The following is a 132,668-nucleotide window of genomic DNA, read 5'->3' as shown; positions in this document are numbered from 1 at the left end:
CGCAGCGTTTTTCCCGCACGCAGATCTGCGCCCCATAGGGATGCATTGGACACCCGCAAGTAGTTAAATACCTGCGGATGTCATTTTCCCTTCAGGCGCGGATTGCGTGTGCGGGAAAAAAACCACGACATTCTCCATTTTCATGCGGGTCGCCCGCGGGGACGGCTGCCGCAGACTTCTATGGAAGCCGTCCGGATCCGCGGAACACCCGTACCTGAATTAAACTTACCTGTCCAGACTCTGCGGATCTTCCCTCTGTCGCGTCCGGACCTTCTTTCTGCGGCCCGGCGAATGTGCCCGGCGCACGCGCGGCACGCTGCTGGCGTGCCGAGTACATTCGCCGGGCCGAAGAAAGAAGATCAGCCACGACGGAGGGAAGATCCGCATCATCCGGACAAGTAAGTTTAATCTTATTTTTAGCCTCATGTCCGCGGGAAAGGAGGGACCCGCTGCGGGATTCTGCATGGAGAATCCGCGGCGGGCCTGATTTTCCCCGTGGACATGAGGCTTTAGTGCTCATGGAAAGAGGATCAATGGAGATTCTGGGAACACCCCTTTCATATGTTGAGGAAGCGCTGCAGTTTTTCCGCACCGGAAACATTTATTATTAAAATCAGACCGGTCTCACACGAGTGGATTTGAATTGCGGATTCCGCGATCGTATGATCCGGGTTAATACGCAGATCAATCAGACAGTTCTCACACTAGCGGGTCAGAATTGCGTAGTCCGTTCCCAGAAAATAAAGCGCAGCAGGTTCTATTTTACCACAGAATCCACAACCATAGGGCCCATCGTGCTCCATGGTCACTGATATACCCACAGCCCATATGCAATTACATTGTGTGCGGGGTGTGGGGACCCGCGTCATCATTAAAGGAGATGTCTCGAGGAAGCAGTGATTTTTTTTTTTTTGCCCAGTCCCCCTAATTAAACATACATTACTAATTACCCCTGTAAATTACTTTCCTAGCTGGTTTCTACTTACCGTTCCAGCGTTTCAGCAACTTATAAAAGTTTCCCCAAGATGGCCGCCGGCTCTTTCCCCGTCGCTGCCAGCTGTGTCTCCATGGCAACCGGACGCCAAGCAGCCGCCGACCGGACGCCCCGCAGCCGCCGACCAGTCACCCACCGCCAGGCAGAAGGTAACCGGCGCAGCCCCCCCCCCCCCCCCAGCGACAGCCCCCCCCGGCCTAGCGCTAGTTCCCCCATCACAGCGGCAGCCCCCCCGGCGCAGCGACAGCCCCCCCCGGCCTAGCGCTAGTTCCCCCGGCGCAGCGGCAGCCCCCCCCGACCCATCACTTACCTGGGACGCTTCTCGGGGCTGCTGGGCTGGGCTGGGCTTCTCCGCTGGGCAGCTCCAGTTTCTGCACCTTCCTCTAACAGAGGAAGGTACAGAATGGCCGCTGCAGCGCGCTCCCGAGCAGTGACAGCTCGTCTGCGCATGCGCAGAAGAGCTGTAGCGGGGAGCACACTGAAGCGGCTCGTGCTGAATGGAGAAGACCGGACTGCGCAAGCGCGTCTAAAAAAGCAAGCTGCCGGCGAATTTAGACGGAACCATGGAGACGAGGACGCTAGCAACGGAGCAGGTAAGTGGAATAACTTCTGTATGGCTCATATTTAATGCACGATGTATATTACAAAGTGCATTAATATGGCCATACGGAAGTGTATAACCCCACTTGGTTTCGCGAGACCACCCCTTTAAGTGACAGTGCGGGCAATACAAAGAAACAAAAACTGTATTGCACATGACCACCTGTAGGTCTCCGCAGTCATACACAATACAATTACGCGTCGCACACAGGGTCACCGGCCGGGCTCACAGCTGGAATCCACTGCAGGCCTCCGGCACGCAAAATCCGACCCACTTGTGTGAGCCCGGCCTGAATGGGATTAAAGCAAATCCTGTTTACATGTAGAGCTAAAAACCACAGTGGATTGTCTGCTGTAGGGGCTCCTTCACACTGGCGAGAAAATCGTGTGAGATTTGTGCATCATGAGAACCACAAATCTCACAGAAATATGAAACCCATACTTTTGAATGGGTTCATTCACACTTGCGATGTTTTCTGGCATGGCACCGCATTGCAATGCGGTGCAGGAAACACCGCAGCATGTTCATTCTTTTTGCGATATCGCCCATTGTTTTCAATGGGGTGGGCAGCAGCAGCGCTGGCCACATTAAAATCAATGGAAGAAGATCGCTATCTTCTTCCGCGGCTGTGACGGATACTATAGATCCCATACAGTAAGTGATGCTTATAGTGACTCTCATACAGTAAAAGTGCTTCCACTTCTCAGTAATGCCTTCTTTATGTTCCCAATCAGTAATAATATGCCGCTTTGACCCCATTCACTAATATTGCTCCCTTTTGCTTCCAGCCAGTGGTGATGCCCATTTTTCCACCAGTCAGTCATAATACCTGCTCTTGCCCCTTTTTAGAAATAATTTCCCTTTTGCCCCTTTTATAGCTATATATGCCACCTTTCGCTTCCTTTATATATAATGCCACCTTTAACCCCCTATTATATGTAATGCCAGCTTTTGTCTCCTATCACAAATAATGCCACCTTTGCCCCCCCCCCGTTTTGTGTAATGCCACCTTTTCCCCTTTATATGTGATAAATGAAAAAACAGTCCTGTACATATTCACCCCATGTGTCGCTCCCAGCTGCTTTAATTGGCGCCGCTGACTTCTGCATTGTGCGATTATGTGACTCAGTGCAGTCAATCCCCGGTCTGAGGCAAGGTATGTCTGCAGAGTCTGCAGCCATCGTGTGTGTGTCACATTATTACACAGGCAGAAGTCAGTAGGTGCCTATCACATTGGCTGGGAGTGACACAGGAGGTGAGTATGTACTGTTCTTTTATTTTATTACACACACTTTGAGAAAACTTTAAGTCAGCGGCCCGACTGCTGTGCTGACCCTGCATCCCATACACCCAAATATGGATTCTGCCAGTGACGTAAATTGCACGACATTTACATCAGAGACATCTCTAAGATGTCCTGCCATCTTTGTGCCCCACTGCAGTACAACCAGGCCGTGTCTCACCCCATGCCTTACTATACCACCCTGCCACAGAAACAACAATAGGCCAGTTTCACATTACGGGCGCATTTTTCTCTCATATTATTAAAAACTGACCTTGGCCAACTGCAAGTATACTGACCCAAACTCATACGATACTACAATGCTATGAATTTGGATAAGTAGACCGGTGGTTGTGGCATGACACTCATCTGTAAACTTGCCAAAAAAATGCTCCCATAATATGCTGTTATGAAATTGGACATAGAGGTTGCATTTAATATACATTTCTCTGCTCAGTAATAATTCTATTACATACACACAACAATAATGTATGACTTCTGTAAGGGTTCACATAGCTATTGGGGTTGCAGCAGTTGTAATTGTGACTGGGCCCCCCTCGCCATACTGGCTGGTCTGCAACTAGTGCTGAATAGAATTCTAAGGGGCTGCAACTGCCAGCTCTGAAAAGAGGTCCTGCAGTAGGGGGGCTTTAGAGCTGCTTGGCCTGCCCACTGTTCCTCCCTGGCTATGTTATCCTCTGTAGAGGGAGGAGGGACAAGTCTGCAGGAAAAATAAATTTAAAGGGGTTGTCCCACTTCTTGCAGGAAGAAGACAGCTCCTTGCATTGTGCAGTTTCACAGGTTGGTATTGTATTACATTCCTATTCACTTCAGTAAGACTCAGCTGGCAGTACCAGCCTGGGCCATTGTGTCATGGATAGAGCTGTCTGCTGCCTGCAGCAAAACAGATAGAAATGGGACAACCCTATTAAGCCTTCACTACTTCCTTCTCCATGACATCCTGACCTGCAGCCAGCCACCAGTGGTACTCAGCTCCCTAACATGTGAGTAATGCTACCTGTAGTAGCTGCTGCTACCCTGTTTCCCCGAAAATAAGACGCGTCTTATATTAATTTTTGCTCCCAAATATGCGCTACGTCTTATTTTCAGGGGGTGTCTTATTTTGCCGCGGCAAATCCGTCTGTGGCCGCTAATCCCTCAATTGGCCAGCTTTGTGGACGAAATTTCTCAGAAATCTCGTCCACATGGGACAGCAAATCTGTCACGGCAAAGCAGGGAGAAGCCGGTGTTGTGGTGCGGATTCACCGGCCACAGAAACGGAAAAGCGTGCGGCCAGGTCGCTTCAAAACAAGCGGCTGAGTGCCATGGGTTTTGAAGCAGCGCTTTCCCGGCGGAAATCTCGCTGTTTATCGCTGTGGCCAAACTGCGAGATTTCCGCTGGAAATACGCTGTGAGAACCCAGCCTTAAAAATCACACACAGGATGCCTGACTCACACACAGAGCCATAAAAAGTAAGGGCTGTAAAGTAATGTACCTGTCTGCAGACAGAAGTTCCTGTACCACTTGTAAGCAGGGATGGTATTGCAGCTTCCGGCCACCAGGGGGAGCTTATCACAGCAGACATGTACAGCAGAAACAGAACGTACAGTATGGACTTTTCCAGCCAGCAAGGGGAGCTCACAACAGCACACTCGTACAGCACAGCAGGGACAGGATAACAGCAGACTGTCTGCAGATCTACCTATACATCTGGAGGTAGGAGACAACGGGGATGGCAGCAGGGGACAGGCCTCTTGACTTGCCTACACACTTTACTATGCCTTAATATCGGGGGTGCCTTATATTTGGGACTTCTGCAAATTTCAGGGGGTGCCTTATTTTCGGGGAAACATGGTACTAAGCACTGACTGCATTGTCTATAACTGTAATACTGAACAATCACTCCTGGAGTAGCATTCACATGCTGGGATCAAATTATGCTTTTTTTTGCCACAGTTGCACAAAAATCATGGCATTTTACCAAGTTCTTGTAATCAATGCGAGAAAGGGAGATTTCGCTACAAAATGTGAATACACTTTAAGCAAATACAATCATATATAATTAATACAATAAGTCAATATATAAATGCTAGGTAAATAAATACATATATGATATGGATATGTATGGTAAAGAGGTTGTCCAGCTGTTAAAAAAAAATTCAGCTGCTGAATGCGTTAGAATAAGAAAATTGATATGTAGCTATACAATCTCCTGCCTCATGGTCCACTGCTGGTCTCAATTAAAGGGGCTGTCCATGACAGACCCTTAATGATTGTTATTTTCTTCCAAGCTGGCACAGGTGTAATACAGTGACAGAAAAATAAATTTGTATAAAAAAAAAATTGTATATTTAAAATTATTTAAGGCCAGTGGGGACCGAAGAGCAGTGGAATGGAAGTGGTGGAAGTAATACTTTCTTTTTTTGCAGCCTGGTGAGCACTTCCGAGAACATTTTTGTCCCTAGATAACTCAGTCTTGCGAGCCTAAATGGATCAAAGTTATTTTTACAGCCATCCCACAGGTGCTCGGTCCTATTCATGTTAAAGAAAATGGGATTCATGATACCAGGTCACCTTTTTCAACTGCTCCTGGGTCCAGTTGTGATTCTTGCCTTCTCATTGTAGGCACATTCAGCACATTCGAATGTAGACACATCCAGCGGTGGACAAGGCTCAGTAGGGGCACTCTGATTCATCCCCATACCAGCAGGTTGTGATTTGTGTGTTCATAGCCATCATTAACATTCCCATCACCCTTGCAAGGAGGACTGCTCATCCAAGCACATAAAAAGGTTCAAATGTCTTTCATACTGCAGCTCTGAATCTCCCTCTAGGAAATTCTCTGTTTTCACATCCCAGGTATCAGTGTTTTCTTTGACCCACCTTCCTTAACAACTCGAAGACATGGCCTAGTCTTGAACTTGTAGTGAACCTAAACTTTCAGGTGACTTTACAGAATAAGGCCGGGCTCACACGAACAAGTCGGATTCCGCATGCGGATTTCAGCAGCGGACGTCCTGCGATCATTTGCGGAAAGTAATTGCGGAAGATCGTGGAGGCCAGCATTTTTCCTCATGGATTTACATGTATGCACAATGTATTGTCTGTGCTGAAGAGACAATCCCTTTCAGAATGCATCTCCCAAAGTGATCGACTGATCACCCTCGGTTCAGACACCCACTGCCCCAAACAACTGGGTTTCCCAGGCAAAGCAACGCCCAGCCAGACATTTCATCTGCAGGGAAAATGCCTGGCTTTCCTTAAATTGATTTCCTAGCTTTAAAGCTGGATTCACACGAGCGTATATCGTCTGTGCTTTCACGCCCGGGCGATATATGCATCAGTTCACGTGGGCGTATTCCCGCGGTGTAAAAGCGCCCGGTTGGCCAAAATAGTGCATTTTGGATGGGCGATTTTACGCCGGGGGCGACTGCATAGACTCCAATGCTAGCCTATGACAGCTGTTGGAGAAGGGAGGTGGGAGAGAGTTTAGCAGCTTGTCTGCTAAACTTCCACCTCTTCTCTTCGCCCCTTGCCGGCTTTTTGCAATGGAAGGGGGCGGGATGGGGTGGAAGCTGGTTGCTAAGCTTAGCACACTAGCTCCCGCCCCATCCAGCTCCCTTCCCTTGCAGAAAGCCGGCATGGTGGAGACAGCTTAGTGGAGTTAAACTGTCTCCCCTTACCCAATGGCATTGGGGGCTCGCAATATATGCTCCGGGCCTGTGCCATCTGAACGGGTGCACAAACGTTAGATTTGTGTGCCCGTTCACACGTTTTTATGTCGCCGGCAGGTGAACGTAAAACGCATATGCCCGTGTGAATCCAGCCTAAAAGAGCCTATCAGGAGCTTGGAGCTGGTGACACCAGTATCACATAGGGAATAGTAACTTAGAAAATGTGTCAAGGGTTATTTAATTAAAGCCTGTAATACCTAAATAGATTGTAAATTTACTTTTAATCCTTCCCACGTTGTATATTGATGAATTCTGAATGGTCCGGTCGGCGAGCCCAGACTGTCTCTGTGCCCTTCAATCCCCAGCTGTTCTCCATGTAATTGTCAGTTGATGTGGATTTCTCCTACACCAGACACACACCCATCTAGATCTCGCACAGGCATGGATCGGCACTCATATGCAGATCATGTACCCCTGTTGTGTGCAGACTAGAATGACTCCTCTGTGCATGTGCTGGTTTGTGGATGTATGGTTTTGTTCCACACAGCTTTTTGGTGACAGCTTTTCATTCAGTTTTTTGAGCTACAGCCAACAGTAGATTCAAAAGGAGTAAAAACCAAATAGTAAATATAAAGGAAGGACTTATACTTCTCCTTTCTGCTGGATCCACTTCTGGCTTTGGCTTAAAAAGCTGCATAAAAAACTGCCACAAAAACCTGTCTCTAAAAGCACGCTAACTGCCCCATTCATATGGCAGTATTTTGAATCAGTATTTGTAATCCAATATAGAAGAGGTGTAAACTTTCCATTATACTTTCTCTCTGTAGGTTCCACTCATGGTTTTGGCTCACAAATACTGATGTAAAATAGTGAACAAAATACTGCTGTGTGAATGAAGCCTAAGGTGAATGCGATATAGGGTCATGAATCTGCAGTGTCCTATAGGGACAGCCCGGACACTTGACTTACGTTGACATACATGGGGAGCTGGGAGGGTAAAGTGATGGCTTATCACGGCGGCACTTACCAAACTCCTTTCCCGGAGGGATACACGCAGTCAAGGCAAGAGTATTACTGCAGGCCACCGTAGACACCCCTATGATAGGGATCGCCAATAACAGGATAATGGGGGTTGTAGTTGTCACACGTGACGCCACCATTCCTACACACCGGAATGAACTTCGGCGGAGAATAAAGGCAGACAGAGACAGTCTTTGAGTACTACGGTTAGGGCCCGGCATAAACCTTTACTTGAAAACTTGAACAGATTACACAAGGCAGAGTTCACTTTAAGACTTTACAGTGCAGGCAAATGACTTTCAAGCGTAGTAAAAATTATTCTCTTGCAGTACCTCCCCCCCACTCAGAGACACGTGGGTGTGACAGTTAAAGGGTGTACCTCTACTCGGTGTTCCTGGCTCTGGACGGCCGCATAGGAAAATTAGACAAAGAGGTAGTACCTCTGCACTGGCCTTGTCAGAAGAAGTAGTTACTTACAATTGCTTTTTCACTATTGGGGACTCACCCCACTCACATCCAGAATTCAGACATCACAGGAAATTTCTCCTTCTCTTCCATCTTCACCACAAGAAGGCTGAAGGTCCTTTCATGTGGCTCTGTGTTTGACTCTGACCTCTACTCCAAAAGATGGACTTCTCCCCATGAAGATGGACTTCGCTCTTTTCCCGCTCTCAATCACTCCTGTTTATACCTTCTCTCATACCACATGACATGACAAACTTGACACATTTACATGCAGGCTCTCATTTTACAGACGTTAACCCTTCTAGCGCTGCAGCTGTGCAACATACATACAGGAAAGAACAAGACAGCTTTGCACAGTGCATCCACATATGACCAACATGTATGACATTTATGGAGGGGACCAGGATGATGTGCTGCGCCACTACAAATCCCACCCGCATATCGCCCTTGCAATCCATGTGAAATTCCCAGGGATGCGAGGCGTTTTCATGTGAAAACAGCCTCCCATTGCTTGGGAAAAGAAGGGAATCCTCTGGTGCGGCTGTCACAGCCACGGCAGAGGATCACTAAGTTTCTACCATTGCTTTCAATGTGGCCGATGCTGTTGCCGCTGGCCCCATTGAAAACAATGATGTTGTGATGCAAGATCATGCAGCCAGATAGAACATGCCTCAATTTGTTTCCTGCATAACATCACATCACGGTGCCATGTGGGAAAATATCGCTCATGTGTATGAACCCATTCAAAAGAATGGGGTTCATATTTGTGTGTCTCACAATGCACAAATCTCACGCGATTTTCTCACCTGTGTAAAGCCAGCCTTAGTCTGCTTACAGTAAGTTCATCTTTCAGTATTCCATCATTATTTTTATTTCCATAATAATGAGCTAATGTAAATCTATGAATCTTCTTACATTTTCGCACAAATTTTAAAAACACTGTTTCATCTGTTTTATAGGTAAAACACGTCTATTGAAGTCCATGGAGAGTTATTAAAGGGGTTTTCACGAAAATATTATTGATGACCATTCCTCAGGATGCAATACTGTTGAAATGCTGATGGAATACTGGTACATATTGTTTCATAATAGATCTGTGTTACAAATACACTTCTGTGAAAAAGGCTTTAGGCCCCATTGAGGCAGCAGTATTTGTAAGCCAAAGCCAGAAGGCCCAAAACATCAGAAAGATGCCATCTTTCCATTAGGCCGCTCTCACACAGGCATTTTTCACAGCGTTTTAGCGGGAGCTTGAAACGCCAACTAAAAACACTGTGATAAGCCTCCATTGATTTCAGTGGGGATACTCAGACAACTGTTTTAACCCCTTAATGACGCAGCCTTTTTTTCCATTTTCGTTCGTTCCTCCCCTCTTTTAAAAAATCGTAACTCCCTTATTTATCCATCGACGTTGCTGTATGAGAGCTTGTTTTTTGGGGGACGAGTTGTATTTTTCAATGGTGCTATTTAATGTACCATATAATGTACTGAAAACTTTAAAAAAAAATTCTAAGTGGCGTAAAATGAAGGAAAAAAACGTCATTCCACCATCTTTCGGTGCGTCTTATTTTTACGGCGCACAAACTGCAAGAAAAATGGCATGATAGCTTTATTCTATGGGTGAGTATGATTACTACAATACCAAACTTATATCGTTGTTTTTCTTTTGCTGTACTAGTATTTTTTTTAAAGATATTGAATTTTTTAAAATCTCCATCTCCTGCGCACAATAACTTTATTTTTCCGTCGACATAGTTGTGTGAAGGCTCATTTTGTGCAGGATGTCCTGTAGTTTCCGCTGGTACCATTTTTGAATACATACGACTTTTTGCTCACTTTTTCTTACATTTCTTGGCGACAGGTTGACCAAAAAAGCGGATTTAGGGTGTATTCAGACGACCGTATATCGGCTGGGTTTTCACGCCCAGCCGATATACGGCATCTCTCTCTGCAGGGGGAGGAGGCTGGAAGATTCGGGAGCAGTGCTCTGAGCTCCTGCCCCCTCCTTGCCTCCTCTCCACCCCCCTGCATTATTTTCAATGAGGAGAGGCGGGATGGAGGCAGAGCTAATTCTCGGAACTTAGCCCCGCCCCCGTTCCGCCTCCTCTAATTGGAAATAGTGCAGAGGGGCGGAGAGGGGGTGGAGAGGAGGCAGAGAGGGGACGGGAGGTCAGAGCACTGCTCCTGGCTCTTCCAGCCTCCTCCCCCTGCAGAGAGAGACGCCATATATATGGTCGTCTGAATGTGCCCTTATGGTGTTCTTTGTTTTTATTTTTTTTTTCGGACCACGTTCACTGTGTGGGGTAAATAATGCTTTACTTTGATAGATCAGATGCTTACGGATGCAGCGATACCAAATATGTATTCTTGTTTTATTATTTAGATTCTTTTATTGTAAATGTGACAAAAGGTTTTTTGTTTACTTTTTTTACTTTCCCCACGGGGATGGCTTGATAGGCATTCTGCTAAGACAGCCCTGGGGCCTTTCAAAAGGCCCCCAGCTGCCATGACACCCACTCGGCTCCCTGCGATCTCATCACGGGGAGGCCATACGAGACCCCCGAACATCCAGGTATTAGAAGGGTTAATAGCACCGATCAGCCACGCAGCTGATTGCAGATATTGCTGTAGGCTGTAATAAACGCGCTGTTAGGAGGGGTCGCCCCACAGTCTCTCTTCATACATACCCTGACGCTGCAGGGCGTAAATGTACGTCCTGCAGCGGGAAGGGGTTAATGTGGCGTTTCTAATGCTGCACTAAACTAATGCTGTCTGCTCTATTTTAGTGCGTTGCAGAGCTTTTTAGCGCACCACATGACCCATTGCAATGATGGTGTGTGCTAGAAACGCTGTTGAACGCATTTGAAAACGCTGTTCCAAATTACTGTAAAACACCAGGTTATAAACATGGCGTTTTCAGAAACGCCTGTATGAGAGTGGCCTGATACTTTTTCTCTATAGATCCCACTCCTGTGCTAAAATACTGACCAAATATTGCCTTCTGAAAGGGTCTATTCAGACAGTGTAGTCGAGGTGTGGTTAAAAACTGCATGCATAAAAACTGCAACAAGCTGAAGTAAACACGTGTGCAGTTTTTGATGTGCTGTTAACCGCAACTCAACCACAGCTATACAAACCGCAGATGATTTGCTCTAACCACCTGCAGATTATCATTAATTGACGGACAGCACCTCAACTTAAATAGCAAGTCCAGGGGGAATATTTACTAAGACCCCCATTTCTAACACCTCTTCATATATTAGTCATATTACCGCTTGGACACAGTTATGCTGGCTAGGAGCAGGCATAGATTCCTGTTATAATTTGCGCCACTTCCTGGTATACATAAATCTGTCAGTCTGTGGCAGCCATGACCCCTCCTGAAAGCCCCATCGAGTTTTCCACTAAAAGTAGAAAAGTAGCAAAATTTTACTCAAGCGGGTTTTGCGTCAAAATTTGCGACTTTTCTATGCCAGAATTTGCGTGTATAGCCCTAAGTAAATGTTCCAGCAGGTACCATTGGACAACTAGTGGTGAACTGCATGCATGCAGTTAGAGCAGATCAACTTCAAGGTGTGCAGGCAGGAGCATGCATAAAGGAGGAGCAGAAGTATTACACATAAATACAAAGCAAACATAAGTGAACGTATGAGTTGAACGAGGACTCCCTCTCACAAGCAGCTTTTACTGCTTAGTCCGCTCGTGGGTTTTGCATACTTAATACGCTTTAACAAAGTTTACATTACTTTCATTTGTGCCTCTCACACACAACATGCAAAAAAGATCTGAGCATGCATATACACCAAGATAATGTATGGGGATTATCTGCACACAGCAGGTACACAATTCGGGCGTTCTTTTTTTTCTCTCACTTTGCAGGGTAAATAATGCGTTACTTCGATTGATCGGACTTTTACAGATGCAGCAATACATGTATTGCTTTTGTTATTTTATTTTTAATATTTTGATTCTTTTATTATAAATATGGCAAAAGGGAGGGGGAGGGGTAAAACTTTTATTACCTTTTATTTTTTTTAATAACTAGTAAAACTTTTTAAAACTATTTTTACTTTTTTTTAGTCCCTGGAGGGTACAATAACTTGTGATGCTTCGATCACTCCTGCAGTATGATGTAATGCCATAGTCATTGCAATATGACAGGCATTCTATCAAGCCACGCCACGGGCATGGCTTGATAAGCACTCTGCAATGGCAGCCTGAGGCCTTTCAGAAGACCGTCGGCTGCCATGCCAATCGCACGGCAACCTGTGATCTCATCATGGGTGTCCGTACGGGACACCCAAACATTGGTCGGGGTATTTAAATGCCACTGTCAGAATTGACTGCGGCATTTAAAGGGTTAACAGCTCTGATGAGCGGCATGGCTTATCCGAGCTGTTGGGAGCGGGTGCTGGGTGTAAGAAACAGCCAGCACCCGTGTTGTATGGAGCAGGATCCACCCGCTATCCCCCCAAAGCTGCAGGACGGAGCTGTACGTTCTGTAGCGTTAAGGGGTTACACTAGAAAATGGGGGGGGGAGGGCAATCACAGAGATAAAGGGAAATACGGTTTAGACAGTAAGCGTAGAGCGGTGGAAAGGGTTAGCAAGGTTAGAACTAGCAGAATAGTTAGTAGGGATACACTTAAAATAAAAAAATAACTAAAACTTTCTAAACTGGACTATGGTGACTAATGTCAGAAGTTTACCCAATAAAGTTGACGAACTGGTAGTAATGTCTGAGGAAAACTAGGGTTATAGTCTGTTCAGAATGGAGCGTAAAAACTAGAAAGGCGTAGGTGTTTGTCTTTATTTAAAATCATGTTTGAAGCCTACACTGCAGGAAGATATATGTGAGAGAGATTAACATGTGGAGTCTTTATGAGTAGAAATACATGGAGGGAAAAACAATTATAAAATCCTCCCAGGGGTTTTTTATAGGCCACCAAACTTAACAGAAGCTACTGAAAATCTATTGCTGAAGCAAATATATGAAGCAGCAAATCATAATGAGGTAATTATTATGGGGACTTTAACTATACGGATATAAACTGGGAAACCGAAACCTGCGGATCTCATAAAGGTAACAGGTTTCTATAAATAACTAAAGATAATTACCTTATGCAACTTGTACAGGACTCAACTAGAGGGATGGCCATGTTGGACTTATTATTAACCAACAAACCTGACCAAATTACAGGGGTGCAAGTTGAGGGGCATCTGGGAAATAGTGACCATAACATAATACATTTCCACTTGTCTTTCAAAATTAAGTTTTATCAGAGAGCTACGAAAATCCTAAACTTTAGGAAGGCAAAGTTCGATCAGCTCAGGGATGCCCTTAACCCTATTTACCTGGACAGTGTCCTCAAAAATAAGAGCACAGACAACCAATGGGAAACGTTTACAAACATCTGAAATACTTACTGTGAGAAGTTCATACCTTACAGGAATAGGAGAAAACCAATGTGACCCAATAAAAGTAAAGGGGGCAATAAACAACAAAAAAAAATAACTGTTTAAACTACTAAAACAAGAAAGCACCGAAGAAGGCTCTAGCAACCTATAAGGAAAAAAATAAATTATGTAAAAAGCAGATAAAAGCCGCAAAGATGGAGACAGAGAGACTCATTGCCAAAGAGAGTAAAACTAACCCTAAACTGTTCTTCAACTATATAAATAGTAAAAAGATTAATACTGAAAGTGTTGGCCCTTTAATAAATAATGTAGGAAAAATTGTAGATGGTGATGAGGAGAAAGATAATTAAATAGTTTTTTCTCAATTGTGTTCACAGAGGAAAAGGAAGTTTCAGATAAGATGCAGAGTGATAAAGTAAGCTCTCCACTATATGTCACCAGTTTAATGCTTCATTTACATGGGACGAGCTGTTGGGAAAACGACAGCTCATCCCAGTAATGTTTGATCCTGTGCTGTAACACATGAGCGAGTATCACTGGCATTGCTCTAGGTGTTGCCATCATGGGCTCTTCTTCCGCCCGCCTCCATTCACAATAAGCAGACAGTTGTTTAGAAGTGAACGACTGCTGTTTACACTGAAAGGCTCATCTTTCAATTTTCTGCATGTAGAAACAAAACAACTGAACAATTTGTGTTCAGTCGTTCAGTCACTACATGCATTTAAACGAGACAACTATCGTTGAAATTCCTGCGGGAACAATTCTGAACCATAATCATCCCATGTAAATGGGCCTTATCCCAGGAAGAAGTGCAGACCCGCCTTAAAAAAGATTAAAATAGACTTATCACCAAGTCCCGATGATGTACACTCCCAGGTTCTAAGGGAATTAAGCAATGTGATAGACCATTGTTTCTTATATTTAAGGACTCTATAGTGACAGTATCTGTTCCACTGGATTGGCACATAGCCAATGCGGTCAAAAGGGGGTAAAAAAGTGGACCTGGAAACTACAGGCCGGTAAGTCTTACTTCCATTGTGGGTAAAATGTTTAAAGGCTTTCTAAGAGATGCTATCCTGGAGTACCTCAAGGAAAATAGCTTTATAACTCCATATCAGCATGGGTTTATGAGGGTTGCTCTTGTCAAATCAATCTGATCAACTTTTACGAGGAGGTAAGTTCTAGACTGGATCGGGGAGTCATTGAATCTTATCTATCTGGTCTTGATACTATGCCACATAAAAGCATGATATATAAAATGAGATTTCTTTGTCCGGGTGAGAAAGTAGGTAAGTAACTGGCTCAATGATAGAAAGCAAAGGGGGTTATTAATGACACATACTCCGATTGTGGGGTACCACAGGGGTCAGTATTGATTCCTATCTTTCTAATCAACATTGGGGGGAGGGGTAATAGGCTTAACAGGATAGACATACATATTTTTGGGGGTTAACAAGTGTGTGTGTAAATACAGTACTGTGTAAAAGTTTTAGGCAGGTGTTGAAAATATGCTGCAAAGTAAGAATGCTTTCAAAAATAGAAGTGTTAGGCCACCTTCATACGGGCAGGATCCGCTGTGGAATTTTCGCCTACAGAAATGCAGCGGAAATTCCGCAAAATTTGCAGTACAAGCCATGAGAAAGGGATGTAAAGAAAATCCCTTCACAAGGTGTAGATATTCTCCATGAAAAATCCACAGTGAGATAGTGGGAATGCATACAAGTTCCACAAATATGTGCAAAATGGGCCACGAAAACCCCACTCTATTTAGCACCACTAACAGCCATCTGCACGATACATTATCGAACGCATTTTCAGAATTTATCGTTTGGATCGCTGGAAATGGGTGGGATGTTGGATGGATTTTTATGTCGTTGAGGATTTTCAGTATCTTGTGGATATTAGTAACAGCTGTCCTACCCTTAACCACTTCTGCCCAAGCCAGTTTTAGCCTATGTTACCAAGCCTAATTTTTCAAACCTGACTTTTTATTTTATGTGGTAATAACTTTGGAATGCTATTACTTTATTCAAGTGATTCTGAGGTTCTTTTTTGTGACACATTTTACTTTATATCCATTGTAAATTTTGGTTGGTATATTTTGCTTTTGTTTACAAAAAAATCCAAAATTTAGAGAAAATGTGGAAGAGTTAGTGACTTAGTGGAACATCGACCCTCTAGCTGTTTTTATTTGTACTACTTACTTTTCTGTCTTTTTGGTACAAAAAAAGTTTATTTCAGAAAGTTCACTGCCACAAAATACATAGAGATCAGCCCACAAAGCAATACATAGAGATCAGCTGTCAGGCTCGATAGGAAATTGTGAGGAATGATTCTCCAGCAGTAATGACACAATAAAAATATACAGCTGAGCCTACTAAGGTGGAGATGCTATAACAACAAGCATGGGAATACAATAAAGTTTTATGAAATCTTACAAAAAAAAAGAACAATAAGAGTAAAGTAAAGGTGTAGAAGAAATGAGACTAGAGAGGAAGAAATACCAAAGAGGAAGCAATATAGGCGTACATATAGGGGTTGCTGGGGTCATGATTGCGACCCGGCCCCTGAGCCCCCAGGGGCCCAGGGGGCCTCCTTTCCACACACTGACCACATTACTTTCACTAATGTCTCTGCGCGGGCCGGCAGCTTCTTCTGCACATCGGCACTTCCTCCCGGACCTCCGCTCAGACTCCTCGCCTCTGATGATCTCAGTGCAGAACCAGATAGGGGAGGAGGGGAGGAGTCTGAGCGGAGGTCCGGGAGGAAGCGCCGGTGTGCAGGAGAAGCTGCCGGCCCACGCAGAGACATTAGTGAAAGTAACTGCGGTCAGTGAGCGGGACCTGTGTGATGGGGGTGGGAGGGGGAGAGAACGAGGGGGACCCTGTGTGATGGGGGAGAACTAGGGGATCCTGTGTGATGGGTGGAAAGGGGAGAATGAGGTGGACCCTGTGTGATGGGGGGAGAATGCGTGGGATCCTGTGTGATGGGAGAGAGAGAACGAGGGGAACCCTGTGTGATGGGGGAGAATGAGGGGGATCCTGCGTGATGGGGGGGAATGAGGGGGATCCTGTGTGATCGGGGGGGAGAACGAGGGGGACCTGTCTGATGGGGGGGGAAGAGGGGGACCCTGTTTGATATGGGGGGAGAACGAGGGAGATCCTGTGTGATGGGGAGTGGGGGGAAGGAGAACGAAGGGCATCCTGTGTGATGGGGAGTGGTTGGGGGGGGGACGAGGAATGTTCCGTGTGATGGGGAGTGAGGGGGGGGACGAGGGGCGTTCCGTGTGATGGGGTGTGGGGGGAGGGGTACGAGGAGTGTTCCGTGTGATGGGGAGTGGGGGGGGAACGAGGGGTGTTCCGTGTGATGTTGTATATATTGTTAATATGATATCTCCAATGTATGTGTGTGTATATGTGTGTTTACACACACACACATTATATATATATATATATATATATATATATATATATAAATTATTTTTTTCTTTCTTGGGGAAGCAAAGCGTGCCTTGAGGCTTGTGTTCTAGATGTTTTAAAACTCTTCTAAAGTCCCTGATTACTAATGTTTAGAGTTGAGCGAACTTACTCTTCCGAGCTTGATGCTCGTTCGAGTATTAGCATACTCAATGGTGCTTGCTACTCGAACGAGCATCACGCCGTGTTCGACCCTGCCCCAGTTTTTACCCCTCTCCGCTGTGACGTGTCAGTTTTGGCCCCTCCCCACTGCGATGCTGCGCACATTAATGGTAATTTTTTTGGCTGGCTGGGAGGGAGAGAGAGAGAGGGGGAGAGAGAGGGAGAGAACACACACGAACCAAAAAAAAAAGCTCGGCACCCAACGGGTCCCATACAAAAAATGCTCGAGTCTCCCATTGTAGTCAATGGCGTTTGTTACTCGAGTAGAGCTCTCGAATTTTACGAAAAGCTCGACTCGAATTATGAGGACCCGAGCATTTGGGTGCTCACTCATCTCTACTAATGATCCATTGATGGGTCATTTAAAAAAAAACCAGTAATGTAGCTAAAAGTGATGTACAAGGAGTAACCGTAAAATGGAGTGGGGATTGGAGGGGTCTGGAAGGGGGCCACAGGCTAAACTTTTGCACCCGGGCACATGAGCCTCTAGCTATGCCCCTGAGCAAAAGATAAAAGTAGGAAATTAAAAAGGAAAAGTGAAAAAGTGCAGTGCCCCTAGAGATGTTCAGACTTTCATGCCGTGTTAAACAATCCTATGATGGTAAAATTTCACTTGATAGCCATGAATAGAAGCAAGGCGAATCTCGAAAACCTAATTATACCACCCAGATGAAGTAGAAACTAGAGGAAGCTTCATCTACTTCTGAAGATCGTGCTTCCGTATGCCTGAGAGAGTCTAGGGCCTCCACCAACACTACCCTCGGTATAAAGACGCTTTGCTTCCAGAATCTAGGAATAATTTGTCATATAGCCATTATAAAATACCTCAGTAAACTTTTGAGACACAGAGCTTGGAAACATAGAGCAAATAGCCATCTCCAGGGTGTTGTCAGTCGAAGACCTGCATAGAGATTTATATAACACAGAGATGTCTTGTCTTAGTGGGGCTATAACCGGGCAATCCCACCAAATATGCAGCACGGGCTATAGAGCGCCTCCAGCATAAGTCCAGCACATCCTCAAAACCCAGGTTCCATGGAATAGTCTGAAAAGGTATAGTATTAGTGGGAGTATACCCATCTTTAATACGCTAATCCTGACAAACCATAAAAGCAGGAGTTTACTTGATCCACTTAAGTATCAAGTATGGTAAATCTACAGCACTTGCTCCTGGGCTTCAATCCCAGGCGATTGGCGTAGTATGGCATGGGATTAAAGCCTTTGCTCCTGCAATCAAACAAAGAACAAGTTGGATCCTCAGGTGTCAGACACAGCCGAAGACCCAGCAGAGTAGGGAAAAGTGGTTTTTAAACGCTTCTGCCTTTTTTCCAGCCTACATAGCACTCAATGAGCACTATGTACTAAAAAGTGTTTGTTCCGCTATGTGCCCCCGTGATCACGTGACCAGTGGTGACCTCTGTCACAACAGAGCTGCAGGGTCCTACAGACCCTGATCTGCTCTGTTAGTGACTACTGTCACTACAGGAGGTGTATTCCCCTGCAACTGAGGCTCTCATGGACAATGTAAATGACCCCCAGAGATCTTATATGATGTCATGGGGGACATGGATGTTAAAATAAATAGTTACAAAAATAAGTAAAATAAAATCATAGAATAAAAAAAAATATATACATAAAAAAAAGGAATCCTCCCAGACATCTGACACTCTTGAAGAGTCAGGCCAGTGGCACACGACCGGATTTGATTTGTAAAATCTGTGATCATCACCCACGCGGACGATCCACAGTATGCCGCACAAATTGAAAGAATAGAACATTTGCAATTCCACTTACACGAGCAGAGAGCGATTGTGATTTCTGCAAACGGATTTAATCGCAGCATGTTCTATTCTTCAGCGGGATCCGCACAGACGGCTTCCATTAAAGTCGATGAAAGCCGTCCAACCCGTGGTCCATCCACACTGCGGATAGATTGCGGGTACCCGCGGTCATCCACAATACAGGAGAAATCAGGTACGCTGGGTCAGAGACGGATTTCACTGCGGGTTGCAGCATGCGGAATCCGACCTAGTCGTGTGTTGCCGGCCTTAGGAGACTCCTGTTAGATGGTTTGCCAATGTCACCAATATACTGTACATCTAATGTCAATGGCCAGCTTTTGTCACTGCAGTCCTAAACTAGTCAACCAAATATATCCAATATGAGTTACAACTATTACTACCTTATCTCACTTCGGATGTGGTTCTAATAGTCCCTGCTTTTACTCCACTATAGCTTATGTAATCTCTGTACAGATAAAATCAACATCCTATTTGTCATGCTTAGCGATATTAATCAGTAACACAAAACCAGCTGTTCTAGAACTAAATTAAAGTTTCTGTCAAACAGGATCTACATTACCAAAGAGGCATACAAGTGGCAGCCTGCCAGAGACTAATTAGATACAAAAATATATGTATTAACTAGTGGAAGCCTACGTATTAAACTATATTATCAGTTGTCATATAGTAAAACTAGTATCCATAGATTTACATTTTAGAGTCAATAAAAGCTTATTGTGTATTGGAGAATACAACAGTTGACATAAAAGTCCAAATAGAGAACCTGACAAACCAAGAGTAAATATGAATCATTCCACACCAGCCTGCAATATACAGGCTTCAAAACGCTGAAAAAAACATAAAATATTATTTAACTAACTTCTCATTTAAATAAAATAACTGAAAATAAGCCAGAAAAGGCTGAGGGGAGCACAAAAAGACTAGACTCACACAGAAAAAAGAATTTGAGGGGTAGACCAAGAGATAATGGGGAATATGATGTTAAATTGGTTATTTTAGTCATCTATAAAACCCTGACTAGAGATGAGCGAACCTACTCGGCCACGCCCCTTTTTCGCCCGAGCGCCGCGATTTTCGAGTACTTCCGTACGCGGGCGAAAAGATTCGGGGGGCGCCGTGGGTGAGTGGGGGGTTGCAGCGGGGAGTGGGGGGGGGGAGAGGGAGAGAGAGAGGGCTCCCCCCTGTTCCCCGCTGCTACCCCCTGCTCCGCCACGGCTCCCCCCGGCGCCCCCCGAATCTTTTCACCCGAGTACAGAAGTACTCGAAAATCGCGGTGCTCGATCGAGTAATTACTCGAAACGAGTACATTCGCTCATCTCTAACCCTGACACATCCCAGAAAGCACATAAGCTTAAGGGCTTCTGCACACTTGTGTTTTTCTTGCACGTTTTTTTCATGCGATATCGCTGCGTTTTTTCATGCGATTGTCAATGAGACTTTCTAATGTCAAAAACGCATCGCAGGTTTTTGCTTTGCAATTTTTGTGCGATGCGTTTTAAAACATTAGAAAGTCCCATTGACAATCGCGTGAAAAAAACGCAGCAATATCGCGTGAAAAAAAACGTGCAAGAAAAACGCAAGTGTGCAGGAGCCCTAAGGCTGCTATCACACATGCGTTACCAAAATAACGTTCGAAACCACTGCGTTTTACCGTGATTTCACTTGGCGTTTTCAAATGGGTTTGACAGCGTTTTATAACACACCCCATCGTAGTAATGGGTGATGAGGTGCATTAAAAAGTGCTAAAAAGCACAAAAATAGAGCAGACAGTGTTCAAAAATCAAGCGCTACTTTGCGAAGCCCCATTGAAATCCACAGAGGCATGGTACAGCGTATAAACACCACGCTAATCACAGTAAAAAGCAGGCTGTGGGATAGCAGCCTAAGAGTCTGAACGACCCACTGAACAAAATCTGGAGAGGCTCAGAATGAGATCCAAGGAAACAATACCATCGTAAAACAGCCCTACATGTTATGTTGTGCTGCCGCCATGTCACCATTCTCATAATGTCATGTAACAATACTTTGCTTTAAGGAGAAAAAAAGGAAAAGGTGCACATACATCACAAGGAACAGATTTATCCATTCCTTATAGTACTCGTGGAAAATAAAGCTGGACGTTGAGGGATTACTAAAGGCAGCAAAGACTGATTTTCTTGTAGTCAATTTCATAAACAGGGCAGACTAACCATTGAACCCACCAGGAAGAATCCCAGTGGGCTGGTCGGGTCCTGGGGCCGATGCAAGAGCAGTCATATTTTTTTTAAACTGATTGTGGAATTTGTGTTACTCCTCCTGCTCCTGGCCTCTGCGGTCCACCCGATACGGCTTGCCGGCTGATTTCCTGTTATAGCGATCATGTTTTTCATGTGATTGCTATGGTCAATCCCTGGCCACACCAATGCGTAATTGACCGTAGCAATCACGTAACAAACATAATGGCTGTACCAGGAAGTCAGCTGGGGAGTGGTACTGGGCGGACTGCAGAGGCCAGGACCGGGAGGAGTGACAGGTGAGTATAAACTGTTTTTATTTTATTGTATATAAAGGACATTGGTAATAAAAGGGCCATGAGGGACATTATCTATTACACAATGGGCCATGAGAGGCATTATTTACTACATAACAGGGCCATGAGGAGCATTATAGATTACAAAATAGGGCCATGAGGGGCATTATTTATTGCTTAACGGGCCATTATTTATTCATAATGGACCATAATGAGCATTATTTATTACATAATGGGCCATAAGGGGCATTATCTATTATGTAACTGAACAATGAGGGCATTATCTATTTCTTACTTGGGCCATGAAGGGTGCTAGTACTAAACAGGACCATGAGGGGAATTATCATTGAATGGGAGAATAAGATGTCATTATTACTGAGTGGGGGTACTTATACTGTGTGGGGAGCATTCACACAGTGTTAGTGTACACGCTGTGTGACTCTGCTTGGCAGAACAAAAGGAACTATTCATATCTATTGTGAATTGGACACCTCTTTGGTGTCTGTTTTACAAGGTTCCTCTTTGTTTCCGTTTTACTTGCAGTAAGGAATAACATAGTCAACTACAATATTCTATACTCCAAATAAAACAGAAACCTTGTAAAATGAACCTGGCTGGCATGGCTACCCATTAGCGTCCCACGATCGCATTTGTAGGGGTCTGATGGGACAGATGGTGCTTCCTCCTGTCAAACCACCTAGATGCCATGGTCAGTATTGACTTTGGCGTTTAGTGAGTTTAATGACCAGGGTCATAGTTTTCTCTGATCCTGCCCAGTACCATGAGAGACTGTCTGTCAGTCAACATAAGACATTCGTGGTGAGCATGTGGGCACAGGATCCATAACAAATGTCCATCATAGAGGCTTAAAACAAGCCAGTCTATGATCTTCAGTCATGTCATGAAAGCTTAATGGGTTAAAAACAGGCGGCACTTTAATGTATACATCCAGTTTTAACACGTTCTGCACCTTGTAGAAAATACACTACAGAGAGTTCTGCATGCCACATAGGCTTTATCACTCCTACCACCAACATGGTTGTGGCTGGCAGTTTCTGATCCCTGCCTATTTGTATTCGCCCCACTTACAGCTGCTTTGGGCGTACATGGGGCCACTTTGTAATTTTTTTTCTCTGGGTTTGCAATTCATAGGACAGGTAGAGATTCATATAGGTAAGACACAATCATATTTTCAATTAAACAGAGGTTCATTGGAGACTGCATGATTTTGTGAGTCCAGAGGGCACTTTTGAAAAAATTTCCAGAGATATAGAAAATATGACCAACGAGATTTTACCTGATGATAAAATGTTTTGGTGAAAAATAAAAGGAAAAGGTTTTTATTGCGTTGGTGAAAAAAAAGTAGTTTTTACCTTCTTGAATGGATATTCCCATCTTGGCAAAACATGACGGTGATGAGAACACTTTTCTGTATACTAGGCTGAGCGTAGCTGATCATAACTCCTATAGAAGTCAATGGGAGTCACACAAATAGCATAGCACAGTGAGCACAGATGGATCAAATAATGACACAAAGTATGGACCAAAATACTGCTATGAGAAAAAGGTCTAAGGACACTTTCACACAGCAGTATTCTTGGTCAGTATTTTCGGTCAGCAATTGGAAGCCAAAAGTGGAATCTACAGAAATTCTAATACAAGATTTGTACCTTTTCCATGTTTTGCCTTACAAATACTGCTGTATGAGAGTGACTTTAGGCCTCCTGTCCACGAGTGATATTTCACTGTGTTACCTGCGGCGATAATCCGCAAGTGGGTAATGCAATGAACACTTTCCATAGGATAACCATGGAAAGCGCAGCTCGATGTACACAAGCGGAAAATCGCAGCGATTTTCCGCAATGAACCTATCATAATGATAGGTTCATCGCAAAAAATCGTGTGGAAAATCACGGTGAGATAATGTTCCTTTGCGGCGGTTCCCATGGCCTTAGTCTAATTACACACAAGATGAATACAGCTGCAGAAATTTGCCTGTGTTAGGACTCAGACGGGCGTTTTAACGTGCAATTTTTTGTGCACAGAACGCAAACGCACAAAAAACTGTCTGATGAGCCAGTTACTGCACTGTGCAATAGATAATAATCTGCATTTATATAGTGACAACATAACCCACTGCATTTCACAATTCGTTTCCATTATATTTTGAGTATAGAATATTGTAGTTGATACTTTTAGACAGTTTTTATGACATGTCTGAAAAGGGGGCGTGGTGTAAATTGCACCCAAAATTTTGCCACATTGCCACAAATTGCACCAAACGTTTAGCGCAATTTTTGGCGTAAACTAATCCAACTAATAGGTGGCCTAAACTTAGACTAGATAATCTTAAAATTGGGCAGGTTTATCATTCAGTGGCAAATCTTAAATGTCTAGTTTAAGGCCGCTTGCGTATGTGGGATCTCACAGCGGGATCCAACCCGATGCCCGGCAGTCGACCCCAGTGTACTTCTCTGGCGTATCCTCTTCTCTGCTGCAGATGTGCCGACCAGCATGCTGGCGCACATGTGCAGTAGAGGTGACTACCCATCATCGCTATGGCGATGACGCAGCTCCCATGACCGTTCTGCAGTGATGATTGCAGAATGGCCGTGGGACGGACAGCTTCCATTGACTTCAATGGAAGCTGTCCGTGCGTAGCCCACACAAAATCGTGGCATACTAAAAATTGTGTATTTTTTGTGAAGCTTTTGAGGTCAGCGGCATTTTTTCAGGCCCTTTTCAAAAGCTTCTCTATATGGAAAAAAATTGAAAAAAGTGCATGTAAAAAATGTGTGGGGTAAAGAACGTCAGCCAAAAAATGCCTCTAAAAAATTGTTAGCACATATTACATGCGATTTTTGGAGGCAATAAACGCCAAACAACAAGTGTGCCTGAAGGAAGACCAAAGGCCCTTTTACATGGAACGATTATTGTACAAAAAAATAGTTGGACTGCGCAAATTGGCACGATAATTATTTAGTATAAACATGGCCAACAATTGCACGACGGAGAATTCATCTGCTTCATTGTATGCAGGCATAAAAATAATCGTTCCCTTGTCCGCACGTCATTGCGTGTGCACCACGATCTTTAGTTGTTCACATTCACTGGTACAGCGAACATCTGAACGATATGCGAACACAATTGCAAATGATTTTTCTGCCTACGCGAGCGAACAAGTGAACTCTGACATTGTTCACCCGTGCGAATGATTGACCGCTCCGTGTAAAAGGAGCCTAACTGAATTAAATAAACAAATTTGGTCTGAAATCAATGATCTCAAATCTGAAACAGATGTAGTGATTGCTTACAGTGACTAGATTACTGTCAGAAGGCATGTGCATATGTTGCTGATGGAATGCAGAAATACTTCCTGCACAATGAGTCAGTTGTTTTTGAAGCGTGAGTATGACGGGTTACTGCTGTCTGAAGGGAGGATTTATACATCATTATAGGCCAAACAAACCTGCTTCCATTCTAAAAGTTACTAGGTTAGTTATTAGTATATAAACAGGTTTTCTCCTAGTTATTGTTAGGCTACATTTGCATCTTTGTCGGAGGCTCCAGCGCAGATCCAGCATAATATTCCACACACTATAGAGCAGCGTGCTGTGCTATTTCATCTGTGAAAATACTGGTCAGAATGCCAGAAGCCGGCGGACCCCATTATAGTCACCAAGGTTCGTTTGGCACTGTTTGGGTCTGGTATGTTCTAGATCTGGTATTTTCATTGTTCTGTTCCAAGGACAGAGCTGAACAATGGAGTAGACTGGAACCATGGGCACAGGCGTGTATGTGCAGTTATATAATTTGTAAAACTATTGAATATTTTGGGGACTTGGGTTTTGTGTATTGTCGTACAGCTAACGCTACATTCACATCAGTTTTTTCTCTTCCAACCCAAAAGAACTGATGTCTAAGGCTGGGTTCACCCAGGGCAGATTTGCTGCGGTTTTGCCGTGGTTTTGCAACAGAAGAAATGCTTCTGCGGCAAAACCGCTTCAAAAGTTAATTTTTGCTTGCGGATTTTCTTGTGGAAAAATCCGCAAGCGTTTTTTTCTGCAGCGTTTTTTACTTTTTGCCGTGTATTTTGGTGCGGATTTTGCTGCGTCCATAGAGGTCTATGGACAAAAAAGTGCTGCAGAAAAGACTGAAGAATGGACATGCTTCATCTTTGAAAACCGCGCCGCAGTTGCATTTCTGCACTGCGGCTGTGCGGAAAAAATCCGCCCTGTGAGAACAGCTTTTTTGCAAAACTCATTTGTGCTACATCGCACTACAAACGCAGCGGTTTCGCCGCAGTGCGGATATGCAACGGCAATCCGCGGCAATACCGCAGCAAATCCGCCCTATGTGAACCCAGGCTAAGTGTGCTTTTACACCTGTGCTGGGGATTCTACTTTCCTGCTCCGTTCGGGGAGCAGGAAAGAGGAACCCCCGCTGCCGAATTATTCCGTCTCAGGACGGAACTGAACAGCACAGGGCAGATCCCATTGACTATAATGGGGTCGGCCCGCTTTCCACCCAACTACGCGGCTTTTCGATGAAAAAAAGACACTCCATGCAGCTCTTTTACTTCCAGTATTTTCAGCTGCATTTGTGATGGAACTTCTGGCTGGAGTTTCTGATGCAGATGTGAAACCACCTAAAAAAAAACAAGATAGCTTCCATTTGCATCAGTTAGATCGCCATTATGATCCTTTTTTAAAAATCACTTTTTTAAAAATACACTGTAGTTCTCGTTTTACAATTACACATGCACAGTTGTATTACACGAAGCATAAACAGATACAAATTGAATAGTTTCCTATTTGTGTCCCTCATTGACAGTAATGTTAAAAAAAAATAAAACAGATCGCTCCATTCTGTTCGGTTTTCTTTTTCTGGATGCAAAAACTGTCCTGAATGTCAATCTTTTTTTTCGTCAAAAGGATGGAAACAGAGCAGAGCGGAGGCGAATTGAGGCAAACTAAGAAGAAAAAAGACTCACTGAAGTCAATGGGGATTTTACAGGATGCATTATTCTATTTTTCTGCTCTTAGGATGGAACAGAAAAATGGAAACTGAACGTTGATGCGAACATAGCCTTCAGGGATTGTCTGGGGTCTAATTTTTATTCATAGAACAGGAAATCATAGTTTTCTAATATACTGGTATTTAAAATTCTGCTCACATTCCTTTCTTATTTCTGCCAGTGTAGTAGTTTCTGTCTCTGTAAAGTAGAATGGTATAGTCCACATACAGTACTCTGTAATCTATATATATATATATATATATATATATAAAGACGAAAGCGCTCACTGACTGACTGACTGACTGGTCACTAATTCTCCAACTTCCCGATGTTGTAGAAACATGAAATTTGGCACAAGCATAGATTATGTCCAAAATAAAAAAAAGTTAAAAGGTCCCAACTCAATTATTCAGTTCTAGTGCAAAAGAACTAGCGTCTAAATTTTACTAATGTAATATAATTTTCTCACTTCCCAATGTCACAGAAACTTGAAATTTGGCACAATCATTGATTATGTCATAAATAGGAAAAGTTAATGGGTCCCAACTTGATTATTCAGTTCTAAGCACAAAAGAATTAGCGTCCAAATTTTATGTACATAATCTAATTCTCTCACTTCCCGATGTCATTTTATATAAAGGAAACGTCGCATGCTTACCTCCACGTGGTGTTTCCTGGGTAATGCAAAGAACCATGCAAAATGGTGAACATATGTTTTTCCTCGGTATCTCTAAAGTAACCACGACTTCATAAGATTTTCCGTGTGAACACCAGATAAACACCAGTACCAAATGAACTCGGGCGAAGCCAGGTATATCAGCTAGTACAGTATGTATATGAGCTTGCTGGACATGACTAAACATGACGTCAGCGTTTCCATTAGAGGGATCCATATTAATAACTAAATTCATAAATTAGCTTTATACGAAAATGATATGCTGCTTTATATCACATCCCCAAGAGAAGACATTCTGTGCTTCTACAAGAATTCGCTAGATATAGCAAGATCAGTAATTTCAAAATTAACAGTCAAAAATCTGAAATTTTAAATATAACCATCCGGGCAGGGGAGGTGGATCACCTCCGGGAACTCTTCCTCTTTAGGTGGAGTAATTTTTCCATAAAATATCTGGGAATATAGCTTTCAGCTGATTCAAGACAAACCTTTAAACGCCCCACAACGTATCAGCTATAATACATAAATCTTGCCCCATCTAGAATTATACCACAAGGCCACGATCGGTAATTGCATCATAGACACGTGTCAGCACTCTGGGGATAAGTTGGCTACAAATCTCTTTCAGATCAAGGGAGCATTTTGGATCCCTAGGGGTCTGGACTGGAAGAAGCTTGGTGCTTCAGCTCTTATATAGGGATTGCTATGCGCCTGGCATAGACAGACTAGAGGAAATGCAGTAATATCGAGACTGGGGCCACTTAGACCACTGGTGAGGAACCCCAAATTCTCATCTATAATGTCACACACATTCATCTCATTTATGCTGCAGAGGGAGTTTCCTTTTGTGTGAGATGTCACGAGGGTAAAGGAAGTGAGAACCCTCAATAACTTAAATAGAGAACATGGTTTGCCAATGGATTCTTGGCTATTGTACTTCCAATTACACAGCTATATATCTATGCTTCCCCATACTCTGATCTGGTAGTCTACTTCACATCATTTGAATGTTTATGCACAGCGAAGGATGCGCCTACGAATGTGATATCACTGGTGTACACTCTTCTGCTGGAGGAGCGGATGAGGAATTCAAACTGGGAGATGGGAGGAGGCCTGGGGAGACCCGTTACTGGAGAGTTGTTAGGTGTACTGTTCAGACACAATCCTCTGCTTCTGTGTCTGGCAGGCAAGTACGTCATCCCGCTCTCCCTGTTCACTGAACTTACATTTATTCTCTTCCAGCACTCCTAGGCTTAATTGCTTCTGGGCCTTCTGCTCAGCTGATGCACCTTTTCTAATCACCTCCCTATAAAGCTGCCCTGGGCCTTTCAGACAATGCTGTAGTGTTGTTGTGTGATTTGTGTCCATAACTCTATGTTTAACCGCTGCTCCGGCAGTTGCTCATGTTCTGTGTCCTCTGTTTGTGTATCCTGCTATTATCCTTGTGAGTCTGTTTCTCTGTTTATCCTTGTTAGTTTGTACCTCCTTTGTTCCTGTACGTCCCGGTATTGTTCTGTTTTTGTTTAATAGGTTCTTTGTCCTGTCAGGGTCAGTCAGTGCCTAGAAGAAGACCGTGGGGTCGTCCTTATTGGGACAAGTGCTCCACTTATAGGCAGGGGTTTCCCTCTTATGGTTATAAGTTCAGGGCAAGATACTTTCCCTAGTTTCCATCTGCATACGGCGTTCGAACATCCAGTATCTTACTTCCCATGCTGGGATCGGCTGTCAAAAGTCCTGTACTGGATCATCACCTACCCGGCAGGTTGACACAGTGGTTCCACATCCACAATCGTTACAAGAGCTCTAGTCTAAATCTTATGCCCTGACACATAAAATGAGTATATCATTTAGATTACAGTAGCTCAACTCAATTCCTCAGTGGTATAGAACCCCGGTCAAATTACATTAAATATACCCTTCAGTTTCTGATCAGTGCTGGAGCTGTAGGGCAGACAGGGGCTCCATGCTGCACATATGGTGGGACTGCTCCCTCATCGCCCCCTTGTGGCAAGATGTATCCCTAACTCCTTGAACTGTCCTCTCTTCCTGCTTTCTTCTTTCTCAGTTTCTTTTGTTTTCTCACCCAAATCTTACAAATATAAGGATACTAGCTTACCCGTCACGCTTTGCTGCGAAGACAGAAAAACAGATAGTATAAGAAATAGCAACCAATCACAACGCAGCTTTCATGTTACCTCAGCGGTAAAGGAAATAGCAACCAATCATAGCGCAACTTTCATTTTACTCAGCGGTATAAGAAATAGCAACCAATAACAGCGCAGCTTTCATTTTACCTCAGCGGTATAAGAAATAGCAACTAATGACAGCGCAGCTTTCATGTTACCTCAGCAGTATAAGAAATAGCAACCAATCACAGCGCAGCTTTCATGTTACCTCAGCAGTATAAAAAAGTAGCAGCCAATCACAGTGCAGCTTTCATGTTACCTCAGCAGTATACGAAATAGCAAAAAATCACAGCGCAGCTTTCATTTTACCTCAGCGATATAAGAAATAACAACCAATCACAGGGCAGCTTTCATGTTACCTCAGCGGTATAAGAAATAACAACCAATCACAGCGACGCTTTCATGTTACCTCAGCAGTATAAGAAATAGCAACCAATCACAGCACAGCTTTCATGTGACCTCAATAGTATAAGAAATAGCAAAAAATCACATCGCAGCTTTCATGTTACCTCAGCAGTCTAAGAAAGAGCAACCAATCACAGCGCAGCTTTTATGTTCCCTCAGCAGTATAAGAAATAGCAACCAATCAAAGCACAAATTTCATGTAACCTCATTAGTATTAGTAGCAACCAATCACAGCACAGCTTTCATTATACCTCAGCCGTATAAGAAATAACAACCAATCACAGCGCAGCTTTCATGTTACCTCAGCCGTATAAGAAATAACAACCAATCACAGCGCAGCTTTCATGTTACCTCAGCCGTATAAGAAATAACAACCAATCACAGCGCAGCTTTCATGTTACCTCAGCACTATAGGAAATAGCAACGAATCACAGCACAGCTTTCATTATACCTCAGCAGTATAAGAAATAGCAACCAATCACATCGCAGCTTTCATGTTACCTCAGCAGTATAAGGAATAGCAACCAATCACATCGCAGCTTTCATGTTATTTCAGCAGTATAAGGAATAGCAACCAATCACAGAGCAGCTTTCATGTTACCTCAGTGGTATAATATATAACAACCAATTGCAGCGCAGCTTACATGTTACCTCAGCTTTATAATATATAGTATACCCGTCGCGCGTTGCTGCGATATCTAAAGAAAGGAAATTCAGGGAAACTCGTTATGATAACATTGAATTTACATTGTGTCATTTTTATTGAAACTTATTCATTTTCATATGGAAAACATTTCAAAGTGTCGTTTTAATTCTATTTATTTATTCAAGTGTTTGTGGATCCACGATATTTGTTGTTTTTCCGTCTGGTGCATACGCGAATAAATCAGAAGCTTTTCCGAGGCGTGAGCTGGCCACATACAGTTGTCCATGTGAGAGCCATTGTGCATTCGTCCCATATGATGAGTTCACGTTTGGAGAACTTTGCCTATTTCGGAATTTTTGGTGCGACACGCACGCCACCTATCATAGGATAGATGTACTATGCCAGAAACCTTCGCGGGAGTGTACTCAACAACTTATCAAAGTGTCATGGCGATCGGATGAATGGTGGAGTAATGCATAAAGGACAAACAGACAGACATTCATTTTTATATATATATAGATATAGAACTGGACTAAATGGGACAAGAGGGAGGGAGGTGGCACTTAATGGGCCTTCTATGGAGGGCTCCCACGGCCAGAGGATGAGAGGAAACCCACTAGTGGAGGAATCATGGGGCGAGACAGAAAATGTTGAAATGTTGATTTATGTTAATTACAAGCAAATGAAGGGACAGAAGAAGACATCAAACCTAGCAATGTCAATACGTATGTGGAAAATGTCTCTATTTATAAAAATGTTCAACAGCTAATGTCCTGTTTTCAAATGTTGAAAGTAATTTACATATGAAAGTTCAATTAAATCTTTTTGAACATAAACATGGCGTCAGTCATGTGACCCATCACACAAACATTATATGACCCCTGGCATTCAGCAATAAGGTGACATAACATCCAAGGGCTACCTGAATAGGAATCATGGTGGAATAAAGACACTCTGCAACGCAATTTTTGTAACAGATAGGTGGCTCGTAGTAACTTTAGTGCGCTGAATTTAAATATGATATCCGTTTTTCTCTGCCACGTAAGGTTTTCCAATTATGGGAAATAATGTAATCCAATTGCTGCTGTATTGTATTTTTTGGATATCTGCCTATACAATTAATCTAGTAGGCTCGCCATTAACCTTGCTTAATAAAAAGAATAACAAAAGTGATAGCACAACTATTTCACAATCACTGTTACACATCGATTCTGACTGAGCACTATAAGGGTAGGTTTATGTAATATATAGGGTATGTTTCCACGTGGCATAAACACTGCAGATGATCCACCAGTAAGTTGTAATAATAAACTGTGCTTTTACAGGTCAGTGGTTAGACTAAATAAAAAAAATCAAAATCATAAAACAAAAATTCATGTTTGGTATGGCTGCGTCCGTAGAAGTCTGATCTATCAAAGTAATGTATTATTTACTCCTCACGGTGAACGTCGTTCGAAAAAAAAAAAAAAGAACGCAAGAAATGAGCTTTTTTCGTCATTCTGTCTCCAAGAATAAATGCAATAAAAAGTGATCAAAAAGTCGAACGTATTCCAAAATGGGACAAACGCAAATTACAGGACTTCCCACAAGAAATGAGCCCTTGCACAACTATGTGGACGGAAAAATAAAAAAAGTTACCGAAGATGGCGGTAGAAAATAATTTTTAAAAAATTAAATGTCTTTGAAAAAAAATAAAGTAGTAAGCAAAAAAACACTACATAACTTTGGTGTTGTACTGACCCGTAGAATAAAGTTATCACGTCATTTTTGTTTTAATTTTAAAGAAAAATATAAATTACTTCTGTTAGGCCCCCTGCACATGGGCGGAAATTCCACGTCGGGATTTCCCGCAGAATTTCCGCCTGTGGAAGCTGCCATAGTGTCAGGGTAATTTTCTAAGTACAGCACCAATCAGGCCCACCCCACTTGCCCCGTTGCCGGCGGTAAAGAAGAAAACACCACACGGAGGTCTGGTATAGTTCCTCACACGGGGACATGACTGCGCTCCTCTTTATTACAGATTACATGAGATCTTATACCCTTTTGTCTCATCACCAGGAATGGGTGATGGGCTCATTGGCTAAAATTCACAGCATAACCATATATGGGAAGTCCGGATTTCCGGCCTGAGACAGTGAAAGTTCAGATGCATACTTGAACGGTCGTTATCTTGCTACGGCGCCTCTGGAAAAACAGCCAAGTACGCGTCCTTGTGTCTGGTTCTTCCTTTGCTGGGTTTTAAGATACATTTTGTCTTTGTCTCGCAAGGCCTTTGGAATATCTGATGTAAGGCGACAGATTAAGTTTTTTCTCATTTGGAATTGAATAGAACTTGCATATAGGTATAAAGCATAAAAAACATATGGCAATATATACATATACCCTCACAAACCCCCCTAAAAAACTTAATATGGAGATCAAGTACCAGACCTTGCACTCTTCCTCGGTCGCCTCTCCCTTGCATCAGGGTTTCCCCACTGCCCGTAAGTCCCTACTCCTAGGAGGGAGGATCCCTACCTCACCTCAGAAGGAGGCCATGGATTCCCTGGGCTTATTTCCGGGCATCCATACCCTCTATCTGTACAAGTTAACACCCCACAGGGTGTGCCCTCGCTCGAACCTAAGGTCTTCTGCACCATCCCTAGGCAAATGGGAATTCCACTGACAATCCATCTTATGAGACCGGGGCAGGCGCAGTACTAGTACATTTCTCCTTTTCTTTGGTAACGTATCTGGTTGGCATTATCGGAACTGGCTCTTCATCTTTTTCAAACAAGGGAAACGTTGGTGTCATATTATCCAGTCCCTTACTCATACTCTTTTTGATCAAAGGGATAATACACATACAGGAAATTACATACCCCACCTCTTTCTGCTAAAATCATATCCAGGGCCACTCTATTTTGGAACGCCATGGATGCAGTGGGCCCTAAGTGGTCAGCTAACCCTTGTAAAGCATCTCTGGTGTAGTTTACAAACCTCTGCTGATTGTAATAGATATAATTCATCCAATCTACATTATTATTAACAGTGACAATAGCAAATAATGACTCAAAACCTGCTTTAACCTGATCTCTAGAATTAAATTCATCTGGCACCCCCCTTGGCACTCCTATTGCATCTATGTGTACATGTGGATCAAAGTTACCACCTGGAGCGTCACATTCTCACCCTCAGTGTAGTCTTCATATTGTACATTTGATTGTATTAATTTGTTCTGAAACAGGGGGCTAGTGTACAGTAGTCAAAGGTGTGTGTTAGAGGAATTGTACCACATTATAGCATGTAAAGGATATGCAGGATCATTAGTTTTTTTCAGTGCGAAGTGTGGATCCAAGTGGGCTTTCCTTCGAGCTTGACTGCAGTTGGGGTGGTGAACAACATCTGGTAAGGACCTTTAAACCGGGTTTCTCGCTCAAACTTTTTTACATAGACCCTGTCACCTGGTTTCAGATTGTGACACTCATCTGTAGGACCTGGGAGAAAAGCAGAGACTGCAGAATGCATTATTGACAATTCCTTGGGGAGGCCTATGACAAAATTAACAAGAAAATCATTCCCCAAACTCTGATACTGTGGCATGTACCCCCCTGGGAAAAAGAAAAACTAATGGAAGACACTCAATTCAAGATTTACCCATTTCCTCTATTGCCTTTTGTATCTACTTTCCCACTACTCCGCGGATGGTAGGGTGTGTGAAAAGCCTGGAATATACCCAAAGCAGACATGATGTGTTGCATTATTTCACCTGTGAAGTGTGTACCTTTGTTTGACTCAATCACTTCCGGTACCCCGTATCTGCGGATTACCTCATTCATGAGCTTCTGAGCGGTTATCTGCTTATTTACTTTGGTAACAGAGTAGGTCTCCAACCTGAAAAACATCAACAACAACAAGCACATATTCATACTTCCCAACAAGTGGGAGCTGATTGTGGCCAATTTGCAATCCCTGAAATGGGTAGAGTGGCCTCGGCAAGTGTGATGTGGCAAATTTACTTCTGCCCTGTTGCTTACGGCAAAGATCATGCAAAATTGGACAAATGATGCAGCAGCTACAGAAAACCCAAGAGCCCCCCCGTCGTCGTTCAAGCGTTGACATCATTGCTGCTTTGAGAGGTGCATCTTTCTGTGCGTCAGCTGGGCCATCATGGGGCACAGGGACTGTGGTAGGCAAGTGCTGCTGACTGTTCGCCATAGCTGTCCCTTTTTAGTCCATTTTTCCTTTTCTTCCTTGCTGGCTTGTAACTGTAAAGTCCTTAGTATATCAAAGTCCAAATTTTTATCAAAGTCCAAGTTTTTATCAAAGTCCAAGGTTATTGTTAAATTCTTCTTTTCTTCTTTTCTTCCACGGCTTCAGGGCCGCTGCTTTTGCTGTGTGGTCTGTGATGGCGTTGCCTCTTGTTTCTCTGGTGTAGGAATTGGTGTGAGCTTTCCACCTTGTCAGGTAGAAGTAGGGTCTCCATGAGACTCTGCACCACTGCATCATTCTTAATTGGCTGTCCTTCTGAGGTAAAAAACTGTCTGGCCTTCCATGTTGGGCCGTAATCATGAGCTATGCCAAATGCATACCGGGAATCAGTGTAAATGGTTGCCGTCTTACCTTCCTCCACTCTACACGCCTCAGTGAGGGCCTTTAGTTCCGCTTCTTGTACTGCGACATGCGGAGGCATTCTGCTTTTTGGACATCTTGTTGTGTAACCACTGCATATCCAGTGTGGAGTCGTCAATCACCCTGGTACCATCTATAAAAAACAACTCAAAATATGTATTGTTAATAAGGGCTTTCAGTAACTTTTTTTTTTTTAAACTTAAATTTTCTTGTTGCATTACTGCTAGACAATCAGGCTGATATTCTATTTGAAAAAGATCAGAATCTTGTTGCAAAATTTTTTTTAAAAATGGCTGATTTACAATACCTAGATCACCTATGCCTTCTCCTCCCCCCCTTTGAACCCGGGTACTCAATTGGAAGAAATAGTAGCCAGGTTCAAGTTAGTACAACATTGTAAAAAGATTTGATGGATGCAGATAAGGCCTGTAAAATGTTAGCACCAATAACAGAAACATGAGTTACACTGGGGAAGAATAACCTACAAAACATCTATTCATATTTGAAATGTGAGATCCTTTAAGTGAATTCATTATTAGTCTGTTCCTGCCTGCAATGTCTTATCAAATTTGAGACAGGAGAAAAAACAAAACAAAAACTTTTACTAGCTGCTCAAGATTCTCACCCCCTCCCTTGTGGACAAGAGGGATGACCCACATTATGTACTTTTACATCATCTAGCTCCACCCCTTCGATATTGGTCGCTTGCGTCTTTTTTCAAACCTTCATTTACCCTGTACAGTCTAAGCATCCACATCTCAAACAAGTAAAGTCCCATGCATGGGGGGGACTTTTATCCCCAGTCATTACCTGCATCACACACTCACCACAGCCCGAACATGGGTCACTAACTCTCATCCATCCATGCGCTCAAGTCTGCTCCATCACCCCCTATTGAAGGTGTACCAGTACATACAGATGCACAGACAAAAAAAGTTTGACAAACATACATACATCAGTTGACAAACATTGAGGTGAGTGCTATAATGTTATAAAGTACATGATTCTATTGAGATGAGATTGTGAATGAGCGCTATTTATGACAAATTATGTGAAAAAAGTTTGCTGAGTGACTGAGACATGCTATTTTTCTTATTTACTGAAACTATTATATGCTGTATTAAACGCTGAAGTATTTTAGTTTCTGTGAGTATTTTTCAGCCCCCCCTTGTCTTTCTTTCTCTGTATTTGACCCTGAGCTGAGTCAAGTCTGAAAGCCCCCACCTTTGTAAAACCAACTGTTATCTCTCCGAATATGCATTCACTGACTGAGTTGTTTTAGTTTAACTATTCCCTGCATTTGAACTCATAATTAACACATATGCTGGGACCTTGCAACATGTTCATTTTCAACCCCTGTATAAGTAAGAATATATCTTAGAAATTGCTATATTTCCTGCCTACTAAGACAGTATAATTAATTAAATTTATTTCAAGCCTCCATTCCATTTAAGCAAGCAGAGACATTCTCCAGGGTCAGCACTTCATTCTCTCTGCTTTGTTATCGCCCGACCTTGAAAACTAGACAGACTGCAGCTACATGTCAACAAGCCTTCTCACACTAAAAGCAAGCTCAGTTAACTATTTGCACATACAGTATATACATATATACACACATATATATCCACCTAGTATGGATTATACATATTATACACCTTTTCCTCTCTCTCTCTGCCAACAAATCACATGCATTGTAACTTTCTTCTCGACTTTGCTTGTTACTTCAGCATTTTCTCCCTACCTAACTGCCAATATAACCTTCAATAGACACTCTCCCGACACCCTCTTGATCACTTACTGTACTTTTCAACATTTCACTTACGGATACTTTCTTAATACGTGTACATACTTAACTTTCTCTGACTGTCTCTCTGCTTCTCACTCCAGCACTTTCTAGCAAACCTTGGTCTTTCAAGGCACGCTTCTTGGTCCTAAAGACCTCCTAGTCACCATACTGTAATCTACCGTGCGGGTCGATGTCACACATTTTCATAAGTTTTCTTACATTCTACAGATTGTGACCCTCCTCCACCAATTCATCCGCACGGCGGCAGCCCATAAGGGGCTCTGTCTTCTTTAATAAGATCTTACGCATATTAGAACATCAACAACAATAATAATAATAACACGCTCCATAGAGTGCATCCTTCTGACCCGAATTGTCAGCCCCTTATATATGGCAAAACAACCGAAGGCATCTTCTTCTATGGAACCAGTCCCAAAGAGTGCATCCCTCTCCTCAGCTAAACCATCAACAACCTAACTAAACTAAAACCGAGGGTCTCTTCTTCTATGGGACCTGTCTCACAGAGTGCTTCCCTCTCCTCTAAACCATTAACAACTAAAATAACCGAGGGTTCCTTCTTCTGTGAGACCAAATGAAAAGAAAAAGAGAAAAAAAATTCTGCAGATACAACAAACAACCTTCACTATTGCTAAAACACTACGGACTTCAAAGTACAAATAGACTACAGACTAGTTCCTGGGTGAGCGATTGGTGCGCATATCACGGTCAGTGGTCCATGACGGCAAACCCGAAGCCCACACGAGTTACCGTGTAGAACTCTTAACCCAACCCGTCCGGTCACAAAACACAGATAGTCCCTCCTGCTGCAAGATTCAGCGTAAAACACAACATAAATATATGCTGGTCTTACCTGGAGTTCTGTGAGTTGATCAGGCTCGGTTTGCAGCAGGACGGCTTCTCCGTGGCGTGGATCCGGGTAAAATGCGTTGTACGGCTCCGGTTTTGTCGCCCCACGTTGGGCGCCATTTTGTCAGGGTAATTTTCTAAGTACAGCACCAATCAGGCCCACCCCACTTGCCCCGTTGCCGGCGGTAAAGAAGAAAACACCACACGGAGGTCTGGTATAGTTCCTCACACGGGGACATGACTGCGCTCCTCTTTATTACAGATTACATGAGATCTTATACCCTTTTGTCTCATCACCAGGAATGGGTGATGGGCTCATTGGCTAAAATTCACAGCATAACCATATATGGGAAGTCCGGATTTCCAGCCTGAGACAGTGAAAGTTCAGATGCATAGTTGAACGGTCGTTATCTTGCTATGGCGCCTCTGGAAAAACAGCCAAGTACGCGTCCTTGTGTCTGGTTCTTCCTTTGCTGGGTTTTAAGATACATTTTGTCTTTGTCTCGCAAGGCCTTTGGAATATCTGATGTAAGGCGACAGATTAAGTTTTTTCTCATTTGGAATTGAATAGAACTTGCATATAGGTATAAAGCATAAAAAACATATGGCAATATATACATATACCCTCACAATAGGATTGCTTTAAAAAAAGCAATCCTATGCAGATGGGCGCAATTTGTTAGCCCCGCACAGAAATGTCAGTCCCCGGCTGCTGGCTCCGCTTTGCGCATGTGCCGGCTGGGCAGCAGCCGGAACATCACAGAGCCGGAGCCACGGGAGCAGGTGAGTGCCACTCTGGTCCCTACAGGGGCTCGGGTCGGGTCCCCCTGCGAGAATTCTCGCAGCCGGATCCGACCTGGCCGTCTACAGGCGGCCTTATGAAATTTTTAGTTAATTTGATTTACGGTGTTGTTATTATTATGGTTATTGCATGTATATTATGAAACGGTACAATCGCCTATTCTGTGAATAAACACATCACAACCCATTAGAGGGATTTTCCAAGCTACATTTCTTTTTCTAATATAGTTGACCATGCCTAAAAATAAAAAGACTTTTTTCTGAGTTTTAGAAAGGTTTGTGAATGTCTTCCCTTATTTCCTCCCCCAGGATCATTTTCAGTTCCTTCTTTTGGATAAGAAAGTCTATTCTATCCAAAACACGACCTGTGATTCATCATTTTTTTAGTCTGGCTACTTTTCAACTCCTAGGAAGTATGACTGTCTAAAAGACCATTAAGTATAAAATTGAGATGTAGATACAGTGGTTAGAACCTACTTAAGGGTGAATGCACACGGGCGGATTTGAATTGCAGAATCCGGAGCGGGCAACCGGCTCCGGATTCCGCTGCAAATAGCATGCAATGAAAAAATGATTGTTCATGCACACAAGCCGAAACAATTTGCGGTGGATGTCCATTCCATATGGACGGCTTTCCTTGAAGCCAATGGCAGCCGTCCGACCCGTGTCCTGTCTGCAATTGACATTGTGGACGGGTTGCGGATTCCAAGGAAAAAGCAGGAGTTTAAAAGAAAAATTCTGTACTGCACATGTCTGACAGCGAGCCGTGCGGACCATTCGCAATACGGAAAAGAAAAACAAAATACAGGTACGCATGGATGCCATATGGGCACAGGGTCGGATTCTGCTGCGGGCTCCCACATGCGGAATCTGACTCGCCCGTGTGCATGCGGCCTAAAGTAGACCAAGAAAGCACAACTGGTGACAGGATCATAGATACCCAAGGCTCATTCATGTTCATGAGGATCAAAGATTAGCATACCCATTACACAGAGGAGCTACTGTAGCGCAAATTGCTTAAAATGTTAAAGCTGACTATGATAAAGATTTCAGAAGACACAATGTATCGTACCTTGTTGTATATGGAGTTGAGCAGCTGCAGAAAAAGTGGCCTACACTGGGCACATGAGCATCAGATGGCCCCGTGATCTCGTTTTAGACAATGAATTCCTGCAATTCTGAATGCCAAAGGAGGTCCAACACACTACTCAATGGATTTTTCTAATAAAGGGGCCATTTGGTGTATGTTTATGTCCGTACCTTCACTATAATCATCTGCTCACTTTAATAGTAATAGGCAAAAGGAGTAAAGCCTGGTTTAGGCACAATGATATCGCTCAAAAGATGTCTTTTGAGCGCTAATCATTGCGTGCCTTTACAGCGTAAGGTGATCACTCAAATGTTGATCGATCACTTTACGCTCCAAGCGGGGTATACAGAAGACAAGCGGGGCCGCTTGTCTTCTGCATTCAGCTGTTCTCTGCTTGGAACGCCCGGCTGTTATAAAGCTGAGCGCTTCGAGTGGGGTATGCAGAAGATAAGCGGGGCTGCTTGTCTTTCTGCATCCAGCTGTTCTCTGCTCGGAGTGCCTGGCTGGTATATAGCTGAGCACTTGGAGCAGGGGATGCAGAAAACAAGCGGGGCTGCTTGTCTTCTGCATCCAGCTGTTCTCTGCTCGGAGCACCTGTGCAGAGTATGAAGAACACAGCTGGACCGCTGTGTTCTTCATACCCCGTCTGTGTTAAGGGAGCGGGATACAGCTGAAACAATAGTATCACACTGTGAATACCTGATAAGGCTGATCTTTGTCTTTCAGCATGCTGAAAGACAACGATCAGCGACTGGTTAACAAAAACTGCACGATGTCAGTGAAGTTAGAAACAACGATTATCGCTCAAATGACGGTTTTTGAGGGATAATCGTTGTGTCTAAATGGGCTTTAAGCCACATTTATACAGCAGCATTCTAGTTAGTATCTCACAGGAGTATTTGTAATTCAACCAGGACTTGGCCCCTACTGAGAAAAGTACAATGGGGAGATTTTTGTGTCTCTTCCGTATTTTGGACTCAATCCTGGTTTTGACTTACAAACACTGATAGAAAATACTGACCAGAATACCGCTATCGAATTGGGGCCATAAGTCCATTCTTTTATATTAACTCACTAACACTAGCAATGTATCATTTTCTTACTCGGTTTGAAAAATCTTCACATGACATTTTCTGTTTTAATCTATAGGTTTCCCTACTTCTATAAAAGGAACCTTTTCAAAGACACAACAGGAAGTGGCTTTATAGATGCAGTTAAAAAGGAATCTTATTATCCGGTTAGTAATGTTACACATACACACCTTACATTTAGACTGAAATGATTTTATTGAGACCAAGGACATATATACCAGGTTTAAGAATTTACGTTAAATAACATTCTATGAATGTCAGAATAAATAACGAGGCATTTAAAAACACCTCACGTAGTAAAACTGGCTTCACACGGGCGAGAAAATCGTGCAAAATTTGTGGTTATGAGACGCACAAATATGAACTCCATTGTTGTGAATGGGGTCATGCACATAAGCGATGTTTTCCTGCATGGTACCGCAATGCGATGCGGGAAACAAATCATGGCATGTTCTATCTTGTGCATGCTCTCGCATCGCACCGCCCATTGTTTTCATCGCACCATTGGCTAGCTGCATGCAATGCGCTGTCTCCTATTGAATACTTTGGGAGAAACTCTGCGATCCTCCGCCGTGGCTGACATGAAAACGCCTCGCATCTTTGGAGAATTCACATGGTGGGGAGCACGATATAGGGGTAGGATTCACGGCCCCATGTCACGTTCACCCATGTGAAGTTAGCCTAAGATAAACACCATTTCCGAAAACTGCTAGACTGGTAATTGTGCACTTTGACACTGCTCCTTAGCACTGTTGACAACTACACATAAGCTACTACTGTGTTTTCCCGATAATAAGCCCTACCCTGATTTTTTCGAACGGGAGTTGAAATATAAGCCATTCCTCGAAAATAAGCGCTAGCTACATTACAGGAAAAAAACAAAAAAATACTCACCTCACAGGCGGCGTACCAGTCCCTCTTGGTGCTCTCTAGCTTCAGCCAATCACATCATTTAATGGCTGTGATTGGTTCAGGCTGCGGTCCTGAGCCAATCACAGCATTCTCTTGCAGGAGGCGGGGTATTCAACCCATGTTACCAGGAAGAGAATGCTCTTTCAGCACTGAGGACAAGGAAGAATGCTGGCGTGCCCGGAGAGCACCGAGAGGGACCAGGGCGGCCCCTGCGAGGTGAGTATTAAGCCCCCCAAAAATAAGACACTGTGCCTCTAATATAAGACAGTGTCTTATTTTGGGGGAAACATGGTAGTATATTACATACTTACAGTAAGTAACAAATCCAGACTTTTGGTCATTACTTGTCTTGAAACTTGATAATCAGGAGTCTTGATACACTTTTTTCCCCTTTTAACCCTTTAAAGACAACTTATTTTGGTACTTAGAGGGGTTGTCCAAGTTATTTTTTGTGAGCCTCCCTTGTCCTGCCTCCATTAACCCCTTGAGTGGCACGCCTGGAAATTTTCCGGGACGAGCTCCACTGCCGATAGTGATATAGCCCGGAAGATTTCCGGGCTATGTATCACTATGGGAGCTGCAGAGCACAATGCCACAAGCTGTGGCATTGTGCTCTGCCTGCACAGACCCACAGAGAACAAAGCAAGGGCTTTGAAAAACCAGCAGAAGATATTGCCGATCTGCCGGCCATCTCCTGCTTCTAAGTCTCCTGCTTTGTTTACAGGTTGCCATAGAGACCATCGGCTTGTTAGAAGCAAGCCTATGGTCTCTGTGGCAGGGAGAGCTGGTGCTTAGCTGTCAGAGGATAGCCAGGTACCAGCTCTTACAACAGAGAAAACCTCCGATCTCTGCTGTGTTAACCCTTTACATGCTGCAGTCTATGTGACTGCAGCATGTAAAGGGCTGTCACTGCAGCATGTAAAGGACTGTCACCATTGGATCCCCGGAATGTGATCAGGGGGTCCTGATGGATCCCTGTGGAAGTCCCCTAAAGGGACAAAAAAAAAAAAAAGTTAAAAAATTACAAAAAAGAAACACTTGTCTCCCTTTACTTTGTAAAAAATCAAAAATAAAATCACACATGTGGTATCCCTGCGTCATGATGACCCAGAGAAAGAAGTTAGTACATTATTTAACCCCTTAATGACATGGCCCCTTTTTTTCTTTTTTCCCCATTTCTTTTTTTCCTCCCCCCTGCTTAAAAAAATCACAACTTGTCCCGCAAAAAACAAGCCCTTATATGGCCATGTCAATGGAAAAATGAAAAAGTTATGGCTCTTGAGACGCAACTGCAAAATTAGTTGAAATTCAATGATTAGACCATTTTAAAAAACCTGACCTGGTGGGTCTGACAGGGTGGTAGGAAACCCGCCACTCAAGGGGTTAACTTTTACAATTAGTGACATCCTGTACATATGTAAATCGGCAGTCCTGCCCGTGCTTAAAGGACATCTCATTTCTGGGCCGTGTCTCCTAGCTGCTGTGACTCAGCCACTGCACATGTTCTGATATAGACAAGGCTTCTGATGGTCCAATAGCTGACAGACTACCTCCCTGCCCCTTCAGTATGATTCACACTGCAGTCCTTGTCACTATACTGCAGCCCGCTTAACTGAATCAACCCATCTCTTAGTAGAAACGGGGAAGGATCTGGGCTAAATGAGCTGCGATGCTCTGTCAGGGGCTGCAGCCTGAGACTGAGGGGGCCTTCACACTAATGAGAAAATCGTACGATTTTTGCACGATGCGAGAGGGAGTGAAAACACAGAATTACGAAACTAATGATTTTCAATGGTTTCCTTCACATTTGCAATGTTTTCACTCATGCAACGTTGCATGAAAAAAAAAAAAAATCGCAGCATGTCCCATCTTTCTGAGTTTTTAACATTAGAAAGTCCTATTGACTTTCGTGCTAAAAAAAAAATAAAAAAATCACGTGAGGAAAAAACGGAAAATGTTTTTGTTAGAAAAACCAACGCTGGCGCTCAAAAATCGTGGGAAAAAGACGACTGAGCCCTAAAAGAGTGAGATGGTGCTGAAGTGGATAGAATTTACTTCCACCTGTGACTTGTGGGAGGCCCAGGAGGGGAAGCATTAACGAAGTGTAGGTTTTGACTGAGGGTGTGTGGGGAGTAATGGAGAGAACACACTTAGGGCATGATCACTCGGCGGAATCGCCACAACATATACCGTGGCAGATCCTACTGTGTGTACATATCCTTATTGTAGGAGGGGGTTTACAAGAAGCATAGTTACTGAACAGCAAGACTGTTTTCTCTGCTTGGGTGCTTAAGGGTGAGGGGGCATACGTACTGTGTGAGGGCACAGCCAGGGAACATTTACTTTTCGGGGGCTCATGTACTTTGAAAGGGCAGAATTACTTTATTGAGTAATTATGAAGTGATTATTAGCTTTTGGGAGGGGGGGGGGGTTCAAGGGGAACTATTACTGTGGAGCATAAATAAGGCATTATTTTTCTTGGTGGGAATTTTTGGTGTGGGGCACTATTACTTTATGGGGCACAAAATTGGGCACTAGAATTGCGAGGCACACCAAGGGGATATTAGTGTGGGATATAAAGGAAGTAAATTTGTGGTGGATACAATGGGGAAATTACTGTGTGGGGCGCTATCACTTTGTGGACCCCAAAATAGTGCACTTCTACTGTGTGGGGCTCTGATGACAGGAGGGTGTAGCAGCAGGATGGGCAGAGAATCCAGAGACAAGTAGCAGCTAAAAGAAGTCTTTATAATTGTCATGGGCCGAGATAGAGATAAAAAGGGAAAGTGGATGATGCTTAAAGGAGATGATGTCACCTGTGATGGTGGAGGTAACTGCACTGTAATCACTATCGCTATGTAGAACTGGCAACTCACCTATTATTTGGTGAATGCATCTTAAAGAAGTATCCCACAGCTGATCCACTGTATCTAAGCTTGCCATGTTATAAAAGTTGTCTTATGGATATAGTATCTCATATCTCTCATTGCTCTCTCTCACCACCACTGGTCTCCAGCAAACAGCCCCCAGAATGGAAGGAATTCCTCTGGTGATCCCTAGACACCACAGTCCGACACTGACAGCGCTGATCTTTCACTCGGCTGGAAGTGTGTAGGTTGAAAGCGTTGGGGAAACACTCAGGGCTCACTCCCACAGGTGTATGTTGTCTGTGTATTATGCATGCAGTACTTAGCAAATACACGTTACATGAATATTCACTTCGTATTTTATGCACCCATAGACAATATTGGTGCATAGTACGCGGTTTTTTTCACTCGCATGTGAAAACCACAGGTCTGAATGGCACAATGTAAATCAATAGTCTTTTAGCACTGCGTATTATGCAAGAAAAAATACACCCGTGTGAGTGAGCCCTTACAGGGGCAGTTTGTGTGAAGAAGGCGGTGCTTTTCCATTGAAATGGTTCTAAAAGTACAGGAGCTGTGAGCATCCCGCTAATCTGCTTACCAGACACACTCCTCAGATGCAGAGCATAAACAATGACAAAGGGCTCTCCCAGAACAAGTTTTGGCTGTTTTTTTTTTTCCCCTTCACTATTTTTATTGTGCAAAACTGGAAAAACCTACAAATGTATTTTCATATTGCCATAACATATTGGCTTTTATACCAAAAACATGGTATAAAAAAATTCTGTAATTTATACCACACGCTGAACACCAAAAAATCAACACACACATTTAACTAAGGGCTCACGCACAAGTATATTTTGGCTGTGTATCATGTGTATATTTTTCATACACAGTACGCAGAAAATACACATGCAACATGCATATTTACTGGGTAATTAATGCACCCATAGACAATAAGGGCACGTAATACGCACCAAAATAGGACGTGCTCTTTTTCCACACATGTAATACGCACGTGTGAATGGCCCAGTGTAAATCAATGGGGTGTTAGCACTGTGTGTTGAATGTACCTTGTATTGTTATGAATATAGCGATATCACATATCTAAAGAGATTTTTTAATTACCTTTTGATTTTATTTTAACTAATTTTTTATGTCCCTGTAAGGGACTTGAACCGCCAAGCTTATGAACTTCTGTACTGTAGTGTATTATGTTTTCTTGCCTATGACAACCCATCGGCTCTCCACCATTGGATGGCAGAGGGCAAATGATGTTAGCCCTTTGGATGCCATGATCAATTTTAATTGTGGCATATGGGGGCTAACAGTGGGAATCAGAGTTTGCTGTGATCCCCATGTTGCAGCAGGAACCTGGATGTCCATTACAACCAGCTCTCATTGTGGATGGCACATGCTCAGCTCCTGAGCGCAAGTTAACTATGGCATGTTACGGGACCCCTTTCCCTCCCATACCATATATGCCATGAGGCAGAAAGGTGTTAAAGTATCCATTGTTCAAAAACACATAAATCACAGTCCATTCCCAGGCACCTGTCAACGTAGATTACAGAAATATGTCTAGCCTGCATTCTTCTAACCGTTTCTGTTAATGTATATTCTATATGCTTTGTGAATGAAAAGGCTCTTTCTGGTATGGTATGAGAGCTCTGATCCAATAAGCGGTCTCCCAATGCTGCCCTCATCTCTCAAAGACTACAGCTGTATCCCTCTCTGGCATTTGTGACTGTTGAAGTTTCTGAACATTTTTCGGTATATATATAACGTATTTTATAACCTTTATTATTTATCATTTTGGAGGGCAGCGAGACAACATACATCAATTCTACCATCTTTTTACAAGGTTAATCCTGCAGCATAAATGACATTCTTTCAGCAGGTTGGTATGATTACAATAATGCCTAAAAAATGTTTAAAGATTTTTCTACTGTTGCATTATTTTTTTTTGAATCACTGCATTCAAATTCCAGAACTTTTTAAACTTTTCCATCAACAGTTCTGTGAGGGCTTGCTTTTTGCGCAACACGCTTTAGTCTTTATTGGTACCATTTTGGCTTTTAGAATCACTATTGTGAGGTTTTTTTGGAAAGTGAAATTAAAAAAAGAAAAAGCATTTTTGGCTTAATTTTTTTAATAGTGTTTGCTGTGCAGCATAAAAGGTATATTCAATTTATTGGTTAATAGTTTTTTTTTTACATTTTTGGCATGGCAACCTATCAGCCCTCAGCGATTGCAAGGCCGAAAGCAGGTGAAATCACAGAGCGAGTGCCCTCCCTCTGTGAAACGTTTACATGCGACGATCGACCTTGGTGGTGGCATGCAAGCTGTTGGGGCTCTTACCCACTGGCGATATGACTTCCCTGCTATGCAAGAGTGAATGAAAACACATAATGAAACCAATGATTTTCAATGGTTTCATTCCCATTAGCGATGTTTTCACTCTAACCTCGCATCACAAAGAAGAATGTGCGATATCGGCTATTGTCTTCAATGGGGGCGGGAGCAGCAGCGCCTACCCCATTGAAATCAATAGGAGAAAATAGTGTAGCAGGCTAGAAATCCAATACGAGAGAGGGGAGGGAACGGCGCTACATATCTCCCCATATTTGGAGAGATGGGGGGGTGAGGCAAGTAGGTTTCCAGGAAGGGGTTAAGGTGGACTTTTCGCATTGTTCATTTGCTTCTGTCACAGAGCAGTTTTTCTGAAGTCCTAGTGTAGCCCAGGCCTTAGAGTACCTGCAGGCGGAAAAGTACAACTTCATGCTGCTGGACTGTGGGGAAGGTATCGCTTTACTGAAAAAAAAAAAAGTTTATCTGGCACTTCCCTTTAATAAGGTATATTAACTCTTTCCCTGCCAAGGAAGTAACGTAGAAAAAAGGTAATATTGGAAAGAAACAGTCAAAAAATATCAGTGCTTTTGGATGTAAGCCTTTATTGAACTAGAGAACAAAACCAAAACAATTCAGCCTTGTCACGGACTCTCGGGATCTGGAAATAACTTCGTATTTTGGACCCAAAGTGTTAACCCCTTGTCTGTATGACAGCCTCGCAAACCTTTAATTTTTGGGGGATGGGATACATTCCCATTCTTGGTAGAATCCTCCTAGAGAGGTTTCTGAATATTGACTTGCTGTTTGAGGCGTATCCAGACGTATTGGGGGTACTGTATGTAGGGAACATAGAGGAACATGTGTGAAATTGAACTGTATGTGCCAAGAGTAAGCACTGTCTCCTAGTAAGCAACAGAAACTATACATCATCACTAGCCCTTGGCACCAGAGATATTGCAGTATGATAAGATCAATGTCAGCATCATGTCTACTGACAGCAGTCTGTGACAAAAGGTGGCAGATGGAGTAAATGTTCTAGCATCTTTACGCAAAGGTTAGGCCTGGTGTTCTAACATTCTAATAAACATTTTTTTCATGTGTGTCCATTTTTAAATGTATTCTCTAATGTTGACTGCATTTGTGATCTATGTCTAATCTATCACTAGGCTGCATTTTAGATGATATTAATGCCTATGTGAAAAACAAAGCCATCTCCATGGGTGGAAAACAATACAGTAACACGCGATTACAGAAAGAAGGTTCCATCCCAGAGTACCACTTCCCTGTTTGGATATTCCAGAATATTTATTACAGTCAGAAAGTCATGCAAGTAAACTTAAAAAAGGAATGAAACCCTTGCTCACCGAAGAATAACATACATCCAAATACGGATATTTGTGGTCCACAAGTAATTGCCTAGCTGTCTTCGTTACAAAATATAGAGGACTGAAAGTGCCACATTTTGCAGACATTAATAATTCACTTCTTTTTACAATCACTTTGTTTTAAAATCCCCATTTGTGACTTGCTACTTTCTGGAAGAGAAAGTTTGTATCAGGTGTGAGGGAATGACATTATATAGAAAATAGTCCTCGGCACAGACTTGGATTTACAGAGCTCATGTGTCTTCATCTGGCAGGGATGAAGAAAACCGCCCAGTCAAGGATGGACATCATGATGAGCTGCTCACTTGCCATTGCCTAAATATTCTGAAGACTTTGCGAGATTTCTCTGGCACACTCTGAAATAAGATTTCACATACATAAATAAGCCAGGATTGCATATTAAATGGAAAAATGCACAAACATTACTGACAAAAATGGAGAATTATTGACAACAGGTAAGGAGTAGTAAAGCGTCGACTGCACCAACAGTCTACAATAGATCATGCAAGTCTGGCTGGTCATAAGGTACACTTTGTGTTCAACTCATGCAATTAAATCCAATTATGAAACAATTTAGTTAGATCTTATGCCTTTTGAATGGGGGGGGAGGTGTCTGTTTAAGGCAACTCTTTGAACTCGTTTTAGGCTTAAAAGGGATATTCCAATCTGAGACATTTAAGGTGTATCCACATAATATGTCAGAATTGCCTAACAGCTGCAGGCCCTAATTTGTAAGAGGGAAAGGAAGGGGGGGGGGGGGGGGGGGGGAGACATCACCTCATCCCATCTGTTTCTAACAGTGTGATTGTTCTCAGTAAGAAAAGCCAAGTAATCTTGTTGATACGATACATTTTACTGGCTAACAAAAATACATAATGTTACAGCAAGCTTTCGGACCTCACAGGGTCCTTCATCAAAGCAAAATGAAATGGATCCGAAGAGGCATGCATATATACACACATACTTATGACAAGGCACAGACATGGTGGGATTAATTTGCACTTAAAAGAATAGTAAAACAGAAATACAAACACAGATGTGAAGGTTTTATGGTCTCTGAATTAGTGTTAAAAGCTCATCAGGTCAGCAGCGTTTTCAGTGCTATAGATTTCTCATACTTCCCAGTCACGTATGAATCCTTTTGAAGAATTTAGGCCTCTGTTGAAAGTGTCAAAAGTTGTTATAAATTTGCATTCCCAAATTCTTCTATGGCTTTGTGATCTGAAATTGCGTTTCACAGGACTTTCAAGCACTCAAACATAGGAGAAACTAGGGGCCAGGAAGAAATCTGATTAAACACCCCCTCCTGGCTGCAACCCCACTTTGGATAAATATATAGACTCCTTTAGGCACGTGGTGCAATCTACTATACTGGACAAGCAGAAAAAGGAAGCATTTAATATTGATAAGCAGGAAAGAAGGGCCATCTATGCACTCAAAAACAACAAGGAAATCACCAGCCTGAGGATAAGGGTGTTGCTATAGTCCTCATGAACACCTCAGACTACACGAAAGAAGCAGACAGACAGCTGACGGACACCAGATACTACATCAAATTGGATCAAGACCCGACTCAGAAATATGTGAGCGAATTGAGAAGGGTCATCAGAAGCCTGTCTGTGGGCTCCACAAAACCCCTGGACTTGATACCAGAGAACCCCAGAGTTGGAGTATTCTATATGCTTCCCAAACTACACAAAGCTGGCAACCCAGGGAGGCCATTTATCTCAGATGTGGGAACCCTTACTGAAGGAATCTCAGGGTGGGTATAAGGTGTCCTCAAATCACTGGTGAGGAATACAAACAGCTACTTGCAGGACACCACGGACCTACTGAACAAACTGTCAACCATAGGTCCCCTCCCTGATGATGCCATCCTGGCCACAATGGATGTGGAGTCCTTATATTCCAACATCCCACACAAAGATATTTAAAATTCCATGAGAGATTCAATGCACTCCACCCCACCATAAAGCTGACATTAAGCTACTCGTATACCGAAATCAACTTTTTGGACACCACCATAAAAATTTCAAACAATTGAGCAACATTTACACAATCTCAATAAGACATTTTTAAATCAGGGCTACCATCGCACCTCAATTCATGACCAAATCACTAGAGCCACCAGGATACCCAGGAATCAACTACTCCAATACACGGAGAAAGAAAAAATGGATGCGTGCCTCTAGTAATGACCTACAATTCGCAACTAGAGATTCTAAGGAAGACTGCAAAGAAACTATCATACCCTACACAAGGATGATCATCTGAAAACCATATTCCTGGACCCTCCCCTTCTTTGTTACAGGCAACCTCCAAATTTGAGGAACTTTATAATCAGGAGTGCATTACCCTCTGACACACAAAAACAAAATTATCCCTGCAATGTAAGGAGCTGTAAGACCTACTCACATGTACAGACAACAGACAGGATACAAAACCCCAACACACAGCAGGGCTATAAGATCCTGGGGACAGTCACAAGTTCCACGTTCGATGCAGTGTACCTGATCCTATAAGTAAATGTCCTGTTGGGGCCCTCTACGTTGGAGAAACAGGACAGAAACTTAAAGCCAGGATGAGATCTCATCGCCAAACAATTAGGCAGAGAAAGACAGAATTCCTTGTGGCTGAGCACTTTTCTAGTCATGGATACAACTTATAGTACAATATAATAACTTTCATAATAATGAATGTTGTTATATTGAAGGGCAATTTCAGATCACAAAACCATAGAATTTGGGAATACAAATTCATAACAACTTTTGACATGTTGAACACAGGCCTAAATCCTTCAAAAGGATTCATACGTGACTGGGAAGTATGAGAAATCTATAGCACAGATAACACTGCTGACCTGATGATCTTTTAACACTAATTCAAAAACCATAAAACCTTCACATCTGTGTTTGTATTTCTGCTGTAGTATTCTTTTAAGTGCAAATTAATCCCACCATGTCTGTGCCTTGTCATAAATATATATATGCATGCTTCTTCAGATCCATTTCATTTTGCCTTGATGAAGGACCCTGTGAGGTCCGAAAGCTCACATTAACATCATGTATTTTTGCTAGCCATTAAAAGGCATCATATCTACAAGATTATACTGGCTAACATGGTACCAAGCCTCTATTTTTGTTTCTAAAGCATGGTTTAGACACTACGATAATCACTCCAAAAATCTTTTGAGCAATACTTGAGCGATAATCGTTGTGTGCTTTTTACAGTGTAAGGTGATCGCTCAAACGTTGAGCGATCATCTTGCGCTCTGAGTGTGGGATCCAGCTGTTCTCTGCTCGGAGCGCCTGGCTGTTATACAGCTCCGAGCGGGGGATGAGAACACAGATGGACCGCTGTGTTCTTCATACCCAGCCTGTCATCAGGGAGCAGGATACATCTGAAACAATAGTAACAGCTGTATCCCGCTGTGAATTCTGATAACTGATCGTTGATCTTTCAGCATGCTAAAAGATCAGCAATTAGCAACGGCTTAACGAAAACTGTACAATGTCAGTGCAGTTAGACACAGCAATTATTGCTTAAAAGATGGCTTTGAGCAATTTTTTGAGCAAAAATTGCTGTGTCTAAATCAGCCTTAACAGTGAAATGAAAAGATGGTCAGCAAACAACTCATGGAGGTCCTTTTTACATGCAAATGAAGATGATAAAGTGTTAATGGCACTTTATTGCTAAATCTTTCAATTTTAGATTGTCTTTGCATGTAAAAGGACCTTTAGACAACCTTCCAGTTTAGAGTCTGTATAAACCCCATTGATATCGCCAGATCCCACCAACAATCAAATGTGTTTGGACCATCTTGTTTACTATGACAGATGCAGTCAGATGACAAAGAAATTTAATATCTTTGTTCTGTTGAGAGATAAGCTGCCATCAGAAGTGTCTGTCTTGCCGTACTGAAATAAATATGCATATGGCTGCATTCCAATGTGCTTATGAGATGTGTACATCCCCTAAACCTACCAGCCTCAGCCAGCTTTCTCCAGATCAACGCCACTCTTATTCCAATGGTGCCCTGCCCCCAGGGCTCTCTAATCCCTGCAGCAGTGAGGAGGTCAGCATCATCAGAGACATGTGATCTCTGCAGGTACATCACAGGCTCACTTCAGCGGTCACATGTCCCGTCGTTGGGTTGCCATCACTGCTGCAGTAGTAAATAGAGAACAGAGTGAGTACGGGCACAGTAGAGTATCGAGTCAGGCGAGTATTGACTCTTAGGTTTTTCCACCACAGTGAGCACCTTTCAGGAATTTGTTTTTCGCCTGGCTAATCCCTTTAAGATATCTATCAATGTCTAAAGACAACATTTTTTTCTAATTAGAACTAGAGCAAAGTTGCAAAAAATATTTCTAAGCACAAAGGATGTCCTCTATGGTGTGGGTTTTGTAACTCACCGAAGAATCTGCTTCCAACCGGGTTCTGGATTTTTCCTCTTTAAGCAGAACTTGCAACACTTCTTTCCATCCAGCGACTGCCGACTGGTCTGAATTTCCATTTTCTTTTGCTACCAATCCGTTTTTGCCATCTCCTTGTGCTACTGTCAACCAAGGACACCAATTTCTGTGCTGATTTAGTGGATCAAAACAACTCTTGGGAGACGAATCCTGAGTAGCCAATTAGAAACAAGAAAGATTAAGAGTGTAAAGACCATATGGTGCATCTTATCCAGGCCGGCACAACATGCGGCCCAGCAGAGGATTTCTGGCGGCCTGTGACATGGCTATGATGTCAGGAGACTAGTTACTACCGTCTTCACATCATAGTCATGTCACAGTCCACAGCACAATCATGTCATATTAGCCTAAACTTTACCGCTAGCTGCTAGAGTGACCTCTTTGTGCAGGGTTAAGGGCATTCAGCGAATGAACATCATGGGATTGGTCGTGCTGTGCAGTACGTGGCTGGTCACATGACTTTCATTCAAGTCAGGGAAGGTCCTGTAGGCCCCGGGAGCTGCAGTACAGCAAAATCTTTCATCCTACAGAATTTGTTGCTGTAAGTGCATTATGTAAAAAGTTATATGCGATTCTGCTTGCACTTTTTCTTAGGTTTCATTCATATATATTATATATATATATACATACACACACACACACACACATACATACACACATACATACTACTATTTCAGCAGAATAACATTTTCTGAGGTTGCTTCTAATCTTCCCTAAATAAAGAGTTTTAATGTGTGTAGAAAAAATCATGCACAAATGGCCGATATTAAATCCAAAATTAACAGAGAAGTGAACTAAATAATTAAAGCAAACCTCTAAAATATATTGCTGGCAATCATTAAGACTTACCATACTACCAGTGGAGCAGAGTCGAGGGCGTTTAGCTTTACGATGAGGACTGGAATACATTTCAGACGCAGCTCCTGAGTACTCTCCTTGTCCCATGCTGCGGGTCACTGGTCGACTCCGCACAATATCTGACTCAGGCGAGACTGAAGATCCTCCACTGCGCACTTGTGTGTTAGCAGAAGTAGGGCTCTGAGAAAACACATGTATTTGCACATTATTCCTCTTAACCCCCATACTGATTTAGACGAGCTGTGCTCAATCAACTGGGAAAGGATATTACAATTCTGAATAAGTGCAGCACATTCTGCAGTGTGGTAGAAGCAGCTACTTTGGAAGAGTCTTCGCTTCAAAACAAGCCCATATCGCACTGAAAGAAGGCAGGTTACAGATCCTCCTGTCTGACTTTAGATCATCCCAGGAAAAGGGTGTCATGAATTCCTGTTCATGTTATCAGCTTCCCCCTTATCAATTAGAGAGCATGCTCTCTGATTATCACTTCTTTATAGGAAAAAAAAAGTAAGAAGATGAACACTTGCTCATCTAATCATTGCTCTACACAATTTGACCACTCGAATGCCACAGTCAATGCTGATCAAGGCATCTAATTAAAGAGATTAAAAAATAAATAAAAATTCACACTCCTTTTCATTACATAATGGGGCAGATAAAAAATTACCTTTTTTGTCCAAAGCAATTAATCACTGTGCAGACTTCATTTTACCAGCACAGTTTAAGAAGTGAAAGCTGCACTGTGATGGGTTCTTATGGACAAAGACAGTTTTTCTTTTAGATGAATTTAATAAATGTGCCCCAACTGCTTCAATATTGAATTACACACAAAAAAACTTCCCATTTGTTACTGCCACAATACGCATACTATAAAATATTACATTATGTATCCAGCAAAGAACACTATAAACAGAAAAAAACAATGAAAAACTAACAGTTTTTCTCACCTCACCAGACAGGAATAAAAGTATATCAAAAACTTATATATACATAAATATGGTGGCAATAAAAAGAAGAAAAAAAAAAAGATATGGCAACTGGAACACACAGGAGGAAAACTGGTTCTTATGGCTAAAATCAGTCAACTCACTAAGAGATAAAAAGTATTAAACGTTATCCCCTATTCGCGAAACAGGGGATGTCTTTCTGATTGGTAGGGGTCCAACCGCTAGGGTCTCTAAGGCCTACACATAAAGGAAACATTGGTTTTGCATGCACGATGCTCCTCCATTCATTTCAATGGGAGCATTGAAGATTTTATCTCAACTGTATCCAGTAGTCTCATTGAAATGGCACAGCAATGTGCATGCTCATCCGCTGTTCCATTCACGTGGGGACCTTCAGAACCCCTGTTCTTGAGATCACTGGTGGGTCCCAGCTCTAGGACTATTGCCCCATGACCAGGGCAAGGGCCCTAACTTAACATAAAACAAGTGAATTTTAGTACAAGCAAATTAAAAATTAAATTTATTTGTATGAACATGGACATTTATGGTCAATACTAAAACAATTATTATTGGATCACAGACCTCTATGTTAATTAAAAATATTGGTCTGACATAAGTGCCAAATCCACATCAATTTACAGTATGATACATGTGACTAGAGTTTCAAAAACTACCTGTTCAAAATCTTGGCTACGAGTGACCCTTCTATTAGGGGACATAATTCCCAAAGGTATTCTTTCAGCAGAACCTTCTCCTGGAGACACGGGGGTGCTTGGTGGTCCCAGAGACGAGTCCAGATCTACAGACTCCAGCTGTTGAAAGCTCCATAGGCCAACCCTCCTCATACATCGAGGACAGTGAATGATAGAGAGAGGCAAAGAACAGGAGGAAGGGCTTGATGAAAACAAACATGTAAAACACAGAACATTAGTTTTACAGGTAAAACAACAGAAATTGCTCTCTGGAAGTCTTCTCCTAAAACGCTGTTTCAGTGCATACCGATGTGTCCACCCTTACTTTTTCCTTAAATTTAGTTAAGGATTCCAATTGCTCACAAAAAAATTCAAAACATTACAACCTGCTAGAAAAACCCTTGACAAGCTGCAACTCATATCACAACCACTGGGTGGCTAAACACACTCATACAGCAGATATCTTGTGAGAGGATCACAAAATAATGTTATTTTTTGTTTGTTATTGTTTCCAAAGATGGTCATCTCACATCTTAGATCTCAAAACATGTTGAGCCAAGAGGAAAGATAAGGAAGGACATTTCTGTATCTCATATAATAGAATAAAAAGTTACACAATAATCTACTGCGGATGGGACGGCTTCCATTGACTTCGGGATCTATAGGATGATAGAGCATGCTGCGATTTCTTCCCACGTGTGCGACCTGCACGCTAGGAAAACAATCATATCCGCATGCTAAAAAGCTGCTATACGGGCGCCCATGTATCCCTATGGGCGTCTTGATTTGCGGATCTCCTGCACGGGTGCCCCTGTGCGGGTTCTGCAAATCAAATACGCCCGTGTGAGCCAGACCTAAGGTTGGACTCTGTATGATCAGCTTAAAGAAATGTTTCATTCTTTCTGTTTATAGAATAGGAAATCATACAATTTTCTAATACACATATCTAAAGCTATGCTTCTATAAGGTTTTTTTGGAACCTCAAAACCCCTTATTCTAAAAACAAAGAAAATAAACTGGAACACTAGCTTGAAATGAGCTATAAGAGGAAGATTTACATATGTGAAAAATAGAAATGTTTTTTAACAGACCTGCTGTTCCATCCACAGAGTGCCAGAATGCAAGCAGAGATGTGCACCTGCAAGGAGTCACTGACCAAGCTGTGGGCGGCATTCTCTCCTCCTTGTAGCTCCTCTTCTATCCAGTGAAGTAGTAGGCTGACCGTTTCCTCTGTAACGTCCTAAGAAAAACCCAAATAGACATGGCCCTATTAGACAATGCGATCTTCCATCAAATGAGGTGTTTCATAGTGGATTCAAAGATTGCAAGAATGAAAAGGTTCACACAATAAGTGAATATATATACTTTACTTCTAACCTTGGGGGGGCGCTAGCTATTGGGTGCACAAACCATAACACGCTGTCACCAATGTCAGAACCCATATGTTCCAATACTCAAGTGAATGGCAATAGAGGGGTTGTGGCTGCACCCCAACCTGATCACACAGCACTGCTGGTGTGTGCAATGCTCTCACCCCACTTTCTATTCTAACGTTTATTACCATTCTAGTTTCTCCATGCAGACAATGGCAGATCTCCAGATTCTAGTTTTTCAGACACCCTAATTTTAATTAGTATGCATTCTTAACCGCTTAAGAATGCATTTACACAAATAAGTGTGATATTGGTCTAAGAAACTAAGGCACACGCGTGAAAACGACATGACGTTTCAACTGTGAAAATTAAAAATTGCATCGCACTCACATTAAAAAGGACATCCTCATGCAAGTGTCATGTATTTTAGTCACCCATACGTGACAATGCGCTAACTGCAGCCTATTTCAAACCTAAGAAAGCAACAGTTTTGGGGGTTTTTCATATGCAATTTCCAAATGCCATAACTTTATTTTTCCATCGACATAGCCATATAAGCGTGTTTGTTGTGGGATGCATTGGTACCATTTTGGTATAACTATAATGTAGTGTAAGACTTAAGTTATTTGTAGGGGAAGGTGAAGAAAAACAAAACACGATTTCTGCTATTTTTTAAGTTGTTTAATAAGCGGTATAAACGATCCGAAAATACTTTTTTGCAGACAGTACGATTATGATACCAAAAATATATATTTTTTAGATTTATTTCACTTTTTTTTTTTTTTAAAACAATCAAAACCCATTCTTTTTTCTTTTATTCACTGTCCCCTTAGGGGACTTTAACCTGCGATCTCATGATCACTCAGATAATGCACTGCGGTATTTCTGTACTGCAATGTATTATATATTTTACTTGCCAGTACTTGCTATGGCCAACCCAGAAGCCACTGTTAGGCCTCCCCTGTTGCTATGGCAACTCTCCACAATTTCAAGGCAAAAAGCTGATGACATCACAGAGGGAGTGGCTCTCTGTTTTGTTAACTCCATACATGCTGCAATCAACATTGACCATGTAAGGCGTTACCAGGGATGATCAGTGTTCTCACCGATCTCCCACAGTTGCAGTGGAAGGCCGGCTGTCAGTCACAGCTGGCTCCCACTGCGGATGGCAAGATCTCAGCTTCTGGGACCACAACATCCATATGGCGAAAATATAGGTCTTTCTGCACGAACCCCTTCACACCCAGGATGAACACATATGTTCAGGGGTAGGAAGGGGTTATGAACAATTTTTTTTTTCACTTTTTTTTTGCAGTCAGTGAAACTGGAATGACAGCATGGTTTTCTCCTGTGTTCTTATCAACCAATTTATGATCACAACAAAGAGGTGAAATCTGCTTCAGATCCCCACTAGAATATGTATTGGAAAATATGTTGTGGATTTTCATATGGATTCGCTCCAAAATCCACCACATGTGAACACACTCTTAGGCCTCATGTCCACGGGGAAAATCAGGCCCACCGCAGATTCGTCATGCAGAATCCCGCAGCGGGTCTCTCCTTTCCCGCAGACATAAGGCCTAAAAAGAAGATTTACTTACCTGTCCGGACGCTGCAGATCTGCCCCCTCTTCGCGGCCGGATCTTCTTTCCTCGGCCCGGCGAATGTGCTCGGCACGCCAGCAGCGCAGCCAGAGACTAGGAATTCAGCTGCGGGTGTGCCGTGGATCTGGACGGCTTCCATAGGCTTCAATAGAAGCCTGCGGGAGCCGTCCCTGCGGGAGACCCGCACTAAAATGGAGCATGCGCCTCAAGGGAAAATGGGTGTCCAATGCATCCCTATGGGGCGCAGATCACGTGTGCGGGTGACCCGCTGCGGATCTGTCCCCGTGGACATCAGGCCTTAGGGTGACTACCCACTAGCGCTTTTTTCCAATTGTCAATGGGACTTTCTAATGTTAAAAACGCAACGCACCAAAAATGCAAGTTGCATTGCGTTGCGTTTTTAACATTAAAAAAGTCCCATTGACAATTGGAAAAAAAAATGCAGCGAATTCACAGCGGAAAAAAAACGCAAGCAGGTAGTCACCCTAAGAGTGTGTTCACAAGTCACTAATTTGCTGCAGATTTTATAGCATATCAGTGACATAAAGAATCCCAAGAGTGATTCTGATTGGACCACATGTTGGACAGGGGTTTTCAATGAAGTCATAATACGTATAACTATGTGGACTGATCAGTTTATAGTTAGCTGGGTGTAAACAATTACCATGCTTTTGAGATCTTCATGTTTCAGGGATGGAAGTTGTAGCTCCAAGTGACAAAGATTTTGGAAACGTTCAATAACGTCAGTAATTACTGAAGAGGGCTCAGATACCAGAAGGGTCCAGAAATGCTCTGTAGTGAAAAGAGGAAGAAGAAACACAGTACTGGAGAGAGATTTCTTTAGGTTGGGACCTCAGATAAGTGAATATTAAAGTAAGTTAGTAAACTTGATAGCATCCACTACCCCAGGCCCCACCACCACCACCACCAACTCACGATATAGGCATGGTAAAGCATGCTCTACGAATGAGCAAGGGAATCATCCGACTAATATCATGTGCTGATGAGAAGCTATATAACATGCTGCAAACATATTATTGAGACCCTCAGTGTAAAAACCCTGCAAGCCATTGTTGATCTTAGGCCCAATGCCCACAGACGGAAATTTCAAGGCGAGATTCCGCGCGGAATTTCCACTGTTGCACGCTGCCATAGGATTGCATTAGTTTATTCAATCCTATGCGGACAGCCGTGATTTGACTGCGTGAAAACTGGTGCCATATTTAAATCGCGGTATGTCGTATTTCTGTGCGGTCCTCACAGAGGCTTGCACAGAAACATCACCACTGATGCACTGGCTCTGCTCTGCGCATATGCGGCTGTGCGCCAGCCGGAACATTGCAGAGCAGTGAGAGAAGACACCGGACAGGTAAGCAGGAGGTCAATGCCGGGACATGGCGTGAATCTCGCAGTTGGAATCCGACCTGGCTGTGGGCATGAGGCCATAGTGTTCTATAAGGAAAAAGCAAAATAAATAAAAATGTTAAAATTAGACCAACTCTTGGGGGAAAATGTCCAAAGCTTTATGAGCAAGAAGATTTGGTTGAAAGCCATCTTAAGGCTGCCTGCCCACGAGCATATATTCATTGCGTTCCCCACGGCGATAATTCGGCAGTGTGGAACGCAGGGAAAGCTCTCCATAGCGTTGCTATGGAGAGCGCTTCCCCCCCCCCCCCGTCCACGAGCAGAGAATTACTGCGATTCTCCGCTCGCGGGCGGCAATTCGCAGCGGGCGGCGGTATTCCGCGTCGGATCTCTGCCACAGGATGCCGAACGCCCGTGGACAGGCAGCCTTATTCTTATTTTGATGCCTAGTTTCTGGCCTGTGTATAATGCTTTATATCTGTTATGTAAAGTGACAAAATCCCATCTGACATAACAAGACATTCAGTGCACACTTTACCTGGACACGGACTATCTGGCCAAAAGCAGAACTTTTCATGAGAGGTCCTCAGTGCTTCCTGTAATTCCAAGCAGCGCTGCCTATCTGGACGACACAATAAACAGAGGCTGACAGACCTGATGTACACAAGGTTGACAAAAGTGATGTACACAAGGTTGACAAAAGTATTGGGACCCCCACCACTCCTGTGCTGTCAGGCGAAGGGGATATGCAAATCGGAAGTGTGAGTATTAGGCCTCCTTCACACTGGCGACGTGGCATCACCGCAAGAAAATTGCAGTGATATTGCATCGCTTGTCTGTGCAATATTGCTGCATCTTCTCGCGGCAATACTGCGATTTTGTAGCGCTACAAAGTTTCATGTGGCGTGACAAAGTTGCACAACTTTGTAGCACTACATGTGAGGATTTTCGGGGGTCAGAGGGTGCTTGAAATATAAGCTCTACCTTGAAACTAAACCCTAACTGTAGAAAAAAGTTAAAAAAAAAAAAAAAAGCATACATCACCTAGAAGCACTGTCCGTGGCTCTGCTGCAGCTTCTCCCTGCACCCCTGGCACTTGTCTTCTTCTCTTCTGGCCGGGGATTGAAAAAAAAATCTCCGCCTCCTGAAAGCAATTGGTTCATCGAGCACTGTCTGTGATTGGCTAAGCGTCAGCCAATCACAGCCAATGCTTCCAGGAGGTGGAGATTTTTCAATCCCTGGCCAGAGATGAAGGAGAACAGTGTCAAGGACCCGGGGAGAAGATGCGGCTGGGCTGACAGCGCCAGAGAAGTGATGTATGTGTTTTTTTTTAGTTTTTCTTGCAGCCAGGGCTTAGAATAGGGCTTTGACAGGAGGATTTCCTACTGTCAAAGTTGTATCGGACCGCACGAAAAGCGCGTTTCCGTGCGTTCCAACAGCGAGGAAGGCTCCACAGGGAAACATGGGCTACAAAACCTTGCGTGTCGTGGGCATATCGCTGGACCCGCAAGGTTTTTACAAAACACTGCATGCGTGAAGGAACCGATAGAAGAGCATGGGCTTCACATACATGCGATTTGTAGCATTGTAGCAACGCTAGAAAATTGCGTGACTTTGTCGCCCTTGTGAAGGAGGCTTTAGGTGTAAAGGAGTGTATCACACAGGCATATCCCAGTACAGAACCCATCAGAATGCCACGAGGTGTGGAACTGACAGACTTCCAATGGGTTATGGTGATGGGATGTCAGCTGAGCTATCAATATGTACGGGACATCGCAGCACTTTTAGACCTTCCAAAGTCCACTGTTGGCAAAGGTATTTAGAAGAGGAAAACATCTGGTGTGTGCAGTACAGCCTTGTAAACTGACAGGACTTTGACAATGAAGCCTTCTACGAGCCTTGAAAGCATCACGCACAACGTCTGCCGAAACATCTGCTCAGGAGGTCTCACAGACTGTTGGAACATCCATTAGCAACAAAACCATTCGCAGGGAACTGCAAATGAAGGGTTAACATAGACAAGCGGCTGCACACAATGCACAGAGGCACCTGTGATGTTGTTTGGAGCGTCATTCTTGGACTATAAATGAGTGGAAGCAAGTGTTGGGGACGTCTGAATCTCACAGTACGACATCATCTGACTGCAATCAAGCAGGACCAGGTCAGGTCTTCGCTCAATGAGCGCTATGTACTAAAACGTGGAGGTGCTTCTTCTGCTATGCAACCCAGTGATCATGTGACAGCCAGGTGCCTGATCAGCTCTGTTAGTGATTATGGTCACTACAGGGGCATATTTTCCCCTGAATTGGGGTACCTATGGATGCCCCAGCTACAATGGAAAAGTATGAAATAAAAAAGTACAATTTGAACCACCCTAAGAGGTATTATATGACTTTGTTGGGGCCATAGATGGTAAAAAAGAAAAGAAAAAAAAAATCAGTAAAAAAAAATTTAGAGAATAAAATAAAAATACATAAAAAAAGAAAATGACCCACCGCTGATGCCTAAAACTGTCACCATATGTGCCCTGTAGAGATGAGCGAACGTATTCGTTAAGGGCGATTTCGCAATCGAGCATCGCTATTTTCGAGTACCTGGCTACTCGGGTGAAAAAATTCGTGGGGCACCGGGGGGCGGGTGGCAGCGTGGTGGAGCGGGGGGTAGCATTGGGAAACAGGGGGGAGTTCTCTCTCTCTCCCCCCCTCCCGCTCCCCTCTGCAACCCCCCGCTCACCCCCGGCGCCCCCCGAATCTTTTCACCCGAGTAGTCAGGTACTCGAAAATAGCGATGCTCGATTGCGAAATCGCCCTTAACGAGTACGTTCGCTCATCTCTAGTGCCCTGTAAGCCGAAACTATACATATATCAAAACGTTTGAAACAGAGTGAAGAACCTATTCCCATACTTTATTTTAGGTAAATATATAAAAATTTTTTTTTTTTTAAATCTTATTTTTTTTTGCTTTTTAACCCCAATAACTCAAAAGCAGAAAAAAATAGTAAGTGAAAAAAGATCTAAAAAAAAAAGCCCATTATGTCACGAGAGAAGAAAATGCAGCAAAAATAATTTTGGGAGCTGAAGGGGAAAAAATAAATTGGACAGTAAAACCACCACGTGGATAAAATCTCTAAAAAGTGTCTGGTCCTTTAGGACCAAAACACTGAATGATTAGTGGTCAAATTTTAAGGATCCAGCGATTTTAAGAACTATGATCGTTTCGTGTAAACGCACCTTTAGTTATAAATACTTACATTTCGTGAAGTCCAAGGCTGGCTGGAGGCTGGCACAGAGGTAGGCACTGCAACTAGAGCACTTCAGCATATCACACTCTACGTTTAACCATCCATACCGAGCACAGATGAGAGGAGAGAGCTCTGGAGGTTTCCCAGCCCACTTTAGGGAGTTTTCAAATTAAGGAAACATTAAATGATAGTGATTTTTATTCAATCAACAATTAGAGATCAAAAGCAGAATAGGAAAAAACTAAAGGAATTATGAGAGTGCTTTCACGCGTAACTAATTTGCTGTGGATTTTGGTGCAAATCTGCAGCATATTTCACATTTTCATTCTGAATTCAATCAAAAAGGTGAAATCTGCTGCAGAGTCGCACCAAAATCTGCAGCAGATCAGCTGTGTGTGATCACAACCTAACAGTATGTTCCCTAGGGTTAGAAACGCTGCAGAATATCCACCTTGGAATTAGCTGCAAAAAACCACAGCATCTACAGTCCAAGCACTGCGGATGCGATTTCTGAAATCCCATCCACACACTGTCAACAGAATCCGCAGTGTGTCAATTTATGCTGCATATTTTCAGTGCACAATCCACCTCTTCAAGTGAGAAGGTGAAATCCACACAAATTGGTATGGATTTGGTGCAGATTTTCTGCTGCAGAAAATTTGCAACATTTCCAACCCGTGGGAATACAACCTAAGAGAGTGAAGCGATGTGGCCGATTCTGCTGTTGTACTATAAGAATTTGATTAGTGTTCAGGGAGATACGCTTATATAGCCAGTTTTCCAAAAGATTACATTCGTGTAGGGAGTATTCGTATAAGGCCCTATTCAGACGGCAATATTTTACATCATGTTATAGGAATAAATCATATTCCAGAAGATTTCACTGGTTTGCTCCAGACTGGTTGTAATGAGAAGCTTCATGCATGGATACATGTGTTTGAGCTCACGGATGCTATCCATCAGCCCCCATACCCTTCTACTTTATTAAAAGGAAGTACAATACAGTTTTACTTGAATATGATGCACCAATTACATGCATACCCCTCCAAACATCATAACAACTGATGATTGGCCTAGTATGCAACAATGCTGATGATTAACGTATGTTTACGCTCCAGGTGTATGTTGCTATGTGAACACGTAATTCCTATATATCCAAGTAGCATAGACTTTATTAATATTCCAATCTGGACCAAGGAATCGAAGGGATAAGATAAGGAGCAGCCCCTTCCTTATGAGTGGTGGGCATCGCAGGTCTTTCTTATAAGAAACACATCTGCAGACCTTGTTAATTCTTGGGAACTTGTGTGTAGGAGTGTATTGCAGATACCAGCACAAGAATGCAACACACAAACACAGTGTACAGTATTGAACTAGTTAACCATTTCACTGCTAGCTATTTTCTATGAATGTGGATATATATATATATATATATATATTTGCATAGGCTGATTTAAGAAACACATTTATATTATTAGTACTACAACAATCAGTATTTGTAAGGCAAAACTAGGAGTAGGTTCAAAATGCAGAAGAGAGGACAACTTCCACTCTGTAGGTTCCACCCCTGGTTTTGGTTGACAAATACTAATGCAGAATACTCAACATAATAGGGTATGTTCACAATCAGTGGATTACCTTTGCAAAATCCGTTCAGAGAATTCCGTAGCAGCAAATCCACATCATCTCAGTACAGAGTCTTGCAGTTTTGCTGCTGTGGATTGCAAACTTTTTTTTTTTTAAAAGGATGCTAACCTACTCCATGTTCCTCTACCAGTCTCTCCCAACATCCCATAACTGGAGACCAGGATATGGGGGTTGAGGGGGAAGAAGGGTGCAAATGAGTATCCGCCCTGTGTGAACCGCGAAATTGCGATTTTGCACGATCGCGATTTTAACATTAACAAGTCCCATAGACACCTAGAGAAAAAAAAACGCTGCGAATTTCGCAGTAAAAAGAACTGTAGTGGGTAGTCACCCTCAGGGGAAATTCAGATTTGGTGCACATATTTCTGTGACTGCTCCACTTACCTGTATGAGTCCTGCAGAAAAACATTTATGGAATGGATTTTCAGTCACAGAAATTTCTGCAATATATCTGCTACATATAAATACACGCCAATTAGACATATGTAGAAGCCCCTGCACATACACCATAATGACAATTCAATTCAATATTTTGGTTAGAGTAAACATTTTGCTTTCAAAGCAAATTCTTCCCATAATCTGAATTGGGTTAGGGTGGTTTCACATCTGTGATGGGGATTCCGCTTTCCTGCTCCTTTCGGGGAGCAGGAAAGGGGAATGCCCACAGCAAAACGGTTCCGTCTCTGGATGGAACCGGACAGTGTCGGGCAGACCCCATTGACTATAATGGGGTCTGTCCGCTTTCCGTCATGCACAGCTGCACACAGATGTCAAACCACCAAACCCATTGAAAAGAATAACTAGAAAGTATGCAGTTTGTGTACAAGACACAAAGTATCAACTACAAACATGAAGTGATTTGTGACTGTATCACCGCCTCTTGGAAAACAGGAGTCAATAGAAAGGATATGGAGAAGGTTTCCACCCTGGAGAAGAAAGCTTCTTTGCTTGTTGCCTCATAGGAGTTTGTACCATCTGTAGCTTCAAAACTATTGTTTTCTTCAGACAGAATAGATGTGTCCTTGCTGAAAATTAATAAAAACAGGAGATTCAGATGTAGAAGCAGTATATATGGGTATAAATCAGGAATAGATAGAATACTCAAGTCTTAAGAAGTTGGTCTGACCGCTCTACGATTGTCATGGCCAATAAAAAGAAAGGAACATTCATAGAGGTCAATAGAAGACAACTCGAAGGGTATGTTCACATGGCGCAATTCACATGGAAAAATTCCACATGAATGTTACCGCCTCTTTTTGATATGTTTTTTCACACAGATCCACTTGCGGAATTTGACCTGTCAATGGGCAAAATGCGTGTGTGGATTTTTGACAGAGAAAATCTCATTTCTGCATTAAGAAGTGACCTGTCACTTCTTGATGTGGAAACATGCAGAAATGCAATTTCCCACGTTAGATATCCGCATGCGGATTTTGCCCATTGCCAAAGATGCAGATTTTAGAGATGGAATTTCTCCACTGTGAATTCCGCCGTATGAACATACCCTTAAGGCCTCATGTCCATGATTGTATTGGTAAAATGCTGCGGGCCCACCTGCAGCATTTTACCAATGTGTTTAAACAATGGTTCTGCCAGCAGAGACCGTCTATGCCTGTGAGTACACTGCGCATGGCAGTGTACAACACGGACACAGACTTGCACAGTGTGATTTTTTATTTATTTATTCTTTTTAATTCTCCGCTCTGTTTCATAGTGGGGTTACATATGAAAACGCCACCTATATACAATGTATTGTGCATGGACAGCGTTTTTATATGCTGCCTACACCAGGGTATAGGGCTCACGCTGTGTGGTACACAGAGAAATACAGCATATTGCAATCTATTTCTCATGCACATCGATATGCAGTGTCTACACACACGTGAATGGATAAATAAAATTCCATTGACTCCATTCACCGCGTATCAAGCAGCTTTGCAACGCATACGTAATAATAATAATCTTTATTTGTATAGCGCCAACATATTCCGCAGCGCTTACGAAGACAAGGGGAAAACAGAAAGACAATAGTACAAAAATTTCAGAACCACGGTTACATAGTAATCAGATTATGGAAACAATAGGGGTGAGGGGCCTTCTCCAACGAGCTTACATATAACAAATAATGGGGGAATACAGAAGGTAAAGGGGCTGGAGATGTGCACAGTATGGTGAGGTGGAGAGTGAGGGATGCTATATACATAAGAAATGGTCAGATATTTAGCCGTGTGATGGCTGAATCTGTATGACTGCAGGGGACAGTTGATGGTGGCTGGCAAGGATTGCAGTTAATAGCTCAGGGAGCATGTTATCAGGCGGCGTACAGAGGGGTTTGTTTAGGGAATGCGGTATGCCTCCCTGAAGAGGTGCATTTTTAGAGCACGCCTGAAGTTCTGCGAGTCCTGGATTGCCCAGATAGCCTTTGGTAGTGCATTCCAGAGGACCGGTGCTGCTCTGGAGACGTCTTGGAGGCGAGAATGAGAAGTTCGAATTAGAGGGGTGCGCAGACTAGTTTTGTTAGCAGAGCGGAGAGCCTGGGCTGGGTGATGGATTGAGATGAGGGAGGCGATATAGGGGGCGCTGCACTGTGGAGGGCTTTATGGATGAAAGTAGTGAGTTTAACTTGAATTCTTTATTTAACAGGCAGCCAGCGCAGTGACCGGCACAGGGCAGAGGCGTCCGAGTAGCGGCTGGACAGGAAGATGAGCCTGGCTGCCGCATTCAGGATGGATTGGAGAGGGTAGAGTCTGGTGCAGGGGAGGCCGATCAGCAACGAGTTGCAATAATCGAGCCAAGAGTGGATGAGGGCAACAGTAAGCGTTTTTAGCGTGTCTGCGGTGAGAAGAGCGGATTCTTGTGATTATTCTTGAGGTGCAGCTGACATGTTCGAGCGAGAAATTGGATGTAGGGGGTAAAGGAGAGATCGGAATCGAATATGACCTCAAGGCAGCGGGCATGCTGTCTGGGAGTTATGGTGGCGCCACACACTGAGATGGAGATGTCAGGATGAGGTCAGTTAGTGGAGGGCGGAAACACCAGTAGGTCAGTTTTAGAGAGATTTAGTTTCAGGTAGAGAGAAGACATAGTGTTAGAGACAGCGGACAGACAGTCAGTGAGGCTTTGGAGGAAAGATGCAGAGATGTCACGAGAAGAGGTATATATCTGGGTGTCATCAGCATCCTGATGGTTTGTCCAATAGGGGCTGTGTAGATAGAGAAAAGGAGGGGGCTGAGGACTGAGCCCTGGGGGACCCCAACAGCAAAGGGAAGAGGAGGGGAGATAGAGCCAGCAAAGGAGACGCTGAAAGAGTGGTCAGATAGATAGGAAGAGAACCAGGAGAGGGCAGTGTCCTTTAGGCCGATGGAGCGAAGCATACTGAGGAGGAGTTTGTGGTCGACAGTGTCAAATACTGCGGAGAGTTCAAGGAGGATCAGTAAGGAGTAATCGCCCCTTAATTTGGCTGTCAGTAGGTCGTTTGACACCTTTGTAAGGGCAGTTTCTGTAGGGTGTTGGGGGTCGGAAGCCAGACTGTAGGGGGTCTAGGAGAGAGTGCTCTGATAGATAGCTTACGAGGCAGGAGTACACTAGGCGTTCTAGTAGTTTGGAGATTAAGGGGAGATTAGAGATGGGTCAGTAGTTGGCAGCGTCAGTCGCGTCAAGAGTCCGCTTCTTTAGCAGTCGGGATATGATGGTGTGTTTGAAAAAAGAGGGAAAGATGCCAGAGGTCAGAGAGGTTGAATATAGTGGTGAGATAGGAGATGACCACTGGGGAGAGGGATCAGAGGAGGGGTGAGGGTCACTAGTGCAGGTGGTGGGGCGAGCAGAGGAGAGCAATTTTGAGACTTCCTCCACTGTCGTTGGTCTGAGTACCGACAGTGAGCAGGAGCTCACACTGTGAGAACACAGGTTGTAGACATGAGCCCTAAGAGTTATGATTTTTCTATATGCATCATCTACATGGCTGGTGCGATTACTCAGCCCTTGGCATATCATAATGAAATGAGGATGGCTCTTTTAAAACTACAAGTTTCTAGATTTCCATCTTTTATGCAAAAACAGAACCGAGACAAACCTGAACAGAACTGTAGAGTTCAACTTGTGAAACAGAAACCACATTGGTCTTGGTTTCATAAGGTTTCCATCCCCATTACTCTTTTTAACTGGATAGAAGTGCAGTAATTGACGTTACTCTATCAAGCTGAAAAGAGTAACAGGGAGGGGAACCTTGTGAAAAGATGGAAACCGAGGACTGAGAGGGAAATACATAGAAACTCCGTCTTAAAAGAGCCTTTAGGTTTAAATATTCTTCCAATCTCTGGACTGTGTAAAATGCTTATTGGTCAGCTGATTGTGGCTTTTTGTCAAGCTCTGTGTTAATGAAGAGATGTGCGGCCGACTAATGATAGCTCTATGGCAACAAGCAATTAGTAACAATCATTCGTTCCCAGCGATTCAGTGTTATCGGCTCCTTAAGCCTTGTCCATTTCTGGAATCATTGTCTACAAACACATTATGAACTTCTTCCTTATAAAAATGGTTTTCAAAATGTTTGTAAGCTGTTTGCAAACTGCTCAGAAACTGTTTCAGAGAATGAAAAAAATGTTTATTTTGTTTCCCACTTCAAAGAGATTCTGCAAGTTTACACATCTTTGCACTATACTTTGGGGCATTATGTACTCAGAGATCAAATATACAGTAGAAATTAAAAGTGAAAGGCTTTGAATGAAATTGTGACCTTATTTTCTATCAGCCACAGTGAGGTTGATAAGACGCTAGAGGTACTTTATGTCCAATTTTACAGAGAACACAAATCAATGTTAGAATTTACACAGGGGACAAGGCCTCTGACTTATATGTCCTACACTACTGTTCATCTAGAAATCATACCCATCTGCCTTGGGTAATGCTTTACATTTTCTGTCTTATAGGATTGTTGTACCTTTTTTGTACTTTTCATTATTTGAGTTGTCTGCTGTAATGTAAGTCAGCTTTATTAGATATAATGAGCTGTCTTTTAATCGTTATTATAGGTTCTCTAATATTAGAGGAGTTCATCCTCACTGCTATTATGAACCATTTCGTTTCTACCAGTTTTGCACTGCTTTAACCCTTTCCAGTCCAATTTTCCTGCCACCCACTCACTCCCCGACTCTTATTTGTTTTGGGTAGGAAAGCGTGTTGTAGATTACTTGGAATTACTTAACAGAAACACATAAAAATGACCTGTCAGGATGATTTTATTAGCAACGTTTTGAAAGTTAAACGTGTGTTAATATGTATATTACATATGTATGTATATATATATTACACTGTGCGGGAGAGAGGTCCGATGACGGATCTCTCTTCTGCATAGTGTTAGAAGCATGTGTTGTACCTCGCCCGACATGGGAGCTATGCAGGGAAATCTCAATGTCGGACGAGGTCTGACACTGGATTGGAAAGGGTTAATATGCCCCCTGTGCAAGAAAATGAGGCAATGTTATGTTAGAAGTTTGATGCAATTTCAATAAAAATTTGTGAACTCAAAAGATTCTGCAAACACGTTTGGCAAACATGCTTTCTATCAAACATGTTCTAAAACAGAACAATTTTCAGAAACACGTCTCCAAGTACGACCACTGCTGACTTAGGGCTCTTTTACATGGAATGATTATTGTTTAATCTTTGGATCGTGGAAAACGCGCAATAATCATAAACATGGCCAACGGTTGAACATTCATTCACCGATCATTCGTTGTTCATTTTACACAGGCATAAAAAACACTTGCCAGTTGGCTTGTGTAAAAAGCACTTATTCTGCGTTTCACAGACCCGGGATGGGTAATATTCCCCCCCGACAGACCAATGACCGGCTGAACAAACAAAACGATAAAAAATGTAACAGACAATAATCTGTGCGTGTAAACGGATGTCGCTTGAAAGCAAACGGCTATCTTTATTTGCGCGCTGTCATGTGCAGTCTGAGTTGTTTTTCTTTTAAATTTCTCGCTGTTGCTTAGTGACATTGCGTGTAAACGTCATGCATGCAATATGTTAATTGTGTACATACAGCATTTATTATACTCCCATAAAGAACAATAGGGCTCTATCGCACATAATACGCTGTAAGATAGCGCATGCTGCGGCCTTTTTTACGCTAGTATTATACACAAGAAAAAAACGCTATCGTACTCTCATTGACTCCATTCATTATGTGCGCGTACGTTGCCCATGTAATATGTGATAAAGTTACGCTTGTGTGAGCTCTGCAGAGTCATGTCCTCGGAAGTCACTGCACACAAGATGCAGTCGGGGGGCCGCACACCTTTATGCAACCTGAGGTGAAGAAAAGATAAAAAACACATACTTTACAAGCATTGAGAGCGGCAATACACAAGATGCCCAACACATATTTGAGCCAGTGAGACTTATCTAAGGCCGCTCTCACACCAGCTGCTGTTTACCATGATTAACGCGGCATCCACAGCGCTGCACTAATCGCGGTACAACACTCATTGATTTCAATGGCGCCTGGCAGACCTGTGCTCGAACTTTCGATTAACGAGCGCTGATGTATTTTCATGTGTTTTTTTAACGCACCTCATTACCCATCACAACGACGGGGGGCATTAAAAAGCACTGTCAAACGCAGACGTGTTCAAAAATGTTGCAGTTTTGAGCACTGTTTAACTGAAGGCATGCATGAGAGTGTCACACTAATAGTGTCCCCAATACAGTCCGCCTTAACGACCCCAGTAGTAACAGTGACCCTCGTAGTTGACCTTGGACAGAAACCTGGCAAGCACTGAACACTCTGTCCGCAGCATCCTTCCGGCGCCCACCGCTGCTGTAATCCGACTTTAACCCCTGACCACCCTCCTGCAGTGGCCATAGGTTGGGAGCTGCAAATGGAATGAGTTCAGTGCTCAGCCAGCTGCGGTTGTTTACGTGAATGAGAACGACTGAATGATCAGTATTTAAACTGAATGACAAGTGAATGAGGCAACACTTTTTTTATGCCTGCGTAAAATGAATGAATAGCGAATGATTTATTGTTAGTCATTCAATCGCTGGCTGCGTTTACACTGAATTATCATTCAACCGAACGATGATTGTTACATGTAAAAGGGCCTTTATAGGACAACAGAAGGTGGAGGACTTCCAACCGCACGGTGCAGCACTAATAAGGGTATGGTAGGTTGTTGCTGGACGGCAGGAGCCTCTACTCACTGCCCTGGTTAGTTATATTGTGATGACTGGGAAAGCCTCCAACCACGTAGTAAGCGAGGAGGAAGGTAACGCCACATGTATGTATGAGCAGCTCTGCGGCCGCCGCCATCTTCCTTCTCCCACTCACCGGCCGTCGCCCCGCTCCTCGCTCACTATCCCCTCATTGATCAGATCCCGGACCTTTCCAGGAGTTCCTACAGGAGATCTCAGCGGGGTTGCCGTGGTCTCATTACAGGGCGCCGCCATCTTGATAGTCCGGAAGTGTCCTTACGAACCGGAAGTCGGGAACAAACGCCCGGCTCCTGCGTTCCGGGTAGTTAAGAGACCGTTACCATGGAGATGGAGGTGAAGAAGGAACTCCTTCTCACAGGAGCCGCTCCTTCTCACAGGAGCCGCTCCTTACTGATACATGGCTGCCGGCATAGTGCTGTAGGGATTGTCCAGCTGTACAGTCACATACCAGTGGCAAATGGCCGTTGTTGTTGAAAGACCCTGGAGGGTAGTCTAAAACTGGAAGCCCCCTTTACTAAAGTTTGCACGTCTCTGGCCCAAACATGCATCACAAAGCCCTAACCACGAGCTGGGATACGTTTGCGCTATAATTTACGGCAGCTTGAGCTGTAAACCATTGTAAGACAAAAGACACAGGGTTATATCTACGGCTGTGGTATTCCATGGGCGGTACGGGCCTCATTATGGCCTATGAAGCTAGACATCGGGGATTTTTTTTCACACAGACCGATGGACTTTGTGAGAAAATCATGGCCCGTCCTATTCCCGTAGGTTAATACGGATGAGAGTAAAGGCTCGTTCACATATGCACCAGGGTTTTCTGTCTCTTTGCTCTATTTTTGGAGTAGAAAAACAGAATTAAATGTTTCTGTTTTACCTCCTATTGATTTCAATGGGGTTAAAAAGAAAAAAAAAGAAATGGAACGCTTTCAGTTTGCTTCCACATGACGGCACATAAATTGTTCCCAAAGAGTACAAATCGTGATGGTTACATTACAGTAGGTGCGCTATCTAGAACAGGGTTAGGCTAGTTACATACGAGCGTTTTATCACGGCCGCGATAAAATGCTTGGCCAAAAACTGCGACCATCTGAAGCATTGAGATAGCACATACAATCCGCATTCCAGCCAACCGCATCTATGCCGGCCGGAAAAGATAAGACCTTTGCCGGAATACACCGGCCGTTCCCATAAACTCCTATGGGAGTCTATGAAAGGAAAGGGAAGAGGAAGGGAGTTTAGCAGTGGTTCACGTTGCTAAAGTCCTTCCCCCTCCCCCTCTCTTTGCTGGCAGCTCCCATAGGCTGGGGAGGGAGTTTAGCGCTTTAGCTGTGCTAAGCTCCCACCCCTCCCTTTGCTGGCAAGGGGCTGCGACGACAATGGAGTTTAGCAGAGCTAAACTCTCTCTTCCCCATTAACAGTATTCCAGGCTGCGGCATATATACACTGCAGCCCGGCTGCCTGAATGGGCGTGAAAACGGGAGACTTGGTCACGGCTACCTCTTGTCAATGCGATTTTTGACTGCGATGTGGGTGGACGAAAATTGCAGCACCTATGTGAAAAAGCCCTTATGCTGCGTTTACATTGAATGATTATTACGAAAATCGTTCAACCAAGCTAAATTGAATGAGAATAATTCAGTTTAAACAGAAGACAATGACTAAAGAATGAGCGAGAATCATGCAATTCTCATTTGTTGTCCAGTTTCAGCAGGCATAAATACCAGAGCCAGCTTGTGGTATTTATGTCCTACTTTATGCATCATAAACGATGGATGATGAGCTGATCGTTCACTGTAAATAGCAGCCATTCAGTACTGAACGGCCGCTATGTTAAGGCAAAGGAGAGGGGCGGGGGAGAGTGCAGCAGCACAAGAGCTAGTATATGTGGGGACAAGTGTTGGGCATCGTTTTCTTGACACTCGTCCCATCTAAATGGGCCTTAAGGCCTCATGTCTATTAGAAAAATAGAATTAGCAAATCCGCTGGTTTTTCCACGGGTGAGATCCACAGTCAAATTTGCCCATAGGGAATCATTGGCCATCCGCTGTGAATTAGATTGAATTTAACACCTGCGGATGTGATTTAATTTGATTTGCGGATATCACACGTGGAAAAAAACGCAGCATGCTCTATGATACTGCGGATCACGCGCGGATGGACTCTATTAAACTTATTGCTTATGATCTCCCGCAATAAATAAAAAATCAAATTAATGGTGACCCGCAGTGCATCCGCTGCAGAAATCCGCATGGATCGTATTTCTTTTAGTGGACATAAGGCCTTAGTCTTTCTGTGTAAGTGCTCTGCACAAGCACTGACAACCTTAGTGGTGACGTCAGCGCTCGTGCAGTCGGCACGTGTAAAAGGGCCATTAGACTTTTCAGTCCTAACCAAAAAGTAGGCCAAGCAGGAAATAATTCATTTAGGCCGTGGAAATGCCGGTCGATATACGCTTGTGTAAATAAGCCTTAGGGTGCGTTCCCACGAACGTATATCGGCTCGGTTTTCACGCCGAGCCGATATACGTCGTGCAGGGGGGAGGAGGATGGAAGAGCCAGGAGCAGGAACTGAGCTCCCGCCCCCTCTCTGCCTCCTCTCTGCCCCTCTGCACTATTTGCAATGGGGAGAGGTGGGATGGGGGCGGGGCTAATTCGCGCAACTTAACCGAGCCGATATACGTTCATGTGAATGGACCCTTAGGCTGCATTCACGCGAACGTATATCGGCTCGGTTTTCACGCCGAGCTGATATACGTCGTCCTCATCTGTGGGGGGGGGGGGGGGGGGCGGGGAGAGGATGGAAGAGCCAGGAGCAGGAACTGAGCTCCCGTCCCCTCTCTGCCTCCTCTCCGCCCCTCTGCACTATTTGCAATGGGGAGAACGATTATCGCTCAAAATTTGCTCAAAAGCCATCTTTTGAGCGATAATTGCTGTGTGTAAATATTCACCCATCATGCAGATTTTGTTAAGCCGTCGCTCACCGTTGTCTTTTAGCGTGCTGAAAGACGACGATGAGCCTTATCAGGGATTCACAGAGGGATACAGTTGATACTATTGTTTCAGCTGTATCCTGTCCCTGATAACGGGCTGGGTATGAAGAACAGAGCGGTCCAGCTCTGTTCTCTATACCTGGCACGGAGCGCCCTGCTGTATAACAGGCGGGCGCTCCATGCAGAAAACATCTGCATGCAGAAGACAAGCGGGGACACCCGGCTTATCTTCTGCATCCTCCGCTGGCAGTGCAAGGTGATCACTCATCTTGAGCGATCATCTTGCGCTGTAAATGACACAACGATGATCGGTCAAAAGTCGCTTGATTATCAGTGTGTCTAAATCAGCCTTAAGTTAGGGCTTAGTTTAAGGTTTCCCTCTTCCTGCTCCATTTTAGGAGGAGAGAAACTGAAATAAAAACAAATGTTTTTTTCTTCATTGGTTTAAAAAAAACGGAAAGTCTTTCGTTTGCTTCCATTCTTGCAGATTTCTGTTTTTTCTTGGAAGGAAATATAATGAAGTCTGCAGCGTTATTTTTCTGTCCAAAAAAATGAAATGGAAGCAAACGAAAGCCTTTCCGTTTTTTTGAAACCCTATTAAAATCATTGGGGAAAACATTGATAATTTTTTCCCCCTTTTTATATCAGTTTCTCTCCTCCAAAAATGGAGCAGAGAGACAGAAACCCTGAACTAATCCCTAACACAGGTGTGAAAGCAGCCTTAAACTAAAGGACCAGTAACAAAAGAATGAATTTGCGTGATAATCGTCGCATCTAAATGCACAGACATTGGGCACTATTCGTTTACAGTTCGTTGGTCTCTCACTTTCAACCATTATGAAAATCATCGCTGGCTCGCTGAGTGTAAATGTTCCCCGCTCAGCATTTCATAGGAGGTGAAACGCAGAGCAAGAAGCCTGCGGTCCAACGGTGAAGTCTGCCTAAACGCTGTGCACGAGCGCTAACGACATTGGCGGTGACGTCAGCACTTGTGCAGTCGTTTACCCGCCTCTCGTCACATCTTAATGGGACATTATGATACATATTAATGTACAGTGTAGTAGAGAAGCGGTGCAGCCATCTTGGTACGTCCGGGCCCAGAGGGTTGCATGTAATTCATGTCAGCATATTAAGCTGATATCACTTATCGTTCAATTTGATGTTAAAATTTAGCTGTAAAAATCTCTGGCTGCCCGGGATTTTGGGATATGTTGTCTGCAAAAAAAAAAAAAAAAAATTCCTGTTGGTGACCCTGCAAGCAGCTGCGTCCAGTGTTTACCTGACTGCCATTATTGCCACATGGCCCTCTTATGTCGTGAGCAGAAGATAAACACACTACAAAGGCCCCTTGTGTACTGCTGCTCAGAAGCAACTAAACAACACATTTGGAAGATACTTTGTATCAGGTAAGAACTGGGGGGCCGAACATCCTGCTTTGGGTGTCGCACTGATTAAGCGTCCGCTGGTGTAGAGCAGATAAGCGGACACTTTGTGTCTGGCCCGTGTTTCCGGCTGGAGCGGTTAGGTGGTGCACGGCTCATCATGGCGGCTGAAGCCGGTGGAGGAGAGCCGCTCGTCCGCTTCGTGAAGCTGAGCGGCAGGGCAGCAGGTGAGGCGGGCGGTGGAGGGTGAGCCGGGTGTGGGAGGGTTCTGCCTGCAGGTCGGGAGGATGAAGGAGGCTGCTGGGGGCGCTCTCTCATGCTTTGTCCCCTCATAGGCTAGTGTAGTGGGGACTGAGCGGCCACTGTTACTAGGTGACGTCCCGTCCACAGCAGCCCGCAGTAACCTCTTCCTCGTCCATGGTGTGTCGGTGGGGAGGTATAACAACACTTCTTACAGCGATGGCAGCAGTTTTATCTTTAGGCTTTACACAACTTTCCCACTATACCATGAGGGTCTTCTTATGCAGATATCCAACCAGGTGAGACCCCCTGTGTCCAGCAGTTGCGGTGGGGGATGGTTTCAGGTGAGACCCCCTGTGTCCAGCAGTTGCGGTGGGGGATGGTTTCAGGTGAGACCCCCTGTGTCCAGCAGTTGCGGTGGGGGATGGTTTCAGGTGAGACCCCCTGTGTCCAGCAGTTGCGGTGGGGGATGGTTTCAGGTGAGACCCCCTGTGTCCAGCAGTTGCGGTGGGGGATGGTTTCAGGTGAGACCCCCTGTGTCCAGCAGTTGCGGTGGGGGATGGTTTCAGGTGAGACCCCCTGTGTCCAGCAGTTGCGGTGGGGGATGGTTTCGGCAGCCTGTGAGACTGGCTAGTACTGGTCTTTCCAGCTACTCTGGTGGGTGGGGGGCTTTACTCATAAGGAACAAAGGGTCAGGAAACACTGCAGACCCTCCACTTTTTTCTGAATGTCCTCTCGTATATTGGCAGGCCGGTCATTGTGTTGAAGATGGCTTTTCTTCAACTAATATATATATATATATATATATATATATATATATATATATATATCATTTTTTATTTTTGTTATTGAAACAACTTTGCAAATGGTCTTGGTTGCCATATATTGCAGTTGTTTGCCTTCAGCTCCCATGCAGACTAGTATGCCCGACTCCATACCTGCAGACCAGAGTACAGTCTGATACTGCAGCCATCTGTCTGTCGGCACGTTTTTCACATGTGTGGCTGAGGCCGGGCTCACACAAGTGTATGACTACTAGGTATTACATGCACCATGTCCGCAGTAACTCGCAGGAAATCAAATCCATTGCCTTACGCTGTTTTGCGCATATTTGTGTGTATGCATTGCGTAATAAAGAAAGCATGTTCTATTATATGCGAGAGAGCCAATTCTTCTCTATAGGCGTCATTGAGAAGTGACAGGTTCCGTAACCGATCCGGCTCAAAATATCGCCTAAAAACTGGAAAGCGGGCGGTCCCAATTATAGTCATTGGGGTCCATTTGGTGCTGTTCGGTTTCATTCAGAGACGGATCCATCCAGCCACGGGGTTTCCCAGCAAAGACGTGAAAATCGCCCTAAGGCCCCCTGTCCACGCGCAAGGCGGCATATCGCTAGTGATATGCCGCCGCTGGGGAGCAGGGGAGAGAACTGTCAGTTCTCTGCGGTGAGCCTATCTGGCAAGCTCACCACGGAGAATCGAGGCAAATCGCAGCATGCCGCGATTTGAGTCCCGCGAGCGGAGAATCGTTATAATTCTCTGCTCATGGACAGGGGCTGCGCTTTCCATAGCAACGCTATGGAAAGCGTGCACTGCATTACTTGCGGCCGCGAGTAACGCAATGCACTATCGCCCGTAGACAGGAGCCATAACATGGTTCAACAATCGGGCAAATGAACATTTCTGCCCAGTTCTCTGGCTACGTAAAGGGCCCTTAAAGTGACCCTCCAGATCTGGAGAAACAGATGGCCACACACACCAGCTTCTCAGACTGTCTGTTACACCTTCTGCGTTAGTATCTCTCTTTAGTCTAGGACACTACACATGGTTTGATTAACCAGTGCTGCCCACATGGTCAGTGAGATCAGCATGTAGTGTCTTGGGGCTCACTCACATAGGCATGTGTGTCCCATGGATTATGTGCTCATTTTTTCACACGTGGAAAATCCTTAGTAAATATGCATGTACATGAGTATTTGCTGTGTATGTTAACTCTCCTTAAACTATATTGGTGTGTATCATGCTTCATTTTTTTCATGCATGCAAATCGATGGTCTCTTAGCACTACTTATTACGCCTGTGAAAAAATATGCTGGAAACATACGCTCGTGTGAGTGAGCCCTCAGACACAGTGTACATCAGGTAGTCAGAAAAGCGATTTGGCCATCTTTGTTTCTCCAGGCCCAGAGGGTCGCTTTAAACAGATTCTCCCACTTCTTTGTTTTCAGACAGCTGTGTATGTTGCACTGTGGCCCGGGTTGGTACTGCATGCTGAATCCTATCGAAGTGAAGGGGACTCAGTCTGCAGTACCAGCCTTGGCCACTATGCAATGTACAGAACTGTAAGGTAAAATGTAAGTACTTTTGAAGAGCAGAAATGAGGCTTCACTGTTTTGGGACTTGCCGCAAAACTTACAGCCTCGGACCATCTGTCTGAATGAAAAATAAATGCTGGTTTAGACACCAAGATTATCGCTCAAAAAATCTTTTGCGCTATAATCGTTGTTCTTTACGGAGCAAAGTGATTGCTCAAACGTTGAGTGATCACCTTGCGCTCCGAGCGGAGGATGCAGAAACCAAGTGAGGTGTCCCCGCTTGTCTTCTGCATCCAGCTGTTCCCTGCTCAGAGCGCCTGGCAGTTATACAGCCGGGCACTCCGAGTGGAGGATGCAGAAGACAAGCAGGGTGTCTGCTTGAATTTCAACTCCATGCTTTTGAACAGGATCATACAAACGAGCAACTTAATTTGGGTGTACCCTCGCATCAATCTACCATTGTTTTCAATGGGGCTGGTGGCAGCATCGCATTACGATGACGCAAGGTGGTTTTGATATTAAAACTCCTCGCATTCGCATGGATATTGCGATTCACAGCCCAATATCTGTGATGTTGGCCTTGGGCTGCTTTTACATCTGTGTCATGGGTTCCACTTTCCTGTTCCGTTCTGGGAGCAGGAAAGGGGGAATCCCTTGGCTGAACAGGATCCGTCTTATGACTATAATGGGGGTCTGTTTAGCTTCTGTTCAGCTGTCTGGCCTTTAACCAGACGGAAAAGCGTTGCATGCAGTGCTTTCATGTGATATTTTGTGCCGGAACTGCAACAGAACCTTCAAACTGAGTCTTCAATGCAGATGTGAAAGCGGCCTTAGACCGCTTCTAATGGGGTTTTTCATGGCACTTGAAATATCAAAGCTACATCAGTGACATATAAAGCACAACCAGGAAGACTAAATGCATCCATGTGCTCAGAAGACCAATATTTAAACCGGTCACTGACTTGTCAAGCAAGTTGTGCTTGTGATAAATGGCAAAAGTGCAAATGGCTTTCTGTACCTAAAATACGGGTCTCCATTTCTTCTAATTTACCGTTCGCTGCCTGTTGTCAAGTGGCATCTGTCTCTAGTAAGATAGAGAACAGGAAGCGAAGGAGAGTGATGACTTATGCTGCTCATAGAAGTCTATGGAGAGGATAGGTGGGAGGAGGAGGTAGAGAGACTCGTACATAGAGGCATGATCCTTTTTATTATGATGGTGTACTACAGGTGATGATTTAAACGCTCCTCCAACCTCTAGCCATCTTCTCCCCCAACACAGCTGCCTCCTCCCAAGGAGATGCAGCCTGTCCCTATGGTAGAGCCTGTAGCCAACAAGTCAGCCCAGTTCTCCGGGAACCCAACCCCTTCCTTCCTACACCAACTCCACGTGATTGACAGCTATCTCTATATGTCTGCTTATACAAGCAAGGCTGCCAATCATTGAGTGAAACCATCCACTGAAGTGTAAGCATAGCGGGGGATTTCAATCGATGTTAGGGCTCCTTCCCATGGATAGATTTCTGCCGCGTAATACGCGTCAAAAATCTGCCGCGTTGCCTGCAGCTATTAGGTTCTATTGAATCTGATAGCTCAATGCTCACGGTGCGGAATTCCATCACGGAATTCCGCACCGTGATATCACCCGACCTCACCCGCGGCATGCTCTATTCGCCGCGGGTGTACGCGCGGCCGGCTTCCATTGCAGTTAGTGTGACGGACGGCTTCCATTATCTTCCGCTGAAGCACACGGGCTCGTCACGTGACGCGGCGGCGCGTGTCACGCGCTCTATTGCGCATGCGCGCCGAAGCGTCATGCGGGACAGAAGACGCCGGATCCGGAGGTAAGTATTGGGGTCTCTGGGGGGCGCCGTGACGCGCTCCGCTGCGGAATTCCGCGGCGGAGCCTGTCATGGCCGTGGGAAGCCGGCTTTAAAGTTATCCTAAATCTTTTCGCTCAAAAGTATATATCAATCTGCTCAGCTTCTCCTTCCCTGTGACATCTTGTGGCAGATCAGGCTGCATATGCAATTTGACAGGCTCCATTTAAGTTTCAAATCGATACCTCAACAAGTACCCACTTTTTTTTCCACTGCCAGTGATCACCTCCTCTGGCTCTGAGTGGAACCTCTGATGTAGATGTGACCGCGGGCTAATAAAATGATGAGGGCGATCATATTCTAATACATGAAAAGCGCTGAACCGCCACTTGCTTCACTTGTGAGCTTCTACAGATGTCTCCACTGTGTACCTAACTATTGGTGCTGTTTATGTGACTAGCAGTTTGAGAGCAGACAGATGGCTGCAGAGCTGCTACCACCTGCACAAATGCATTCCTGGTTGGTGAGAAGCTTGTTGACGGAACATGAAGGTAGATATATATAGCGATGGTCCTTGGAAAGCATTCCACAGCACTTTCAATGTAACTCTGTTAGTTATATATTCAATAACGGTTTTCACTGGCGTAACTACAGGGGATGCAGAGGATGTGGTTCCCCCCGGGCCCAGGAACCTTAGGGGGGCCCGTAAGGCCTCTCTTTTCCATATAGGGAGCCCAATACTATGAATAAAGCATTATAGTTGGGGGCCCTGTTACAGGTTTTGCGTTGGGGCCCAGGAGCTTCAAGTTACACCTCTGACTTTTTTTTATTTATGTTTTTTTTTTAACTGACTTTACTGTCGTGTTTGTTGCACTTTGTGCATGTGCTTAATTTTATTTGTGTTGTCTTAAAATAAGCTGTGCACTTTGTTATAAACCTCAGTTAGTCCTGTATTTCATGTGTTTGAGGCTGGATTCACACGAACGTATATCTGCTTGGTTTTCACGCCGAGCCGATATACGGTGTCTCTCTCTGCAGGGGGAGGAGGCTGGAAGAGCCAGGAGCAGTGCTCTGAGCTCCCGCCCCTTCTCTGCCTCCTCTCCACCCCTCTGCACTATTTGCAATGGGGAGAGGTGGGGCTAATTCTCGGCACTTAGCCCCACCCACATCCTGCCTCCTTTCATTGCAAATAGCGGAGAGGGGGCGGAGAGGAGGCAGAGAGGGGGCGGGATGAGGAGGACATATATCGGCTCGGCGTGAAAACCGAGCCGATATATGTTCGTGTGAATTCAGCCTGATAGTGTTACCAACTCTGGTTTTGTTCGTATATAAGGGTAAGTACACCACCAAAAAAAAGTGCTAAATTCCGCATGCAGATTTTGGTTCAGTTTTCACTGTGGAATTCCCGCACATTTGTAGTGAATGGCTTTCATTGTGAACATCCATAGCACGTCTGCAACAAATAGAGCATGCTACGGGTTGCCAAGTCTGCATAGTTACTCTTCCGTGGCGGATTTTTCTCAGCTGTAAATTAACAGGTTTGTTAAAACGCTCCACATACATTGCTGTGGAATCCGCATTCAAAATTCCATAGTGTGTGAACTTGCCCTAATGGAAGGGAAAGCAGCATGTTACCGCAGGAAAAAAGATCAAAGCCCATTAGTGTGTCTGCGTGTCCCACACATAGGCTGCTCGTATATAAAAACAGAGACTATGTTCTCCACTCCCTCTCAATCACTGAGCTCTATGATGTCCCGTACATAGGCTGCTACAGCTTGTAAAACTAGGTCACATAGGAGATCGCCGACTGCAGCACAGGACACGGCGGCGAGTGTAGCGCCTTGTCATTTTTACACAGGGCAGCCCATTTACCTAGAAATTATTTAACTCTGACAAAACCTTTTAAACACAACTCTTAAAACTTTGTGGTCTGAAGTTGACTTATTTGCCCCCTAAGACTTTGCTTATTCATCTATGAATTTTAAGTTTCATAACTAGTTCAGAGGAGGTCACTGAATTTTAATTTTTTTTCTTCCCAGGATGAAAACTGTGGAATCAATTTGTAGACGGGTACTGGTGTAGCTTACCGACACCAGAAGCTAGGAGTTTGACAGAGGGAACGCCCATGTCAGGCCCCTAGCTGCCGATTGGCTGAGCTCAGCGTGGAGAATTCTGCATTGCTGGCTGGCCGCTAACACACTGACAGCGGACAGCAGCAGGCTGTGGAGGCCGATGGCGACTCTGCTCCCCGCTAGACTACAATCTGCAGTTCTGCCGACCCTGTCATTCTCTCACCCTGGCGGGGTGGCATGTCCGCTCCCTACCTCATCTCTCCGTCAGCTGTCTCCCTGGGGCTCCCCCTCCATGCTCCACCGCTCCTCGCTCCATCACCTCGCCCTCCATGCATGCTCTGGCAGTCCTCGTTCACTGAGGCTGAGCTGTCTCCCCGGGGCTCCCCCTCAATGCTCTGGCGCTCCAGTCCCGCCCAGGCCTGCCACTGGGTACTCCGGTGATTTCCCCCTGAGAAGCACTGACGTGTTCCCCTGCCGCAATCCCAGCAACGCCGCTCACACATGTCGCTGCTCCTACTCCTTTCTGCCTTCCCTGACGCTCCTGGGCTGCTGCTGCTCTCTGCCCTCACTCATGTGAAGCCAGTTCCCCGCACAAGCCAATCCACATATGGGGGTGAGGAGGGCTTTCCCTCTCACTGATGCTTGCCTCGACCCATCCCTTCCGGTGGAGACAAGATACACCAACACCTTGTAGATGTTTGTTAAGGATCATGTGGTTGAAGAAAATATAAGAGATACTTTATATTGTATGGCATGTGTTTTAGCATCAGAAGTAGACTTGGTCATTTATGTGGATTTGGTCAGTAGCTTATACATGGCATTATGAATTAACATTTATTAAAACCCTTTTATTCAGGAGAGTACAAGAAAACTGCAAGCTAGAAGGTCTCTTACCTTATCAGGTTGAATGGTTGGGACTCGATGGCAGCCATGTGACGAGTGCCAATCTACAGAGACTGCTTGTTTAACTAGCCTCCACACAAGCCAGTTCATACTGCATGGGGAATGATCGTTCGGCCTGCCATATGGCTTCATCGCTGTTTGCTTGGGGAGATGGTGCTGCAGAAAGTCATAGTACTCAGCAGCAAAAGTAAACGTTTGCTTGCCAGTTGGCTGATTGCGTGAATGTTCACATGGCTCTATTGGGCAGATGAACATTCTCCCCTATCAGGCTGTACAAAAGGACTTTTAAGGGGTATTCCAGGCTTTTACAACTGCTGTCCTAACCTCTAGATCAGTGTTTCTCAACTCCAGTCCTCAGGGACCACCAACTGGTCATGTTTTCACGATATCCTATAGTGCGAACACCTGTGGCAATGTCTGAGGCATCGACAATAATTACATCCCCTGTGCAATACTGAGGAAATCCTGAAAACATGACCTGTTGGGGGTTCCTGAGGACTGGAGTTGAGAAACACTGCTCTAGATAGTTAAAAGATGGGGATCCGTCGCTCAGGATCCACGTTGATCAGCTGATCGATCGCTTGCCTTGCAGTGCAGTAGGGTCAGATGTCAACAATGGTCAGGAAAGGAAGTTTCAGCATTGGCTTCACTCCCATTGAAATCAATGGAAGCGCTGTGCTTCTCTTAGATTTCCTGTTCCTCATTATGGTCTGAAGCGGACATAACCAAGTTTGGGGGTGGGGGACGACTACTCTTTTTCATTAACTTCTAAAGTGGCTGATTAAATCCTAATATTTTTCCGAAAAGTGAATCCTCTAAATCTTCTGTGCATAACAATGTAAAATATATTTATGCTGTGTGCTATATGGCATAAAGCGCTGCAAACGGTCTCCATGTTAGTCTCTCAGGCGTGCTCTGTCTAGAAGCCTTACAGGCAAGGGAACTATCCGTCGCTCTCCATGATACAGAGTTCGTCGTTCAGACACTTAAACCAGCAAATGATTTTGTGCACAAGGGATTCCTAAGAACAGAGCGCACAAAACTGTAAGGGGTGCACCCTTAGCTCCTTACCGCTTTCTAATCCACAGTCTGACGTCTTAAGACATTCTGATTTGAAGGCTGTACAGCTCTAAAGTCGGAAGACGTGTAGCAGGGTATTCTTACTGTGTATTACTGGCTGCTGTGTTGTCAGGGGCCTCTCCAGCATGTCCCATACTGCAGTACTGGCTCTAGCCAGCAGATGGCGCCATTGTATAATGGCAATAAGAGAAAAACCCATAGGAAACCCTGAATCCAAAATTGGATTGCAAATGGTTAATTTGTGAGCCAGACGGGTTAATATAGAACAAAAATTGTGTCAAACATGTGTCTTCAGCGTTTAGAAGCATAACTCCCTCCTGCTATATCACTCTGACAAGACACACAGGATTTTTTTTTTGGTGCAGACATCCTAACAAAGTTTAATGGTACAAGTTTGTTTTTTTTTAGTTTTTTTTTTTTTCCCCTTGCAAGCTCCAGGATTGGTTACCATGGTGATCACAGGTTTTGGACCTGAACCAATATGTTCCCCATAATGTTACCAGGACCAGAGGTTGTTGGATCGGGGTGTTGGGTTTGCTGTGAGGATCGTCATCATCGGCACAAAGGATGGATGTTAATTTCAAGAAAATTGCGTGTGTATCCACAGTGGCTGGTCCTGAAATGGTTAATGTCCCTTTAATTTCAGTGTAAGGTGGCCTCCCTTTTCTCCTTTTAGGATGAGCTGCTGGTAATGATGCTGAACTGTTAGTGAGGTACACCGTCACCTGCCTAAAGCCCCATATACTAACTCATTGTGACGTTGCTGTATTCTATACTCGCCTGGCTCAACAACACGCCAGAGTCCCGTGCGCAAGCTTGCCCCATAGATACGTTTCTTTTACATGGGCTGAGAATCACTGTCATAGGGATGGACTATCATTCCCATAAAGCCAGCTGCCCACACAGGGCGATGTGCAGCTGACCAGCATGCGGTTTTATGCAACAACCGGCTAACAAACTTACGGCGTAGCCCTTTGGGGACTTTACCAAAAGTCTGGTGGGGAAATGCCTCTAATGTTCTCAGCAAATAAGACCATACAGGATGCAGAATCCCTTTATAGTAACAGAATATCTAATTGTGAAATACAGTTTGCCTGAATGAGGTCCTGTTTATTCATTGCCATTTCCCACTGATGTAGTGAGCCCTATTGGTCCAATGTTATCAGTGTTTGCAGCTGTTTACTGCTGTCTATTGATTCCTTGTGTTGTATATGTCTGACTCATTGCTGGTAATTGTGGTAACAGGCACTAAGAAGAAGGTACGCTGGTTTCCCGTTAGGCGATTCTTCACACACTCGTGTCCCAGCATCAGGATTCCTAGCAGGTTTTTAAAAGAAGGTGGGTGATGCTTACCAGCCCTGCATAGTTGTTTGTCTGGTATCTCTTACTGTTCTGTCCTTCTTAAAGACTGTCACCATCTTTTTGCCGTTCTCTCTGTGGGCAGCATAAGGTAGTGACTGGTCACACTGATTACAGTGATGTGTCTGCTGTGTGGATCTATGCAGTAGTTTAGGAGAAACTTGCATTTTGTCAGTAGCAGCACATGCATAAAGGGATACAGGAAGTAGTCCTGGATATTCATGAGTTGCAGGCTAGTTCCACCCACCCTGCTCTCCAGCCAATGACTGACTGCTGTCTGGCAAATACTGTGCATAGAGAGAGCTGCCAATCAGTGGGTGTGGCTAACTTGCAGCTCATGAATATGCATGACTAGTCCTGTGTTACTAATTAACCCCCTAAGGACCAGAGTTTTTTTTCATGACATAGGGCTATTTTTTTTTTCCAACCCATTTTATGAAGGGTTAAAAAATGTAATCTATAGGTTTGCTTTTAAAATAGTACATTACACTAAAAGTACAGTAATTGGTTCCTCTTTTTGTTTTGGACGTTTTACATAGTAAGGCTGAAAAAAGACATGTACATCCAGTACAGCCTATTTCCCCACCAATGTTGATCCAGATGAAGCCAAAATAAACCACAGTGAGGTAGAAGAAACCCTTCTGAAGTAATTCATGATTATAGCATTGTATTGCTAAAGAAAGCCATCCAGGCCCACTTGAACTTTTAATGAATTTGCCATCACCACATCCTCGGGCAGAGTGTTTCATAGTCTCACTGCTCTTAAAGTGAAGAACCCCCTCTATGTCGGGGGGGGGGGGGGCGTGACTTATCACAGCTTACTATTTTTACCTCCGTCGTCCTAAAAAGGACAGGGACGTTTATCTAAAAAAAAAAAAAAAAAAGAACGCTGGAGCACTGGATGGACTATTGATATAAATTATATTTAAAATTAACATGCTCTGGAATTAAATCCCGCACCACATGTCAATATCCTCACGAGTTTTGTGCAGATTTTCTCCACAGCTTGTGGATGAGCTTTTCAAAACTGCATCCACTTTGCAGCTACAGCTACTGTAAATTCTGTAGCAAATCTGCCCCCTGTAGTAATACTGACCCATATATTGGTGGCCCCCGTAGTAATAGCCCCAAAACCCATATACTTACCTTCTCCTTGCAGTCAGCGCCGCTCCTCCTCTGCTCGGCACTGATCTCCGGTGCACGCTGATGTCAGTGTGTGAGTCAGAACGTTTCATCCCTTCTCCTCATCTGCGGAACCAAGGAGGAGAGGGCTCAGGGGAAGGAGGATCCCAGGTGCACACTGACGTCCTGGTGTGCCCTGGAATCAGCATCACAGCATGATTACCGTCGGGGAGCTGCGGAACCCAAACTGTTATCGCTACAGTGGTAAGCAGCCGTCAGCACCTGTGGCATAGGTTCGCCACCACAGACCCTCGATCAGACCCCCTGACTGTCGCTCGCAGAGCCTAAGGGCTCCACGGAGCATAGTTTGGGAACTGCTGTTCCAGACGTAGAGGATGCCCTTTTTACAGTCAGTCCTGGGTACAAATAGATGGTGGGAGATATATTTTTACATAGTTATTAGGTTGCCCCTCAGCCGTCTTTTTTTATAATATATTATATGTATAGATCCCCAATTTTGATAACCTCTATGGGTATTGTAGTCCGCCCATTCCATTTATTACATTAGTTGCCCTGCTTTGTACCCACTCAAGCTCAGATATGCCCTTCTTGAGTACCTGTGCCCAAAACTGTGCACAATATTCCATGTGTGGTCTGACTAGTGACTTGTAAAGTGAAAGAACAATGTTCTCATCGTGTGTCCCCAGACCTCTGTTCATGCACCCCATGATCCTATTTGCCTTGGCAGCAGCTATCTGACACTGGTTGTTCTAGTTAAGCTTACAGGTAACTAAAACCCTCAAGTCCTTTTCCATGTAAATGTTACACAGTGGTTTCCCATTTAGCATGTAATGGCGACATGTATTTCACCTGTGCATGTGCAGAACCTTGCATTTTAACAGTGATTAACTTCATTTGCTACTTTTCTGCCTAAGCCTCCAACTTATCCACTTGCCACCACTTTGCGTCCTCTCTAGTGTTAATTTCTTTATATATTCTTGTATTATCTGCAAATATTGATATTTTACTGTGCTATCCTTCTAGCAAGTCACTTAATAAATATATTAAAAAGAATATGACCCAGTACGGACTTATGGTACCCCACTAGTAACAGGGACCCAATCAGAGTATGTACCATTAATAACCCCCCTCTGCTTTCTATCGCTGACCAGTTACTTACCCACTTACACACATTCTCCCCCAGACCAAGCATTCTTATTTTATATACCAACCTTTTATGTCGCGCAGTATCAGATGCTTTGGAAAAGTCCAGATACACAAGATCCAATGACTCTCCTGATCCAGTCTAGAACTTACCACCTCACAGAAGCTGATCACGTTGGTTTGACAAGAGCCACCCTGATAAATCCATGCTGATACGGAGTTACACAGCTATTTTTCTTGACCTACCCCAGGATAGCATCTCTTAGAATCCCTTCAAACCTTTTACCCACAATACAAGTAAGACTTACCGGCCTGTAGTTTCCAGGTTCACTTTTTGACCCCTTTTTTGAATATTGGCACCACATTGGCTATGTGCCAATCCAGTGGAACAGACCTGTCAGTATGGAGCTCTTAAATATGAGAAACAAGGGCCTGTCTATCGCGTTACTTCCTTTAAAACCCGGGGGTGTATACCATCGGGACTCTGTGAGTTGTCTATTTTAATCTTGACCATTAACCCTTTATCATCTTCATTTGCATGTAAAATTACCTACTAGTTGTTTTCAGAGCCCAGGGTGTGTTTAAACACACACAGCTGTGCAAACTGCTTCCGACACATTTTATTGCTCTACTCCCCTCTAGTAAACATGCTGCGGGGAGAACATCCTACAGTCTTTTGAAAGATGAGCGAAATGCATTCAAATGGAATGTATTTGCTCAGTCTTTCAGATGCTGAATGATAGGTTTTAAGTGAAGTAAAATCCATGATTCAAAGGAAAAGTGCATAATGCCCGCGTTTACATATAGTATCGCTCATTTTCGGCCATTTGGGTGAACTTTGAGCGATAATCGTTGTGTGTAAGAGGGCCTCGAGGGTTGGGCATCATTTGCCCAACAGCTCGTCCCGTGTAAATGGAGCATTAAACTGGTGACCTTTAGTGGAGAGTTTACTTTATCACTCTGTATCTCATCCGACACTTCATTTTCTTCTGTGACTACATTGGAGAAATAGCTATTTAATAAATTTTGTTTTCTCCTTATCGCCCTCTACAATTTCTCCTACACGATTATTGAAAGGCCAACACTTCCAGTATTAATCTTTTTATTATTTATCTAGTTGATAAATGTCCTGTCCTTTTTTTTTATAACGACTGAGGTAAAAATCATGTGTCCTGAAGAGGCACATCACTAACCCCTCCCCTGACCACACCTTGAGGCTCCACGAGAAACTTTTGCTTCAAAAAGGGCTCCATGGATGAAAGGTTGGGAACCACTGGTCTGAACACTTTCTTTTTGCTGTTTGTTGCCCTTTTTACATCTTTTTTGAGCCACATTGGTTTTCTCCTAATACTTGGCTCACTCGCACATGTGCTTTTTACTGTAATTATCGTGGCGTTTTGAACGTCATGCTTATTGCGCTACAATGCTCCCTTAGATTTCAATGGGGCCTTGCAGACCTGCACTCGAACACAGCGTTTTCTAATGCCATGATTTTCAAGCGTTGTCCGCTCTATTTTTTGGCGTGCTTTCGCACTTTTTAATGCACCTCATCGCCCATCAGAATGAAGAGGTGTGCATTGACTCCCGTTACTTGTGTTTGAAAATGCTAATGGATACCGTGGTATAACACTGCAATGAAAATCGCTGCGTTTTAACCAACTTTCGCGCTTCCCACCATGTGAATTCCCTACAGATGTGAGGCTTTTTCCATGTCAGAACAGCCTCGCATCACTTCGGGGATGTAGGATCATGGAGTTTCTTCCATTGTTTTCAATAGGAGACCTCGCCTCCCATCGCATCAACCTAGGACGTTGTGTGATGCCGCTGGCCCCACTGAAATCAATAGGCTCTGCGATGCAAGAGCACGCAGAAAGGTAAAACGTGCCACAGTTTACCTGCATTGTGGTGCCATGCGGGAAAACATCGCTCATGTGTATGTAAAGAATGGGTTCATATTTGTGCATCTTGCACGAATCTGGTCACTATTTTCCAGGTGATTTTTACCTAAATACAAGCGCCCCCCCCCCCCCCCCCCCTTCTGTGTTTTTTTGTTTTTTGTTTTTTTTATAAATGATCCCTTCTGAACAGACTGTGACCCTGTAAGTTTAATGTGCAGTCACTGCTTTCATCCAACCAGGTCTCTGTTATTCCCGCTATGTTGTAGTTTTCCTCAGACATTCTACTTCTAGTTCATCTCCTTTATTGGTCAAACTCCTAGCATTATTTGCCGTACAGTTTAGAAGGTTTTGGTTATTTTTTCTATACTAGATGTATCCCTACTAACTGTTCTAACTATACTAACACCTCCATGCCCATCCTCATTACTTAGACCCAGGTCACTGTCTACACTTTATTCCCCTCTATTTCTCTCTGTTTACCCAGTCTTTGTGGCAGATTGCCCTGTCTGTCCTAATAAATGAGTCTCCCACTACCAGGACCTGTCTAGCCTGCACTGAGCTCCCATTCCCCTTCTTACTGGAGCAGACATCCCCCTGGCGGTCATAGGGCATGCCATGCTGCAGCTGTGCTAACCCTGTAATTGCATTTCCCCCCCCCCCCCCCCCCCCTTATCTGCCAACTCTGCAAACTTTTGGGGATATGCCAGTTCAGGACTAGCCTCCCTGGATCTCTTTCCTCCACCGCTCCTTCTGTCACCCAGCTAGCTGCCTGCTCATCCTGTTCTCCCAAACTACCATCCACCCCCACATTTACTCAGTGAGCAGCAAACTCCTTTCCCTGTTACCAATGGCTCTCACTATTGCAAGCTGCTCATTTAGATCCAGGATCTGGGCTTCCAAATCCGAAACAGGCTCACATCTCGTACAGCAGTATGCACTCTCGGACGGCTGTTCAAGGACTTGCACACATGGCAAAAGATGTACACTGGACGGCAGTGTCAATCATAGAGCACATTCTAAATGGGGTCGTACAGATTAGCTAAAAATATATATGCAAAAACTTCAAATAAGCGGTAATAAGTTACTTTTCCAAAGTCACTGATCCCAAGTCACACACTTGTGACACAGTATAGTTAGACGGCCACACATACACACTCAGGTTTTTATTTGTAGCGCTTCTATTCCTCTATTTTGATATATAATTTATATAGTCTCGGATTACAGGGTGCATATGGCGACTGTCTTGGTTGGTGTCAGCGGTGGGTGGTTTTTGTTTGTTTTGTTTGAATTTGGAACTTGCTCTATTTTACTGCAGAATCTGCGACTATAGAGCCCATGGTGCTCTATGGTCACAGATCTACTCACAGCCCGCTTACATTACATTGCGTATGTGCTGTGGTACCTACGTCATTGCTAAGCGACTGTTCGGGAAATACAAACAAAAACAAGCTGTACTGTGCATGAGTGCCTGTGTGCCTCTGTAGTCATACAGAATACAATTACTTGCCATATGCAGGGTCACTGGCTGGGCTCGCAGCCGGAATCCAACTTGGGCGTGTGAACCCAGCCTTAAGGGGAAAGTTACTAAACTTAGCATTTAGAACGCCATTCTTAGAATAACTTACTTTCCCCAGCGCACGATACACCTAATGCATGGAGGCACATGCCTCTTCATGTATCGGGCATATCTCAACATCTTTTTTGTGCCTACGACCTAGCATGCTTTTTCTGGCATGATTTTATACCAGTTTCTGTTGTAAATTATAAATCTGCCCTTCTGGAGCTGCTATGCCCCATCCCCCTTTTTTTTTATTTATTTTTTTACAAAAGTGATGCAAACGCAGAAATTTTTTATTTTTTTTTTTTAAAGCAACAAACTGACGTAAAACGTCTGTGTTCCACTGAGTGTGTGCGTCATTTCAGGTGACTCTTGAAGTGGGGGTGTGGGTGTTTTTGAAGCATTTTTTTTTATTTTTTGTAGAATCTGACCCTGCCCAGCGTACCTGTTTTTTTTTTTTGTTTTGTTTTTTTTTTTTCCCCTTCTCATCTGTACTGTGGATGGTTCGGAGGGCTTTCCATCAAACATGCGCAGTACAGATTTTCCCACGCCATCACTAGGCTTTGACGCGGAAACCGCGACCTGTCCGCAATGGACGGGCCGCGGGTCAGATGGCTTCCATTGACTTCAACGAAAGTAGTCCATGTGAAAACCGCTCTAGGGCAAGAAGCGATTATTCATTTTTATTTTTTTTTTTCCCTCCACGAGCGGAAAATTACACTTTATTTCTGCTCGTGTGCAGGAAAAAGCTCTTTTCCATAACATGCTATGGGCGGCATTTGCCACGGGATCTGGTGGCGGACATTGGCTCCGGATTTCGCAAAACAAATATGCCCGTGTGCAGCCGGCTTTAGTTGGTGCTATGTTTCCATGCAATGCACACACAGAACGGAGATGGGGAGGTTCTGTTACCTAAAGTCTTAAATGACTGCATAGAGCAGTGCGGATTTGATTCCAGTAAAATATTTCCTACTTGGGGCTAGCTGCTACATTTTTTTGCCTCTTTTTTACATATGGAATACAGAAGTGTGTTCCGGCCTGACTGCAGGTCACCTGACCTGAACTCCGAGTATCATGGGAGCATACAATGCTCAGAGTTCAGGTAAGGAGACCTGCGGTCAGGATGGGACCTGCTTCCCTATATAAGACTAAGGCAAAATGCAGCAGTGTCGTTAGCCCCTTACCTGCAGCAGCACTACCTATGTCTCCTCTCTCAGCTCCTCCTTCCTCACCTCTGGCCTTTCCATAGACTTGTAAGAGCAGCATGCACTGTGTTCTGTCAATCTGTCTTGTCTACCAAGAAAGAGTTTAGAAGTATTTCGGAGTGGGTGAACAGTTCATAGAGGGAAGGGGAGGAGGAAAGAAGCTTGATAGGTGGTTAAATAAGCATGTCTTCTGAGGAGGTATATTACAGTTTCTTTTATTTACATGTACTATTGGTTTATGCAGAGATTATTGAAACTGTAACCACTTAATATGAAATAAGCCGTAATGTAGCTTCTAAAGTATTTATGCAAAACCTATAGAATGATAGAATGGTGGCTTTAGATGGGACCTCCAGAGTCATCGGGTCCAACCCCCTGCTCAATGCAGGATTTACTAAATCATCCCAGTCAAATATTTTGTCCAGCCTTTGTTTGAACACTTCCATTGAAGGAGAACTCACCACCTCCTGTGGTAACCTGTTCCACTCATTGATCACCCTCACTGTCAAAGTTTTTTTTCTAATATCTAATCTGTGTCTCCTCCCTTTCAGTTTCATCCCATTGCTACTAGTCTTTCCTTGTACAAATGAGAATTGGGCTATGAGTGCTCCAGTAGTGTTTTGTGACCTATTTTATGTGCAAAAAAAAGCTATATGCTAATAAATGTGACTTGTTGAATGATAAATGTCCAAACTTTATTTCTGCACAACTGAAAACGCAGTCAAGGATGCTGGGGAAAGAAATACTCACCTAGTTGGTGCTGTCTGTGTCCCTGCTGCTGTTGCCGGAGCTCCTGGCACTCATCATCGCCGACAGAGGATCTTTTGCTAGTGATGGGGTTTGAAGACCCCGCCTCCAGCAAGAGATTGCTCTGATTAGCTGAGCCTGCTGAGTGTCAGCAGTCTCAGCCAATCACAGCCAGCGCTGGATTGCAACAATTGCAGCTATTTATTGAATGGCTGTGATTGGTGCATCGAGCGCCGGCTCTAATTGGCTCTTGAGTGTTGGCCCCGCCAATCAGAGCAATCTCTTGCTGGGAGGCAGGGATTTTAGTTCCCGCCACTATCAATAGATGCTTTGTCGGCTTGACAAGTGCCCGGTGGCTTGACAAGTGCCCGGCAGCCTGCACGGAGTTCTAGAGAACAGCAACGGGGGCCCTGACGGCGCCAGCTAGGTTTTTTTTTTTTTTTTGTTGTTTTTTGTTTTTCTTTTGGTAGTGCAGCTTGTCGCTTGTGTTTAGCTCTGCCAAAAACGTGGTACTAAGTAGTGAAACCGCTGCCCATTCATTTCAACAGGTGATGTAGTTCTAAAAAATGGACATGCATCTCTGTCAAAGTGCAGTGTTTTGACGCTTGTGTGAACTGCCCCATTGAAATGAATGGGAACGTTGTACAGGCAGCGCTAAACGGTGTACAAAAAACGTCTGTGAGAAAGGCCTGAGTCAAAAGGCTGACTCCTGCAACAGCTGGGATCAGATAACGCTGATCCTGGTGTTTATCACTTAGATGCCATGGTCCGTTGTGAACACTGCATCTAAGCAGCAGGAGTGACAGAGGGAGCCCCCTTACTGTCTGTTAGGTCAGGGCTGCCATAGCAATCCATAGCACAAACAGTGACCTTGACCTACAAGGCTATCACTTTCGTACACCTATTGCACCCTTCCAGAGGCAGGTTATAATGACATAGCACTGACAGCTCAATACACTGCTATACTTCTGTATTGTAGTGTATTATACAAGCAGTTATTGCAGTCAGAAGCATTTCACCAATTCACTGGTTACATAAATGCTACATCAGTGGAGGTCTGTCGGCAGGGACCACCACAACTTGCCAGGGCAGGGGACCTCTGTCCACAATTGGCTGCAGCTAGTAAGAGTTTTAATGCGGCAGTGGCCAAACATGAACTCTGTGATGCCCATCAAAATCTATGGCTCTGGCGGGAAAACTGCCAAGCATTCATTACCTATGCAGTAGATGGGGATAAATGCTTCTGACCAATTCTTAAATTTCAATTGGCCGTTTAAAAGGTATCATAGCTACAAGACTATTACGTTTCTACTTGCTCTATTTTCTTACTCATACAAACTTTTTTTTTTTTCAAACCAATTATATGGTGTTAATGACAAACTCATCACTTTTGTGGTTTTTACATGCAATTTGGTACTCACATTTAACATATGGAGATGCAGCTCGGTTTGCTTTCAACAAACATATACTCCATTAAACTCAAATTACCTATTAAAACTTGATTTTTAGCCATAGCTAATATCAAAACAAGGTAATGTATAATGTTAGGCTTGTTATGCCAGAACATTATAATTAAATTTTCAGGAGAAAAACACAACCTACTTCTGGAACCACTGGGGTACTCTGCATTACTGACAATCAAAATTCAGATGGTTGCAGAAAGAAAACATGTGTTTTCCATAATGATAATATAATCTTTATTTGTATAGCACCAACTTATTCCGCAGCGCTTTCAGGCATGGACAAATGCAAAATACAACTATTACAATGTGAAGTACATTGGGATAGACACACATGGGTTAGGGGGGTTGTACAGGAGGTACAGGGGGTGGGGAACACAGGCAATAGGAAATTTCATGTACAGATCCTTTATTAGAAAGCAAACAGGGTGGGGCACCATAGGGAGGGGCGAGGGACTACTCCCCAAACCTCTTGGCTCATAGTTTGGTACCCTCTGGTTAATGCCGTTCTGCAAGTATAACTTGGGGAAATGGTCAGGATTTCTCTTCTGCTTATAGTTAGACTACTATATAGAGGCTTCAAATACTGTAAAGCGTATATACAGCTTCAGATTATCTGTCAGAATAAGCTGTGTGTACGTGAGGAATAACACTATGGTTATGATGCCTTTTTTTTTTTTTCTTCAGTTTTCCAATCTGCCGGCTCAATCTTTTTCTTTTTTTTTTCTTTTTTTTTATTCAACTTTTCATCTTTTACATGTCTTTATAGTGTGTGTGTGTGTATGTATATATATATATATATATATATATATATATATATATATATATATATATATATCCCCTATTCTCCCCCCCCCCCCACCCCCCTTAAGGTCTCTCTCTCAACATTTAGTCCTTTAAATGGCAGGTCTCTGTATATCTTCGGCCTTTCATCATAGGCGGTATTAACAGTTCCTAGTGTCGTCATTTGTTCTTCCGTCGTCGTGCTGCTTATCTTCTTTTGTTTTCTTTTCTTGTCATCTTGTTAGTGCAGTGGTTGTTTTTGCTGCTTACAAGGGGTAGCGGTATACCTTTGCCAATTGTCTGGTCTCTCTCTCCCCTCTGTCTTATCTTATCCTGCCCTCTCAATTCTTTCTGGTTTTGTTTTTTCAGTATACCAATCTTGTAAACAGCTCTATTTTATTTAATAAACGTTATATATGGCAAATACTTGTTATACTGTGTCTTATTTACTTCTACTCCTCTCCCGGGTTGGGTCCCCAACCCGTTGGTGCTAGCCCACACGGCTCACCCCCCCACCCCCTATATATTGGTTCCGTCATTCCTTGTCTGGCTCTGGGCGTGTATCCATCTCAGCCATATGTCATAATATTTTTGGCTGGTCTTGCGTTTAGTATATATACTTTTTTCCCATGGTAAAATTTGGTTGACCTTGTTTTTGAATTCCCCTAGCGTGGGCGGTTCTTCATCTAGCCAGTGTTGAGCTATTGTCTTCCTGGCTATATATAATAGTCTGGATACCGTCAGCTTTTCATTATCATGTAACGCAAGATCATGCGTATATCCTAGAATACACACGTATGGTGTGAAGTCCATGTTTATGCTGAATGCTGCGTTTATTGTCTCTCGTATTTCCGCCCAGTATCTGTGCAGTTTCGGACATCTCCATAGCATGTGGATTAGGTCCGCCATGTGGGTTTTGCACCTTACACATATCAGAGAGGTTCTCATACCTATGTTATACAGGATGGCCGGAGTACGGTAAACTCTATGTATTAGGAATATTTGTGATATTCTGTGTGCTTCGCTTAGAGATAGTTTGGGTGTCATTTGTAGGATCTCCTCCCAGTGCGACTCCTCAATGGGACCTATGTCTGCCTCCCACTTTGCTTTTGTTAGTATCGGGTTGTGTGCGTTAACCGTATCCTGTATATAGGAGTATAATATAGATATTTTCCCGGCTGTGGTGGTGGCCTTCCCTATTACATCCGCCACTGTGTTGACACTGTGATCTCTGCCGTGCTCTTCTCTGCTTGTATAGCATGCCTAAGCTGTAGGTATTTGTAAAAGTCCCTATTCGGAATGTCGTAATTCTGTCTTAGCTGTTCGAGTGTTTTCAGCTCTCCCCCTCCAGTATCTGTCCCATCCTTCTGATTCCCCTGTTTTTCCATCCCTGAAAGCCTTGTAGCTTGTTAATCTCTGGTAAGTATGGATTATTCCATATGGGGGTGTGCTGTGTGCAGCCTGTTATACCGAGCATATTTCTGGTCTTCCACCACACCTTATGTAGAAGTAGTAGTGTGGGGGTGTTCTGGCCATCCCTTCCAAACGTTCCACGTTCTAGAGTTTCGAACAGATGTGACCCATCAAAGAAGTCTTTAAAGGGGTGGTCTCGCGAAACCAAGTGGGGTTATACACTTCCGTATGGCCATATTAATGCACTTTGTAATGTACATCGTGCATTAAATATGAGCCATACAGAAGTTATTCCACTTACCTGCTCCGTTGCTAGCGTCCTCGTCTCCATGGTTCCGTCTAAATTCGCTGGCAGCTTGCTTTTTTAGACGCGCTTGCGCAGTCCGGTCTTCTCTATTCAGCACGAGCCGCTTCAGTGTGCTCCCCGCTACAGCTCTTCTGCGCATGCGCAGACGAGCTGTCACTGCTCGGGAGCGCGCTGAAGCGGCCATTCTGCACCATCCTCTGTTAGAGGAAGGTGCAGAAACTGGAGCTGCCCAGCGGAGAAGACCAGCCCAGCCCAGCCCAGCCCAGCAGCCTCCCAGGTAAGTGATGGGTCGGGGGGGGGGCTGCCGCTGCGCCGGGCTGCGCCGGGCGGGGGGGCTGCCGCTGCGCCGGGGGAGCTAGCGCTAGGCCGGGGGGGCTGTCGCTGCGATGGGGGGGGCTGTCGCTAGGCCGGGGGGGCTGTCGCTGCGCCGGGGGAGCTAGCGCTAGGCCGGGGGGGCTGTCGCTAGGCCGGGGGAGCTAGCGCTAGGCCGGGGGGGCTGTCGCTAGGCCGGGGGGGCTGTCGCTAGGCCGGGGGAGCTAGCGCTAGGCCGGGGGGGCTGTCGCTGCGCCGGGGGAGCTAGCGGTGGGCCGGGGGGGGCTGTCGCTAGGCCGGGGGGGCTGTCGCTAGGCCGGGGGAGCTAGCGCTAGGCCGGGGGGGCTGTCGCTAGGCCGGGGGGGCTGTCGCTAGGCCGGGGGAGCTAGCGCTAGGCCGGGGGGGCTGTCGCTGCGCCGGGGGAGCTAGCGCTAGGCCGGGGGGGCTGTCGCTGCGATGGGGGGGGCTGTCGCTGCGCCGGGGGAGCTAGCGCTGGGGAGCCGGGGGCTAGCGCCGGTTACCTGCTGTCTGGTCGGCGGCTGCGGGGCGTCTGGTCGGCGGCTGCGATGCGTCCGGTTGCCATGGAGACACAGCTGGCGGCGTCTCGGGAGCGCGCACGTCGGGCTGCAGCGAGCGACGGGGAAAGAGCCGGCGGCCATCTTGAGGAAACTTTTATAACTTGCTGAAACGCTGGAACGGTAAGTACGAACCAGCTAGAAATGTCATTTACAGGGGGGCTTAGTAATGTGTGTTTAATGGGGGGGACTGGGCAAAAAAAAAAATTAACTGCTTCCTCGAGACATCTCCTTTAAGGATCCTGAAACTGGCTTCCTGTACCTCTTCCGTCTCCCACCCCCTAGGTGTTGCAGCTGGGAGGCCATGAAATACGAAAACGGATTGGGTAGGGCCAGCCCGCCTTTTTCTTTGGAATTTTATAGCAGCTCCAGTTTGATCCTAGGCGTCTTCCCCCCCCCCCCCCCATATGAGTTCCCTGAATAGTCCCCTGACTTTATGGAAAAATTTTTGTGTTATCCAGTGGGGGGCATTATGTGTTAGATATAGCAGTTGCGGCATCCATATCATATCATTTTTATAAGGTTCGCTCTTCCTATAATTGTCATAGGTAGTTTGCGCCATATGTGGAGTTTTTGTTTCCACTTTTCCATGAGTGGTTCTAAATTTATTTTTGCGTACTCGCTAACTTTACTGGTGATTTTTGACTCCCAGATATTTAATTGTTGGTGTGCATTTCAGGGTTATTTCTCTGTTAGTAATTTGCATCCCGGGGTTATCTATTGGAAGTATTTCCGATTTATTCCAGTTGATGGAAAGTCCCGAGAAAGTTCCGAATTCTTTGATTGTTTGCATGGCAGTTTCTAGTGACTTTCTGCCATCCCCCAGGAACAGCAACATGTCATCTGCGTACAGGGCGATTTTCTCCTCTGTATTTTCCCTTTGGAACCCTGTTATTCCCTGGTGCGTTCTTATTTTGCACGCTAGGGGCTCTATTGCTAGTGCGAACAAGAGAGGTGACAATGGGCACCCCTGTCTTGTCCCTCTGTATAATGGAAATGTCTCTGAGGACCCCCCGTTAATGAGTACATCCGCCTCTACTCCGGTATATAGGAGTTTTACCCGTCTCAAATATTGGGCCACTTTTTCTAAAACTTTCCATAAGTATTGCCATTTGACGCTATCAAACGCCTTAGCTGCGTCTAATGAACATAGGATTCTATCTCCGGCGTTGTCTACTGGTATTTGTAAGTTTAGGAATACTCTGCGGATGTTTGTTGCTGTTGATCTTGCTGGTATGAACCCGCTCTGGTCCGGGTGCACCAGAGCGGGGGCCACTCTAGATAGTCTATTAGCTAGGACTTTAGCTATTATTTTAACGTCTGCGTTCAGCAGCGATATTGGCCTATACGAGTCCATTAGCAGGGGGTCCTTCTCTGGTTTTAATATTGTTATTTTTGCCTTTCTCATTGTTTGTGGTAGTTCCCCTTTCTGTTCTGCCTCCTCCATTGTCTCTAACAGGTGTGGCAATAGGGTATCTGCGTACTGTTTATAGAATTCTATTGGGAACCCGTCCTCCCCTGGGCCTTGTTGCTTTGCATATCCTTCACTGCCTCTTGTAGTTCCTCCAAGTCTATTGGTGCATCTAGAAATTCTCCCTGTTCTTCCGTCAGTCTCCGCGTTGCTATCCCCATCAGATATTCCTCAATTTGTTCTGTTGATTTATCCAGCTTTGAGGAGTATAAGGCGGAGTAGTATTTCCTTGCAGTCTCTCTTATGGCTGTTGTATCCCTAACAATTTCGCCTTGTACGTTTTTCAATTCAATAATGTATGTGGGGCTAGTTTGTGCCCGGGCTATAACTGCCAGCATGTGCCCCGTTCTTTCTCCCTCCTCGTAGTATGCCTGCTTCCTGAATCCATTTTTGGTAGCAGCTGCTTCTAGTGTATATTTATTAAGGGCCTCTTGGGCTTCTTTCCATATGTTAAGTGTTGTTATGGTATTCTCTTTTATGTGATTTTCTTCCGTTTCCTTCAGTTCTGCCTGTAGTTTGTGCCCTCTCTCTCTGTGTCCCCTTTTTTGCCTGAGTGATTTGTTGTGTGTATATATACCCCCCTCATATATGCTTTCATGGCCTCCCAGCTGATCGTCACGCTTGTAGTGCCTTTATTTAACTCAAAATATTCCGCTAGGGCTGTTTTCCCGTTTTCTTTGTTTAGTAGGTTTAGCCAGTGCGGGTTTAGTTTCCACCTCTTTTGGGTGTAGTTTCCAGCGTTGCTGTGTTGTAATTCTAGGCGTAGTATGGAATGATCAGAAACAACTCTCGGCAGGTATTCTATTGCGGTTATGTCACTGTATAGCCTAGTGTTCCCTATTGCTAGGTCTATCCTGGATAGGGATTGATGTGTGGTCGAATAGCATGAATATTGTTTGTTTGTGGGGTGTCGTGTTCGCCATATGTCTATTAGTGATATTTCGTTTATTAATCGGCCCAGTGATGTCTGGTTCCTTTCCTCACTTATATTTTCTGTCCTTGATCTGTCTTGTGCAGGGTTAATTACCGAGTTAAAGTCGCCTATTATTAGGATTGGGATGTCCGGCGTATCATTTGTGAACCCTACTATTTGCCGCATTACTGTGTTGTTGTATGGGGGCGGGATGTACACCGAGGCCAGGATACATGTGTAGTTGTATATTCTACAGTGTAGACATATGAATCGGCCTTCTGGGTCAATTTTTCGTGCGAGACATTTAAACGGTATGTTTTTGTGCACTACTATGCTGACCCCCCTGGAGTATCTTGTGTGTGTCGAGTGGAAGTTTTGTCCCATTCCCCCCACTTTGAGTGTATCTGTGGTTTCTTTTGACAGGTGCGCTTCCTGCAGGCATATAATTGCCGGGCCCTGCTCCTTGATTACTTGTAATATTGCCGAGCGTTTCGTCTGATCACCCATGCCCCGCACATTCCACGAAACAATCCTGACCTTTCTACTCATTTTTCTTACTCTTTACCTTCCTCAGGGTTTCTATTTTCTGGTAGCTGCTGTTCTCTTTTATTTTTGTGAGTGAGCCGCAGCGGGAGGATCCGTATCTCTGTGTCAGCGTTGCACCTGCATCCCTCCCCACATATACACATACATTTTCACCTATTTTCCGTCTCCGCCTCCAACCTTTGCATGTATCTTCCTTTTCCCTGCATGTTTCTATTATTTCCAATATTCTTATCGTCTGCACATTTATGCTAGCATTCTTTCCCCTTACCCCCCCTTGCCCCATGTTTCTACCGCCTGACATTACCCCTTCTACCTGTAAATTATTTAACATTTCCCCAACATACGAGAGAGAGACCAAACAACGAACATCCCCAACATATAACTCAATGATCCGTTGTCTTCCACTCGGATCGGGGTACCAATCTTTCATTCTTCCGGGCGATGTGTCCTGCCGTCTCAGGAGCTCCTCTCAGAAGTTTTGGGTCCCTTCAGTTAAGCATTTCTTTAGTCGTTATCTCTTCGTGGTGATTTGCGCGGTGTTCTTCCCCTCCGGATTTCCATTTTGTTGTGATCTATCCAAGTGCCAGCTTCTTTTGGGTTTTCGAAGAAGTGTGTTGCGCCCAGCGCCGCCACCCTCAATTTGGCGGGGTATAGCATCGCGTATGGCACTTGCAGGTTTCGCAGTCGTCGCTTTATTTCTATAAATGTTGCCCGTTTTCTTTTGAATTTCTGTAGAAAAATCCGGGAAGAAAGAGACTTTTGCGCCATTAAATTGAATTTCGCCCTTCTTACGGGCTTTTTGTAATATGTCTGTCTCTGTAGTGTAATATTTTCATAATCATTGGTCTTGGGGGAGCCCCCGGTGGGAGGGGTCTTGTGGGGACACAATGGGCTCTTTCAATTGCGAACATCGCGGTGAGGGTATTTCTTCCGAATAGTTCAGTCAGCCATGTTTCCATGAATTCTGCTGGGTTTCTTCCTTTCGCCTTTTCTGAGAGGCCCACAATCCGCACGTTATTTCTTCTTGACCTATTTTCTAGGTCGTCTACTTTGGTCTGTAAATATTGTATATCTTGCAGGCTTTTCTCCACATCTCGTTGTATTGGCTGTATTGCGTCTTCCACGTCGCTTATGCGTTCGGTTTCTGTCAGACGCTCTACTGTTTTTTGCACGTCGTGATGTAGCAGGTTTACATTACTTTGCATCGCACCCATTTGCGTGTTGAGGTTACTCAGCGATGCATTGCATTTGGTGATTTCTCCAAAGATGTCCTTTAACGTGGGTTCTCTGGCACCTCTTGCATCTTTTGATTCTTGGTTATTTGTGTCGGGGTCCCCTGCGTTGTTTATAATATCTTGTGCATAGCTGTCGGATGTACTTGCATAATTTGTGCTAATTTGCATGCGGTTGTCAGTGGCATTTGTGTTCTTTGTCTTGTCTTGTGTGCAGTTACCGCATGCTCTTGCATTGTTTATGCCATCTTGTGCCGTTTCCAGGTACGCTTGCAATACGCATGTCGTCTTGCATGTCATCATTTGTTTCATTTATGATGCTTGCATCATCTTGCAGGCAATATTCATCTAGATTTATCCTATTTGTTTCTCTGGCGTTAGGGTTTCTCATTTTGGGCATAATATCTTGTCTTGTTTTCAGGCTTTTGTGTAGTGCTGACTTGTTTGCCTTCTGCTTGGTTAGGGTCTATCATTTTGTTTGCTTTGGCCCTTCTCTCCTTTGCTCTGCTTTCTTGGTGTGTGGCTTCCTCTTCCCCTCCTGTTCCCGCCGTTTGCCTGCTTGTTTGTGGGCTCCCCCGCTCCTCTGTGTCTCCCCTCTGCTGCCCCGGGCTTGTTTCTTCTTCTTCTTTTCTGTCCCTCTCCTCCCTGGCATACCTTGCTAGCTTCCGCGCTGCATCTCTACTGCTTGTACTGAGGAGCGGTATGAGCGTTCGCGGTTCTCTCCCTCCGGTGCCATCTTGTTTCTGCCGGCCGCCGGCTTCTTCTGCCTTTCCCTTCTCTTTGCCGCGTGCCATCTGCTCCTCGGGTGCCCGTTTCGTCTCCGGTGGCCTCTGCTGTGCTGTCGCTAGGTTTTTGACCATTTTTCTGTCAGTCTAGGTCCCGCTGTCAGGATATTTTCCAGGCTTCTCCGGGAGCTGCTCAGAGTTGCGGCCGTCTACATCGCCGGTCAGACGGATTTTCCGTGTGGTCCCGCTGCATATATTCAGCAGAATTTCCGTCCCGTGGGAAACCAGCCTAAACAGGCGGCTGTTCATAGATGAACAAAGGCCTGTTTACACAGGTTGACTATTAGAGATGAGCGAACGTACTCGTCCGAGCTTGATACTCGTTCGAGTATTAGCGTGTTCGAGATGCTCGTTACTAGAGGCGAGTACCACACGATGTTCGAGTTACTTTCACTTTCATCTCTGAGATGTTAGCGCGCTTTTCTGGCCAATAGAAAGATAGGGAAGGCATTACAACTTCCCCCTGCGACGTTCAAGCCCTATACCACCCCCCTGCAGTGAGTGGCTGGCGAGATCAGGTGTCACCCGAGTATATAAATCGGCCCCTCCTGCGGCTCGCCACAGATGCATTCTGACAGAGATCAGGGACAGTGCTGCTGATGCTGGAGCTGCTATAGGGAGAGTGTTGGGGTTCTTGAAGCCTAAAAATCACTCCTAACGGTCCTTCTTAGGGCCACATCTGACCGTGTGCAGTACTGTTGAGGCTGCTTTTAGCAGTGTCGCACAATTCTTTTTTTTTTTTTGTATATCGGCCGTGCAGAGCATTGCGTCCGCAGTCTGCAGTCATTGTACAGAGTATAGGGCCAGTACTGGTGAGGCAGGGAAAGAGATATTCAGGCTATATAGGCAGTGGGCTTTTTCCAAAAAATTGGGGAAAAATACTATATTTGGGCTGCCTGTAACCGTCTTCAGTTTACTGCGTGTCTGCTGGGGGTAGTAGTCCTAATTAATACGCAGCTAAGCGTTACAGCAGGCTTGCGCAAAATTGTTTCCTGGATCTGCTGTCTCTGTTACATGATCGCCGTCATCCCGCCAGAGGGAAAGGGTATACATAATATTATACGCTGCCTACAGTATCTGCTGTATCAGCTCAGCATTTTAAAAAAATAGAAGCAAAATACTTAAGGCCTACTACTGGCCTTTGGCCACTTGACAGCTTCTGCGCTGTGAATTCCACTAGCTCAGTCATACGCACCTACGTCTCACTACAGGCGTGCAAAGAGTTGTTTCCTGGCTCTGCTGTGCGTTCCGTAAGGGAAGTCAGCCTCCAACCACAGGCCAATAAGCGGCACATTTAATTACAGCGTTCTGTTTCTGCACTACTGGTAATACAGCATGCTGAGGGGTAGGGGTAGGCCTAGAGGACGCGGAGGCCCAAGTCAGGGTGTGGGCACAGACCGAGCTCCTGATCCTGGTGTATCGCAGCCGACTGCTGCGGGATTAGGAGAGAGGCACGTTTCTGGCGTCCCCACATTCATCTCACAATTAATGGGTCCACGCGGTAGACCTTTATTAGAAAATGAGCAGTGTGAGCAGGTCCTGTCGTGGATGGCAGAAAGTGCATCCAGCAATCTATCGTCCACCCAGAGTTCTGCGCTGTCCACTGCTGCAACTCTGAATCCTCTGGCTGCTGCTCCTCCTTCCTCCCAGCCTCCTCACTCCATTACAATGACACATTCTGAGGAGCAGGCAGACTCCCAGGAACTGTTCTCGGGCCCCTGCCCAGAATGGGCAGCACTGGTTCCGAATCCTCTCCCACGTGAGGAGTTTGTCGTGACCGATGCCCAACCTTTGGAAAGTTCCCGGGGTCCGGGGGATGAGGCTGGGGACTTCCGGCAACTGTCTCAAGAGCTTTCAGTGGGTGAGGAGGACGATGACGATGAGACACAGTTGTCTATCACTCAGGTAGTAGTAATTGGAGTAAGTACGAGGGAGGAGCGCACAGAGGATTCGGAGGAAGAGCAGCAGGACGATGAGGTGACTGACCCCACCTGGTTTGCTACGCCTACTGAGGACAGGTCTTCAGAGGGGGAGGCAAGTGCAGCAGCAGGGCAGGTTGGAAGAGGCCGTGCGGTGGCCAGGGGTAGAGGCAGGACCAGACCGAATAATCCACCAACTGTTTCCCAAAGCGCCCCCTCGCGCCATGCCACCCTGCAGAGGCCGAGGTGCTCAAAGGTCTGGCAGTTTTTCGCTGAGAGTGCAGACGACCGACGAACAGTGGTGTGCAACCTTTGTTGCGCCAAGATCAGCCGGGGAGCCACCACCACCAGCATGCGCAGACATATGATGGCCAAGCACCCCACAAGGTGGGATGAAGGCCGTTCACCGCCTCCGGTTTGCACCGCTGCCTCTCCCCCCTGTGCCCCAACCTGCCACTGAGATCCAACCCCCCTCTCAGGACACAGGCACTACCGTCTCCTGGCCTGCACCCACACCCTCACCTCCGCTGTGCTCGGCCCCATCCACCAATGTCTCTCAGCGCACCGTCCAGCCGTCGCTAGCGCAAGTGTTGGAGCGCAAGTGCAAGTACGCCGCTACGCACCCGCACGCTCAAGCATTAAACGTGCACATAGCCAAATTTATCAGCCTGGAGATGCTGCCGTATAGGGTTGTGGAAACGGAGGCTTTCAAAGGTATGATGGCGGCGGCGGCCCCGCGCTACTCAGTTCCCAGTCGCCACTACTTTTCCCGATGTGCCGTCCCAGCCCTGCACGACCACGTCTCCCGCAACATTGTACGCGCCCTCACCAACGCTGTTACTGGCAAGGTCCACTTAACAACGGACACGTGGACAAGCACAGGCGGGCAGGGCCACTATATCTCCCTGATGGCACATTGGGTGAATTTAGTGGAGGCTGGGACAGTCAGAGCCTGGGACTGCTCACGTCCTACCCACCCCCAGAATTGCGGGCCCCAGCTCGGTGGTGGTATCTGCGGCGGTGTATGCTTCCTCCACTAAACCACCCTCCTCCTACGCAACCTCTGTCTCGCAATCAAGATGTGTCAGCAGCAGCACGTCGCCAGCAGTCGGTGTCGCGCGGCGTGGCAGCACAGCGGTGGGCAAGCGTCAGCAGGCCGTGCTGAAACTACTCAGCTTAGGAGAGAAGAGGCACACGGCCCACGAACTGCTGCAGGGTCTGACAGAGCAGACCGACCGCTGGCTTGCGCCACTGAGCCTCCAACTGGGCATGGTCGTGTGTGACAACGGCCGTAACCTGGTGGCGGCTCTGCAGCTCGGCAGCCTCACGCACGTGCCATGCCTGGCCCACGTCTTTAATTTGGTGGTTCAGCGCTTTCTGAAAAGCTACCTACGCTTGTCAGACCTGCTCGGAAAGGTGCGCCGGCTCTGCGCACATTTCCGCAAGTCGCACAGGGACGCTGCCACCCTGCCACATCGCTTTCATCTGCCAGTGCACCGACTGCTGTGCGACGTGCCCACACGGTGGAACTCTACGCTCCACATGTTGGCCAGGCTCTATGAGCAGCGTAGAGCTATAGTGGAATACCAACTCCAACATGGGCGGCGCAGTGGGAGTCAGCCTCCTCAATTCTTTACAGAAGAGTGGGCCTGGTTGGCAGACATCTGCCAGGTCCTTGGAAACTTTGAGGAGTCTACCCAGATGGTGAGCGGCAATGCTGCAATCATTAGCGTCACCATTCCTCTGCTATGCCTCTTGAGAAGTTCCCTGCAATGCATAAAGGCAGACGCTTTGCGCTCGGAAACAGAGGCGGGGGAAGACAGTATGTCGCTGGATAGTCAGAGCACCCTCCTGTCTATATCTCAGCGCGTTGAGGAGGAGGAGGAGCATGAGGAGGAGGGGGAAGAGACAGCTTGGCCCAATGCTGAGGGTACCCATGCTGCTTGCCTGTCATCCTTTCAGCGTGTATGGCCTGAGGAGGAGGAGGAGGAGGATCCTGAAAGTGATCTTCCTAGTGAGGACAGCCATGTGTTGCGTACAGGTACCCTGGCACACATGGCTGACTTCATGTTAGGATGCCTTTCTCGTGACCCTCGCGTTACACGCATTCTGGCCACTACGGATTACTGGGTGTACACACTCCTCGACCCACGGTATAAGGAGAACCTTTCCACTCTCATACCCGAAGAGGAAAGGGGTTCGAGAGTGATGCTATACCACAGGACCCTGGCGGACAAACTGATGGTAAAATTCCCATCCGACAGCGCTAGTGGCCGAAGGCACAGTTCTGAGGGCCAGGTAGCAGGGGAGGCGCAGAGATCAGGCAGCATGTACAGCACAGGCAGGGGAACACTCTCTGGCCTTTGACAGCTCTCTGGCTCCCTAGCAAGACTGTGTCACCGCTCCCCAGTCAAGGCTGAGTCGGCGGGAGCACTGTAAAAGGATGGTGAGGGAGTACGTAGCCGATCGCACGACCTTCCTCCGTGACGCCTCTGCCCCCTACAACTACTGGGTGTCGAAGCTGGACACGTGGCCTGAACTCGCGCTGTATGCCCTGGAGGTGCTTGCTTGTCCTGCGGCTAGCGTCTTGTCAGAGAGTGTGTTTAGTGTGGCTGGGGGAATCATCACGGATAAGCGTACCCGCCTGTCAACCGACAGTGCCAACAGGCTTACACTCATCAAGATGAACAAAGCCTGGATTTCCCCAGACTTCTCTTCTCCACCAGTGGACAGCAGCGATACCTAAGCAATACGTAGGCTGCACCCGCGGATGGAAGCATTGTTCTCTATCACCATCAAAAACGGGGACCTTTTAGCTTCATCAATCTGTGTATAATATTCATCCTCCTCCTCCTGCTCCTCCTCCTGAAACCTGACGTAATCACGCCGAACGGGCAATTTTTCTTAGGCCCACAAGGCTCAGTCATATAATTTTTGTAAACAATTTTTATACGTTTCAATGCTCATTAAAGCGTTGAAACTTTCACCTGAACCAATTTTTATTTTAACTGGGCTGCCTCCAGGCCTAGTTACCGATTAAGCCACATAAACCAAAGCGATTAATGGGTTTCACCTGCCCTCTTGGTTGGGCATGGGCAATTTTTCTGAGGTACATTAGTACTGTTGGTACACCAATTTTTTGGGGCCCTCGCCTATAGTGTAATCCAATTAATTTTTGGCCCACCTGCATTACAGCTGACGTTACATCAGCTGTGCTGGGCACTGCAATGGGATATATTTATGTACCGCCGGTGGGTTCCAGGGAGCCACCCATGCTGTGGGTCCACAGGGAGTTGTAACTGCATGTGTCCACTTCTAAAGAACCCCAGTCTGACTGGGGCATGCAGTTTGGGCCGAAGCCCACCTGCATTTAATCGGACGTTACCTCAGCTGTGATGGGCACTGCAATGGGATACATTTTATGTACAGCCGGTGGGTTCCAGGGAGCCACCCATGCTGTGGGTGCACACGGAATTCCCATTGCGGAGTTGCACCTGCCTGTGACTATTTATAAAAAAATGCGGTCTGACTGGGGCATGCAGACGCCTTGACAGAATGAATAGTGTGTGGCACATAGGTTCCCCATTGCTATGCCCACGTGTGCAGCTCCTGATGGCGGTGGCACAGGATTATATTTCTCATGGCTTCTGTACAGCATTATGGGCTATCGCCCCGCCCCTTTTATAGAGGGTCGCTGCCTAGCCGTGCCAATCCTCTGCATTGTGTGCCTGCGGTTCCTCCTCATGGCAGACGCACTTCTCAATAGACATGAGGGTGGTGTTGCATGAGTGCAGCTGAAGCCTGCGCAGGGACACTTTGGTGTGCGCTGTGGACACTGCGTCGTGCGGGGGGCGGGGGGGGGGGGGGGTTGGCAGCATGTAACCCAGGAGAAGTGGCAGCGGAGTGTCATGCAGGCAGTGATTGTGCTTTGTTGGAGGTAGTGTGGTGCTTGGCTAAGGTATGCATTGCTAATGAGGGCTTTTCAGAAGTAAAAGTTGTTGGGGGGGGGGGCACTCTTGCCGCTATTGTGGCTTAATAGTGGGACCTGTGAACTTGAGATGCAGCCCAACATGTAGCCCCTCGCCTGCCCTATCCGTTGCTGTGTTGTTCCCATCACTTTCTTGAATTGCCCAGATTTTCACAAATGGAAACCTTAGCGAGCATCGGCGATATACAAAAATGCTCGAGTCACCCATTGACTTCAATGGGGTTCGTTACTCGAAACGAACCCTCGAGCATCGCGATAATTTCGTCCCGAGTAACGAGCACCCGAGCATTTTGGTGCTCGCTCATCTCTACTATTTATTTATTTTTTGTGCCTGCAGAAACTGAGCAATGAACGAATTATTGCTTGTCGTTCAGTCGCTGCTGGCACTTGCCGTTGAATAAATGGCGTTCAGATTCCTGTGATCCCGCCTGTGTGAGGGAGGCCTAATAGATTGATTATCTGAAGCCACTGTATAATAGCCTTAATGCTGCAATCATTGGTGAACTTTGTTACCTCACCCCAGCAATACAGTCATTCTGATGCCTGATGTCACTTATTCCTGCTGCAGTAACAGAGTGGGCAGATGGTTCTTGCCTCTGTGGGCACCCCGACTACTTGCATGTCCTCGACTGGTGAGTTCTTCTCTTCTACTACGTGAATGAAGAGGGAGCTCTGCCTGGCCATAACTGAGAGTAAGGCCGCCTGCAGACAGCCGGGTGGGATCTGGCTGCGAGAATTCTCGCAGCGGGACCCGACCCTAGCGCCTGCAGAGAGCAGCGCGGAACTCAACCGCTCCGGCTCTGTCATGTGCCGGCAGCTGGCGCAGAGCGGAGCCTGCGGCCGGGAAGTGACGTTTCTGTGAGCCCCGCACAGAAATGGGGCATGCCGCGGTTTGTTCTCTGCGCTTGATTTCGCGCAGACAAACCGCGTCCGTCTGCATAGGATTGCGTATTGTAATGTAATCCTGTACGGGCGGAAATTCTGCGGGGAATCCCGTCGCGGAATTTCTGCCCGTGTGCAGGGGGCCTAAAGGGTTCAGCAGCCCACTCCTTGTAGAGAGAAACGAGGACGAACGCTCAGAGCTCCATATAGCAGGTGATTATGGTTGCAAAGATTCTGATTGCTGAGAAGTCCTACTCAATTACATGAGCAGCAGAGGTGCCAGGCTAGAAGCTACTGCGCTGTTTGAGCTAATGGGAGAACTGACCTTGTAACTTGCTACTCTTCTTAATTGGGCTTTCCAGGCGCACAATGTAAATTCTGAAACTGCTGAAATCTAGAAGGCACGGCTAAGTAGTGGCACCCTGTAACTTCTATCTGCGGCTGTGGACCCTCTTCTTCATCCCATGCAGTCCCTGATCTGTCGCTGTGTTTACATGCATTATTTCAGAAGTAAACACAGCAACAAACTGTTACCTACAACTTCCCGCATGCACAGAGCTTGTATACGGCCAGCGCTGTAGCTCCGCCCACAGCTTACGGGTCCTACAACTTACTAGCAACTACTTAGAACAGGGCAGAGAAAGCCTTGGGAGGGAGGTTGGGAGCTAATATTTGCTCACTATTACATAAGTAAAATGTGTAGGCTAAGGCTGCAGTCAAGTCAGAGGCCCTGCTATCCCTTCCAGGGAAAATGAAGCTCCTACAGTAATTCGATATACACATCAAGTCCCTGTGACTTGTATAAGCTTTTCTCCCAGAAAGCACACTATCATTGCCCAGCTACACTGGTGGTGCCGCAGAGCCTCTGGACACAAGCAGTGGCTTCATTAATGACTAGCCTTTCATGTAATTTCTTCATATTCCGATATGTGCACAACTACCGAGGGTTAATCCTTGTGGTATTGTATGTTTTGCTTATTATCCAATTATTCTTTTCCATTGCAATTTGCCTTTAGTGCACTAACTGCTTTTAGTAGCTCTAGTGTCATATAGTCAAAGTCCATCTTGCCTCCCAGTCATTTATGATCTGTTTGTTTTTGTAGGTCGCAGGTCACCCCCTGCTAGAAGTGGACACCGATGTGTTGCTGATAATACTAACCTCTATGTATTCGGTGGATACAACCCTGACTATGATGAATCAGGTGGCCCAGAAAATGAAGATTATCCTCTCTTTAGAGAGCTCTGGCGATATCATTTTGCTACAGGAACATGGCATCAAATGGGGACAGATGGTTACATGCCGAGGGAACTTGCCTCAATGTCATGTGAGTGTTAAATGTGTGGCTATACAAAAGGCCTCTGTTTGGTAACATATTGTACATATATGGCCTTATGGAAGATACTTTAAACCTGTCATGGAAATCCTGAATAAGGGCATGTTCGCTTCTACACTACAGGATGAAATGGCACATAACGGGTGGTTGCAGCCAGTCGCAGGCCTCGACGGTCACACGCTAAAGTGTGTAACTGATTGCAGTAGCCTGTAATGTGCTTGTAGAAACATTGAGCAGGCTGCAGATCTATTTTTAGGCCGCCTGCACATGAGCGTTCCGGATTCCGCTAGCGGATTTTCACGCACGTATGGTACCTAAATGTGCTTGCGGATAGGTGCGGATGCGTGAAAATTCACGCGTGGATATACGCGGATGTGTTGCGGAAAAAAATGCGCAGAAAAACCAGCAGCCGCCCCTTATTGTAAACCCAACCCCTAGAGAACTGCCCATTCCTTGGAAAACAGATTAAAAACCAACACCCAGACTCCGTTTTGTCCCTCTTGCTTGTGCGAGCACCGTTAAATTATTGATGTCTTTGTGGGCATGGTTGATCCATGTAGCTTTTTTCGGGCGCTTCTCCAGCGTGACTTTATTTCAGTCACTGCAAAAAAATTCACAAGAGGAATTCATTACTACAGATTTTGCGTTCTTACATCCTGCATTGGCAAGAAATATTACCTATCTCCCTCTACACATTGTGGGTGTCTGCTGAACAAGGCTATTAACCCAATAAATGCCGCTTCAGTGGCACCAGTGGAAAATACAACTGTTCCCGCAAAAAACAAACACGGAGGGCTTAGTAACTTGGGCGCATCCTGGCGGCTGATGCACCCGTCTTCCTGCACAAGACGGCCGCAATGCAGGATGGACGTCTTTCCACAGAGCTGGAGGAAAGAACACAAGTCCGGCAATGGAGCCGGTCATGTGATCTTTTCTGCCAGCGTTGCGGAGAGTCGTCTGTCCTGCAGTGTGACCGTTTTGGTATCGCTGCATCCGTAAAAGTCTGATCTATCAAAGTAATGTATGATTTACCCCGCACGGTGAACGTGGTCAAAAAAAATAAAGAATATACGCCCGAAATGCACTTTTTCGGTCACCCTATTTCCGAGAAAAAATGTAATAAAAGGCGATGAAAAAGTCAACTGTATGCGAAAATGGTACCAACAGAAACGTCAGGACATACCGCACAAAATGAGCCCTCACACAACTATGTCGCCAAAGAAATAAAAGTTATTGCACGCAGAAAATGGACACAGAAAATAATTTGAAAAAATTAAATATCTTAAAAAAAAAATAAAATACAAGTACTACAGCTAAAAAAACACTGTTTGGTAACGTAGTAATCGTACTGACCCATAGAATAAAAATATCAGGTCGTTTTTGTTGCACTTTGCGCGCTGCAGAAACAGGACGCACCGAAAGATGGTGGAAAGTCCTTTTTTTTTTTTTTCTCTCCGATTACAATTATTTAAAGGGTTTTTCAGTAAATGATATGGTACAATAAATAGTGCCATTGCAAAATACAACTCGTCCCGCAAAAAAACAAGCCCTTATACAGCAACTTTGATGGATAAATAAAGGAACTACGATTTTTTTAGGGAGTAGGGAAAGAGGAGAAGAAAAAAGAAAAAGCAAAAAAGCTCCATCACTAAGGGGTTAAAAGTGGGGATGGAAAAAAGCACAATAAAAACAAAAGTAAAACTGTTTGGCCACTAAGGGGTTAAAATGAAAAAAAAGGACATTTGACGCAATAGCGAATAATACTCACGCAAGTTCTTTTCCGCTTCTATTGCGTTCGTCCAGGCATCCCCATAAACCTGAGCGGAGAGTTGAAGCCAGGATTGTTCCTTTCGATTCTTGTCTAGGTACTCTGGGGAGTTACTGTCCCATATGCTAGGGAAGTCCTGCATCGTTGTGACAAGTTTGCCCATGTCGATCATTATTCGTTACGGCTGGTGGCTGCAGGCTGGTGGCTGCTGGATGAGGTGACTGGAAGGGCAGTGCTGCTGCTGAAATTTGCCTGTGAAGCTTTGCTGTGTGTTGGGACGCCTCCTACCATGCCTACTTCCTGTAGTCACAGTAACCAGTGAGTCCATCCGCAGCTGCACTGCGGATGTACTGCATGAAAAAAACGCACCCATTCACTTGTATTGGAGGCTTCACGCGCAGAATCCGACCCAAATTAGAACGGGTCGCAGATTTTTTTCACGCGCGTGAAAAAAACGCGATACAAATCCGTCCGGGGACAACTGCGGATCCTCATAGGAGTATATTGGCTGCAGTCTGGGGCGGACAATGTGCATAAAATAACGCGCTAGATCCGCAGTCCGTGTCATTAAGGGGTTAAATAATGTACTAACTTCCTTCTCTAAGCCATTTAAAAATTTAATTTTTAATTCTTTACAAAGTAAAGGGAAACAAGTGGTTTTTTTTAGTTTTTTACTTTTACATTCCGGGGGTCCGATGGTGACAGCCCTTTTACATGCTGCAGTCAGACTGCAGAATTTAAAGGGTTAACACAGCAGAGATCTGAGGTTTTCTCTGATCTCAGCTTTAAGAGGCAGTGCCTGGCTGTCCTCTGACAGCCAAACACTAGCTTTCCTTGCCACAGAGACTATCGGCTTGATTCTGACAAGCCGATGGTCTCTATGGCAACCTGTAAACGAAGCAGGACTTTGAATTCAGAAGCGGGAGGTTGCCGGCAGATCAGCAATACCTTCCTGCTTCTGTTTTTCAAAATCCTGCACTGGTTCTCTGTGGGACACTGCAGGTAGAGCACAATGCCACAGCTTTGTGACAGGCATGGCTATTATCGGGGTGTAGGTTATTTTGAAACTCCGTGGCATTTCAGGGTAAGCTGGCACACAACAGGGCTCCAAGTCATTGTGGCACACAAATGGCTGATCTTCTGAAGGAATCTCTCTCCTTGGGAGGCATGCTTTATGTAGAAAGGAAAAATGCAATTAAATGTTGGCCGCCTTAAAGAGATTGTCCCATGAAACAGTTATTCACTTAATGGATTCATAAGCCATTTCCGGTGGTCTCATTGAAATGAATAGAGCTGTAGTGTAAAAGTGAGACCATCTCTCCATCCACTCAAAGACTCTTGGACCACTGTTCTCCTGATTGGCGGTGGTCAGACTGCCAATAATCAGCCAGCTCTCCCTTACTACCTCTTCAAATGGAACATGTGCTGTTGAACATGTGATCTGTTCTGCATGAACAGCTGGAGCTGAGCAGATTGTTTATGGGAAGACTTTCAGCAGAAGGCCTCAGCGCACTTGCAGATTTGGGTCTGTGTGCTGACAGTGTTTCACAGACAGCACATGGCCCCATTATAGCCTATGGGGCTAAAGAACTGAGGTTTCAAAAAGTAAGTGAAATTAAATCTATCTGCTCAGCGCATTATAACCTAGCAGTAGCTTGAGGAGCCTTTTCGTGCTGATGGGTTCCTCGTGGACAGTTGGTGGAATACAAGCTAGCAAGGTGTTTTCGGCTAATGCCTAGTACAATGATCTGATGTATGTTCTGTTACCTTGTAGTGGTATTACATGGCTACAATCTTCTGGTATTTGGAGGCACTGGCATCCCCTTTGGTGAAAGCAATGGTAACGATGTCCATGTCTGTAATGTGAAGTATAAGAGATGGGAAAAGCTAAACTGTGACGGAAAGAAACCCAACCGCATTTATGGCCAGGTATGTTTTTATCTTACTAGTGTATGGCTGTATTACTGCTGATTCTTTTTTTCCTTAATTTGGTGGCATTTGCAATCTGCTTAGCAACTTCTCCACTAGAAATGTTCATGCATGAATAATATTTGACTCTCCACTATCTCCACACTTCAAAAGCAATAATATTCCCCACCCCACCCAGATACATGGCCATATGTAGGATTATTATTTCATTTATGATTCGTTTGTGGTTTTAGTTTTGACAGCATTTACCATGTAGTGTTAAATAACATCCATTCCGATTATGATAAAAAAGGACATGTTTTCGGTCTTGTGTCCCAGTAGGGACTTTTGATTGCTCTTATAATTCACTGCTGTACTGCAGTGTATTTTATTACTTTACATGGGCTGCCATAGCAACCCATCAGTCCTTCCCATGTCATCACACTGTGGGGGCCGATGCAGTGAGTGTACCTCCTCCTTTGTTTAACCACTTAAGGCCCATTTAGACACGATATTCACTCAAAAACCGTCTTTTGAGTGATAATCATTGTGTGTAACTGCACTAATATCGTGCAGTTTTCGTTATGCCATCGCTCATCGTTGTCTTTCACCATGCTGAAAGATGACTATGAGCCTTATCAGGGATTCACAGCGGGATACAGCTGATACTATTGTTTCAGCTGTAACCCCGCTCCCTGATGATAGGCGGGTATGAAAAACAGAGCGGTCCAGCTCTGTTCTCCATAGACCGCACAGAGCGCTCGGCTGTAGACCATTGGGCGCTCTGAGCAGAGAACAGCTGAATGCAGAAGACAAGTGGGGACACCCCGCTTGTCTTCTGCATCCTCCACTTGCAGCACAAGGTGATCACTCATCTTGAGCGATCATCTTGCGCTGTAAATGACAACGATTATCGCTCAAGACGCTCAAAAGACCTGTTCAGAGCGATAATCGTTGTGTAAATGGGCCTTTAGATGCTGTTAACCACGTATCTAAGGGGTTGAATGGCTGGGATTAGAGTTGTCATATCCTGCCTGTCTGTGGTGCTGGCTATAAAATACAACTGGCACCCACAAGTGCTGACCTGACCACAGCTCCCGAGCCTGCCCCGTCACTGCACTGAGTTTCTGCAAAAGTGCCATTCCAATCTTCCTACCACACCATAACAGTAAGGTGAAGGTGTTGATAAATACTTTTTCCTGTATTCCGATCAGTGTACAGAAATGAAGAAAATTTTTTTTTTTTTTTACTCTACTCTAGAGGTCTTGTAACTAAAGGTGTGTTTCTTTTTTTTTTTTTTTTATTTATTTATTTATTTAGGCAATGGCAATTATAAATGGCTTTTTATATGTATTCGGAGGAACAACTGGGTATATTTATAGCACAGACCTACATCGGCTAGATCTCTCAACAAGAGAATGGGTGCAGCTTAAGCCAAACAACCCACCCTGTGATTTACCAGAGGAAAGGTAGATGGTCTTTATCTTAATTCATATCATAATTAAGCATGAGATCTACTTACAATATGCTGTTACACTTGTAGCTGAGTGAGTGCTCTGTTAACCTGTGTGGTGTGTTTGTCTTTTTTTTATTTATTTTTATTTATTTTTAAACAGTATTTCAACAGTATGCATGTATGCAGTTTTCAGTGCATGTTCACACATTATGTAAATCAATACAGTTTTGGGTCAGTTGTGGGATCTGGGAGTGTGATAAAAGGAAAAGACCTAACTTTGAGGATGTCATGTCCTTGCAAACTGCTTTGTAGTGTAATAGATATAAAATTTAAGGAGTAAAGATGCATTTTAAGATGTCACTTAATAGACAAGTTTGCTCAAGATTTCATCACAGCGCTATGTACAGCTGGTTGGTTTTTGTCATAATGCAGCAAACTCGGCTGGATTTTACAACAATGGGTCAGATTTGGCGACTGTAGCCAGCAGAATGAAATCCGCATTTGGCAGTGGGACTGGAGCACTGAGGCAACTGGTGCAACGCACGGCTTGACACATCATGCAGTGGAAGCTCCACCATCCATGGTTGGCAATATTCTGTGGAATCTCTACCAGAAAGTGTCAATGTCAATATAGGAACAAAATCTTTCCAGTTTGGCTGAGGCAGATTGTGGTCACGCCATCCTTATGCAGTGATGTCACTCTCGAGCTACCAAGCATGACGAATGGTAGAGTGTAGGGATGAGCGAGTATACTCGCTAAGGCACTACTCGCTCGAGTAATGTGCCTTAGCCGAGTATCTCTCTGCTCGTCCATAAAGATTCGGGGGCCGCCGCAGCTGACAGGTGAGTTGCGGCAGGGAGCAGGGGAGAGCGGGCGGGAGAGAGATCTGCCCGCTCTCCCCCGCAGCTCCCCGCCCCGCGGCGGCCCCCGAATCTTTCGGGACGAGCGGGGAGATACTCGGCTAAGGCACATTACTCGAGCGAGTATACACGCTCATCCCTAGTAGAGTGTGCTGGTCAGTGATGAATTGAGATTCTGCCTCAGCAATGATGGTCGCTAAGTGTGTGTCTAGGGGCAATATGAAAATTGAGCTGAACCTCGCCCTACACTGGTTTTAAACATGGAGTAAAAGTTTGAGGTGCCATCAGCACTAACCGATCAGCAGATCACATCCAGCAAGCATCAGGGGCATGTTGGCAACAGTTATATTGATGAGGTGCAGCTGATCCCAAGCGGTGGACCCCAACTGATCAAATATTGATGGCCTGTCCGGAGGACAGAGCCTAAATTTTAAAAGGCTGGAAAACTCCCTTTAATACCGCATTTATTGTATGTAGTAGCATTTCAAAAATTTTAGAATGTTTCAAACCCGCTGCCCTATCTTTAATTTTACTTCAACACAGCCTTACTTAGCACAAATGGAGTAAGATGTAAACCAGGGCCTTGTAGAACACCAATCCTAGCACAACACACAAGACAGTGCAGTGCTATGTAAATGAGTGCTTTTCTCATCTGTGAAGGAAAGGGCTCATTAGTTAATACAGGCTCCTATCACACGAGCATGACCTGTAATTGTGTGACAGGAGTCTATATTAAAGGCCCATTTACACAGAGCGATGATGGCTCAAAAATCGCTAATTGTTGCGTCTAAACGCGCAGCCATCGTGCGCTTTTTGTGCACTGCTAGCTGATCCTTAACCCCTTCACGACCAAGACCGCATCAGTACGTCCTGTGGCCGCAGGGTATGTATGAAAAGAGGTTGCGATGCAACCTCTCTTCATACAGTTCGGGCGTCAGCTGTTTATAACAGCTGACACCCGCGGGCAATAGCCGCGAGCGGCTATTAACCATTTAAATGCCGCTGTCAATTCTGACAGGGGCATTTAAATCCCCCCGAACGATGTTCGGGGATCCCGCAAGGCCCCCTCCGCGGTGAGATCGGTGGAGCCGTGCAGGTGTCATGGCAGCCAGGGGCCTAATGAAAGGCCCCAGGGCTGCCTTAACAGACTGCCTATAAAGCGATCCCCGTGGCATGTATTCCAAATTGGTACTATCAAAAACTACAGGACATCCCGCAAAAATGAGACCTTGCTCAACTACGTTGACGCAAGAATTAAAAAGTTATCGCGCGCACAAAATGACGGCAGAAAATAATTGAAAAAAATTAAATGTCTTTGAAAAAAGAGAGTATAGTAAGTTGTTTTTTTTTTTAAATTTTACTCCACTTACAATTTTTTAAAAGTTTTTTCAGTACATTATATGGTACTTTAAATAGCACCATTGAAAAATACAACTCGTCCTGCAAAAAACAAGCCCTCATACAGCGACGTCGATGGTTAAATAAAGGAGTTACGATTTTTTTTACAGGGGGGAGGAAAAAACGAAAATGGAAAAAGAAAAATGACCGCGTCATTAAGGGGTTAAATTCAGTCCGACCTAAAAATCGTCATTCAGCCTTATCAGTAGTTCTCCACGGGGAGTGCTGTTAGCATTGTTTCCCACTGGTGAACAAAGGAGCTGAAAACGGATAAGAGCCCTCGTGCTCTTAACTGCATTCAGCTAAAGCTTCATTCGAACACTTAATTGCTCTTAAGTAGCTGAGTAGCTACTTAAGTTTATGCAAAATAATCGTTCAAAGCTGTCACTCAGACTATCGTTGGAGTGATCATCGCTCTGTGTAAATGGGCCTTAACAAATGAGTTCCTTCCTTCTGAGCAATCTTTAGAAATGCAGCTTGTAGCCACAGACAGGCGACCAGCTGAGGGTTTTCCAGTGGGATGTGGTCAGCATGTTGTGCACCCCTCCACTAGAGATCACGGTACTAATGAATTGGAGAAATGCTTTATATCTTGTGCTCCACTGTGTTCTATAAACTAGCTTCAAAGTATATGGAGTAGTCCTTTTTAAAATGTTACTTCCTGATGCAAAGAGATAAATTGTACTGAGATCTGATAATTGGACTATTTCCAAAAGCACTTAAAGCATTCTGCTAGTAGTTCATGTCCCAACGTCCTTGCCCTTACTTCCTATACTGTATTGCACTGTCTCTGGTCCATTCAGCAGAGAGGCAGTATCTGTATGCCCAGTCCTCTGATTTCCCAGGAAAATCGGGTATTTAGAGACCTTCTGGTTAAATGGCTTCTAAAATCCATTAGTGTGTACACGCTCCCACACGCATGCTGTGACAGTCATTGTCACAGAGTCTGCAGATCTGTCAGCCTGTGAATGTACGTAGAAATAGGAAAGTCCCGCAGCACACCTAACACATGCACTTAAGTGCAGAGGTTCCAATCTGTGTATGCCAAGCCACCTGTGGGGTCATGAACCCAACCCCAAAATAAGTGCAATGGTGTCCAAGGAGGCGGCAGCATCAACGGTGTAGAAATTGTAGAAAAGGTTTTATTGCTCCATAAAATGGCGACGTTTCGACTTAATCTAAGTCTTTTTCAAGCCAGGCTTGAAAAAGACTTAGATTAAGTCGAAACGTCGCCATTTTATGGAGCAATAAAACCTTTTTCTACAATTTCTAGCCTGTGAATGTACAAGAGCTGCCTGTGAAAATGGACCCTCCGCTGTTCCTATGGAAACCTCCGTTACCACAGAAGCTCTCTACCTAACCACAGAGTGGATTGCAGAGACTTTATCAGCCCTTTATGTAATAATGTCCGGGACTGTGTGGTCTGTACCCTAATTCATTATCGCTTACAATAGCACAGTACAATGCATTATCATGGCGCTCATAGCTTTTCTGATTCAAGTACTCTACAGAGACACATAAGATGGTGATTTTAAAAAAGCAACAAAAACACCCTTTTTGCACTTTTTTCCTCTTTTTGAATATAACTTCCCCATCCATGTATTTGGTATCGTATCCATAACAATATGTACAATAAATAAACGCAATTTTAAAAAAACTTAAGAAACAGAGCCGTTATCTTGCTCATATGTCCTCCCAAAAAGCAATAAGTGATTAAAAAGACATATGTACCCAATATAGTACCAATAAAAACTACAGCTCACAACTGTAAACTACAGCAAAAAAAAAACCTTCCAGAGCTCCCTCGATGGAAAAATTATGTGGAATTATGGCTTTTGAAAAGAGGAGGAGCCCCCAAAAATAATGCCCTTATGGCCAAATTGAGCTGTGTCCTTTAAGGGGTTAACTTTGCAAAAAAATAAAGGAGCACATATTTCTTGCCTTTTCCAATAGAAAATAGAATGGATTGGGTTTACTCGTACAATTCTGACGGCTAATCGTAGTTTTAAAGATAAATGACATCACATTTATCATTGGAAAGTTAGATTTCCTTTTGTACTAAAATTATTGTGAAATCCTTTTGCTTAAAGCATTTGTTGGATAGTCCCAGCACCCACCTAGATGAAGGTGGAACAGATCACTAGGGAATTAACCCATGTACTCTACAGATTTAATACAAGAGCATGGAGAAAACTGGAAAACTATGGAGGCAAGAATATCTCTTGTATAACATATTTTTATTGTAGCTTTTTTTTTTTTTGTATAGTCTATATTCAGTGTTTTATTAAGAAAGGCATATGTCACTACTGCTTCTCTGCCGGGACAAACCGTTTAATATCAGACTTCTTTTTTTTTTTTTTCTTCTCCAGGTACAGACATGAAATAGCGCATGATAATCGGCGTATCTATGTGTTAGGGGGCGGCACATCATGGACTGCATACTCATTAGACAAGGTAACATTTTTTTTTCTCGTGCTGTAATGAAGGACCTCCAATATTATAGAAATATGGAGGCTTAAAGGGGTTGTCCCGCGCCTAAAGAGAAATTTTTTTTTGCCCAGTCCCCCAGTACCTGTAAAGGAATACCCCTGCCATGTGTTATTAAAAAAAAAAAAATTGCCTTACCTAAATCCCCGTTCAGCAACTTTAAAAAATCTTCTGTCCAAGATGGTTGCCGCTGGTCTTCTCCCACGGTGCACCGCGGGTCTTCTCCCATGGTGCACCGTGGATGTTCTTCTGCGGTCTGCGCTCCACTGCCGATTCCAGCCACCCCATTGGCTGATCGGCACCACGTGACTGAGGCGGAGCTACGTGATGATGCAGAGAAGAGGGAGGAGCCAGGACGCAGCTCGTGAGCCCGGACCATCAAGAGGAGGAATCTTCTGTGCGCAAGCGCGACTGTTCCGGCGACCAGAGGAGAAGTTTGGTCGTCACCATGGAGACGGGGACGCCAGCATCGGGAGGGGGTAAGTATATAACGTCTGTATGGCCAATATTTAATGCACGATGTATATTACAAAGTGCATTAATATGGCCATACAGAAGTGCATAACTGCACTTGCTTCTGCGGGACAACCCCTTTAAGTTTTTGGTTTACCAGTGTTGGCTTTGCAGAATGCAAATTCAACATTGATCTTTTTGGAAAAGTACGTCGTAGGAACAACTTGGATTAATTCCACAGATGTGCAGGTTGAAGAGCCACCTACCCTTTGAGGATTAGCCCCATTGAATGGGGTTAGTCCTGGTGGGCTTCCCAATGTTTAGAATGTGGATTGTTATTGCAATCGGATTTCAGAACAGAATCTGTTAAATCCTCAAAATGTTAATGCTGCCTAAAGAAACCTACTGCATGTAACCTGTCTGTCCACACTAAATGTAACCGTGCATGTGCTGACTAGACACTTATCTTGTCGTCTTTACTTTTTACATCACTTTTTATCAAGATTCACGCATATAACTTTGAAAGCAACACTTGGGAGGACATGCCAACCAAGCCACATGAAAATTTAGGTAAGATTAACGCCTGGTGCTAACTGAACCATGCCTATAACTTTACTAGTCTGTGATTAAATTAAAGGGAGTCCGTCACCTACACTTAGCTCTAAGCTTGTGGGCTGAAAGTGGGTGCCCCATGAAGTCTCGAGATGTAACGTTTATACTTCCCTTCCTCTTCATTCCCACAGTGTGAGGGCCAAAAGTTGCCGCTCAATGCATTCAGTGGTGGCTTTAAGTGCTCACACCAGGGAACAATGGGGAAGGTGCTTATAAAACCTGCATTCCTGGACTGCACGGGTCACCTATTTTTGGCCCATAAGCTTAGTTGATAGAGCTGGGTGACTGATTCCCTTTAACAATAAACATAGAAAGTGCTCAGCACAATACTATAAAATCCCACCTAATTCTCCCTTTTCTCCCTTTGGACCATTTTTTTGCATCCTGGTTAGCAAAGGAGCAGATTCGAGGGGGGGGGGGGGGGGGGTTACTGGTGCCATGATGCCAAACTGGTCTCTTTATCTAACTTGTCTTGCATCATGCACCGTGCTGGAGTCCAGTGCATGGCCGTGAAGCAGTTTGTTTAGCTTCACATTGGCAGACTTGACAATTTTTTTTTTCTTTCTTGCCATTCTTGGTCCGGCTTTGATAAAGATGCTGCTAATGTGTGTGATTACTTAATCATTCCAGGTTTTCCAGCTGCCAGAAGATGTCATAGCTGTGTCCAAATAAAACACGGTAAGCAAAACACTAACTTTTTCATAGAATTTATGTGAAATTGCCAGCCAGGCTGGGAAAAATGGCTTTAAATGGCATGCAGTACTTCTACAAGACAAACCACCTTGATGCCCTTTTACTAATGGGTGCAATGTTCAGAAACAAGGCGATTGGATAAATTGACAAATTTAAAGGGGGTTGTCTGGGACTTGACTATTGATGATCTATCTGCAGGATATGTCATCAGTTGATCATAGGGGTCCATTCCTGCCACTCGGCTGAATAGCTTCTGGAGGGGATAGTGGAAAATCTCCTCCCTAACCCTTTCTGGTAGGCTTTAAACCAATCTATTTCCAAGAGTGCCCCAGTGAGTAATCAAGCAGCCGCAGGAACAATAAGACCTTTATTTACAGCATAATAAGACTGCAATGCATTTTGTAGGTACAGTGGCACAAAGACGTGTCCTTTTCCAGCAGAAATCTAACTATAAAATGCTTCAGTTCCCAAATATTATACATGCCTTCACTGGTGGTAGTGGGCGTTCACACCTATGGAGTGGGTCCCAGGACGATGTGTGTTCCAAACGTCGGAAGCTTCTCTCTTACACTACAATACCAGCATCAGTCAGTCTGAGTGCTGTCCTTTTAGATTGTGTATGGATTAATTGCTGACCTATTCTGAGGATAGAAGTCCTGAGCAATCCTTTAATGTATAGAAATTATTATTCAGATCTATCATAACTGCACTTTTTCACACTTGAGGTTTATGCCTTTCCAAAAAGCTGGCAAATGCTTATAGATACTATCGCGTTTTAACATGCGCACAGTGGTCTGAAAAGAGTCAAGAGGGGACGTCGCAGGAAGCGCATAAGTAAAAAAAATTCCCTGGCTCCCCGTCGCCTCTCGGAACACACCACAACCTGGCCTATAGTAAAAATATAATACTGGTAACTGATATATCGGAGAAGTCGCATCTTCCTCCCTGCAGCAGCACAACATATTTCTTTTTCAGCCTGCATGATTTCCTTAAGGCATCTTTTTTTTTTTTTTTTTAAACCCACATAAAGCAATGTGTGCCTAACGTATTCAGTGCTTTTTTTTTTTCTTTTCTTTCTTTCTTTTTTTTGCTACTTTAAGTTTAAATGTGCAACCCTTTTCTTCATTTTTGTTAAACATGCTGCGTTTAAAAATCACTGATCACAAAAATGCTTGAAATGTTCCTCCAAATAAACCCTCTGCAAAAATTTATTTTTTGTTTAATCTCAATCCTTGGCATGAATTTGTGCAACATCTAGCACACTTCTGTTGCATAATGTCTGATCAAGATTTGGATTTGAAACAAATGCACATAAAAACATCCACTGCGTCTCACTCGACAAGGCGTGTTGAAGTGTTTTTGCAAGGAATCTTCAGATCTCCTCATAGCACGTCTGACTCTGTAGTGATTTAATAAATGGCTTGCCTACAAGTGAGGACTGCAAAGAATTACATGGTCTGCATGATGATTGAAAAGCCTGGAGGAGGTCTGTAAACCTCAAACCTATGGTTACTAGTTGTAGAATCCCTGAAGACCAGAGTGTGGACTCTGCATTTGCCGGTATCACTAACTCAGGTTGCATTTCTTTTCATTTTCAGAGGTTTTTATATGTGGCGGTTACAATGGAGAGGTTATACTGGGTGATCTCTGGAAGTTAAATCTGCAGACCTTTCAGTGGACAAGACTTCCTGCTGTGATGCCTGAACCAGCATACTTCCACTGTGCGGCGGTGACACCGGTATGTCCTTTGCTTCTGCTCTTGGGTTTGCATTGTGTTGTGTGTGTTTTTTCATCTTTAAACCCACTAAATTTTAGAAGTACCCTGTACAGAAAATGCTTGGAAGGCCCAAACTTTAGTGTATATGCTAAAAATTCCTTTTGTTTTCAATATAGAAATACAATGGCTTCAATCACTATCTTAAGGGCTGTTTACACACTATTATCATTTAAAAGCCATCTGACAATCATTGCACGTAAATGTGCCCATCTTTCACTTTTCTGCTAAACGATTATTTTTTTCGGCATAAAATCCATCATTCGGCAGAAGAGCTGATGGCAGGGACTACATGCTGTGTTCTCCGTGGAGCATTGATTACATTCCCTTTGTTCTGCCACAGGGCTGAAAGCAGAGACCATGTTTTCAGAGAACAGACCACCCACTGTTCTCAGAATATAGCTCTCCGTGGCTCACACGCATTAATAAGCTACTAACTGGCATTAGTATCAATTAGTTTATGCAAAATGATCGCTCAAAAGCCATCTTTGGAGCGATCAGCTTTGTGTGTAAGTGGGCCCTTAGAGTTATTCTGCACTACAGTCTCTTCACTGTTTTGTGTTTTCCCCTTGCCCAACTGCACTTCTGGCCACCCACTGTGCAGAAAAATACAGCACAGTCCATGCACTATATAGCAGATGTCACTGTGCTGGTATAAGTTGTAAGAACTGCATCAGTGAAGTGTCAGACCCCCACTTGCCATGATTATGGCATAACCCAATGACTGAATCATTTAAAGGGGGTGTACTGAACACTGCTGCAGAATTTCTTTTTTTTTAATTTATTTATTTTTTTCTAAATTCCTATTCCCCATGGCCAAACATACCAAGATGCTGTACTCTCTTTCCCTGGCATCCAGTATTTCTAGTGCCACTGGCCCAGCAACCAGAATGAATGTGTTGTGTTGGATATGTGGGGAGCCACAGAGGCCAGTATAGCTACAGTTAGTTTGGACACAAGGAACAGTAATTTTAATGCAAACCTCCAGGCCTGGAGAAACAAAGATGGCTGCACCGCTTCTCTAACTGCCTGATGCACACTGTTCTTTAGCATACATCATTAGACTACACCTGCTTTGTTTGACCAGTGATGTCCACATGGACTGCACTGGCCAGTCAGATCAACTTGTAGAGTCTTGGACTACTGATGCATATTAATGCACAGTGTGCATCACGTAGTCAGAAGCAGCCAACTTTTGTTTTTTCAGGCCCGAAGGGTCATTTTTTTTTTATTTTTTATTTATTTATTTTTTTAAGGGGGAGGGTGGCGGTGGAAAAACTTGGACAAACACTTCTTCTTTTTATTTTTTTATTTTTTTTCTCGCTATACACTTTTTTTTTTTTTTTTAATTTCAGTTTTGTTTTTTTTACCTTTTTCTAAAAGTGGTGGTCGTCTCTGAGAAACCTCATATTTTTAGTTATACTCTTTTAATAGTTAATAAGACAGATGAAGAGCCCAAAGTTGTCTCAAAAGCTTGTTTATCATTCAGAGTATAACGAAGCATTTGAAGAAAGTCGTGCCAAAATGCAGACACAAGGTGTAATAAATGGTACTAAATTCTAATGTTTCTCTTGTCACCTGTATGACAAATGTTGAGCCACAACCTTTTTTTCTCTATCTGGTGGTTGCCCAGTGTTGCCCAGTAATTATGTGATTTGAAGTGTCTCAAGTATATTGGTTGGTGCCACGCATAGCCTGTCTTTCTACTAGCATGCTGATATGTCTATCTTCTGTTCTAGGCTGGTTGTATGTATATCCATGGAGGAGTAGTTAATATCCAGCAGAACAAGCGGACTGGATCTTTATTCAAAATCTGGCTGGTTGTCCCCAGCCTTCTAGAACTGTGCTGGGAAAACTTACTAAAATATTTCCCTCACCTCGCTCACCTCCCTACAAATCAGCTTCTACAGTTTGGACTATCACAAGGACTCATAGAGAGACTAAAATGAAGTTGTTTGCACCCTGCCTGGAATCCCACAGTGTTGTAGGAGTCTTTACCAAGAGTACGCTGCTAATGAGATCTGGATGCCTGGACCTTCCTCGCACAGACTAGACGTGGCCTTCAATCCTTCTCACATTTTAACTATACCAGCGCATACATCAGCAGTTTTAAGTCCGATGCCTTTACTGGCCATTATATCTTTTTATTAAGTGAAGAATCTTCATGCTTCAATACATGGTTTTTAATTTAACTTATTTGTACCCTGTTTTAGATTCCACCAACCGTTCTGCTTGAGTCCAATTTGTGAACTGTGTGCGCCATCAGTCACACAAGTCCGTAACCAGAAATTCTACACATTGTGAAATGTTCCGGCTGCTCCAGCTGTCTAAAACATTCTGCGTTTTATACGGCAGGTGTGATCGGTGCTGATCATGTCAATTTATTGACATGGCGTTCAGCCTCACTCTTCAAGTAGACTCTAACTTATCTAAAGACCAATTACATGTCTAGTTTGGGCCCTCATGCCTGACCTGTAGCAGTTCAACTGATATCTGCTTTCCTAGAATTACATGGACTTCTCCATGAGAGAAACTGACTGATGTTTTCATCTTGGCCTCAGGCTTAAGGATATAGAAGGTACTTTGTGCTCAATCTGTGAAACTTGTAGCTATGTCTTGCTCATGCTGCCTATTGCTAATCTACAGATGGCACTACCACTTCTCATGTCTGTATATCTTTACACTACTGGCCAAAGCCTCTCCTGCATGGAGAACACAGAAGGAATATCCTTGCCTTGTAACTCTTAATTTTTCAGGCTTGCTTTCTTTTCTCTGGATAATAGGAAGACCGTCATTCATAAACCTAGGGCAGATTTGGTGAAGGCATGTTTTTTCACTGTTGGATGACTATTATTCCATGTCATGAAATTATAGCTTTAATGATTTATCATTAGGGGAAAGATTCCTCCATAAGGGTGTGTTCACATGTCATTAATTTAGTGCAGGTCTTCCGCAGCTGGAAAAAAAAAAATCCATCAAATCTACACCATTTAATCTGGATTTTGGTGCCGATCTACAGTTTTTCATTCCCTTTAATTGAGGTGATGCCTGCTGTGGATTAGCATCAAATAGGACATATTTTTTTACCTGCGGAAAATCTGCAGCAAATCAACTACAAATAAACATGCGTTCACGAGTCAATCATAGATTTTTCACAGTGAAACCCCACACCAGGTATCGCCCCTTCGCAGGGGTGAAGTCTGCTGCAGGGCCATGTGAAATTCCACACCCAATGATGCGGTTTCTTCTACTGTGGAAAATCAGCCATGTGTCATATGAAGTGCTGCATATTGTAGTAGCCGAAGTGTGGATGAAATTTAAGAAATATCCACATACTGGGAAATAATCCGCAGCATAAGGGTAAATTCGCGCACAGGGGAATTACAGCTCCAGCATGCACAGAGGAGTTCGCAGCAATGTTCGGTACAGTGTAAGTGGTTGGTTTCTTGAAACCCCAATCACTTACAGTGGAAAAAATTAGCAGCAGAAGATAGTTGTGCTGTAATTAAAAAAAAAAAAAAAAAACTGCAGCATACTCCGCTGTGGAAATGTTGCTGATTTTTCACCACAGAATCCATTCATTGTAATCAGTGAATTTCACTGTATAAAAATCTGCACCAAAACGTGTGGATTTTCTGATGTGTGATTAAATTGACCTGACACCCCGCCTCTTTCTCACATTCGTTAAATTTGGACAGAACTCGTACGAAAAAATGAACTCCATTTGAATCGGTTCATTCACATGATCAATTTCTCACCCAATGGAGTGTCCATGCGCTTTGCGATGAGAGTCGTCCTGGAGAATGTCGGGTGCAACAAGTATCTCCCATATAAATACAGCCTCGTGCCCCTCTTCCCAGAAGAAACCAGATCAGCAGTTAAAGTTCGCAATGCAAAAGTTTATCTCCTTTGTGCTTGGATCCGTGTTATGGACATCTGTGATACTGGAATGATTAATTATGGCTAGGGTAATCTATACAAGCAGTTATAAGGAGCTGTAATTTGGCTCCATGAATGTCAGAAAACAAGTGGCTTTGAAACACAATATACCATAAGGCGAGCCATTCTCCCCTAGAAGAGACTATTCACCATATGATTGAGTGTCCGACGGGTATACTGAATCCCTCCGGACTCGTGCACACAAATACAAGGAGCCTGCTGTTTGAATGAGATTGTTCTCTCTTTTTTGTGCCAAGATCCTTCCCCTTTTTTTCTTTTTTTTTTTTTTTTTTTGGTACTTCTGCTTGCCCCCAACCCTAGTGATCAATAATCGATTGGGTGGGGGGTGGAGGGGTGCTGTGACTCAGGACCTCAGGCAGTCAGCTGATATCTGCCCAGCTGTCAGTGGAGACTGTGCTGGAATCTGACAGCTCTGTCTGCATTGTCATGGCCCAGGTTGGTAATTGCAAGCACAGATCTCAATTAATTCAGTACAATACTAACCTAAAATATAGAAGGAGCTTTCAGCTCTATCTGAACAGATATCAGATGATTGCCCGGCGTCCTAAGCGTGGGACCCTCCTTGATCAGCTATTGACCTATCCTCAGTATAGGTAATCAATAGTACAGTCCTTCATTCATCACACATCGTTCTTAATACTGACCTGTTCATGCCTCCACTTGCTGTAGTATATTGGTTCAGTTTTTGAATGTATTTTGTATATAATTTTAGTGCCTTTTTATTAGCTTTAGAAATGTGCTATTTATTGTATATCCCAAGCAGTGCACTGACTTGGCAATAACGCTTTAGCTGTGAGTAAGCCAAATATATTTATTTTCGGACTCCTTCCAGCTAGAATATAAATTCAACTATGAATGCAACATTAATGTCTTGAATTAGAACTAGAAAATGATTGCAACCGATCTGTGCGGTATTTCACAGATGTTGCAGTCCGGGCACTAAAATTGTTTTCTACGATCGTTTTGTTTTCTAGCAATGCAGCTCTTCACTCCTAAGGTGCTGTCAATGTATCTTATTCTTGAATCATGATACCAAGTAACCACCATGTTCCTGGGGTATAATCTACCTTAATTGTTTCAGAACTGCTTACTTGAAGCTCTACACAAGGAGCCCAGATGCAAGAATCTCCATTACTGATTAACCCCTTGGTTCATATCGCAACCTACTGCCTTGATTTTGGATGGCAAAAGTTATTGAAATTCTATGAAGAGGTGGAAACGCCTTCACTTAGTATAGGAGGATTTTGCTGCCTTCTTGCTATTACTTTATGAAAACTATAATTGTGTGTTTTTTGTTTTTTTTTTAATTGATAAAGACTCTACTGCCTTAACCTGAATGTCTCAAATACCTAAAGCCAACCACACAGAACGAAGCTCATGGTAAAAGTACTCTGCTGTGCAAGGGGCAGATGAACATGCTGATTCTTTCACTGCTACAAACTCTCTAATGTCCTTGGCATGTTGTATAAAGTATATAATAGATGTCAGCTTTTAATTAGGTGTAATTTTTAATTGTAAAAATTTAAGTGCAATATTTTGCTGTCAGTCATGCATGAAAAATGCAGTTTTACATGTGTTTTATTTTCTTGAAACTGAATTAAATTTTTTAAAAATGTTATACAGATTTTTTTTTTTGCGCGATTGAGATCCTTACAAATATAGATGCTAACAAAATCTGAAAAATCACTACATTTCCACAGCTGCCATGTAATCAGCCTACCAGGAGAGGTTAGCAAAAATGCTATGCAAGCAGTTCTGTAATGTAATCAATAGTGAACCTATAATAGATTCTTTCCAAAGGCCATAAAAATGACCTTTCAAAAACAGTCTTCTGTTTTGCTTCGTTTAACCCCTTAGATGTGGCTAGAGAAAGAATAATAGGGTGTTGATTGGCTGCCATGCTACTTGAACTCTCATACATGTGCTAGTATTTTTTCTGCAATAAATCATAGAATTTTTATTTTTTGCAACATTCTAGTGCTGGAATAGCTTTTCGAGTACAAAAAAATACATACACATCTTTCAAGTTTCCCTATTGCTTTTCTCCCAGCTGGTGATGGGAGTTGGCTATATCAGTCTGTTCCATTTAGGTCTCTAGGGACCTGCTGTCATACTGCTACTCATGGAAGTGGTAGGCTGCAGTACAGCAACTGCTAACAAGATATTGCAGAAGATCAGAAGGTATGAGCGGTCAATATAGTTAGAAGCTGCTTCGTACTTTTTTCTAGGTACAAAATTTCTGTGCCTATTTAACGCACGAGCGCGCTTATCCTGACGTGCGTACATTGGCCAGGTTTTCACTGCAAACAGTGGCGAGGGGCGGAGAGGGGGCGGGAGCTCAGTGTACTGTGCCTGGCCCGCCTCCTCCTGCACAGAGAAACAGCATATATCAGCCAGGTGTGAAAACCCGGTCGATAGACGCACGTCAGAATAAGCCCTTAACATAGCAGTATGAGGGCTTGTTTTCAATGGTAACCTTTAATGTGCCATAAAATGTACTTTTAGAGTTGGGTGAAATGGGGAAAAAAATGCAATTGCAACATTTTCCCAGGGGTGGTGGTTGTTTTTTTTTTGTTTGTGTTTTTTTTGGCCATTTTTTGCTTTTTATTTTGGGGTACAGCTTCCTATTGATTAACTTTTTTTGGGACGCTGTGTAGCCGGAAATGCAAATTATTTAGTTTTGCTCATGGTGTTCATGTGGGATAAATTGTAACAGGCCAAACTCATATTGTACTAAGATGGCAATTAAATCTAAACCATGAAAGCCCCACATTTTGTATTTTATTAAACCTGTTTTCTCTAACCCCCTCTCCCCCCTTGTAATCATAGAAGATTACTTTGATCCCTTTTACCATTCTACTATAGCCTGCAATACCTCAGTAACGTTTCAATCTATGGCAGCCTTAACCAATTGGCACTCTGTTATTGCATCCTGGTGTGGAGACTGTGCATCTAAAACATCCCTATCTATTTTGACTACGACATCTATATAGTTCACAGCTAACTCTGCGGCAGTTACCAGTAGCTGTCAAAAATGGCTAGTACTCACTGGAAATGGAGCAGATTTTGCTCCCCAGCCTGCACCATACACTCTTTGCAACCACATGATGTATTTTTAAGTGGTGCAGCCAGCGTGTTGGTTTCTTCTCTCCCCAATCAGCATTGTTGAATATGGGGTTATATTTTTAATGACACTAAAGTATTTATTTACATATACTTTCTATTAAGTATTAATATGCCACAGAGTAGCAATGTCATTACAGTCAAAGGAGGCCTTGCTCACATCTGATACATGTCAGCTGGTATTTCACTCCTTTCATCCTGAAACCATCTAGCAAGTTGTCTCAAAGAGGCATTGGCCCGTCTAGTGGTGCAAGGAGCATCATTATTGGACAGTTGAGCAATGGAAGAATATTCTATGGAGTGACTAATTGTGCTACTCAATCTTCTGATGGATATACCTGGCTGTGAAGGTGACATGATTTGAACACCTTTTGCCTGAGTGTTATGCCAACAGTGAAGTACAGCAAAGGTTCAGTTATGCTCTCAGGATGGTTTCCCTGGCATGGGCTAAGTCCGTTGTAAGTGCAAGAATCGTGAACACAGAGGTGTACCTTTTGAAAGTAATGTTCTGTCAACAATGTGGAAATACTCTGGGAATGGTCAGCAATACTTCCAACAAAGACAACACTGTTTCAAATCCAATGCTGTGTTACATTGGTTTGAGGATAGGGATGTTCCACAATTGTACTGGCTGCACAGCCATGATCTGTTGGGTCAGGAAATATGATCAGCATACATCGTTGAGAGAACTTGCCAGACATTTGCAGAATGAATAAAGGGAAATGCCAGCTAAAGTATTTCAGTGACATTGGATACTCTCCCTGCCATACTTTTTAATGTTGAAGGCTGGGTTCACACGGGACCAAAATCTTGTGGAATGACCGCACGGAAAAACTGCAAGATTTACACAGGATAAGCACCGCTTCAAAAGCCACAGATTTTGGA

At 44.3% G+C, this 132,668-nt stretch overlaps 2 protein-coding genes across 3 annotated transcripts; one reads left to right on the top strand and one right to left on the bottom strand.

Annotated features, from left to right (window-relative positions):
* Positions 1–47,291: 47,291 nt before the first annotated feature.
* ZC3HC1 (zinc finger C3HC-type containing 1) lies at positions 47,292–71,775 on the bottom strand. Its single transcript, XM_066592157.1, has 10 exons — positions 71,633–71,775; positions 65,208–65,321; positions 62,659–62,810; positions 59,947–60,030; positions 58,708–58,835; positions 56,158–56,306; positions 55,049–55,268; positions 53,419–53,607; positions 52,510–52,719; positions 47,292–48,450 (listed from the first exon to the last, which is right to left on the bottom strand). Exons 1-10 carry the CDS (start codon positions 71,749–71,751, stop codon positions 48,382–48,384), a joined length of 1,434 nt encoding a protein of 477 aa, XP_066448254.1. The 5' UTR covers positions 71,752–71,775; the 3' UTR covers positions 47,292–48,381.
* Positions 71,776–76,031: 4,256 nt separating this feature from the next.
* On the top strand, positions 76,032–130,278 carry KLHDC10 (kelch domain containing 10). 2 transcript variants are annotated; one of them, XM_066592155.1, is made up of 10 exons: positions 76,035–76,118; positions 85,563–85,655; positions 111,060–111,281; positions 114,833–114,987; positions 116,287–116,435; positions 121,051–121,135; positions 122,125–122,191; positions 122,864–122,911; positions 124,525–124,664; positions 126,440–130,278. In XM_066592155.1, exons 1-10 carry the CDS (start codon positions 76,052–76,054, stop codon positions 126,647–126,649), a joined length of 1,236 nt encoding a protein of 411 aa, XP_066448252.1. In that variant the 5' UTR covers positions 76,035–76,051; the 3' UTR covers positions 126,650–130,278. The 2 variants fall into 2 exon arrangements, with proteins under 2 accessions (XP_066448253.1, XP_066448252.1); XM_066592156.1 differs by lacking the exon at positions 85,563–85,655 and having other exon boundaries at positions 76,032–76,118.
* The last annotated feature ends 2,390 nt before the right edge of the window (positions 130,279–132,668 follow it).

The sequence above is a fragment of the Eleutherodactylus coqui genome, chromosome 2 (assembly GCF_035609145.1).
Source record: "Eleutherodactylus coqui strain aEleCoq1 chromosome 2, aEleCoq1.hap1, whole genome shotgun sequence".
Classification (NCBI taxonomy): Eukaryota; Metazoa; Chordata; class Amphibia; order Anura; family Eleutherodactylidae; genus Eleutherodactylus; species Eleutherodactylus coqui.
This window is presented reverse-complemented; position numbering and strand designations above follow the sequence as displayed.

What these genes read in the sequence shown, in the direction of transcription:
- ZC3HC1 (XM_066592157.1), bottom strand. Translation starts at nt 71,751, where the DNA reads ATGGCGGCGCCCTGTAATGAGACCACGGCAACCCCGCTGAGATCTCCT. An exon ending in GAGGAGCGGGGCGACGGCCG is followed by an intron (nt 65,322 to 71,632) that starts GTGAGTGGGAGA and finishes ATTAATTTTCAG; the next exon opens with CAAGGACACATCTATTCTGT. An exon ending in GGTTGGAAGCAGATTCTTCG is followed by an intron (nt 48,451 to 52,509) that starts GTGAGTTACAAA and finishes ATCTTATTTCAG; the next exon opens with AGTGTGCCAGAGAAATCTCG.
- KLHDC10 (XM_066592155.1), top strand. Translation starts at nt 76,052, where the DNA reads ATGGCGGCTGAAGCCGGTGGAGGAGAGCCGCTCGTCCGCTTCGTGAAG. An exon ending in GCTGAGCGGCAGGGCAGCAG is followed by an intron (nt 76,119 to 85,562) that starts GTGAGGCGGGCG and finishes TTGTGGTAACAG; the next exon opens with GCACTAAGAAGAAGGTACGC. An exon ending in ACTGTGCGGCGGTGACACCG is followed by an intron (nt 124,665 to 126,439) that starts GTATGTCCTTTG and finishes CTTCTGTTCTAG; the next exon opens with GCTGGTTGTATGTATATCCA.